The 144,179-nt window shown below is 41.1% G+C and overlaps 3 protein-coding genes across 3 annotated transcripts in view; 2 read left to right on the forward strand and 1 right to left on the reverse strand.

The window, feature by feature from the left end:
- The first annotated feature begins 1,216 nt into the window (after positions 1 to 1,216).
- ARFGAP2 (ADP ribosylation factor GTPase activating protein 2) lies at positions 1,217 to 14,721 on the forward strand. Its single transcript, XM_066553060.1, has 16 exons — positions 1,217 to 1,309; positions 1,553 to 1,671; positions 2,568 to 2,640; positions 3,148 to 3,279; positions 3,369 to 3,449; positions 4,255 to 4,357; positions 4,941 to 4,997; positions 6,681 to 6,733; positions 7,073 to 7,209; positions 7,758 to 7,889; positions 8,365 to 8,493; positions 8,573 to 8,701; positions 9,086 to 9,212; positions 9,330 to 9,420; positions 9,539 to 9,657; positions 10,081 to 14,721. Exons 1-16 carry the CDS (start codon positions 1,238 to 1,240, stop codon positions 10,099 to 10,101), a joined length of 1,575 nt encoding a protein of 524 aa, XP_066409157.1. The 5' UTR covers positions 1,217 to 1,237; the 3' UTR covers positions 10,102 to 14,721.
- Positions 11,336 to 91,064, reverse strand: CSTPP1 (centriolar satellite-associated tubulin polyglutamylase complex regulator 1). The gene is made up of 9 exons (XM_066553062.1): positions 90,929 to 91,064; positions 82,011 to 82,113; positions 66,086 to 66,216; positions 25,858 to 25,942; positions 20,843 to 20,928; positions 18,227 to 18,422; positions 16,422 to 16,531; positions 13,303 to 13,366; positions 11,336 to 12,799 (listed from the first exon to the last, which is right to left on the reverse strand). The coding sequence occupies exons 1-9, from the start codon at positions 90,972 to 90,974 to the stop codon at positions 12,619 to 12,621; spliced, it is 1,002 nt and encodes a 333-aa protein (XP_066409159.1). The 5' UTR covers positions 90,975 to 91,064; the 3' UTR covers positions 11,336 to 12,618.
- Positions 91,065 to 104,375: 13,311 nt separating this feature from the next.
- LRP4 (LDL receptor related protein 4) overlaps positions 104,376 to 144,179 on the forward strand; it is an 83,398-nt gene continuing 43,594 nt past the window's right edge. The window contains exon 1 of the mRNA XM_066551530.1: positions 104,376 to 104,519. Coding sequence (XP_066407627.1) covers positions 104,435 to 104,519 — 85 coding nt within the window. The 5' untranslated portion in view covers positions 104,376 to 104,434. The remainder of the gene's footprint in view (positions 104,520 to 144,179) is intronic.

Raw genomic sequence — 144,179 nt, forward strand, 5'->3', positions numbered from 1 at the left:
CTCCTGAACCTCTCATTGCTCTGCAGTCACTTTTTTTTTTTTTTTTTTGCTAAAACATGAAGTCGACTATATGCCATTGACTTCTAGCTCACAGCACAACCATATTTTTTCTATTTTTCTTACATTATAACTGAATGACTTTCTAGCCAATACCCTACTGTTTCTAGGCAGGTAACATAGCAGTATTAAGGGCCCTGACATAATTTTTGCTCTGAAGTAACAACTTCCCTACCTTGATTACTGGCTCATGATTCCTTGTTTACTGCATAGCCAAAGTAAGAGCTTCTTGAGATGTCGCCCCTGATTAAATCAGGGCTATGAAGATGGAAAAGAGTCTGAAGGGGAAGCCATACCAGGTGTGGATGAAGTCACTTGGTCTTTCAGCCTGGAGGAAACTGAAAGGACCTCATCTCTCATCATGGTCTTCAATATCCTCAGGAGGGGAAGCGTAGGGGCAGGTAGTGATCTCTTCTCTTTAATGGCCACTATCAGGCCTAGAGTTGTCAGTGGAGATTTAGGTTTGATATTAGAAAAGAGTTCATCACCCAGAGGGTGTTTGGACACTGGAAACAGGCTGCCCAGGGAAGTGGTCACAGCACAAGCTTGGCAGAGCTCAAGAAGTGTTATGACAATGTTCTCAGGCACATGGCATGACTCTTAGGGATATCCTGTGCAGGGCCAGGAGTTGGACTCGGTGATCTATGTAGGTGCCTCCCAACTCAGGACATTCTGTGGTTCTATAAATCATTTCCAAATCCCCGTTTGTTTGTGCCCGGTGCCCTGAGGCTGGCTGCTGGAGCAGGTGATGCTGTAAACGCTACTCTGAGATGACCCACGGCAGGCACGGCCCCATTGCTATTCTAAAGCTCCCTTCCCTTGGTCCGGGCCCGCAGCGGCCCCCAAAGCACAGTCCTGGGGCACAGCCAGCAGGGCTCCCCGGCAGCGCTGGGACTGCCGAAAGCGCTCCGAGCTCATGGGGCTCTCAGGGCGTGCAAAGCCCGATGTGCGCAGAGCGATACCATGACCCCCACGAGGCGTGCAGCCGGCGCAGAGGCCGGGGTGATCTGGAGCTGGCGCTGCCCCACATCCTGGGAAGGAGGGACCGCGCTCTCTTCTCGCCCTTCACATCCACGGACGCGGCGGGGGGGGCCGGCCCAGCACGGCTCTACCGCGGCCGCGGCGCCAATTGGGCCCGGCCAGCTGCCGTACTCGCGGGGGTGTCTGGGAAGGAGAGATCATGGCGGCGGAGCCGAGCAAGACGGAGATCCAGACCCTCTTCAAGCGCCTTCGGGCAGCGCCGGCCAACAAGGTAGCGGGGAGTGGCCGGGGTCCGCCGGATTGTCTGTGCCGGGCTATTGCTCTGCGGCCGCGGACTGCGCTCCGACTGGGCCCCGGTGGGCTCCGGGCCGCGCTGCGGCGGCTGTTAGGGCGGCCGGGCAGGGGCCCTTGGGGAGCGCCTGGGCAGAGCGGCCGGGGCCGCCGAGCTGTGCAGGGGGTGGCGGAGCGGCAGAGCAGTCGCTTCAACCTGGCTGTCCCTCTGCCTTCGCTTTAGTCGTGTTTCGACTGCGGCGCCAAGAACCCGAGCTGGGCCAGTATCACCTACGGGGTCTTCCTGTGCATCGACTGCTCCGGCGTCCACAGGTCCCTAGGCGTACACCTCAGCTTCATCAGGTGCGTGGGGAGCGGTACCGCCGGCACGCCTGGAGCAGCCGCCCCGCCTCGGGTGGGGGTACGGAGGGATCGGGAGGGGAAGCATTATCGCGGAGCCATCACCTCGGGGGTTACGAGGCTTGCTCGCGGGAGGTTCTGGGTCACTCAGCACTTCCAAAATGGAGTTTCCAAAGCACCTCAAGTGGAACCTCGACACGTTGCTTTCGCTAACCTTGCAGAAACGCTATTTGGACTTGGCATTTTAGGAAGAGAGACGAGAGCGGTGCATGAATCTCGCCAGTAAGGCAGCAGTGTGGTGTACATAATTTTTCGTAATGCTGAGCAAGGCAAACGGAGGAATATTGTTTAATCGTTTTGGTATCAGCCTAATGGGGAAGATGGTGTTGGCTTTTCAGCCTACTTCTTGTTTTCAGTACTTGTAAAAATTAGCATTTTAAGTTAAGAGAACTGTGACCTTTACTTGTTAGGAGAGAAGTTGAGTAACTGGTATGAGACACTCTGTGTCCCTTAGCTTTACTTGGACGTAGTCTCGGTTGCTTTGTCACGTGTTTTGGCCTAACCTGAGGGACGGGCTGAATATGAGTCTCTCCTGTTGTAGCGAGATCACATGTAGAATGAAAGTTCTTGGCTGTGCTTTCCTAGCTCAAGCTCTGCCCTCTAAACAAGAAGTACAAGGGAGAGATCCTCAAAATTTGGATAAAAGCTGGTCTTTTTTCTCACTTTAAAAGTTGAAATTAATTTTTTAGAGGAGCAAAGAAATTCCCGAGATGTTCTTTCCACCTTTGCCTCCTGCACTTTGGAACAGTGGTGAGATATCTCACCATTTTAGGCCAGAGCTCAGTTTTGCATTTGGTTTGCCTGGTCTTTATTAATAGAAATAATTGGTTCTCACACAGGTCCACAGAGTTGGATTCTAACTGGAACTGGTTCCAGCTGAGGTGTATGCAAGTGGGCAGTAATGCCAACGCGGTGAGGAGCCTCTGTAGGCATTTTGCTTGCTTTCCCTCTTGCTAATCCACATCCTCTGTTTCTCGGGTTTTTTTTTCCTTTGTATGGCTTTCTTGGTACCAGTCTGACCTGAAATGTGTAATGGAGGGGGGAATTTGTCAAGTGTGCTTGGACATCAGACTGGGACCTTTGCATGCGTTGTTTTCAGATTTCTCATTTTTTTGCACCTCATTTAAATGAGAGGCATAGCCTCCTTAAATGATAGAAGTTAACAACACTGATCAGTTTGAAAGCTCATGCTCAGCTTTGTGACTCAGAATCATCTCTCTGTAGAGAAGGAGGATGATTTTCATATGCCCCTGGAGTGAGATTTCTTGTAGAAAGCTGATCAATGAATGGTTAGTTTATGCTGTGTTCTCAGATTTTCATCCTCTGTCTCTGGGAAGTTTTCTTTTTCTGTTGAGTTTGTCTAGTGCTTGCTTGAGTATAATCTAGCAGTCAGGAGACTGAATATTCCTCTCTTTTCAGACTGCTTTCTTCCGCCAGCACGGCTGTACCACCACAGATGCCAATGCTAAATATAACAGTCGAGCTGCCCAGATGTACAGGGAGAAGATCCGGCAGCTGGCAAGTGCTGCCATGGCCAAGTACGGCACTGAGGTAGGTCTGAGAGCTCTGGAGTGCTAGATGGGTAGTGCTGGATGCTGAGTCTTGGAGGATACCTTCTTTTTACCATCTCCTCTCTTCAGCTGCTTATAGATGGACTGAGTGGAGCCCCTGGGCACTCCCCTGAGAAGAGTGATGCTGATTTCTTCATGGAGCACACACAGGTGAGAAGAGCTGGCTAAACCAGGCAGCCTTAATAGCTCTCCAATAGCCAGCTGTTCAACCAGGAGCAGTCCCACTTAGCTTGGAAAACTCTAAATTGTATAATTAATCAGTAGTAATGTGGAGGAAGTCAGATTCAGTCATCTGCCTGGGACATAGTCACAGATCTGAACAGTCCCTGTAATATCCATCCATGTCCTTTGTTTTTGAGACCATCTTTAGTTTCAAGAACTCAAAGCTACCACCTATGCCCTGGAAAATGCTTTGTGTGCTTTGTTAATGCTTAGTTTCTTTGTACAGTTAAAGCAAGGACTAGCAAAGCTATTACTTTGAACTTCTGGTTTAAAAGAAACTTTTCAGTGCACAGACCCTGGTAAACTGGATTTGGGCAACTGCACCATGCCAGGCAGACTTTCTCAGGTAATGCCGGAATTGGCTGTATGGCAAATAGAGACAGTGGAAGTGGAGCTGAATTTTTTCCAGGAAAACTCATTCACATGTTCTCCCAGATTTAAACTTGTTTCCTTTCACCTGGGAAGTCCTCACATTAGCCAGCTTGTCAAATGATTCTGTCATTCCTCCTGGCCTTACATTCAGCTTAGCTTCCTTTTTGTTGTTTTCATTTTTGTCCCTGCTAAGGGAATGTGGACTTGTCCATATGTTATGTTCAAGGAAGGCATAGTCTGAAGTTTGGAATAAGTTTCCTTTGGCCTAAAATTGAGTACAGGTCACTAAACCTGTAGTAAATTCAGGATTGTTTGGTTCATTCATCTTCTGGAAGTAACTAGAATGAGTATCTCCTTGCAGTCTTCCAGTACCTGGGATGTAGCAGATGCTAGCCAGAATCCTGCACAGTCTTCTCCAGAGATGGAAAAAGCAGCAAAGTCACCAGAAGGCAGTGAAGTTTCAAGTGAGTTCTTTACTGAATAATTTTTCCAAGAACCTGTCTTTATTTCCAGGAGAATACAGTTCTGTACCACTGTTGGAAGGGCTGAACTTATCCTTTGGTTCAGGCCTGAAGGAGTGGAAGTTCTACACACTCTTATGATGTTTAGTTAAATTAGTGGAGACTTCTAAAAACACTACTCCGTTTGGGCTCAGTTCCCTGCTTTCAGATGTTATTTGTCTAAACATTCTTCTCTACCTCTTGAATTTGTTGGGTCTGAAAATGACATAGGACTGAAAAATTTCTAGGGTGAAGGACAAGGAAACCAAGAACCTGGGGGCATAGCTGTAATTTGTAACAGCTTTGTATATTTCCCTGCAGAGTGTTTGCTTTCTTGTACTGTGTTAAGAACACTGCAGAAGGAATAATTTGCTCTGTGGAGACATAAAGTTGTTTTGCTTGGGAAATTGCATATTTCAAGCTGTAACTGGATTTATATGTGGGGGCAGAGGAGCTAGGAGAGATGTATTGCAGCTGTGAACATACTGGAAAGAAAAGGGTTGAGAATCAATCTGCTGAATGTTCTCTTCTGGTTTTGTGCCCACAGATCCCAGCCAAGGTCCATCTATTGACTTGTTGAGCACATCTCCTAAGGCCCCTCTAGGTAAGACTCTTCACTCTCAGATCAGTCTTGCTCTTATACCCACTGCTCAGTAGTAAGCTCAGTGAAGTTGGAAACAATGAGCCAGTTTCCAGAATGCCTAAACAAGCTTATCTCCCTGTTGAGCCAGTACTTAGGATGTTCCTGAAGCCCAAAACCAAGTCACAGTTTTCTGGAGGCTTCTTCCTCGTTTGGATAATTGAGTTCAAAGCTGTTGCTTTCCCAAAAGTATGTTTTCCTGGTTTTGAGCTTTGGACAAAACTTGCCACTTGCATATCTAGGACTTGGGTGATCAGGGCCACGTGGCAGTTTTTTTTTATTTGTTTCCCCACAGAACCTTTGGAGGCAAATGAATTTTTAGTTTTCAGAATAATAGGGATTTGTATCTAATTCTCCCCTGCCATTACTATCCTGGCTGCACACAGAAGATCTAGCTGGAGCTTCTTCCCTTATTGAGAGCATGCTCCTAGCCCACAGTGGGTTCATTCTGGGTGGAAAGCCTGTGTCCTCAAGTGTCTGTTCATTCCCCATGTTTTACGTCTCTTCCTCAGACATGTCCGTGTATCTGTCAACACAAGGGGCCGCTCCTGCTGGAGGTAACTGGCTAACAGCTGGCCTGCGCTGGCTGCTTGTGACAACTCTGCTTGCCCCTCCTGAGATTCTGCCTTCAATTCTAACTTTAGCTTCCTGTACTTAGAGAGAGAGAACAAGACAAAGCTTATATTGTTGTACTGAGATCTAAACCAGATATGTCGTATCTGTAAAGAGACTGTATTAACATTTCTGTTAAATGTTTCCTGAAATATAAAAATCTCCAAACGTAAACCCAAACAACCTCGATTCAAGTGTTAGGAACAGGAAGTGGAAAACAGTTTCAGATAGTGTGAATGTTTTGAATCGCCTTTTTTAAAAAGACTTATCATAAGACTAGAAAAGGTAAGAGAAAATGTGTCAAGAATAATTTATGGGCTAACAAAAGTCATGTGGCTGTAGAAAGTCAGGAGACACACACACACTCACACAAAATAAAAGCCCAAAAAGGGCAGTAAAAGATTTTGGACTTACCTATAGGAAGCTGGAAAATGCTTTGGGCAGTCCCTCTCTGCTTTGTTCTTAGACTTCCCCAGACATCTGCTGCTTGGCTGGCCCTTATCTGGTTTTACAAGTGTGGCATGCCCTCAAGAGTGACAAGTGCAAGGTGTTGGGGAACCTGTTGCTTTTACAGCTTGCTGCACTTTAGGTCTATTTGTTTTTGTATGTTCATGTAAACACAACTTGAGAGTTCTTGCTGCTTTGTCCCTAAGGCATTGGTGAGACTCTGACCTTCACATGCCTCTGAAGCTGCATTTTCATGAATTTGTGTATGAGATAAACCTAGTCTTTCTCGAACTACCCTGGTACCTGCTGCATAACACTCAGAGGAGATATTCACAGTTCTTAATTCAATTATAAGTTGCTCCAGAAATGGACATGCTTCTTTAGGCTACCAGCCTGCAACTGGTGGAGCTTCTACGTGCAACTTTCTTACCTGGGTGAAATCACCCAGGCTTTTGATGTGAAGATGCATGGTGTGCCCTGGACGCTACTGCAGCTGGACTGTGGTGGATGTTCATGTGGGTTGCTGTCTAATTTTGGTCTCTTAAATTAATTCCCATCTGCTTATTTGCTACTTCCCTCCTTTTGCAGAACTTAAATCCTCCCTCATTGGAAAGAAGAAGCCAGGAGCTGCCAAGAAAGGGGTATGTCTGAGCTCTTTTATGGAGGGGAGGTAAAGCATGTCTTGCATTTCTGCTGTCCTTTCCCTGATTCTTGCTTTCTGCTTAACAAAGCCATAGAGATCTGCTTTGGGGAAAGGAGACCTTAAGCAGCCTGTATATTACTGTAAAAAAAATTATCATTACTGGTTGTGGTCTGAAGCATATGAGGTTATCTCTAAGTGCTGGCCACTGATGGATTAACTCTTGGATGACAGGGAGACTGAAGGCCTCACTGGTGCAGCAAGAAGTAGGATTCAGGTTTTCTTCTACAATGAACAATCTAGGATGAAGAATTCACAGGATTTTGTTCTTGTTTTTAAGCTGGGTGCAAAAAAAGGTCTTGGAGCCCAGAAAGTCAGCAGCCAGAGCTTCAGTGAGATTGAGCGGCAAGCCCAGGTGGCAGAACAGCTGAGGGAGCAGCAGGCAGTGGAGTCCAGGAAACAAGCCGAGGAGTCGATGTAAGTGCCCTGTTTGGGATGGGTACCTTGTATACCTAAGGCAGAAGTAGTGTGAGGTTAATGCTGTTCACCCCAGGACCACCAAATGTGACTACAGAACATACTGCATGAGAGGAAGAGCAGTAGCTGTATGCTAGTATGGCCCTTGCAGCAGGGCCCAGGTTATACTGCTGTATTTTATTCAAATTAGCATTCCTGGAAGAGCGTAGGGAGCAGATACTTGTGTATTGTGTGTTTCCATTCACCTTTGGATGGGACTGAAATTGCCAAAGGCTGAACTGGATGGATCATTCTGGATGCAGGGGTGGGGAGAAGACAGACACTGTGATGCTTACAGTAAGGAAATCATGGTTAGCCAAAGAAGACTTGAATCCCAGCGAAGGAGATGGTAAAACAAGCAATAGCTTTTGTTCAAGGATTTTTGGCTGAGCTGCTGTGAAAAGTGGCTGTTTTGAAAAGTGGTTGGGGTTATTTAACCATTGTTCTTCTACAACACGGGCAGCAAGGGAGGGTAATGAGCTGGCACCCACCATGGCTCTTTCCCTTAGAGTCACCTCAATGCGACTGGCTTATCAGGAACTGCAGATTGATCGGAAGAAGGAAGAGAAGAAACTCCAGAACCTCGAAGGGAAGAAACGTGAACAAGCAGAGAGGCTGGGCATGGGATTGGTATCCAGAAGGTACTTGGCTGTAGATGGTATAGTATAGACAGGTGTCTTGAAAGTACCCTGCTCTGGAAAAGTTTCTTGAAGTCAGTAGTTTGCTCTTGTAATAGATAAGGAGATGAGTTAAAGTGCTCATATGCTGTTCTCTGAAAAGGCTTTGGGCCCCAGAAGGAATAGAGAATCAGTTCAAAGGTTCTAGTTCTCATTTGAGCTTTTCCACAGATAATGTGTGGCCTGTCAGTGTCTAGCACTAGAGCCCTGCTACTTGACAGGTGCCCCCCTGCAGGATCCTTCCTTGAAGAAGGTAGCTCAAGACTTCTGAAGGAGCATAGATAAGTGGTGAAGGGGGCTGACATCCCCCAATTCTCTTTCAAAACTTATATTACCTGCCCTGCCTGTGAAGGCCAGATTCAGTTTTGAGGCAGACTGGTTGTAGGGACTAGATGCTGTCAGACCCATCAGCCCTGACTCTGCCTGTTTGTTGTGCTAGTTCTGTTTCACACTCGGTGATGTCTGAGATGCAAGTAATTGAACAAGAGACGCCGCTGGTAGCAAAATCTTCCCGCTCCCAACTGGACTTGTTTGAAGATGGTGGTAGCTTCACATCCGGACCCCCCAAGTAAGACTTAGATTTAGTGTAGTCTTTGCTTATTCCTGAATTTTATGTCTGGCATAAATTACCTATTTTTGGTACCTAGGTACAAATACAGTCCCTTCTCATTCGAAGATGCATTTGGCTCACGATGGGAAACGGACTCTTCATGGGGTATGGACAAAGAGGAGGAACCAGAGGTGACCGTTTCCAGCATTCGGCCAGTCTCAGAGAGGTAAAGTGCTTGCCACTGCTAGTGTACCTTGTGCCCTTGTGTAGGGAACAGAGGATAAGTGTGGGAGCTGTGGCATAGATGCTGCTGTAGCAGGAGCCTCCTGCTGTAGAAAATGACTTGCAGAGGCACAGACAAGCCCAAGAAAAAAGGCCTCGAGTGAAAGGGCCTCGGACACTTCTTTGCCTGTCATGTCTGTAAGTTTACACAGCTTTGTGGTCGTTGAGTGCTGAGACACCCCCCTGAAATGGGGAGAGGAGAGCCCCAATGCAACTAATACTTAAGGATGACTTGCTTTCCTTTGGTTAGATGAGGTCTGAGACAGAAGTCTTGATTCTTTACTGTGTTGGTGAGCTTAATATGAGATGTCTCCTTTTGTTTCCTCAGACCCACCAGTAGGCGGGAGATTGAGAACAGGCCATCCATGGTGGAATCCAATGAAGCTCGGCAGAAGTTTGCTGGGGCTAAAGCTATCTCTTCAGATATGTTTTTCGGGCGGGAGGCAGATGCTGAGGTAGATGCATTCCACAGTGCTTACACTGGTACAGCTCTGGCTTAACCTCCTCCTGTTTGCACAGGTCCTACTTTGTTCCCTTCCTATACAACATTTTTGTTTTGTTTTCTGCTGCAGTATGAAGCCAGATCCCGACTGCAGCAGCTCTCAGGCAGCAGTGCCATCAGCTCCGCAGACCTGTTTGGAGAGGCTGACAATGTGCACTCAGGTTTGTTAGCACTCAGTGGGTTGAGGAAGGGGGCAGCTTTGGAAGACCTAAACTGGAGGGGATCAGGGTGCTTTCTGGAGCTGAGGGACTCTGGGCCAAGTCCTCCTGATTCTTGTAGGTGGTGTGTCTATTGGAAATGTCCTGCCTGCAGCTGACATTGCACAATTCAAGCAAGGAGTGAAATCAGTTGCCGGCAAGATGGCTGTCCTGGCCAATGGGGTGATGAACTCCCTTCAGGTGAGTTTACATTATGGCAACTTGAGAAAGGCTGTTGTCATGTTCAGGGGCTTTCACCATAACCTGCTTCCATTGGAATTATCACTATCTTCTCAAATTATATGGGAAGTCCCAGGAAGACACCCGTCTTTTGTAGCTGTTGACTGCTGTACAATAGCTGAGCAATTGCAGGGGCCAGTGAACTTGGCAAGCCTTACCCTCCTGCTGCACAGGACACCTTGTCATGTCAGATACACCTTCTCGCACAAATTCCAGGCAGAATTCTAGAAGTCAAGGTCATTTTACCTTCTGCGTTTGTACGGTGTCCTGTCTAAATAACCTCACACTGCATTAAAATACCAAACCCCCCAGTTTCTTGTTATCTGTCTCTGGATTTTGCACAAAGGTGTTGTAGCAAGGTGTCTCTGTCTGTTTCCTCCCTAGGATCGTTACGGTTCATATTGATGACCCAGGGACTGCAAGGGGAAGCCAGCAAGAGGCACTGATGCCACCTTTGCCTGGAGTAAACTCCACAGGATTGTCTTATTTGTCTGGGTTGGGTGGGGAGGGGAGAAGGTAAGCGGAGGGGGTCAGGACATGGCTGTGCCCAGGATGCTTTCTAATATCTCTGGATTCCACTCTATTAAAATCCAATGTGCCCTCATACCCACTGCTATCTACTAGCCAGTGGAGACAGGCCTTCTTACAGGGTTAACGTCATTGCTGTAAAAGATATGACACGAACTCCTGGGCTGCCCTCATCAATGCTCCTGTCCTTCTTTGGCCCATACCTTAGCTCACCAAGTGACAGAGAAAAGGGGAATGCTATTTTTCTGAACATCATATGACATGACTGTTTTTTGTTCTGATCACTGCTCCCAATCCATGGTGCTGTGGAGTCCACTGTATTTGCAGGGTTTGCCTTTTGCTGTGATCTGGTCCTTTTTAATGTCTTCTAAACCAACATATATGAATGTGGGGAAAAAAATCAAATCAAAGAATATTTTTTTAGCTTCTAACTACATCATCAGCAAAAAAGGCCCAGGTAAAGAAGTAAAGACATTCACTGGATCCCTGGTTTATTTTGTTGCCCAGCTTCGGATCAGATCAAAGTACTGAGCCTCTGACTTAACCATGAAATGCAGCAGTGAGGACGTTTCATCCTGTTCAGTTTAGTCTCTGGTTTTAACAAGAGTGCTTTTCTCTTCCTTGAACTATGGTGTTGAGGACTAGATAGTAAGAAGGGTGGGAAAGGGCTTGTTACACACTGTTAGCAAAAGAGAGGCTGGGGCTGTTTGTTCTGGAGCCTTCTGTCTGCGACTGGGAAGAGGCTGGCATGGGTTTCACCTCTCCTGTCCAGTTGAGGGGCTGCAGCAGCTACTCAGCTACTCTGTGCTGATGTTTCATTTTGGTGGGGCACGAGGGGGGGGGTAAGGGTTGGGTCTTCCTGACCCAATTGTGGCAATGTCACAATACGCACAGCAGGCTGGGGCTGCAGGGAGCAGCGGTGTGGCTACCCTATGGCTGCAGGGTGTGGTGGCAGTCCAGGCACTCGGGTTGGGCGGCACCTTCCCCGGCCGAGGGGCGGGGTTCCTGGGGCCTTGGAAGATGCCGGGGCCTTCCACTGGTCCTGCCCACCTGATACCCCCCGCCCCTGAGGAGGGGCTGGGGCAGCCCAGAAGACCCAAGACATAGCAGAGGCCTGACACAGCGTGCTTTATTGCCAGGCTGTCACAGCCACTCACCAAGCTGGGACAGAATGCACAGAGAATAAATAATTTAATTTACAATAAATAAATTACCCTGCTACAAGCTTTGGGTTACCAGCCCTGGTGGCCTGTCCTGTAGCACTTTATGACCAGGAGGAGCAAGGAGGCTCCCAAAGAAGCATGAGAAACTGAAGTTCCCCCCAAAATAACGAGTCTATGCAAGCTGGGGTGCAGGAGCTGGGCTAGACAAAGCATTTGGGTCTGTGGAGGTTTAGACTGCTGAGTTGGTTGCCATTAATGCAATGTGATGCTACTTCTTATTGTAGTTTTAAGGGCTACACTGCTGCTCCAACAATACCAATATTTACAAAAAAACCCAGCTTTATCTCATTTGATGACTGCTTCCTTTTCCCTTAGTGCTTCTGCCCACCTAGCCCCTCTATATGCTTGCAAGCCATACGACCTGTGGCCAAGGAATTTAACAACCCTATCCCTCTTCTCCAAATCCTCTGAAATTCACTTTTCCAAATGACCATAATATGCTGTTAGAGGGATGGGGAGACTTCACAGAAGGGCACTTAGTAGAGCAGCGGAGCCAGACAGCACCATGCAGTACTTACTGCAATCTAGCTTATTTGCTGTATTTGCTTTGGCAAGTCTTGGACACATGGAGGAGAAAGCACAAAGCAGAGACAGGTAGCATGGCAATATCTAAGCGTCCCTTTTTTAGGAACTTCAGGAATTTCCTTACCTTTGATCATATGCAGATGCAGCTTTACTGGGAATAATAATGGAACACAAGTGCAGAGCTGCTGCTGGCGATTTAACCATTCTGTTATCTGGGCCAACATCTGAGCAGAGCTACACAACAGATCACTGGCAAGCGGCCTGTACTAGCACTCCCGCGGCTTCAGCACCTGCTGAACTGCGCAAGTGGGAGGGAGCACCCCGGTGAGAGCATACCCGGCTGGTTCCAAGCGGTGGCAGAGCTGGTGGCTGCTGGCTTGTCTTGCCTGCCAGCAGGGGGAAGCATAACTGTAGCTGTAAATGGCTTCTGCAGAGGCACTATTCCTGCACGGATTTGGAGCTAAGAAAAAGGCAAGTTGTTCCTGGGAAGAGATGGGTGAACCCAGCACTGGGGATTAGCACAGCAACACACACTGCTGATATAGACAGAACCCATTGTTAGAGCAGATGCTCTGGGAGGAGGTGCTGTTCCTCCAGTGGATTCTGGAGAAGCCCAAGATGGGAATGGTCCCCACCCTCAAAACCTTCAATTTTCAGAGGAGTCTGTCTCTTCATTGGAGCCTTCACTCTCAGCATCCATTTTTCGACGATGGTGTAGAGGTTTCCAAGGTGAGTTAATCCTGGGTGAATTACGAGCTGGCATATTTGCTGTGTCTGCACTGGAGCTGGCAGGACCAGAGACAGAAAGCCCTGAAACCTGAGCTACCCTGAAAGAGAAAAGAAATATGCTAAGCAGCATGTTGCAAGAACTTCTACTGCAGCACTCTTGGAGTGAACTCTGTGAGAAAGACTTAAAACTAGCACAGGGATGGAAAGATGTTCACAACATAGAGGGGGAATACATTGTACCTCCCAGACTCACTATGTGAATCTTCTATTTAAACATATCTTCTGGGCTGATCTTGTTCCTTCCAACACTCCTACTTTTCACCATCCAAACAAAATTTCCCTATTCATTAGAGAATGCTGCTTTCTCTAGATCCCTCTTTGAGTCACACTCTTCCCCTCTGCTTTTGAAGACTTTTTGTAAGGATTTTGTTAATTGCATTGAGGCACCACAAAGAAAGAAGCTCTTCCTGTTCAGGTTGCTCTTTTAGCTCTATTGTTTTGTAGTAGAGCAGAGGAATAAGACAGTACTTTATTCCACTCTTCTTTAGCATGCTACCTTTAATCTGTTGCTTTACCTCCTAGTTTAGGCAATTCCACTTACAATTTCTCAATTTCCTGATCCATGGCAGGGTCCTGAAACAAGTCTCCTTTATCTGGCAGAGCCCCTGGGGGGAAAAAAAAAAAAACAATGAAAGTATCAGCAGAGTTAGGCTATTGATTCTTCAAGAAAAATGTTCAAGCCATAGCAGCATCCAAAATCTGGCCTGCAAGACAGAAAACACTTTTTTCCTTATACCTCTTAGAGAAATGGCTGCAATGTTGAGGATCATAGGCAGATAAAGAATGATGATCCATTTGCTGTGTCTTTCATACATGCTATAGCTGAGCTCAGACTAAACTGGAGGCAGCCTCAGTAGGCCACTGCCTACAGCCCTGAGGATTGGCAGTTTTCATTCACTGTACAAAATGAGAGTACTGACTGTCAGGGAGGTGCAGTCTACCAACTTTGGGCCTTTGTTCATTGCCCAGTGTAGTCACCAATACCAGATGTAATAGATGTGGTTTTAGTGCCACAGCCTGAAACATGCACTATACCACCCAAGATTATTTATGTTTTTGTGCCACCTGCCTTTCTTGTGGCCTCCTGGTCTTGGGGATCAAAACACTCCACAGATTTAAGGCTTTTGCTTTCCTTGCAACTCGGGAAGTCAGGCCTGACTCTTGCACATTGCCTACAGGAGTTAAATGTGGATGAACTGTGCTCTAGCATTACTTGAGGGTGTGAGCATGAAAGTCTGAGCCAGTGCTTGGGTACCCTCTCAGTGTAAGATCAACATGTTCATGCTTCTTTTCACTTTAGAAACCCTACTCCAGACGAAGGACATGATATAGTTTAGGACTGGAACAGCTGATTGATAATCCTTGCTCTTCTCTGAAAACACTGGGACCTTAGCAGAGCCAGAAGGGCAGATGGGGCTCTTAGGAAAGCCCTCCTTCCTAATTCTTTAACAAACTCCGCCTTGTATAGGGGTCATGGGAGAGTGTGATCAGCCAGCACAGAAATTACAGAGAACAGCACAGAGATTGCCTACCAGAGCCTGGAGAGTACCACTGCACACCAGGGCAAAAAAATCTATTTGATAATCTATACCCAGTACAGTGAGGAATGCTCTTTCTAAGGTTTTTCAGGAGACTTGGGTGCTACACTCAATACCTTTGGGAAGGGGCTTTGAATTCCTCATGGAAACACAAATACATTTGCTGGCTCTGATACCTTGCTCATGCAGGAGAGGCTGGAGAGCCACCTGTCCCACAGAGGCAGGCTGGCAGCAGTCATCAAAAATGTAGCAATGAGTGCCTGAAAGCTAAAGTTCAGACCAGAACTAATTCCCCCATTTATTTGGGTTCTGGTCTACTCCTCCTGTAAATGAACTGCAAAACAGTGTCAGGAGATCCAAGGAAGTGTCCCAGTCTGCTTCTTTTTGTGTGCTCAATTAAAAGAATAAATGATTAAAGCTTATTTCTGTAGTTGCACAGTGATGTCTTTAGGGCACAGGATTTACTTGGGAGAATTGATAAATGGCACTTGAAGAATTCACAAATCAACATTGACAGGAGATACACAGCAGATTCCAGTCTGCCTGGCACACTCAATGGAACTGTCTCAGCCTGAGCAAGCTGCTTTAATCTCTATCTCTGTTCCTCAAGAGGAGCTGCTGGCTTTGTGAGACCAAAACCTCCTCTGCCTGAAACTGCTGTCGCTGAAGGGTTGTGGGGAGCTTGTGATCCCGTACAGACCAAAGTCTATTGAAATCACCCTTCAGGAGAGATTAAAAGACACTAGGAAAAGAATCCTCCTTTCCTTGCCAAAAACGCTAGCACCTGTCAGACTTGTGGTTGCTGCCCCTCCTCTGAGAGAGGCCTCAGCAGGAGTCTGGCAGAGGGCCAGAGGACAGGCCTACATTAATGGAAACGAAAACCCACTCACTTTGTAGATGGCACAATGGAGGCTGTGGGCAGGATTTTTTATTTTCATCTGTTTTCTTTATGATTGACTAGAAGTGGATTTCATAGGGCAAAGGAAAAAAAGATTTTGCTTGCTGCCATCCAGGCATCACCTTCCTCCCAGTGAATACACTGCTTTCTAAGCCTGTTTTCAGAGGGGATTGCAGGGGTGTATTCATGCACCTTTGATATATAATCTGCCCTGCCCCAGAGGAACATGAGCAGTTTAAATGGTTTGCTGTAAGAAGGGGTTCAGCCAGGGAAGACACTTTTACTGTAGTATGGCACACACCTGAGCAAAAGAAGCAGCCCTTAGGCAAGGTACATCTTTTCATTGAGTTTTGTCTTTGCAATTAGGGACTGGCAGATACTCAGGCCCAGAAGAAGAGGAAGGGGACACTTACCCAAAGACAGACAGAGTCATCTACCCTTAATGGCCAGCTGATGGCCATTTTGTTGAATGAAGATGAGTGTTTGGGAACACCCCCACACACAGCCCTCCCTTCCTGCTCCTGCCATTTGAATTTATCTCCTGGATACAGTCTTGTCAAACAGAAAAGCCATTTCTGTTCCTCTTTGTAGGAGGAGGAAGAGCACAAGCAAGGCATATGGGGGAAATATGAAACTGTGGGTGAATTATGGATGGATTACATACTGTTCTTGGCCAATGTAACACTGCTTCCCTGCTCCAAGCCAGCACAACATAGACACAAGCAGTGAGATGCTGGTTGGTAATCCCTGTGGTTCCCACAGCAGCGTGGTACAGATTTTTGTAGCAGTTTATGTTTTATGATCAGATTTTCAACACGCCACAAATAGCTACTAGCAAGATCACACCGCCTTGAGGGAAGATGGGGAAGAGCTGGGAAAGACTGGGCTTTTAGTCTTTTAGCCAAGGAGGCACCAGAGGTTTTCCATCAGGTGTGCTCTCTTTCCTTATAGATGAGAGCAGCCATTTAAAATCTGCACGAGCACAAAGGGCTAAAACATAGAATGGCACCTCAACTCAGTAGGCCTTGAGGAAGCTCCAAAGCTTCAGGCAGACAGTAAGGCACAGTGTTATGTTTTTAAAGTTAATCCAGCAACAAAAATATTAAAAACTTCCCCTCACTCTCTTCCTGACAGTGTAAAATATGGGTTATAATTACAAATGAAATTCCACAGAAATACAAAATGACTGAAAATCTAGAGCTGTGTCATTTAGAGAAGTCTTACCTAGGGCTCGATTGATGCCCTGATCCTTTGCAAGAGCCATAAGGAATCCATAGAAGGTCATTCTCTGCACACTACTCAGCATTTCCTTCACAAGAGCAGAAGGTGGGCAGCTAGGAAAAGAGAAACAGAGATCATCTTGTCTTCTAAATTATAATCTTTTTTTTTCTAAGACCAGCTCAAAATCAAGAAATAAACTCTTTCACCTGGTCTAACACTGTAAGGTTGCCCTGACTCAGTTTAAAATGAAGAGCCACCAGCTTGCTTATTGAGCACTGGATCTGCTCCCCAGTTGCTAAGCAAGATCTTTGCCTGGGGGACATCCCTAGGAGCAGTTTTACCTGTCTTCATTCCAAAGACAGTTAGAAAAGCCTAGATTCACTCAGAGGCATACACATCCCAACTCAGCATGTTTTTTCCTCTGGGAAAAATCCTCTGGGAAATACTTGCTTTCAGAAGTCAATAAACTTTCCAAGAAGTGTTAAGTTTGGAAAAGACTAAGACCACTAAGTCCAGTGGTTAATGGAGCACTGCTGTGTTCACCACTAAACCATGTTCCTAACTGCCACATCTACACATTTTTGAACACTTTCAGCGATGCTGTTATCACACTATTATCAGTGATAGTCATCCAAGGGGCAAGAAAACCTCTCCAATGATAGCCTAAATATGTCAGAGAACACTATTTAGCTGAGGACTAAATTAGCATATCCCCTTCTTCTACACTCACCTTAGTCCCTGGTCCTGAGTTCTAAGCAGTATCTCCATGGTGATTCTTGCTCTTGACCAATACTCCTTGAAGGATTTCACGCAAAATCAAACTGCCTCATAAAGAGGAACTGTTGAACAGTCAATGGTGTAGTGGTACCCCGGAAGATGTGGGGGTGGGCTGGTGATCCCTCAGGCAGAAGTGGTTACCAAAGCCTGAGTATTGAACTACTACATGAAAGGCTAGGAATGGCTCCCCTCATAGTGCTGTGCAAAGCCTGACCTACCAGATGGGCCCACAGTACTCTTCCCATCTGAAGTTCTCAGGACATACAGGGAATGTAGAGCTTTTGTTGCTTAAAAGAACAAAACAACCCATGATCTCCATGCTTAGATATCTATAGCACTGGACAGCAGCTCAGCAGTTATTTTGTGGATCAGAAATCTGGATTTGGAAACCTAAAGTAGAAATCAGCTGGAACTTGTTATGAGTTATTGTCCTGAGTTATTTTGTGTTTCTAGACCATGACCTTCTAGGAAGGCGAAGTTTCTTGCAGGTAGTGAGAATATGATCAAAGTATCTGTCAAAGCTATACAGTAAAGTCTGGTGTTGCTCCATCCTCTGCTGAACTAAAGCCAGTCTTGTGCCTGATCTGTAGCTGGAAACCAGCTCCAACACAGGCTCAGGTACAGACTGACAGTGTGAACTCTCCTAGGTACTAAGGCTTCATACTCCATCCACCCAGTGGGCTCTTTCAACTCCCAAGAATGCAACTGCACTTGTTTATCCCCTCTAGCAAACTCATGATGGATCTCTCCTTGATGAAAGTGTCAATGCAGAAATGAGATGGAGAGCAGAGACCCAAATCCATCTATTACTTCAAGAATCAGTTCAAACCCTATGTTTCTTTGGTCCATGAAATTGTTTCTCTCATTTGGTTAAAACTGTTCAGCTATGATGTTTCCCTTCATACTTCTTCAGTGAGAACCATGTGGGAATATCAGCTTGTTCAAAGGCCTCTCTTTCTTCAAAGTTCCAACCATACAAAGGGTCTCCAGAGACAGAGACTTCAAATTTGTATTTTAGACTCCATTCATACCTGTATTTTGATCTGTCACACAAGGACTCCAGGCACTGGTAGAACAGAGATGCCTCTACTCCTTCAAGTGGGTTGCAGTCATTTGGGGGCTGGCGCTGCCGATGTTGCCCAGAGGATGATGTTGGCACAATCACAGTATTTGGATTCTTACCAGCCAGCAGATCTTGATAAATGGCAGCCACACTTTCCAGGAACTCTAAAAGAACAGAAAGCTGTTTAAAACTCAGCACTGTAACCAGCAAAGCATCCTCCTGACCTACCAGACTGCGGCTTAAACTGTTGTTCTGTGCTGTACATAGCACTAACTGGAAATAAACACAACTCTAGAGGATCCTGCATGTTCAGAACAGATATTATGCATGCCCATGCAGCCGTTTCCATAGAAGCTCTTCTTAGGATGATTATGAGACGTCACTCACTCTGTTGCAAAGATTCATCTCAAGGGAACAAAGGCTAGCTAGCACACTAATAAAACAGTGAAGTGTGAAAGCTAATGTAAAACACAAAACTAGTTTGTGAAGTCTAAAATGTTTTCCTTCTCCACCTCTTGCCACTGATTTAGAACTCATCCAAGTTGGGAGCAAACTAAATTGAACTGCAACAGGAGGAAAGGGAGCATGTTAGTTAGGGCTCCAGGCTGTATATCAGCTTGTCTCCATGCTGCTCCAAAGTAAATATAACACAGGATCTAGAAGAAGAGCCAGGGCAGGTCAGGCTAGAGTTGGCAGAAAGCCTCTCCCCAGGCTCCTCATACTACCCACTGTTTACTGCAGGAATCTAATTTTAAACAAGTTTGTTTATGGATGTGGTCAGCAGTTTACAAATCTAGATTCCATTTGGAGAGGTTTGCATGTGTGTGGGTTGGTGGGAGAGTGCATGACATGCTGTGTGTGTGCACTGTGTCTGGGTGAGCAGGACGGGATCTCTGAGAGTGTGTACACAAGAATGAGCTTGTCAGGACTCCAGTGGCATTTAAGTTCCAAGTGAATGGAAGTGCAATGCTGTGCATGAGGTGGGTGGAGGGGAAAGTCAGGAGTCAGCAGGCCCTGAGGCTGTGCTGAGGTTCTGCAGCTCAATGGAAATATTTGTTATATCAGAGAAAACTTTCCAAACACATTTTCTGTCCCTGACTAAGGGCATTACAAGCCTGGTTCTGCTCAAAATCACCATTTTGAACTGGTTTTTTATAATAAGGTTTCATGGACAAAATTGTGATATGTACAGCGGAGTTACAAGGGAAGAATATACAGAGAACTATTGAGAAAAAGAGATTTTTGTATTAGGGATAGCAGCAGACTCCTAACTGCTAGAAAGATGGGAACTCACAGGTTAGATCAGATCAGAAGGCCACCCAAGTTTACTCTCTGACCACAGATTATGCTCACAACAGCTTCTAGCCAGTGTTTATGTGCATCCAAACCTGGCCCGTTTTGCCTGGTCAAGGCCAATTGTGAGCTACGTCCATCAGAGGGAGCCATTTCAGTGTGAGTGCACAGAAATCCATGAGCTTTATGTTAAAAAGTGCTGTGTGCCAGGAGATGAGAAAGTGGCACACCAGCCGGTGCTTGGGAGCACATCTAATAGCTATTCGCCCTCTTTTTGTCCTGAATGAGATTCTCGTTCCTCAGTCCCAATTTAGAGGGGCTAGGGCAACAGGACAATGTATTTTAAAGCAGTCTCCCCATAGAGGACAAGCACCTGAATGCTCATCCAAGTTTCTCCACCTTGTCTCCTGAAGTTTAAAAATACCTGGGGATTTTAGAGATGTATATGTGTGGGTGAGCATGAGGAAACACACTCACACAAACCAGTATTATTTGATTTGTACTTTTCCTGCCAAGACTTTTAGAAGTATCCTATCTAGTTAAAACTAAGACTGAGGAAGTGGGATAGAATACAATAAATATCCAACAATGTGAAGACTATTCCTATGGATTATCTGTTCCTTTTGCTTTCCAACTAGGGGGTCTCTAATAAAAAAAAAAAGAGGTGGTTCTTCACAGGACAGCTGTCAAACCTGTGCAATTCTTTGTCAAAAGGTGTGGAGGTTACAATTTTATGTGATTTCAAGGGGAGGCTAGAGAAGTTCTTAGGAGTGGAGTCCACTGAGGGTCCCTAAACCCATGGGAATTATACCCAGTTTAGAAACTCTCTGACTGAAACCATAGTTGAGCAAATATTAAGGGGAAGAATTATATTCATTTGTCCAGCTGCTTTTCCTTTAAAGGCACCAGCTGGTAGGCTTTTCCTATGTTGTATCCAGCAGGATTGAATATTTGCCTTAAAGAAAGGGAAAAAATGTTCCTAGTAAAAGCTAATTGTTAGCTGTTAACATAGTCTAGATAAAGCTGGAAATTCATGTCTCAAGGCCAAGACAAATAAATTCATCAGACATAGCAGTTGCGGGTGTGTCGTTATTCACAACAATTTGGCATCTCCTCATTAAGTCTCCTAATCTCTTGACATCTGTGATGCTTTTCATCAGTAGAGTCCATTAGCTATATATTTTCTTTAAAAAAAACATATCCTTTCAAATTTCAGAAAAGTGCAAAGATTGGGAAGCTGTAAAGTTGTAATTCTATAAGGGGGAGAAGTCAACAGGTTCTCAGAATTTACCTGAGTAGTAGAACTGGATCTGGAAAGCAAAGAGGAAATCAGAAAAAGACATCAGGCAATCCATTGCATCATCCATCAGCACAATCCTATGATAAGAGAGAAACAGTTTAGCATTTACAAAAAAACTAAAGTCTGTAACCAGGAACCCCAGACCTTGAGAAAGTGCAGCCAAGGAACTATGGGCAACTGAGGATTGCTAGTGGCCCAGTATAAGAAGTTAGGAGAGAGAAATGGGAACACCCATTGCTGCATGGATGTGGATGCCCTAATATCAATTGAAGGCAGCTTAAGAACCTGAAGCAAGGAGAAGATCCTGAATGTCAGTCACACACTTCAGCTACAGTGTGAACAGAGCAGTGTGACATTCAAAGCCTGGTGGACGTGATGGAACAAACAGTGGTACAAAAACTGCAAGGCTGGTTCACATGGTTATACAGAATTGTAAAATGTCCTGAGTTGGAAGGGATCAACAAGGATCATCAAAGTCCAGCTTCTGACTAAATGTGACTACAGACAGGACAGTTACACAAGTAGTAAACTGGTGTAAGCAGAATGAGACTCATGCTATTCCTCTGTATATCAGACTTCATCAAACCGGGACATATTTCAGATTCATAAAGGTCACAACAGTTGCAATTCACCATCTATACTCAAACAAACTCTACTTGACTACAGAGTAAATAACATTGCACCAACATTCAGCTTCCTAACTGCACTTTGTGAACATCCTATCCTCGCTTCCTGATGAAAGAATCAGTCTCTTTTCATAATAGGTCTATCATTTGACTATCAAGTCAAATATCATGGCAACTGAAGACTTCTTGGGCCAGGGACAGTCTTCTCTGTCCCTGCTAAGTCGTTGGTGCATGTAGGGAGCTACATGCATCCCTATTTTGAAGCATATTCAATATGGAAAATACCAGCCACAGGCCATAAACATGAAATATAAGTGATAGCAAAGTCCAGCTCTTCCTTTCAGGGAAAAAACCTGTGGATTTCAGGGCAAAAATGAAAACAAAAACAATACTCTGGTCACTGCCACCACTGCCTAAGGATAAAAAGGTCAGTTGCTGAAGTGGGGAAAATCAAACTCATCTAAACAATGACAGCTTAGACTATAAAAGAGAAGAAAATACTCCACTTTGATGGGAAAAAAACAGAGTATTAAGGCAATGCTAAAGAAAGGCAATTGGTATTTCTTTTCAACTGGATCTAGGTCTACTGAGCCTGTACAGTCAGCATCTGGCATACTGTGCCATATGGGTATGGCCAGTTCATTACAGCCAAAGTATGGGTCACCCAAAAGGACCCTTTTGAACACAGGGCCAGATGCAATCTGCACATCAAATCCCGCAGCATCAATTGTCTAAACACATTGCTGGAGAAACACTGTTCTGTCTCATGTAAAAGACTTCAGGGAGCTGTGTGGGAGGCTGACCTAGAAGAACATAGGATCTTGCAAGACTTCCCTGCCACTCAGACCAGTTCTGTTCACTGTGGCAAAATCAAACATGTAGAGCAGCTTGAATTAATTATCTCAAAGAAGAAAGACCGGGGCTAAGAGGGTCCCCAGGAGAAAAACCAGTATTTAAAACAAAACCCTTTGAAGATGTCAAAGTGCTTCTGATTTATTTATTACATTCCAGAAGCCTCCTCTCCTCCTGTCTAAAGAAGCAGTAGCTTCAGTTCTTAATTCTCACTAATAAGCATGTTACTGAGATTGTCAGTGGCCACATCAAGGAAATGGCTTTGAAGCTGGCAGGCAGAGCATCTTCATCTCTCAGGCAAAACTGCTCAGCCACTGGCATTTCCAACCACTATTTAAGCACTGGAAATGCAATTGGCCACATCACTGATGAGCTGCACTCCCTCCTTTGAAATGATGGTTTGTCTCCCTGATACCCTCAAAGCACCGAAGCTTTCTTCTCAAAGATGAGGGAAAACAACAGTGGAGAGTGGTTTTACATATTTGTTATGCAGAGAGACAATATTACATCACCTTCCTAACAAGCAACTCATTTCACTTGTTAAATCTAAAACTCTGGTCAATGGCATTGCTCTGCAGCACCAAGTTCCAGTCTCTTACTTAGAGGAGAGCATGAGAAAGTCTGCAGAAGTATGAGAATTTGCTGGACAGTTTTTGCTATTAAAGACAGCAAGGAGCCTCTGAGGAAGCCTGTAGAGCACATATGTGACAGAGGAGCATCTAAATAGAAGCAGGTGCACTCTGGTGCTGGGTTACTGACTCTGCTTGGCCCAGGGCTTTGCACGCCGGAAATGTTGAGAAGTCTTTAAATCCAATACAATCATTTATGAGGAGATTGACTGCAGCTGGCAATTCCACCACATAGCCAGCTGACTAAGCACTCACGGAAGTTGAGAGAGCATCATATGCAACATATCTGCACCTCTTCCTTGAAATATCTGGTAAGGAGAAAAACCTAGCTATGGACTGTAACACAGACAGCAGGACCAAAATTGAGGGCAAAATCTGAAAGTATGAGCTGCAACTCAAAAGAGATCCTCAGGTATCTCATATTTCAAGGGATTTTTTTTTTCTTGTCCAAATTAGAATTCAAATCCTGAGGCCACAGATGTATTAAAAAAGTTAGTGGTTGGCACTCAGTGAATAACGAAAATCAAGGAGGAACTTTGGAAAGGACTGAAGAAAAATGCCTACACTTGAGGCATTCTGGTAGAGGGTACAGTGGTTTTTCAGGGGTCAAGTGGGTTTGGTTGGCAGGAAAGCCTTACTATTGTGCCAATTGAGAAACTTTATGGTCTCCTGATTGTGGTTAAAATCTCAGAAATCCAGACTAGACAGGATGTTCCCAGGATGAACTCTAGACCAGGCAAGTTGAAAGCACTTTTACCATTTTCTGCTACCATTAAAGACACTATTTGTCTTAAAGCCAGGCTGGCTCAAATGAGTTTTCAGAGACTTGGTTTATTTACTGACACATGGAGGCAAAAATAAGCAAAACATGCAAACATAAAAAACAGTCTGCACTCTTAGGCAATCTTTTAATAATATGAGTACTGAACTGCAAGCCCCAGTTCCATTAGTACTGATCACTGCAACATGAGCTCACACGCCAAATAAAACAGCATAGGAGCTGTGAACTACTGGGCTGTCACTACTCAAATGTGGGCAGTGAGTTTCTTGTGTTTCCCTTACAATAGAAAAATCAGTGCTCAGGTACAGATCTTAAAATCATGACAATAAACCAGAAAAAAATTCCTTTATTTTCTGTCCTGCAATTTCAAGATTCAGAAAGCCAAAGGTGTCTCTGAAGATCAAAGGTATCTCTGTGGGTTAAAGTCTTTAATCTGCTAATGGCTATAACCATTTGAAAAAAAAAAATCCAAGAAATCTCAGAGACACAGATATCCGAGTTCATTTTTTGGATATGGCTTCTGCACCAGGAACAGGAAAATAGAGCTCTCTGATGTTACGTGAATAAAACCTATATTGCTGTAGCCTCCATTCTAATGTTCTGACATATCCTGATCTTAGTCCTATTGTTTGTTATCAGAGCACAGCAACAGCTCCTGCATGAGTGGACTGCACCGTGCTGGGAGAGCATCTCAGTCGCGCAGCACTCAGGCTACAGCTATGACTGCCCTCTCCACAGCACTATCAATGCAGGTCCTGCCTGTATCACTGAATGTTCTGGCGACTCCGGCTGCTACTTTATTTAATTCTTTTCAGAAGAAAATTAGCAACAATTGGGGTGTGCAGACTGAAGAAGGAACAATGTCTCCAGGTTTGCATGTGACACTGGTGTTTTGCAAAGACTAGGTCAACTGGTGCTGTAATAAAGTCTGTAGAGCTCACCCTTCTAACAGGCAGAGACCATGGAGGACAATGGGAAGCGTAGACCAGAAAAAGGACAAGAGCAACAGTTGTAAGCAAAGAGAAAAATGGTTTAGAAATATGACAAGTTTTATTAAAATTGTTCAATTAGATTAGCTTGTTACAGAGCTAGCAATGAGCAAGTAAATCTCTAGCCAGCCAAAAGCAGGAGTAAGGTCACCCCCACCTGAGCCTGTGTGCCTCTAACAGAGATCTCATATCTCTCCAACACCTGCTCCCAAAGCCAGCTTGTCCATCTCTACAACACATGCACAACAGTGCAGCAGGCCCCTGAATGGGGCCTCTAGTTTACAGCAGCCTTGTGGACTGAATTCCTTGACGCAAACATCACAACATGTGTAGATATGCTGAAGTCTCCTTCATTGCATGCACCATCACAAATTCCTGCTCAGTTCAGCTGGAGCCCTATGAAATACACACCAGCACATGGGACTGGTGCTTGTGTACCTCCATGAAAGGAAGCAGCAGACATATCTCTGCTACAGGGTTAGTGTTCTTTCTTAGTCTGGCACTGGGCGACAAGCAACTGAACAGATGTGTGTACCTTATTACATTTTCCATATCAGATAGTTAATAATCAGCTGCCCGGGCTGGACTGGAATCAGCAAGCACCATCAGTAAAATACTCCATATCACATTATCAATGCCCTGAGCCAGCTATCTGCTTTTTGCCTTGTCTAGATTAAAATAAAATTTCAAACAGAGTAGCCGCCTTGTTCTTACCAAACATACTTTAAAACACTGGCAATCTTTCAGAGGTTAGTGTGTTTAAATGTTATCAACCATAGAAGCTGGGGCAAGGGGGAACACATTTTAGAATGGTAAACAGTATTTGAAATAGAGTTTAAAAAACATGTCAGTTAAAAACATATTGGCTAACATTCTTTTATCTGCATCTCATCTCAACACAGAGCCAACAGCAGCATTCTGCATTGATATTTCAGCCTTTGTATATCTTAAATATATACTCTTTCACATTGTTAGAGAAACACCCTGTTCTTAACCTCAAAAGACGGTGTCTCTTTTCCCCAAAACCTTAAAAGCTGAAGGTTCCTGTCCCTACCTTTACTCACAGGTCTAGTTCCTAAGTCCATGCATGTAGGATTAATCTTGCCTTTAAAGAGAGATGAGGACCCACCTTGCTGCTTTCTGAGTGAGCTCCATTGGGAAGTCAGGGCAGAGCAACTGCAGCAGGCAGTGGTATTCCTGTGCTGTCAGCAAATCTGCAGGAAAAGAGAGGTGAGAACATTGTAAGACTTTTATAGACTGTTCCCTCCCCTTGCTGCCTCTCTAGGAAAAAAGCCTCATATTCCCTTTACTCCCCATTTAAGCAGTCTGAGTACTAAAGACAGTATAACTGTTCCCTAGACTTTCAGAGCTGAACTCTTTAGATGGAGATCCAGCACCATCTGAAAGAGGCCTGATGAAGGGAAAATCCTATTGTACAGGCTCCTGCAGAGAAACTGGTAACAGGTAGTGAGTGATTCAGTGTGAAAAACGGGTAACCAAAACAGGGCAGTTTCAAGTGAGAACACAGTTTGGTTTTACTTGAATATAACCATGTGGAAAAAGGAATAATTTCAAAGTTGCTTAAATTTGCTGAAATTCACTGGCATGGTGACATTCCCCACAATACACTTGAAAATCATCCACAGAACATCTGGCAGCAGTAACAAAGGCAAACAAGGTTTTTTGGTTGTGTGTGGAAGGCTACAGAGTATAAACCACAGACGTTATTACTTTGGCATTCAGTAAGGCAGCTGGATGGTCTCTTTTGGAATAATGTGTACAAATCTGGTCACTGTATTATAGGAAGCACAGAACAAAGATCCAAAACACACAAGAAAACCAGTCAAATGATTCATGTTTTAGAGAGCAGCTTTGTGAAAGACTGGTCAAGAAGGAACTCTGTGGCTCAGCAGAAGGAGTCTAAAAGAGGTGACTCTTGGGGAAGCTTAGGGATCCCAAGGGAATGGAAACATCCTGATGTCAAAAAGCCCTACATGATTGTATGTTCACAGTCCAAAAGGCTGTGGACTGGAGCTAAGAAGAAGACTAGCTGAACAGCAGCAATTTTGCAGTACTTCTATATACAGAATAATGCAAAGTATGGAAGAAAGAGCCAGAGGGGGAAGTAGAGCCAAGCAGTAGTCAGGGAGGGGATCTCAAGGGCACTGACAGCAGGACTGAGGTACAGAGCATACGTTCTTTTGCCACAAACACGTTTGTGACAGTGTTCACAGGGGTTTTCAGGATGAGGGAAGAGACGTAGATCTGACTCCATATTTCAGAAGGCTTGATTTATTATTTTATGATATATATATTACATTATAACTATAGTAAAAAGAATAGAAGGAAGAGTTTCATCTCAGAAGGCTAGCTAAGCTAAGAATAGAATAGAAAAGAATGATAACAAAGGCACCTGGCTCGGACAGAGAGAGAGAGCCAGCTCTGCTGTGACTGGTCACTAAATCCAAACATCCACACGAGACCAATCACGGATCCACCTGTTGCATTCCACAGCAGCAGATAACCATTGTTTACATTTTGTTCCTGGAGCCTCTCAGCTTCTCAGGAAGAAAAAATCCTAAGAAAGGATTTTCATAAAAAGATGTCTGCGACACACGTTAGTCTTCATTAGACTCTTATCCAAATAATTAACCTTGTTTCAGATGAGAGCCACAACTTAGAATCACAGAATCAGCAAGGTCCAACCATTAACCAACACTGCCAAGTCCACCATTGAACCACACCCTAAGCATCACATCTACATGTTTTTTGAACATTTCCAAGGATGGTGATTCCATCACTTCCCTGGGAGGGAAGGGGGGTAGGGGGAAGCATTCCAATGCTTGACCACACTTTCAGGGAAGAAATTTTTCCTAATATCCAATCTAAACTTTCCCTGGTGCAACTGGAGACCATTTTCTCTAACCTTGTAACTTGGAGGGAGAGACTGATCCCTATTTCTCTACAACCTCTTTTCAGGTGAATGTAGAGAGCAGTACGGTTTCCCCTGAGCCTCCTTTTCTCCAGGCTAAACAACACCAGCTCCCTCAGCTATTTCTCCTAAAATCTGTGCTCCAGACCCTTCACCAGCCCCACTGCCCTTCTCTGGACACATGCCAGCACCTCAATGTCTTTCTTGCAGTGAGGAGCCCAAAACTGGACGCAGGGTTCAAGCTGTGGCCTCACCACTGCTGAGTACAGGGGAACAATCACTGCCCTGGTCCTGCTGGCCACACTACTGCTGATACAGGCCAGGATGTCATTGGCCTTCTTGGCCACCTGGGCTGCTATTCAGAAAGACCTCAACAGGTGGAAGAGATGGGAAGAGAGGAACCAACTGAAATTTAACAAAGGCAAGTGCAGGGTCCTGCACCTGGGAAAGAAGAACCCCATGCACCAGCACAGGCTGAGGGCTGACCTGCTGGAAAGCAACTCTGTGATGAAGGACCTAGGGATCCTGATGGACAACAAGCTGTCCCTGAGCCAGCAGTGCCCCTGTGGCCAAGAAGGCCAATGGTATCCTGGGGTGTACTAGGAAGAGCACTGCCAGCAGGTCCAGGGAGGTGATCCTGCCCCTCTACTTAGCCCTGGTGAGGCCACATGGGAAGCACTGTGTCCAGTTCTGAGATCCTCAAGACAAGAGAGACGTGGAGCTCCTGCAGCAGGTCCAGTGGAGGGTTATAAGGGTTATTAAGGGTCTGCAGAATCTCTCTTACAAGCACAGGCTGAGTGACTTGGGCCTGCTCACCTTGAGAAGAGACAAGTGAGAGGGGACCTCATCAATATCTGTCAGTATCTGAAGGGAGAGTGTCAAGAGGATGGAGCCAGGCTCTTTTTGATGGTGCCAAGCAGTAGGACAAGAAGCAACAGGCAGAAACAGATGCACAGGAATTTCCACATGGATATGTGGAAGAACTTCTTTATTGGGGGAGTGACCATGCACTAGGTTGTCCAACAAGGTTGTGGAGTCTCTCTCACTGGAGATACTCAAGAACCGTCTGGATGCAATCCTGTGTCATGTGCTCTAGATGAACTTGCTTGAGCAGGAAGGTTGGACCAAATGACCCACTGTGGTCAGTGACCATTCTGTGATTCTGTGATTTTCCACAGGCCCAGCACAGGAAGCAGGTTACCAGGAAAACAGAGAACATCGGGCAAATAAAAGCTCTTGTTGAAACAGACCCTTTCTCATAAGACAACAGGACAGTATGGACCTCTTACTCTTCAAGGAATTCTAAATCTAGCTTTGAATAATGATGGACAATAAATTTCTGATCTTTGCTAAAAAGTCTAGATGTTGGTCTGAAGGAATCACACCAACTGGAAACTTTATGCAATACTCAATTTCTATTTTTGTTTGCTTAAATTAAAATTCCTATTTATGTATCCTAACGCCTCTTGCTTGTTATTATTTTTTCTTTCATTTGTCAACAGATCATTATAATAACCCCTTCTTCATACTGTATCTTATTCAATCTACTTAACAGATAACTACATTTATCTTACTGTATCTTATTCAATCTACTTAACAGATAACTACATTTATCTTACCCTCTACTTCTTTCACCACTTAGCCCAGTTATATCTGTTCCTTTTCTTTGATCCCTTTTAGACTTCCACAGAGTGGTGTCCAGCAGTATACAAAGCATCCTTCCCACATTCAGAACAGACAGGCTCTAGAAGGATATTCTGCCTGCTTTAATCAGCTACGGCCCTTTTCAATAATTTTGGTTTTTAGTCTCTTTTCTCCCTGAAGGTAAAGGAGTTTGAGGTTGTGGTTTCGGGGTTTTTTTTAAGAATGAGGTTTCCAAAGAAAGTTGCACTTTTTTCTCAGTCCCTGTCTGATTGAGAGACAAAAGCAGCTTGAGAAGATAACTAGGCCCTAAGAGAGCATTAGTTGTGAGGCATAAAAAGAGATTTCTCACTTGGCAGAAATAACATAGTTCAAAAGCTTGTAATAATTCAGGCTTTTTCTTCTCTGTCTTCTTACCAAATCACAGCATTATCCTTTCACCTCCACCATAAAACAACAAAACAATATAGAATAAAAGCAGAAGTCTGATCAGAAAGAATTTGGGAAAGGGTGGCAGAGATCCACCACAAACCAGCATGATAGAGAATGAAGTTTGTTGTCAATAAAGGTGGAATTAATTACAGTTTCAATCTTTGGGCAAATGGTCCATTTAGACTAGAAACTGCCCATAAAGTTGAAGTGGTGCAGAGAAGTTCCTGCTCTAAAGAAACACTTTGTTTCTAAAGCCTGGGGAAGTGGCACCAAATTATTCAGTGAAGCACACAGGCAGACTTATTTAGGCTATAACACAACTCAGCCTGTAGTCACCCCAGGCGCCTGACCAACAAATCATACCAATTTTTCAGGCTATAGTTGGGTACCTTTTATACAGGAAGTGGGATCACCACAGACCTTAGGAGGTGTCTTCAGTTTACTCTGATCACAGTTTCCTATGCCCTACAGCAAGGTCAGTGAAGACCATGCAGAAAAATTACATTTGCCCATGTACCACATTGTTTGCCAAGAGCTGCTGGGAATAAACAAGGGCAGTTTTGGTGCATGACCACGTTGCTCCTTCCTGTCTCCAGGCCACAGCTGAGTAAATAGAGCTCAATGTTGCATGATGAAGAAAGAAAGAAAAGAAGGAAGGTACCAGTCAGAATGAGTGAAAACTAGAATCCACAACTGCCACTTTGGTTGCTACCACAAATTACTGCATCTCAAGTTCCAGTAACAAATGAAGCAAATCATGGAGTGTTTAAATCTGACCCCACAGCACAGGGCAGTGAGATACACACACACTACCATGCCCCTGCAGTGGAACAAACTTGCTCATAACCATATGCTTAAGGATGGAGATTGCAGTCTCCATGTTAATCATGTTCATTTACAGCTGAACTAACACTTCACTCTTCTACTAAAAAAGAGCTAATAACAAATTCCAAAGTCAATTTAAACAACAGCTCACTAAGAAGGAGCTTAACAGGAAGTACTTTGACAGGTCAGCATAATTTTTGCTCTACTAGACTTCACATTCTTGACTAGCTTGTACTGGTACTGAGACCATGCCACCAGCAAAATCCTAACACTTTCCTAAAGACTGGATTTCCTGTGAGTAGTTTATTGTCTTTTAGTGCCTGAGGCAGACTGTTTCTCACGTTTCAGAGATACAGAGGAGAAAGAATTTTGTCCATGTGGTACAGTCTAAGAAGGTACCATTTTCTGGATAAAAATGGCCTACCTTGAGAAACATGGAGGCAGCTGCTTTGTACTTTCCTGGCTTTTAAAGCACATATTAAAGCTGTTTCTGGTTTGTATGTGGCTAACAGATGGCACACAACCTCACTCACACCTGGAGTGATGCAAACTCCAGGAATACTAAATGATGTGTTAATGCTGCTGTCAGTGTTGTGTGTGAGTGTAGACACACCTGAATTATCTTAAAATCAGTTATCTTCCATAGTGACAGCAACCTAGACATAGAAGCCTGCAGCTCAGTGAAGGCTGTAAAATCTACCCAGGAAGCCAATAAATATTTAGGACTTAGCCTGAATTGCAGTCATTGCTGCTGTGTCTAGGCTGCTTTTAACACAAAAAGTAGCTATCTACAACGTTGTCACAACATTGTGACAGCTATAAAAATGCCCAAAGCAGTAGGAGAATACTTACTGCAGCTGGTGTATGAAATCTGCCCCAAAAAGTCACATTATTAGCTTCCCAGAAACACAAGGATTGCCTTGATGAATATACATTAAAGTTCCCTATTCCCATAATTTTTATGTAAAACCAGTATCCAAGCAGACTGGAGCCCTGAGCAATGTAGCTGTCCCCTTTGAATTATGGTAGGACACACAATTTCCACAGGTTGTTTTTCTACCACAGTCATGAAGTCATTCAAGAGTCATAAAGGCATAGAGCTGTAAATCAGTCTCCTGCAAATATAACAGAGAACAGCCTATTTTATTTTTTTTTAAGAGTTGGAAGAGTATTTGCTGGCCTTTAGTTTTTTAGTGTTTCTGGTTTAAGTACTAAATATTTAGGATTCTCCCTATATCCATGAAGGATTGTAACATTGTAGAAAACAACAAAAAACCCCAAAGCCCCCCAAAATAAAAGTCTACGTGTTCTCATGCTGTCTACAGGAACTACAATTTTACAAAAAAGTGAACATAAACATGAGCATTGATAGTACTGCAACTTCACAAGTATCATCTGGCTAGTAGGCTAAACCCTGCATGTGCCTTTTTCACATGGCCTATGGCCTAATTTCCTCCATACATCTACTGCTAATAACAATCAAAAAGCCAAGAATTCTAGGGAAATTAATCCATGGATAAGACTGAGTATATTCATGTAAGACATGTACAGCAAGATTAATTTTGCTCTTGAAGTGTACAGACAGCTTCTACAATCATTAAATCATAGTCCAAGGAGTGTAGGAGAATCAGAAGAAAATTAAGAGAGATTCACTTCTTACTTTTAAGCAATAGGAAAATGCTCTAAAAGCCAAAGATTAATGCCAGGTTAGATAAAAAAACAATTTATTCTTTTTAAAGGAAGATTTTCTAGTGAATAGTTTAAAGAAGATAATGGTAAAATCTAATGGTAAAATGGTATCATGGATCAACATACGAATCTGTTCTTTACATGGAGTCTTCAGCATAAGTGGCTTTTAATACTGTGGCTTTGTACCAAGGTCTGGCATATATTATTTGTATATTTTATACATTTCATAAATTACTAGCATGTATTTTCTTATTTTAACAACTGGATGCATTCACTCTGTCTTCCTGATGATGAAGTTCAACATGCACCTAAGCCAAACTAAACTTTTACTCCTGCTGAAAGGGACAGGCCCATTCCTCTTTCTCCTTTCCCATCACTTGCTGGTGGCCACATGGCTCTGAACCACCCCTCATACCAGCTCTGCCACTCAGCACACCTCTTGCTGAGAAAACTCAACTTTTCCCCTGGGCTAGTGAATTGCATTGGCTCTCAGATATATGTGATGAAAGCTCATGCAAAGCAAGCTGTGGAAGAGCACAGCCAGGTGCAGGGAAGAGGGAAGGAGGTGAATAAGGACAGCAGATTCATTCCTCCTCAGCAGAGAAAAACTGTTAGATAGGCTTAAGTAGTTCCCTGCTTAAGACATTTTAATCCTTAAAGTCCAAGATGTGTGCAAGGCAATGTCCTAAGATTAGAGATCCTCCTAATCAAAAGCAGATTCAGCTTTACCTGCTGTACTTGCACCCTGCCTGCTGTGATGGTTTGTGAACACTCTGGTATCAGACACATTTAAGATAGAACTTCTGGCATCCTTACTAAACATGCAGGCAGATGAATTCAGGTTACTCACAAACCTATTCTTTCCACTGATACTGTTTAGGTCCTCCCATAATGGGGTCCCAGGACACCCTCAGGAAAGGACCCAGAAGCCTTTGTGTCTGACATGACATGACAGCAGAAACAGACAGGGTAACTGAAGAATGCAGAATAACTACAGTTTGGCTCAGATAGAAAGGTACCTTCAGCAACTGTCTGCACCCTGGACTGCCTCTCCTAACCACTGAGAATACAAGGAAAATCCTGCCAGACATAAGGGAAGGGAGCTGCTGCAGGTGAGCAGTCTTCACAAACAAGATGTTTTGCACCCTACAAAAGGCACATGACTGCAAAAAGCAGACTTAGGTGACCCCTGTTGACAACAGATAAAAACAGCCAGTTTATGATGTGAAAAAACAAAGAGTGAAAGAGATTTATGAGATTTGCCTGGAACAATCTGTCTGACTCAGGACGAATATAGTGGAGAGCTAAGCAGACTGACTAAAAAGATTTGTTGGGGGACTGTTGCAAGAGAGAACAAGGAGAGAGGATTAGCATTGTGACTGAGCAGAAAGCCAGTTTTTAAGTACTTGGGTAAGAAGGAAAAGATTCAGCTGCAGCTGATATGAAGAATTAAGTAATTTGTTCTGGAGGTAGCCTGGACAGTTCATATGAACTGAGAAATGGGTCCATTATGGGCAAAGCTTGTAGCATCCTACTTTGAGCAAGCTAAAAGTTTTTAAAAGAGTTAAATCTTCTCTATGGTGTGATTTTTTTCCTGCACTTTGATCTTGAGCCCTTTTATCAATAAACCACTCGCCAGATTAACAAAAACAGAAAATGAATTTATACAGAACTGCTCCAATTCTATCCCCAGAATCCAGATTCTTTCTGTTTATACAAATGTTAATCATCCCCTAGTCTCTTTCACATGCCCCATAATTACCCTTTAGTATGAAGTGTTTCATGTGGCAGCATTACTTCAGCTTTGAGTGAACGCTGCTCAGGGCACCATGAGCTGTGCCAAAGGTACAGTCCAAGGCTATCATTTGGCGTGCTTATGTGGCTAACATGGCACATCCATAAACTGAAAAATTCAAACTTTCATTAGAAACACGGAGAAAGTTTTCAGCTCTCATGGTTGTAGAAAAAACATTCCAATACTCAAAGAGTTTAACTGATACAGTGTGGTATTCCTGAACCCACAGAAAATCTGAAACATGACTAAAGTTTGATCTTTTCCCCTAAGGAACCTAAACACTATACCTAATGCAACACTAAAGACAATGTCAACTCTTTAATTTCTTATTTTAAGTCTAGAGTGGGACTTTGAATGTAGTTTGGGCTTAAAGAATTCAGAGTTCCTAAAGTGCAAGAACAGCAAACAATAAGAAAGGAGAAGCAGCCACAACTTCTGGCAGTATTTCCAGAAGCAGAAAAAGAAGATAGAAGATGACAAACAAAAGAGTCTGGTTTAAATTTTCCAGTACATAGTTGAATACAGGAACCAGATGGTGACTTAAATGGACACCCAATTTTCTCTATGCAATGTTCTTTAACATTTACAAAGATAAATCCATGCATATTCCAAAGCACATATAATCCTAAAGATATGCTCAGCTCATTGAGTATGATCTCTAAGGACATTTAGCTTTCTATAAAGGACACAGGCCTAGTTTTGTGGACTACAGTATGAGAATGTATCATGTTTCAGAGGCATAGCAAACCCAGACCAAAATAACGCAAGACAGATAAATGGCTTTTAAGACAGATAAACTAGAAAACTAGAAATAAGGTACCATTTCAGAGTGAAATTAATTTATAACTGAAATGTCATAACATTAGACATTTTTTGTATGTGTCCAATATGAAATTATTTTTTCCTTTCACTCTAAGGTTACTAAAGACATAACCAGCTGATCTCCCCAGCTATAGGTGATTTAGCCTGCTTTTATCTTGTTCAACAGCTGACTTTTCCTCACTTTGAGAGGTTTTCAGTCACTTGTGTAGAAAATAATCAATCCAATGCCAGAGCTAACTGGTCTTTTAAACAATAAGAAGAAAACACTCCTGTTGAAGTTCTGGCCATCTGGGGGGCAGACTGCTCAACGACTTGAAACAGGACGCACAGCACTCTTAATAGTGAAGTACAGGAATGCTGGCAACACTTTACTGAAGGAGACCATCAACGTTTCCCCAAGCTCCCAAACAGCAGCAGTAATCTTTAGACAAGATGTGGATCAGCCCCTACTCAAGAAAACAAGTTGTCATTAAGCTTAAGATCTTCAAAACAACTGAAGAATTCATGGTTACACATCACGAGATGGGCAGAGTAAATGGGCAGGTGGTATGCAGCTGTATTTCAGTCAATGCAGGACCTTACATATCCTCCCTCGGATATGTACTAGGACTAGTGACAATATGGCCAGTCTTCAATTAGTGTTTGGTATTTCCTTTCTGCTTTGGGAGCCCCAAAAAATACAATTAGCTGGCAGACAGCTTATCTGTGTCATGCACACAGGGTCAGGGAGCAGAGGAAAGCTATAACAGTGACCTAAAAGAAAGAGGAGGTGGAGGATAAGGAGGACACAATGAACTGTGGAAATGCTGAAGATTGCTGTAGTAATGTAAGATCCAAGATTTCCTTGATTTCCAGTTTCTTTCTTGACAATTTTTCCAGGAAACATCAGTGAAAAGTTCCAATGAATCCAGTTCTGATAGAATCAGGTATTTTCAAATACGTGTTCATATGGCACAAGGTGGCCTGGAAAAGCATGAGGTGCAACAGTCAACAATTTTTTCATAACAATGAATAAAACAGGAATGTTTTGGACTTTCCTCTTTTAGTGACTTCTTTGGAAGAAGCATTCAAAGTACAGTGCAGCTGCTACAAGCACCCAATGGAAGAGACACAAATAATTTCAGCATAATTCGTATTATGACTAGGGATAGCCTTGTGTGTCTTTCTTACCCTGCCCAACATCAACTCTTAACTAATCCACTGCAAGGTTTTGAACAGTTAACTGCACCTTTACTAAGAGCTGTCATCACAGCAGGCACTCTGATACTGCTTCTCTGAAACTCATCCATCACGAGCCCAGCCATGAAGGAGACAAGTTCAGGCACGCGAAGAATGGAGAATTCCACATGCCACCAAAGGTGACACTAGTATGCAATTACACAAAGCAGTCAACTCACTGTGGTTGAAACTCAAGAAGCTGGTTGTGACCCACAAAGCACTGAAGGATCTAGAACATCTTTCTCTGTGTACTTTTGTTCACCTGGAACCATTTGACTACCTGACATAAACATGCATCTTCCAAGAACTGAAAGCCACCAGCAGGCCTGGCCATTCTTTGACTTTACTGCATAGTATATTTACTAGAGGTTTACACACAGTATAATCCCAAGTACCCAGACTGTGGGCTAGTTTTCTCCAATTTTCTTTCAGAAGTTATAGTGCCTAAAACAAGTCTGAAAGGAAAGGGCATTGTTTTTAGGAGCCTCCAAATCAACAGTTAAAGTCTCTATTCATAAAAATAAATATGGTATCTGGACCTGTGCTTGGGCAGTGTTGTTCAGTCATGTAAAATGCTCTTAAACACACCAATATTGAGTCTCTTTTATAAGTGTGAAAACTTAAAAAGAAAATGAACCTCAAACAAAGCAAATCTATAAGACAACTGGCTGGAGAAAGGTAATCTGGTTAATGACAAGACTGAAGAAGTCATCATTAGTTATTTAGAAGGAAATGCAGTGGAGCATGTAAGCTTCACAGAGAATGCTTGGAGCCCATTACAATATCAATGAGCTAGATTAATGATTGTAAATGACCACCACTACAGAACTGGTCTGAATACAGAACAGAATGAATGCACTAAGAGAAACCTGAAACAACAAGGCATCCAACTGCCCCTTTTAAGAGTATGCTTTTGGCTAAGGTTCTGTAATGTCCCTTGATTTTAACTCTTACAATACTCTAGTGAGCTATGTGTCCAAAAAATGTAATTTTTTAAGATTGAAAAGAGAGAGAAAAAATGTTAGTTTTCTCTGTATTCCACATGGAGAAATACGTATTTAATAAAAATTTAACATAGTAATTTCTAAAAAGTGAAACAAAGCCTTTTCTTTTTTTATGTTTCTTTAAGAAAGTTCTACACTTTTCTATTAATCCTGAAAGTTTTTTATGGACATAATGCATCTTTGTCAAAATTTAACTTAAATGCCACCTATTTTACAGCTAAATAAACTTCCTTGGACCATGTACCATGAACCACAAGTTAAGAATATTTTGCTGGAAGAAAGTTCAGGCAAATGTCCTAAATATTCAAGCATTATGCCCTAACACTGATGCTATGCATATATTATGGTAATCAGAGAAGTGTAAGAAACTAGACAAAAGAGCAAGTTGTTGCAGAAAGAGAAAAGGACACTTTCTTGTTGTTGTACAGTGCTTTCTAGAGGGGAATAAAAGGTCATCTACTGGAAGATAAGTGTAGAGAGGAATCCATACTGTAATCCTGGCTTGTTAAAACTGAAAACAGAATTCAGTTGTGTCATCTTTTTCAGCCTCATAACGAGGACAAGCTCTTCAAGATCTTTGTAAGGATCTTTATAGCAGGAGCAATAACTTAACTGATTACTTGTGGGATGATAACTTTGCAGAGTGAGCAAATGATTTTTACTAGATATGATATGCAAGTGATTTCTCCTAAAGGATGCATGATCAGATTTCTGTAGAATCCTGGATGGATTGCTGCTGTGATGCAGGCTACTGAGAAGACAACAACAACAACAACAAAAAGAGAAACAACACACCATCTCTAAAAGATGTAGGATTGTCCTTAGTTGGAAGAGAAGATGGCAGGAGTACTAAAACCCCACAGTTACTGCTGACTAACCCATTAATAGCAACAGTTAGTGAGATGGGCCATCCACAGTGAGTAACACTGTATTAACCTCTACTAGCAGCTGGGGCCTCAGCTACATTGCTCTAACACAACTGTACTCTTTGTGGTTTCACTTACATTTTTTGATCTCCCATGCAACAATATCCTGACTGTTCAGCAAAAAAACCATCATGGAAATGCAAGTATGGTAAACCCTAAGAGGAGGAGTGAGATGAAAGCTGCTCTTTAAGCATCTCCAGCCATTGAAGACTTAGAACACACATGTTCCTTTTATTTCCTGCAATATCTGCCCTTTTTTTCCCATTCAAGGTTAAGACTTATGGAGCAAGTCTGAAAATCAGATGGTGCAAATCGTACAGCAATATAGCTGTAAGAAGCACTTCAATATAATGTATTTCAGCATGTGTTCTTGACTCAAAGGAAATGTGCTGCATCTTTCAAAGCAAAGCTTGAAAGCTGAGGTCCTATTCGCTCCCTGCAATTAGAAATATTTCTTAATACTGCCCTGATGGGAAAAAAATTGCTCCCTGGTGTTTCTGCCAAAAGAACTCTATGTCAATTCACTGCATCAGATGTAGCTGTATTTTAGTAGTACTTTATGTGAAGTGGATGGTAAAAAGGGGGATTCTATACAAATGTATTAATTCGTACTCTCACTTTCATGCCACGTTTAAAGGTAGCATCCATCCTTTCAGTTGTCTTTCACATGAGTTATCTTCTGTCTGGATCTGTTTCAGGCTTTGCTGTGCCAAGTCCCCGCCTACATGCAGTATGAAGGGCTCCAAAACTAGTAGTGCTAGCTCTTAAGAGAGTCAAGATTAAATGAAATTATTAACACATAGGGGATCCAAAAGGAAAGCAAAAAATATCCCATCTCTAAGAACCCTCAGAGACATTCAGCAGACAAATGCAAGAGACAGTTCCTCAGTTACTAGAAAAATAGAGAAAGTGACTCTGGATTGGAGAGTATGGGCCCATGTGCCAAAACAAGACTTAACTGATCCTGGAATTGAAAACAGGAAGAATAGGGGTCTTTAGGATTCATGCTTGTAGGCAACAAACAATGATGAAGTTCAAGGTTTCTAAATGATCTCCACTAAATGGGATATGTTTGGAAAGTCACTTTGCATGACATGTTTATCAAGGAAAAAAACAAATCTCACTATTTACTTTGTGCTTTCCTTTTAGGAGGATGTTTTCTGGGGTTTGGTAAAGAACAAACAGATGAATGCCACAAAGGGAAATAGACTGAGAGCCTTTATGTGTACATCTCATTTTCACTTGCAGCTTTGTATACACAGCTGTGACCAGAACAGACTTTTGCTGAATGAGGGACACTCAGTTCTGCAGCCACTGCCACAGCAAAAGGAAGATTATCATTACTTGCTTTGCAGTTAAGGTTTAAAATAACAAATCAGTGAATTATTTGGAAATTTAATTAGTTTTTCTTTGAATTTCTTTTCTTTTTGAACTGCTTGTCTGCATTACTCTAAAGTCTTTCCATAAATACAGTGTGCATTTAAAAGCTTCCAGAGCTAGACAGATTCGATTCTAATTTCAATGTCTGAGTAAAAATGTTACCTATTCTAGATGTTAAAAAGGAAGCACTGAAAATACTTTCCATTATACCAATTAGGAAACAAAAAGAAAACCATCCAACTGCTAGAAGTGTCCTGTATAGCAGGAACATGTGGACATGCAGGAGCGAATTTGTTGCAGTAATGTGCCTTCAGATGCAAAATAGGAATAGGGACAGAAGAGTTTTGACTAGAAAATGTAAGTACAACATATTCTTCTCCTTTTCAGTATTTTAGTATTTCTAAGTGTGAATACTACTGGTCACCAACATAAGATTAATGATAATGATACATAACCAAACAGTGATGTCTGATTCAAAAATGTCCAAAAGCTGTAAGGAAAAATAAAATTGAATTAAGGAGTAAATTTAAGCAGGCAAAATAGTATCTAGAATGTTTAAGCAGAAAGATAAAAATTTATTATTTTTTAGAAAAGTGACAATGTTCAGCTCAGTGATTGTCATATTTGTCACAGATGAAACACATAGCTGCACACAGGATATCTGGGACCCAGTTACATTTCCTCCCCTGTGTAGGAACACAGGAGAAGAACACAGTGGTCTAATTATTCATGTTTAGGCATTTTAGAACATGTTAAAAGTTGATATATAACATTATAAATAGGGATCTGTAATTCTTTTACAAACTTGGCTATCATGGCTTACAAGCATTGATGGGAATAGAAAACATGGCATGAATGAACAATGTAGAGAATTGAAAAGTTATAAAAGGACCAAAATTGATACTATCCCCAGTATCTATAGCAGTTAGAAGACACTAGTACATTCACGTTTTAGGTAGAAAAGCCACATCACTTTTCTATGCAGAGATTGAAAACAAACAAACCAAACCCTAGAAAACAAAATACTGGCACTGTCAACTCCCAGAAAGCTAGAAATCCCTTGGAGAAAGAAAATGGTTACCTGACAGGGAAAACCCAGTGATCTGTGATACAAATATAAACTAACATAGCAAAGTGAAATCAGAAAGTGGCTGGAGAAATTCTACATGATCCTCAGGTGGAAGATGACAGTGTACCTTATAAACAAGTCTACATAACATTTGCCTTCAACACTTTTCTCTAGGGAGACTTGGAGAACCTAGCACTGGTATCTCAGAGAGAATGTACATTTCAATCACACCAACTAAAGGATTCTAATTTAGGAAAAGGGACTGCAGAATCAGGAATGCAGCAGACAATAACAAAAACCATAATTGCTTCATCCTGCATCAGGTCTGACACTGAAGAATACCTGATATTACACAAGGAAAGCTCAGAGGTTCAGCCAGTCTGGTAACTGTGACACTGCTTATTTCCCACTGTGCACCCAGCCATACTGGCGTGTTCCACACAGCAGAAGCCTCGCCATTTCATAAGATGATGAATGTAGTGCTTTCTTGCTCTGAACATGAACTAGAGCTTAAGTAGAACAAGGCAAAGAAATAAGGCAAAGAAACTTGTTTCCTCTTATTTACTTAAGACAGGCACAATTGCCTCCTCTACTCCTAAATTATGTCCCCCAGACTTTTGACTTTGAAAGCAGAAAGCCTTGGGTCAGGAGAGATTCTGCTGTCACAGAATGAAAAAGGAATTAGAGTACCTAATGTATTCAAAGACCCAGAGCTACATGACTGCCTGTTCAGTATAGAACATCCACAGGACAGGGTCATGCATTTAAGTTAGCTATCCAACACTAGCTAGATCCTTATGTTATGGTTTCTTCATTAATTTGGCTGGGTAGACTATTGCTAAAGCCCAAATTAATCATTATTGCTAACTGAAGGGATGAGAAACAAATGAACTGAATCATCAATGAAGAGATTTAAAAGCACAGCAAAGCAGACAGTCACTAGTGTTCTGAAAAAACCTCTGTTTATTAAACTGGTTAGTATATTTAAATTTTTAAAATTTAAGGACATATGTGTTTCTATTTCTAGGGTTTTCCTTGTCTGTTCCAAGACAGATCATCCTGTGAAATTGGAGCCCAACATTAGCTGTACAGAAGGAAGGTCTTTAAGTGATAGTACATGATACCACATTTAACAGTGTTCCTGCACCAATCTGCATAATGAGTGGGGGATGAAAAGCAATAGTTTTTCTTCATGTACAGCTCAGTGAGGACAGTTCCAAGCTGCTTTAATAATGCAATTTAGTGTCTTTGATTTGAGGAACACGCAAAAGAATAAACAACCTATTAATCTAAATTTTCTCCTTTGCCTGAAAGTACAAAGCGGCAAAGAACAAACCTCTTGGCTACATTAAGTGTACTGAAATGCAAAACTGCTTCTTTTCTCACCCTACAGTCACTCAGGAAAAAGAAGGATAGAGAAGAGGGGAAGAAGAGAATAGGCAAGGGAAGCAGAAATGGTTTTAATATAAACTGCTCAGTTAAAACACAGGGTACAACAAATTCTGAAGAAGGGCTTTCAAGTATTGCCACACGAAGGCACTTTAATGCAAGTGGATATGCTCAGAAGATGAGTACTAGAGATAGCACTACTTAGTAAAGAGAAAGAATCCTCAGGCTAACCAGCTCTGAACTGAGCTGGTACTGTCAAGACTAAGGAACCACTGGTAATAGCCTGAACGATGTTTTCAGTGGTTTTGTTTGTTTTGGGAAGCTTCAATACAAAATACAGGTGAACACTTTGATTAATGTTAGTCTCCTAACTGTCTGCAGTGGTGTGTTTTGCTCTGTTATTCTAATGTACTTGCAGTCAGCAGAGGTGCTTTCATTATCTATCCACTAATTTTAACATCTGAAACAGAATTATTCTAGCAACACCGTCAGTCTGACTCAGTCTGACTCTGCTGTGCTCAAACACTATGAGTGTGGTTGGAGAATATGTTTAGGCATTTGGCTAAGCAGTTTTGGGAAACATTCTTGGTTCCCCTAGAGCCTTTTTCACAGTTTGAGAAGGGTAGAGATATATTAAAGTTGCTTGTCAAAGCAACCTCATTACATCTATGGTCTGAGTAAAACATGCATAGTTTTGTTCATACTCTTTTCTGTATGTAGAGCAAATTATAACACACATCAGAGACTTAAGAAAAAGAATAAAGCTACTTCATTGGCTGTAGTACCAGTGGGCTTTTGGAAAAAATAGAAAAAATTATTCTGTCAACTTTGGGATGAACAGAAGTACAATAAACCGAAAAAATGTGGGGACCTATCCATAGAGGATTTAATATCTGTATATCTGTCATTTAAGCATCCATAATATTTTTATATGGAAAGTTCAGGAAAAGACTAGAAATACCTGCAAGCAGGATATTTTCAGTAAAATCAGTAAACTGTTATGAGAACCAATAAACAAGTCATCTTTGTGCTTTGGCTCCCACTCTTCCACATGTAGTTAAAGCCAGACAAGACAAATTCAACAAGCTGTTGATGGCTTATGCTACAATTGTAAACAAGAGCTCTGAAGTTTATATATAATTGTTTTCTGAGGAAGAAAAGTTTGATAGTGTTAAGAGCAGGTCTGGCCTAGCAGGCATTTTATAACACCATCAGACAAAGCTGTAATATAAACATAGATTTTATACAGGGTCTTCTACTGCAAAGGGAAGTCTTATTCTCCCTTACATTTCATTCCCATTCTCTCCATTATTCCAGCACAGCTGCCTATACAGCCTCATTGCAAACAGGACAAATATTAATGAAACTGAAAAGAAATTTCTTTTTTACAGGCTATTTTTAGTTTGGATCAGCTCTGTGCTGTCTTCACCACACAGCCAACTGCACCTCCACAAAGAAAGGAAGAAAATCAGTAGAGAGGAAGGCAAGGAGTACTCCTTCTCTCACCAGTGCCAACCTAACAGTCCTTATCTGGCCACAGGCTTGGTTGTCTTCCTCGGGCAGAAGCAGTTTCCTTGCAAGTCACCTGGCAGCACAGCTGGCCACAGGACTCCCAGGCAAACTCTTTTCTCCACAGTCTGAAAGCAAAGCATCACCTTCCTCAGAATGCAATCCACAAAATGTCCCTACCTCCAAAGAACACAAGAGAGTGACACACAATGCTTTATAAATTATAGTAGCTGCAATTAGAAAACATTACTGAAATCCATAATATTCCTGTTAAAAACAAGAAGTCAATGCCAGTGCAAAAGCAGGAAATTAATCTCCTGGAGAGTAAGCTTAACTATCTCCTGCATCACACAATTCTAAATCATTAAGGAAATAGCTTATGGTTATTAAAGCTAGAGCATTAAAGGGATAAATCCTTCAGAATTTATCTACTGAAGAATCTCTTACGAGAGTAAAATCTTGAACTAAAGTTAGTGAATAAGTGTCAGGTGCCTCCAATTATATCTTCCAGTAGCCACCGTGCGAAGAAATTTAAGGTCATTTAATTAAGGACAAATGAATCTTTAACCAGTCACTTTAGCACTCAGCAGTGGTGTATGAGCCTCTATTTTGTAGCATCAGAGACTGCATTTTATTAAAGAACACTGGAACATCCCTTGCTCTGGGCAATAAAGTCATTAGTGCAGCTAGTTCCACCCCCTCTTATGCATTTATGTATTTGACTTGGAAAGGTGCATCTTCTTCAAAAGTGCCATATTTGCCTTAAGGTATTCCAGACAAGTCAATTTTCTTTACTAGTAATGGGAGTACATACTCTTTTGAAGTTTTGGAGTTTGTTGGTTTGGGTGGATTTTTTTCAAGAGTTACTCATAACTATCAGGTGGTTGAAAGTGTGATAATTAATTTTGAAATTACCAGATTAGATTTCTCTGCAGAGAGTGAGTTATTAATAGCTAAAGAGTTCAAAATTCTGAAAATCCACCCACAGTTGAACGGACATGCCAGCATAAGGCTTATTTTGCCTTTGCTGTCAGCTTCTATCATTTAGAAGACTTATTATTCAGCTTTTTAAATGGCAAACATCATTACAGCAAACCACTCTAACTTGAGTAAACTGAAAAACCTGCTTTTGGATCTTCACAGTTTAAAAGAATCTCTCTTTCCACTCAATAGAATAAGGATGAGCAGAGATAAATCCATTTATAGAAAATAACCTTTTTAGAAACTTTATGGCATTGCCTAAGCACTGAATTTTTGATCTTATGTTACAAATTCCTGTATCCAAAACTGAATTTTTTCCCTGTTTACTCCTTCAGGTGTTTTGGAAGTCATGCAAAGAATAGAACAAGGCTTTGTCCAAGCTGTTACCTGATTTTATGCACAAGTTATAAAATGAACGAAGAAGAAACACCTGCTATGGAATTTGTTCAGCACATGGAATACATGGCAGCACATGGAGTAAGAAGGCTGTTAGTATTCATCAATTATTTCAGTAATGTAAGTAAGTCCTTGTTTATCTCAAAAAAACAAAAACAAATCTCAAGGAAAAGCTCTTTAAAGACATCACAGTAATACAATATTGTAAATGTAAAAAACGGCTAAAATCAGGAATGTGCAGAAAACTACCTCAAGTCTATATAAATTATATCAACACTTCCTCCATTATGCAAACACTATTTGAAGCATTATGCTATTACATATTTTCTCTTAGTTACTTCATAACATTTATCATTCTTGCATACTTCATACCAATTTCATTGTCACAGTGCTGCCAAACACATGTATTGACACATTTTTGTATTATACTTTACTTGGATGAAATATCACACATTTCCTTGTGAGGGGAAGAGGAGGGGAAGGCACTGATCTCTGCGCTGACCAGACAGGATCCATGAGAATGGCTTAAAGTTTTGTCAGGGGAGGTTTAGGTTGGATATTAGGAAAAGGTTCTTCACCCAGAGGTTGGCTGGGTACTGGAACAGGCTCCCAGGGAAGTGGTCACAGCACCAGCCTGACAGAGTTCTAGAGGTGTTCAGACACAGGGTGTGACTCTTGGGGCTGATCCTGTGCAGGGCCAGGATTTGGGCTAGGAATCCTTATGGGTCCCTTCCAGCTCAGCATATTCTGTGATATATTCCTTTCCAAAAGGTGCACAGCCTACCCAAGATGAAATTCAGATAGCAGGAGAGATTAAGTTCTCTGCCAAACATTGACAATATTTTAAATACCTTTATGATATATTTCAAGTGGAAGAGTCAAGTAAAATTCATCTAATATTAGCATAAATCTTTCATAGATTCCTAAGCAGTATAAAAATAAATAAAACAATGTAAAAAAAAAAAAAGCATCTGACAGCAGCAAATAATACTGAGAAGCCAGGAATTTGCAGAAAACTGGGAAGAGAAACAAAATGAAGCTGGTAAAAAAAATCAGGGGGAAAAGAGAAAGATAATGATATGCATATCAGGAGAAAACTGTATTAATGATAGTCCTCTTGACATTTTGCTACATGGCGGGGAAAAAGTAGTGTTCAGAAAAAGCATGTACTGTATTTAATCTGATACATATCATCCTTCTTTTTCTGCAAAATCCAAAACATTTTCCATTCCAATGATAATGTGCGAGGATGTCAGTATTGGAGTGGTACTTAACATATTAAAAAATTAAAAGCAGATGTTCATAATTTCTGTGAGAATTTTCAAGAGGGTTGGCTGACAAGCTCTCAGCACTACTGAGAAGTGATTTTCAAAGCCTGAAACACCTGGGAAATTTTACAGGACTCAAAAAAGTTGAAGTCACTGCAGCACTTAAAAATTCTAAGACAGGGGCTTACTCTGAGTGAAAGGCCTACCCAACAAGAGCACACAGTGAAGTGATAAGAGCAAAGATGGGGTCAAAATAACACTTAAGGTACTGCCACCAGTAGTGGCAGTAGTACCAGTTGAGCTAACCTGGCCATCTGTACCATGACCACCCTGATAGCACTTCCAAACAAAGTATTCAAACAGGAAATACTGCATTTTATCAGTAAATAACTCATAGCTATGAAACATGAAGAAAAGTGTCTTGGTGAATTAACAATCTTTTCAAAGGGAACACAAGTCTAGGTATAAAAAAGCATCAAAAACCAATTAGGTTTTCTGAGATATTACCCTTCATACAAACAACACTGTGATTAAAAATTTTGAATTACTCAACAGTTAACTACATTAACTGTTACATCTCAAAATAAGGATGCGGAGATGTACTTCTCTTGGGATCCCCAAGAATACCTCCTCAGTTCTACATTTTAAAGCAGTTTTCCAATTAATGGCCTAGAAGAGAAAAAGAATTAAGTGTAACATTTGTGAACCATATACACACTGAGGAAACTAAAAATTTTAAAGGAGTGAGTAGTAACATGGTGAAACCTCATGGGCATAGTCGGCTCCCATGTACCTTAGAGCCTCATATATGAAACACTCTATCCAGAAGCAAAGAATGCAGAAGGCTCCACCTGCATACATAGTTACAACAAAGACAGGTGAAAAAGGTGGTCACCAGAAATGCTCAGAAAAATGCAATTAGGAGAATAATATGGTCCTGAGATGAGTAAACACAGCAATGTCAAGTAGAGAGGCTCAGTTACCAGTACTTGACCAATCTGGAATTATGGTTGAATTGAAACGGAATGAGAAGCGTGCTAACAAAACATGCCTCACAGAGAGAGGCTCAAGATGATAATTTACTCAGCTTGTCAAAAGCAAGAATAAGGAATTAACTTTAACTTATGATTGAAACACTTAAAACCTCATAATTTTCATAAAGTAAAAAAAAAAAAAAATTAGGCGAAGATAATCACACTATTAAAGACTGCCACAAGTTGAGATTGCAGTAGTGTACTCAGGAGTGTGATTTTACAGGCACCCAAAGAGATGTTTCAGTTCAAAATCAAGTAAGTCTTAGTAAATTCTGACCTCCAACAAAACACACAAGTTACCTATAAACAATCTTCCTCCTGTCAGGACAATTTCTCACCTGGCCCTCCTATCTTCACAAGCAACTTCCTCTCAGCAGCAGCAGTGCAGAGTGTGCACAAGGGCCACCCTACTGCTCGTCTGCGGAACAACTACACGTGGCTCAGCCTTCCTGAGGAAGGTGTCTGAGAGCAGGCAGCTTGCAGAAGCCCTCCTTCCCATGAAAACCCAGTACTTCATGGGGACCGGGCTGCAGGCCAGCCTAATTGCCCTGGCAGCACCGGCAGCTGACTGCTTCCTCCTGCTATTTTTCCCAGGGGCCCTTCGGCCCCTTCAGGCTCACATGACTTAATAAAACCTGAATGCCCTTCTGGAAGATATGCAAATTATTTTTCAGTCAGACAAAAGTGTTTTGGCTCAATACTGGTGTTACTAAGTGAAGTTTAATGATGTGCTATACAGGTCAAACTTCACAGCCTAATGGCAGTTTCTGGCTATAAATGCAACAAGTGTATTACTCTCTAAAGGAGGTTTTAAAGCAAAATATTAATATATTCAGTACATTACCTAATTAGACTAGGCTAAATATCAATACAAAGCAATATGGCCTGAATTTTAAGGTCAGGTTTGACAATGACGGGATTTTTGCGCTCAGGAACTGCTGGCAGTTTGAGTTCAGCCATGGGTGCAGAGTACCACACTTGGCATTCCACCTCTCTGTGACCTTGCACTGGCACATTTCAATGTGCCGTGCTGGGAGAAAACTAACTCAAGCAGCAGAAGTACTGAATAGTTTGCTGCCAGTTTAGCATGCTGAGACAGATCAGCACAAGATGGAACAAGTGCTGGAGCTGCCATGAGAAGGATGCAAGAAGGCAGTACCTCACTAGCCAGCAATTAGATCAGGTTATGCTGACATGGTACTGCAGATTTAATTAAGGCATTAGTAAAGTCTCAGATGCATTCAATTCTGAGAAGACAACATCTTCAGTTTCCAATTTATCTTAGGCATACGACCACAATAGGTCCCTTTTTCCTGTCTAGCTCTTACCGCAAGAAACTGAATCACTAGAATAACTTAAAGGCTGAGCCTTTTCCCAGTGCAAAGTAGAATAAACCAACTATAAATGTTTCATAGCCACATGAAGCATGGTGATTTGGTTTTAAAGCCATTTTAAAAATGATTATGAAGAAAGAAAAAATATATTGCTTCTAAAGTAATGAATGTACAATTTCTAAAAGAACAGGTTTCAACTTGCAAGTATTCCTGGGCAATCCATTCACACTGTGGGGTGGAACATACGGTTCTGTGTATTTCCTTTATTTATATTAAAGATACAGTGTGGGATCATAACATGCATTACCAAGAACAACACTTAACTGAATACTGGACAACTCTACAGGACACACACGTACTTTCTTGGTTCTCTTTCATCTGGTAAGATCAACTGAATAAAACAAAGGACACTAGAGGTAATGCTAAGATAAGGATGGTGTCAGTTGTTCTTGTTACAATAGGGCTTCTGGGATAAAGTCCCAAGCATTTAACTGGGTACAGGAATAAGTTCTTTCTAAACACTAATGGCATCTCTACCTTATCCAGTCAGCTGCATGTCCTTGTATACATTACTAGAATTAATACAACACAGAACACAAAATAATTTGTTGTTTATTTACAATCACCCTTCTCACATACTAATGAATGACACCAGCTCTTCAGAGGGAGAATTTGCTTTTCTTGCCAATCCATCTTTGGCAGACTCTGCCCTCAAGATAGAAGATTTCAGGGAGGGACTGAAGCAAATGAGAGAGAATGCACAGGAGGATAGTATGATTGGAGAAGAATGCTTGCAATTTTATGTGGAGAAAACCCAGCTGCCAGTTTTTCAGACGTTTCAGACTCACACACAGATACTCTGCTGTTTCATCAACAAAGGGTAAACACTTTGATACTCAGTGAGGGAACAGGTGCTCCTCCGTGCCCTAACCTGCTTATGCACTTCTAATCAAAAATGGCTGCATTAACAAATAACGCAATACATCATGCTTCATCCCACTCCCTAAAAACATCTCTATTGCAACACCATCACCTCCATGTTAGACAAAGCCTGTACAGACAACGTAGTTACTGGGCAGTTTCTTCAAACTCACTTGTGACTCAGGTAAAACATTGTGGAATTGGGACTTTTCAACAAGCAAAAATCTAAAATACTTTGGAACTTTGAAACTCCTTCAAAACCAGTGAAGGAACTTGCCTTTGTTTAGTTGCCTTGCAAGCTCCTGTCACGGTGCTTGTAGCCCTTTACAAATCATTTAATGCTACTTGGAAGCAAGGGGATTGCATACAGTAGTTTTATCAGAATTTGTCTATTCAGTGAATCTAAAGCCTGCAACAATGTGCATGCACAAAACAATTGAACTATCACAATGTTTGTTGGTCCCTAGGTGTTTTCTAGCTCTCAAGCATAGAAGTCACATGCTAAAACTGTAGAAGACAACCAAAGGATATTTGGTAGAGGTACCATCCAGACCAGGCTAAAACGGCAGAATACAGTATCCCTTCATGTTCTCACCTGTACCTTAATGTAACTGGAAAATAATTATATAGTTACACATGCAGAAATGGGAGAACAAATTCTGCAACAATTTTCAAATATATTGACTCTAGTAGAATCTGAAGTAGTTCACTTAAAGCCAAAATTGAATTCTGTGAAAAGTCACCCAATTGATTCCCAGATCATCCCACTGAGATAATCCAACATCAAGATTTCAGAGAAATCTAATTATGAAAGTGATCTGAGTTAAAAATAAGCTTTAAAAAATGCAGTACAAGTAGTGAAAGGATAGAAGAACACTGTACTGAGTATATCTGGAGAATTCCTCAGTTAGCAAAGGGAAAACACATTCTTGTCCAGAAAAATTAGCAGCCTACATGCTGCTCTGCCTGCATTCAAGTCCCAAGAAGTTCTGCATTGTACTTCCAATTACAGCAGATGGGAGTCTCAGAGGCTTAATTGAAGGTATGTTCTGTGAGATGTTTTCATTAACAATTCTTTCTCAGTGTGGTCACTTTTGCTTACTTGGTTTTGTTTCTCCTCAAAATCATCAAAGAAGACAAACAAAATGCTATTTTTTCTTTAAGCCTCAAGGATAATAATATCTGTCAAATCTGCATTTACCTTGAAATCATTTTAAGTTCAAAGTTATCTGAACAAGGTTCCTGAAGAACAGAAAAGTCACTTCTGGATACCTCAATAACTGAAAACTGCAGTATTTTGAAGAAAACTCTCTTGATGTTTTCTTTAAATCATCTCTTCTGCAGAGGTACAATCTATTTAATTCTTTATTAATTTTTTCTGTATTTATTTATTTTTGCCTGTATTTCCTCAAAAAGTTACCATAGTCTGACAACAAGATTTTGGAATAACTTCTGGCTATAACTTGAACAATCACATTCCTAGGTTGTGAGGACTATGTTTGATGACACAGTTAACTCCTTAAGGATTCAGGCTTCTCTACAATTATCACCATGCTCCAGTTTCAAAATGAACACTATTGTGTAACTTCAGGAGTTACATAAATTCCTTTTGCTATGGTAACTGTAAAAGATCTTAAAAGACAAATAAATTTTTAAGGTGAGTTAACTTATTGGCAAGCAAATATCCATCGTTTTGAGGCTGCTTAAAATATTAGATTAACTTAACACTAAAGCTTCTTCTAAAAATACCTTAGAGCCATTGTTTAGAACTGACATAACAGTGAGGTCACTGCCCTGTAGAGTAGTCATAAGTGAATAAAAGTGAATAAAAAGTAAAATTCTTCTCTACCTGTATCACCGTTACATAAAAAATGCTCACAAAAAAAAAAACAGGTAATGAAGACAGATTTGCTTGTATGATGACACTTCCCTAATCTGAATTTTTACTTTTTTTATATGTTCAGTTTGTACCAGTTAGAAACATACAAATATCCACAAATTAATATTGGATGTATCTGACCAACACATAGTTTTTTATTAAACATTTACCAAATGCTCAAACACAATGAGAGTAAGAAAAGGCAAAGGAGCAAATGTTAACAATTGGGCTAAGAAGAATGGTGCACCTCACACTCTTCTGAAACTGTTCCAAGTCTGAAAGATTTCAAAGTGATTCTGTACATTGTGTGTGACAATCCTGTGCAACCAAACCACAACAAACAGAGCTGCCACTTTCATATTTACTCTCTGCAGGTTTGGTTAGTTTTCACATGAATAGATATAACTGTTGAAATCCAGTTCTGTCTATCAAAAAGCCTTTCCTGCCTTCCTCCAGAATTGATTTTAATATCATCCTAAGAATTGTTAAAAGGCAGGAAAATTCCCACAGGAAAAAATTTTGAGTCTGAACTGGGGGAGGGGGGGCAGAGAGAAGACTGATATTAAAGGCTTTTTTATGTTAAAGTTTTTACATTTCAAATGTTTACAATGTTTGAATCACTCTTTTTTTGTATTCAAAAAAGAGTTACATAATTTCAATGGAAAGAAGTTACCAATTTACATGCATCTGTCTAACATTAGCTGTTTATCACTAGCAATAAAGTGAAAGTTCCTTAAGGCGGTGATTCTGTCAAATTTGATCTATATAGATAGCTAAATATTTTCAGTTTTACTGATCCAGCCAGCACTTGTATGTCCTAAGATTACTTAATTCAATCCAACAGGTGTAACTCCAGGTTATAAATAGAAAAATGCAGGTACAGTGAGATTAAGGGATTTGCCAAAGATACGGATTAACAGGATTAGGATTCAGGAGTTGCCAGTTTGAATTTCCTTGCTTATCCCATATTTGCTCCAGCAAATCTAAGTACAACAAGGACAGCAGAGAACAGAGTAAAATACTGACATCTTCTACTTGGCACCAAGAAAAAAAAGTTAAAACCCCTATTCAGTATCAGCTGTCTGACTAGGAATTGCCTTTACATACACCCAAAGCATGCCTATTATCAGAAATAATATTTTAAGTACATAAGAAGTAATTTAATTTATTTTAAATCAGTGTAAGACCTTGCAAAACAAAGCTCCAGGCTCTGTTGTGTATAGGGATGCTCCAGATTCATTTTTCTAACAGAGAAAGACAAAAGAAATAACAAACAAAGCTTTCATTAGCTGTATTATTTCTTTAAAAACTGCTTCCCTAAGTAACCCTGTTTATTTGCTGCATCTGTGTGTTGGGTTAGTGTGGCAAGGTTTTGGTAGTGGGTAAAGATGCAGGGAGGGTTTGTGTGAGAAGTTTTAAGAAGCTTCATCCCCAGGTGTGACAGAGCCAATGCCAGCCTGAACCAAGAGCAGCACATCACTGGCCAAGGCTGAGCCGGTCAGTGACCGTGGTAGTGCCTCTGGGATAACATATTTAAGAAGGGATAAAAAACTCCAAACTGCAGAGCTGCAGCTGGAGGGAGAAGTGAGACTGTGTGAGAGAAACAGCTCTCACACAAAGGTCAGTGCACAAGGAGGGGCAGGAGGTGCTCCAGACACTGGAGCAGAAATACCCTGGTAGCACTGGTGGGGCAAGGAGGTACAGAAATCCAGAGTGAGGCTGAGCCTAGGAAGAAAGGAGGGCTTGCTGGAAGGTGTTTTTAAGATCTGGTTTTCTCTTTATCCTACTCTTGATTTAATTGGTAATAAATTCAATTAATTTCCACAAATCGTGTCATTTTTGCCCATGACAGTAACTGGTGAGTGATCTCCCCCCCCTCCTCATCTTGACCTGCAAGCCTTTAGTTACATTTTTCTCTTAATTCTCCAGCTAAGGAGGGGAAGTGAGAAAGCAGCCTTGGTGGGTACCTAGCATCCAGTTAGGGTCAACCGAACACAATCTGCTAAAGACAGCAATGTTTAGTTACCAAGAAACAGATAATGAACATTTTACTAGCCTTTTTTTCTTTAATATTAGTTCTGCAAGATATCTTAGCTGGGGTTCAAAGGAAATACTTGAAGAGATTACTAATTAGATTTCAGCAACCATTGATCTGTTTCTTAACTCCTCTAGTCTACTAAGATTTAATACAATATTCATTTCACTTTGCTTTGCTTATGGGATACTTTGGATACAAAAGCTGGGGAAGATTTATAAGGGACAAAAAGCATCATGGAATAAAAAACTTTGCTAAAATGTATTCATGAACTTTACTCATGATTCTTTATTCAAGAATATTGAGTGCCAGAATAAATTAACACAGCATCATTAGAAAGACAAATTCTGTTAAGGGTTTAATGTACTGATCCAGAAAACAGAAAATGTTTGAAATGCAGAGTGAAATTTAATTTTTATGTTGTCTCTCCTCAAGCTCTGAATTTAGAGCCTCAATGAAAAGGCTGTTCTACCTAAACTCCTAGTGTAAAAAACAGGAGAAGGATAGTGACCAGAAGCCCATCTGAACTACTCAAAACTGCCCTATGGATGAGACGTTGTCTGCTGACTACCAAAGAAGTGCATTAGATTTTGAGTTTGGGCATCAAACTTGTATACTCACAGGACAAGAGATGATGGACACAACTTGCAAAAAAGGGACATGCTTCAGCAGGTATTCTTTAGTTTTGGCATTAGCTACACCATGCACAGACTCAATTTTCCCATGGAGCAGCCTCTTGAGAGCAAATGCCAAAATCCCACTTTGCTGGGTTTGAGACCCAGAGTTCAGCTTTTAAGCCTATTTTTCCAGAAAAATAGCAAGACATGACATAGCCAGATCAGGTTCTAAGCTTCGTTGTTTTACTCTTTAAATGAAAGAACTCAGAAGATGGCCCTTCACAGAACAGATATGTTTAAGAAATCTTTCACTAGACATTGTATGCAACTTGCCTAGTAGACTGGACCTAACGTGAAAGAACTGTCTGCTATTCTATAAGGTGGTCGGTCCCTTGAAGAACAACATGCTTGAACAAGACTCTACTAGCTAGTACTTTGAAGCTAAGCAAAAACAACAAAAGACTGCAACCTCTGTATAAAATGAAAAGAGTCTGAATTTACAATAAGAGAAGATGAATAAAGAATATACTTCAGCATATAAAGTAGTTTCTATTTTGAGCATCTTCAAAAGGGATAAAGGGATAATCTCTTGCCAATTTTATTTTAGAAGCCAGCAACTTCTCTGTACACCAAGACTGGCTTTCTAAGTGATACAGTTACCAGCTAAGCACCAGACTGCTTATGAGCCAAGACACTTTCAGACAGGGTACACACTTTCAGACAGGTATTGCACACACAAGAAATAACCTTCCCCTCCTGAAGAGCAAAGAATTGTCAGGAGAATAATACTGAGCATGTGGTTCTACAGCAGAGATGATGAACTTGATGACATATGTTAATTCAACTGATTTCTATCTTGCTCTAAAGACTCTGTTGAGAAAAGCATGTAGCAAAGGGGGCTGTAATATCAAACTTGAAAACAACTACAAATACATCCTGCATCATCCCACACAGCTCATGCACAGTGATCCACCATTCTGAGTAAGACGAGTACACTCAAAACATTTAAAAAAAAACCAAAACAGATTCTTACAATTTATGTAGACAATGTTGCTTCATACTAACATATGTGTGTTCTCCTACTTATTTCACAGTAAAGCAATCCTGTATCTGTAAAAAACATAACTTTAGTATATAAAATTGGAGTAATATATCAAAAGGCAAAACATCTTGAACTCTGACTATGGGAACTTCAGTTAATTACTTCATTTCCCTGTCTCACTTTCTGGAACTGTTAAATGAAAATAATATTGTCAAAAATTTTGGGAAGCTTCAATCCTTAATGTCTGAAAAATACCTGGAGATCCTTAGAGAGTAGGCACAGAAAAGTTTTATCAATAATCATCATTCTGAAATTAAGACATCACATTTGAGGTCCTGTCCATCACAGAAGAAAGCCATGAAACACTTCTCAGCTTTAAGGACAATTCTCAGCACCTTAAGGACAATTACACTTGCTCAGTCATTTCAAGGGTTTGATAAGAAAAGTTTCCAATCAAAGTAGACAGAAAAAAATAAATTCTTTCAGGAATAAGCTGCAATATTAACTGCTGGTTATCCTAATCATGTTAACTAGTATTTGCATTGTAACTTTTCGCAGCACACCTATCCTGCCTCTGCCAGCAGAATGAAGAAATACCTAACAGCAGCATGGGGAATGGGGATGAGAAAGAAGAAATGAAGAAAAACCTTTGTTTCTGATATCAGATAGTGATGCAAAGATAACTCATGCAAAAAGAACTGACAGCTTGACTTCTTTTCAGAAAATGTTTAAGCTATTCTGGGAATTATGTAAGGGCAATTTGAATGAAGACTAGATGAGCACTTGGAATATGTAATACCTTAACTCCAGCAGAAAGAGTAGAGAGAAAAGTGGTAACAGATAAGCAGATACCATAGCTGGAAGGAAACAAATATTCTACAAACAGATGATCAAAACAGAGATAAATAATAAAAAAATGGACAGGTAAAGAGCTGACTAGACAAAGGGATGAAGATAGTTCTCAACGAGTTTGTCCTACAACACAAAGGAACTAAAGGGGAAGAGTTAAAATTCTATTCAGGACAATATTGCCTTTTCTGCCATCTCTCCCTACCCTCTATGAAAATGAACACTAGTAACACTTTGGAATCTCACACACTTGCTTTTCCAAAGAGAAAAAAAAATTCTTCTCAAATGTTTAGCTTCCTTTAGGTTTATTGTGTACGTCATGTACTCTGCAGCCCCCCTTGATGCTATGGCTTCTTCTACTGAGAAACACCAGGTTACTGCATTACAAATATTACCCAAGTTCTACTGGAGAATCTGTACAAATTCATTAAATTAGCTGATATAAATTTTAACTATTTCTGGGTCTGAATCTTAATGCAGGAAAACCTCAGAGAAGACAGGATTTGACAAGTATCTATGTGAGCACCAGAATTAGCAAAGCTTTTATCCTATGGATTTTTGGGGTTTGGCTAACTGACATTGCAGTCTAGAAAAGTGTGAACTTCTGTGTAAGCTTTTCCTGTGCCTGAAGCATTTCTAAGGTGTTTTTCTTTATACCTGAAAAACCATTTTATAAAAGTTTCAGGAATGTATCTACCTGGCAATTAGAAGGACCACAGAATACTTTAATGACTGCAAAGACCTCTTTGGAAGAATCCTATGGGATATGCTCTAAGAGAAAAAGGGGTCAAGAAGTGATGGATATTTAAGTATCTCTTAATCCAAGATAAAGAAAGCTCCATTTTTCCAACAGACGTTATGAGATTCATGCTTAGTAGGATCACAGAGTGCAAATCACCCTCAGATCAGCTTATGAAGGAAGGTATCACAGACTGTACATTACCACAGTCATGTCCTGTGACAAATTCAGAATGGATCAAGCTTAACTTATAAATATTACTGACTACATTTCATAACTCATTTGCAGATTACAGGTTTTCCATAGTAATACCTTATCCCCATTTCACAGTAGTAGCATATCAAAGTACTAATCATGCATGCAGATCACTTCTACTGATACTCATCTAGGATCCTTGAAATAGGCATAACAAAGAGTAAGCCAACAATCCTTTGCATCATATACAACAACTTTATACCTGATCATACTGATTTAAACCAGACTTCAAGATGTTGACTGAGGTAAGGCAACTTTAAAAGGATCCAAGAATTTCTGTACTTAATTCAACATTACACTTTAGTCAAACATGGACATACTGAATGGAACCAAGGCCTCAAAATAAATTGTAAAGTAGGGACTTCTTGATATGTTTAAAGTTTCTAGGATCAAATTATCTTGCCTAACAAGAAAAGGCTTACTGGAAGAGTTCAGTAATATAGTTATAGAAACAGAAGTTCAGTCAGTCTTTTTAACAACACAGGGGAAAATCAATACCTCAAAAGAAATTAATGGCATTCTCAAGCTTATTTTATCACAAGAACTGAATATAAAGCTTTTGTGATTATAACTAATAGATTAAATGGAAGAACAGGGGGCCAGAAATTGTAGTTGTGCAAATTCCTAATGAACAAACAGAAAAAAACTTCTAGATATACGTCAGGTCTGAATCCAATGAATGAGATACATATTGTAGAATCAGGAGCACACTATATAAATCCGCTGAGTTAATTTAGGAAAGCTAGGAAGTGAATGTGTAGTGATGGAAACGATTAATAATAAGACCATGAAAGAGAAAAGCTGAAGAAGAATCTGGGATGATAAATGACAAAAATTATTTGTTCAGAGATTTTTTGTGCAGCTAGACAAAAACATACTTATTTCTCCAGTTAAAATGATAACTCCTAGTACCAAGGCTATGTCAAAGACTTAATTACATGTGTGAAGGAGAGTCCTTACTCTTCTGTTCATGCTGAATACACATTCCCCATCCACAGTCTTCTTCCTCAGATTGCAGCTACAGTGCTCGCAGCAGCTCAACACAGAGATGCTAGAGTTTATTCCACAGAAATGAGCGCAGACACACTATCACAACACTCCCCTTATGTCCACTGATCTGCTGAGACAGATCAACTAGGCTCAGGCTGCTGTCAGAGCAATATAGCTCTGCAACATCCAGGTCCCAAGCTAGTATTTTGAGATAGTGCTGAATTGTACCATATGGAAACACAAACCCCAAGCTTAGTTGTCTATGTAAACATTGCATTACACAGCACAGACACGCACTTGAAGCCAACAGCATGGGCAGAAGTATGCTTTAGGGCTTACAGAGAAGGGATGAAGATAATGCATTCCTCAGTTTAGGTACTTTCACCTCTCAGAGCAGACTAAGAGCCAACATTGTGCTGAAAGCACATGTGGGCTTCACGGAGACCCTTCTCATAAAACCTCTTTGCAGAAAGTCACAGTATAAGGAATTGAGACAAAACAAGATTTTCACCTACTTTCTCTACCTCTCCCTTTCAGCATCTCTGCTGCTGAAGAGTAGATCAGAAAATACCATAAAACATACTAATTAATGAAACTAAGGCTTCATAGACATTCTATTAGATGATCGCTTATGCATATGAAATGTGTAGATCATCTTTCAAGACATGTCACAAGTGACAGAAGAGGCAGACCAAGTTTATTTAATATAAGAAACATGGAGCATTCAGAATCCCAGGCCAGGTCAAACAATCTAGAACCAGTTTTGTTTCAGGGAACTTCCCCACAATTTGTAATACTAACTCTTCAAGACTACATTGGAACCTAAAAAAGTCTTAATTAAAAAAATCTATTTCAGTTGGTTTGAATAGGAATGCTGTCATAGGGATGGGAAACTTGCCAGAAGACTGCAAAGCAAATAGTAATAATAATTACCAGTTGAATTTTGGATAATTGCTTAGCAGAATGCAACAATGATCACTGCTTATTTAAATGTTTTGCTCAACTGGGACAAAAAGTAAAGAACATATTAATTTAATTTGCCAATGACACAACCAGTGAAGAAGTGTCAAAAGACACAAAATAGCCAGAAAACATTAGAAAACAAACAGAAACATTTACTGGTTTAAAAAACAATCTATAGAGATACACATCTGGAATATTAAATTGAAAAAAAGCATTTGAATATTAAGAAGAGCTGGTGTATGCTCAGAGACAGCTGAAAAGGAAATATAATACTGGGGCGAAAAATAAACCCAAACCAGATTAGACAAGAAGGATTTTCAGTGTACTACATTTAATTTCACAAACTGCCTTGACAGAATGGCATGAACTGAATTCAGGGAGAGACTAGCTGAAGACTCCATCACTGACCCACTTCTACAAATGATTACTGCAATGCAATGGACATAGATCTATGTAATGCAGACGTTTTAACCTACAATGCCTTGTAGATATATCTCACCATCTCTAAAATGTAATCTTCCACCTATTTCTCCCCAGCGACAGAAATCCTTTTTCATGATACTCCAGGGTCATGAGGCAGAGTTACATTGATAAATCATAAATAGCAACAGCTGTAACCGTAGCACGAAGGAACTATGACATGAGTAAAGTTAGAAATCAATCATTTCAGCCAAGGCTATTTCACTGCAGAATGAATTTCCAAAAAACACAGCTAACTTATCTTTGGGACATGCTGTGAGACTTCACTGATTCATAAAAGATTTCCTACAATAACATGGTATAAAAATCTGATTTAGTTTTAGTAACAAAAAGGAAAGGAAAAAAGATTCTGATATTTACTGTGAGCATCGCCGTATTGTTCTAAACATTTCACTTAGCAGAGATTGGCTAAGCTAAAAATGAAGATAGTCTAAAAGCTTACAAAGGTGGGAGTAAAAAAAAGGCAGAGCAATTTAATATAAAGAATAACATATGGAAGCATTAGAATGACACTAGCAAAGGAAGGGATTTTGTAACCTCAGGAAAGTAATCTTGTCAGCAGAAATGCATTAAAATAGCATATTTCAAAACTGAGGTGGGAGAACAGTGGTCCATTTAGCTCTTTTCCATCTCAAAGTTACATGAATAATATAGATAAGACATTTCTTTAATGTTTGTAAGGAATCTAGCCTTCCTGGCAAACTGAAGTAGAATTAGTCATAGAGGCTTACCACTCTTCTCATTTCATGACATAGCTTGTGTGCTTGGTTGTGGTCAACCTCCCTTTCCACAAGCTCCAGAGACAGCTAGGCTTCCAATTTCCTAATTCAAGTGTGCAGAAGCAAAGAGGTAGCCATCACACCATGTGATGAATGTGAAAGAAACCTGGTCATTTTATAAGATTTTATTTCAATATGAACAGTAAATGTACCTTTTGTCTGAAGGGGAGGCAAGCGTCTGCAAAAAGGATTCTCAGGCAATATAGTCTAACATACTTTCTGCAGCAGTTTTACATTTCAGTGCTAAATCTAAGGTATCAAACAACAGCTATTTTTGCTGGAAGCAGTTCTAAATTGGGAGGCGGGGGAGGTGCAAAGAAAGAAAAAAGAGAAAAGCTGTTGAAAAGCACCAAAGAAAGCTGGGGCTCTAGAAAAGAAGTGCCAATGGTTCTGACTGAGCTTTCTGTTCACTTCTCAGTACATCAGGCCTGGAACAAGTTTCTCAGTGCAAAATTTCTCTAATTGGCTGGAAAGCATTTAAGGAAAAATCTTTCTTTTTAATTAAAAACAGAGAACCAACAAGACATGAAAGCCATGGGGGTTGGGAGAGGCATATGTTGACCTTATGAGGCTTCACAGCAGAACTCTGCAGGGGCCGTTTAAACTGAGAAAGCACAGTTTTAATTAAAGAGTCCTGAGGAACAGACAATTCAAAAGAGCAGGTCAGATAGATTCCAAGAGGTCAATTTAAGCACAAGCAGAGGGAAAACAAGACTTCTGGCCATTCTGCCTTCCTCTGGGAGAAATCTGTTGCTAACTGATCATTATGCTTCAACAAACACAAACTGTCCTCTAACCACCTCTGTGAGTGTTGTGTATTATTGGTACAAGTTAAAGGAGGGCACAAAGGGTTATAGTGAATGGGGTAACAGACTCACTGGTGACCTCTCACTAGTGGAGTTCCACAGGGCTTCATCCTATGCCCAGTTCTCAACATCTTCATAAATTACCGAGATGTGGGACTCAAAGGAATACTAAGTAAGTTTGTCAATGACACTAAACTGGGCAAATCCCTTTTCTCAAGGGCAGAAAGGCCCTGCAGAGAGACCCCAACAAATTAGAGGTCTGGGCATTCACCAACCATCTGAAATTTAACAAGGGCAAGCACTGGATTCTGCACCTGGGATGAGGCAACCCTGGATATGTGGACAGACTGGGGAACAAGAGGCTGGAGGGCAGTGCCACAGGAAAGGGACATAGGGGTCCTGGTTGACAGAGAGTGGATTATGAGTCAGCAGTGCCCTGGCAGACAGGAACGCCAACCCTGTCCAGGGGAGCATCAGGCCCAGCAGCACCAGCTGGGCAAGGGAAGGCATTGTCCCACTTTGCTCTGCACTGAGGCAGCCTCAGCTCGAGTGCTGGGGGCAGTTTTGGGTGCCACAATATAAGAAAGGCATTAAACTACTATAGATTGTTCAAAGAAGGGCTACAACGATGGTGAAGGGTTTGGAGGGAAAGTCATATGAGAAAGGGCTGAGATCACTTGCTCTGTTCAGCCTAGAGAGGACACTGGGGGGAAGAAACATCATTGTAGTCTTCACCATCCTCACAAGGGGAAGGAGAGGGGCGAGCACTGATCTCTTCTCTCTTGTGACCAGGGACAAGACTCGAGGAAGACATGAGGAAGACATGCAACTGAGTCAGAGGAGACTTAGGCTGGATGTTAGGAAAAGGGTTCTTCACCCAAAGGGTGGTTGGGCACTGGAACAGGCTCCCCAGGGAAGCGGTAAGAGCAACAGTCTGACAGAAGCAAGAGGCTTCTGTTCAAGAAGCATCTGAAAAATGCTTTCAGGCACATGGTGTCATTCTTGGGGTTGTCCTGTGCAGGGCCAGGAACTGGATTCAATGATCATGATGGGTCCCTTCCAACTCAGGATATTCTATGATTCTATCACAAGAAATTCTGTGATGTATTTTTCACCAGGAAACCTCAGTTTCTTGTTACTGGATCACATTCATCTGTTTCCTTCTAGTCTTGGTATCACATTCCCAATGCATGGAATCCCAGATATGCTTATGCATACTTGAAAATAAAACTCTGCATCTTACTAAGCTTCTAAACCCACTGGAAAATCCTGTAAAATGGATCCAGCATATCACCAAAAAGAAATCCTCTTAAGAAAAAACAAACAAACAAACAAACAATCCCCCTAACCAACAAATTTTTCTTTATTTTTTGAAGTGTAACCATCACATTTATTGAAGCTAGTAAATTACCCTTACTAATCAGAGACAAAAATAAAAATAAATGTAGCCTCCAAACAAAAGGACTTTAAAAAGTCAAGGTAACCCCAACCTATCAAGTAACAGAGCTAACATAACAAAAATAACATAAAATATGCTATATTTCTCCATGAAGAGCTATTTCCCAGTAATTCAAAAGGATAAGGAATTAAGTAGAAAAGTAACATCTACAGCAATTTCCCAAGAGAAACAGTAATGTTAGTGCATTTCAGTTACTGTATACGTGGTTCTGCACCCACACAGATTGTTACATTTAAGCACTGCTTGTGTTCAGACAGATTTCTCTATTATTGGACATTTGAGAACTCATGGCTAGGCGCATCTGCTTGGGTGAATGACATGCACATTCCAAGTCAAGCCATGGTCAAGACTGACAGACAAAGGAGTAAATTTCCCTGCATCAAGGAGGAACAGCTACCAGCCAGATTAAGCAATCACTTAATTTATTTGTGCAATATTGTCTACTTTTCTAAAATCACAATTACACACTCAGAAGTGAAAATATGGGGGTTTTGTGAGTTTGTATAAGCTCACAAAACTCCATCATCTTACATCTTTAATATTCTCTCTTGCTTCCCTCCAGCCAGGGTACAAGCTTTGATGTAAGTTATTTATTAGGTGGACTTACATCCTCATAGGGTTGGTATTTATGTCGGTTATCAGAGATACCCTCCACAGATGGAGAAAATTAAGAAAAAGCCACCACCCACTCCTAAAACATGAAATTCAAATCTGGAATGAAATGTAAAGTAACTGAGAGAGGGGGAAACAGCAGTAAACACTTTTACGATAAAGGAATAAATAAAACCAAGAACAACTTAGAAGACATGGAAGTTAGTGAATGTACTACTTCTGACAAAGGAAGACAAAAGATGTTTTCATAGTTCTTCAGAGACATAAATCAATGACAAAGAATGGAGCAATCCCTGCTGAGAAACAAACCCAGAGAGAAAACTGGGACAGATAAGAATCATGCTGTAGAAAACAAAGGGTATATTTTCATCCTTTTCTGCACACAGAAATTCCATTGACATAAAGCGGCCGTTTGATAAATAACACTTCATACACCTCACACAGGGCATTGAGTGCAGAAATTCTAGGTCAGGTCTCAAAAGCAACATTCCTATGTTAGCCCAAGCTATATTGCTACTAATTTCAGAAACAGCAGGTTGTTTGTCCTATGCTCTGTTGCATAGTATATAACCATAAGAAGAATTTCTTACGAGGACTGCATAACTTACTTACCTCCTTATGGTGGTTTGACCCTGACCAGGTGCCCACCAAAGCTGTTCTGTCACTCTCCCCCCCTCAACTGGACAACCAAGAGAAAATATAATTAAATGCTCATGAAGGCAGAGTAGGACAGGGAGAGATCACTGACCAGGTACTATCACAGGCAAAACAGATTCGAATTGGGGAAATGAAATTGAATTTATTACCAATGAAATCAGAGTAGGATAGTGAGAAATAAAACCAAATCTTAAACTTTCCACTCAGCCCTCTCTTCCTTCTGGGCTCAACCTCACTCCTGATTTCTTTACTACATTCCCTCCCCAAAGTGACACAGGGAGACCAGGAAGTTTGTCACACACTTTCTCTGCCATTTCTATCTCCTTGCTCTCTTCCCCAGCTCCAATATGACATTCCACAGACACTCCTCCACAAACTTCTGCAGCATAATACCCTCCCAAGGGCTGCACTCATCACAAACTGCTCAGAGTAGGTCCCTTTCATGGAGCACAGTCCTGCAGGAATGCACTGGACCCAGCTTGAGTCCCCCATGAAGTCACAAGTCCTGCCAGCAAAGCTGCTCCAGCATGTGCTCCTCTCTCTGTGGGTCCACAGGTCCTCCCAGGAGTCTGCTTCAGCACAGGTTTCCCATGCAAACACAGCTAAGAAAAAACATCTAGGTCTACTCTATGCCTGAGTGTGGTAATGACTATATTTCACCCATCACATTGCACAGGTTCGGCTTCTCAGTAAATGAGTTTAATTCTTAAGTCGCCATGAATGTTATGAGTTCCTCTACACGCAGGTATAGCAAAAAAAAAATTCCATAGCAAGTAAAACTGAAATAAAAAATATTGAGGTTCTAGTCTATAATTATGACTAGAGAACCATAGAAATTGGACTAAGTGGAAGAAAATATTGACAGTAATTTATCCGAAGTGATGCATTTCTGTCTCTGGTTAGTGTAAAAAGAAAATGTATGTAGATGTATAAATATACAGCTAAACATGTAATATTTACCCAGACTAAAAAGTGAAGCTAGTGGACTTCAAAGTTAGAAAAATACACACTGAACTCCTTTTAGGCCACAACCAGAGCTTAGCAACATCCAGCTGAGCTCTTGTTCCTGTGCTTATTACCCTTTCTCTTCAAAGTACCTTGGTACTTTCTTCTATGGCCTTTTCCATACTCACATAAAACTACTAAAATTTAAAGGAGATATTATGAAGCTAAAACTTGTCCATTCTTTTCAACAAATCCAGGTGCCCTTCATCTGGCTGAGGTTGGTGCTGGATAAATGAAGCCTGATGAAAACTTGCACTGAAAGTACTGCAGTGGATACTTTGCATCAGAGAGCTTCTTCTCGATTTTTCAATATGGTTTACCACAAACAGCTGCAGTTCTGCTGGATGACTTCTTCACTGTTATCTCTAACTTCCCCATAGAAATATGTCTAGGAATCTACTTTTTTTTTTTTCCTGGTTATGACCTGATCTCAAAACAGGTATGTCCTTACTGCATACTGTTAAATTAGTATCATATAATTTACCTCAAATCTTTAAAATATCTGAAGTAAATTATTTATAACATAACAAAGTACCTCTCAGTGGGAGGAAGGTGTTACAGATAGCATAGTCAGTTACTTCAGCAGCTTACTGCAGATTTTGTCATGTTTAACTGTGATTGCTTAATTGCCAAAGATCTAGATGGCACACGTCAAAAAGTCTTTATTCATGGTCTGGCAAGCTCTGTTCATCAAAAGCAGAAGTGTTGCAAAGCTTAGCCAGAAGGCAAGGTTTTATCTATATTTAAGAGATGGTTCTAGTCTTTCCTGCAAGAAGAAATGAGTCTGAATAGCCTGAAAGAAATGAGGATTATAGTAAAAAAAAACAAACACCAACATTCATATTTGTACAGCAACTTTCAGTGTATTTGCTTAAAATACCAAATTAAAAAGTAAAACAAAACATAATTTTAGTTGCATGTAGTTACAAGAGTTTATTTTGAACTCTGGCCAGTTCTGTAATACCTAATATACCAAGTGTAATATAAGAATAGCTAGGCATGATAGCACAGTGCTGAGCATTTGTTTTGGCACTGGAGCTTTTTCCTTGTGGATAGGGTTGGGGAAGAGGTCACACAGTTGTCAGTGGTTCCTCTTCCACAGCCATCAGGATTCTGCAGCATCACCTAGCTATGGCAGGACTATTCAGGCACAGCTCACAGCTCAGGTGGCAGTGTTAACTGCCCCACACCACTGAACCCAGCCTCCTGCAGGCTCCTAATGAAAGCACTCAGGAGCCCAGCTGGCTGAGAATCTCAGCACCCCCTTCCCTCATTCTCCACACCCAATATTCTAACCCTCTCTGGGTCCCAGCCACTAACCTCCAGCACATTTTTTTTCCTATCTATCTCAATGCACAGGCCCACAATATCCTCCCTCTGATCCATTGTTGCTTGATGCGCTGTTCTGTTACAAAAGTAGCACTGGCAACAAGGTGCTTCTACACTGCTATATTCTGGGAGCCATTTTTAACCATTTCACAGGGAAATGAGATGTTCTCTCCCCATTAATAATGTTAGGATATTAGAATGCAATATGAAGGGTCAGTATTTGTAGTGCATGAATAGCCTGGCTAACAATTTTCATGTCAAGGTAACAGGACAGCAGCAGATGCTGGAATACTTGCCTCCATTTTTCCCCACAGTTCGGAAACACCTCCAGAAGGTCCGAAGAAAAGAGGCTCTGTTGTGAGGGGTGGCTTGGACAAAGCTGAACTCACGGAACAAGATGTGTGTTCCTTGCCGCACGCTGTTAAAACTGTGGACAGAAAGTCAAAACAAGAATGTTAGAAAGCTGAACCAACATGAATATTCTGGGAACAACTAGGACAGCAGCAAGAAAACCACTGGCCATTACATTTTGTGAAACCAAATCTCCAAAGTTTATACCCATCTGTTCTCTAGAGAGAAGACTATTTGCAAAAACCACACATTGAAATTTAATTATAGGAATTAGAGGTTTGTGAAAGTGAAATTGATTCTAAAGAATCCCAGCAAGGATTCTTTAGAGTGTCCAAGACCCACTTATTTGAAAACAATCCATTGGAAAATGGCTTGCCAAGAGTAACTGTTGTTTATTTGACCAGAAGATGCCCTTTCTTTTAGTACCTTTGAACTTCACTGCTGTTTATATTACAGTTTTCTTTAAAGCCACAAAAAAATCCTCTTTAAGAGAAGCCTCAAGGTATCATTTCTAGGTTACTGAAAATTGACTACTGGATAAAATTTACTGTATAAAATTTACTGCAGTTGTGATGAAAAGCTGATTGACACACCACTAAACAACCATTTGCACTAATGCATTTTGAAAAAAGTAGTTGGTCATTATGATGAATCTTCAATTAGACACTCATGTTTTTGTATTTCAGTATAAATTTCTAAAATATGAGTTGTAAGCATTTTAGGCTAACTTATTACAGCAAACATTTGTCTTACAAAGGTTTCTCTGAAGTGCAAGAGGTTCTCCTTTGGGCATGGTAAATCTCAACATACAAGAACAAAAGAAATGCAAATACAAACATTATATACCAAAAGGTATAATGACAGGGTTGCCTCAAAGATAGATTTTGTGCATTTCACTTGGCATCATGCAAGTGGGACAAAGCTTCGAAACACTCCAGAGAGATCATTAAAACATTCACTTGGGACAGCAGCTTAACTCTCCCTCATAGATGAGAATTAATGAAAAGATTCAAGTTTACTTTCATCACAGCAGATCCTCTCCATAGGTAGCATCTCCGAAACAGACAAAATCTGGTGGTCAGTGTGAACACTCTCAGTCTGCAATTTTAAATCACCTCTTTTAATATAAAGACTTTAAATCACTTTATCCTTCATAATACAGAAAAGGGTCTCACATTTGAAAGAATTATTCCACAGACTTGACCAAAATTTGAGTCATGTAACAACTGGGTGTGGGTGTGGGTGTGTGTGTGGAGAGAAGCCATTCAGTTTTTACAAAAGGAATCACCATTTCTCATTTTTAATATCCTGGTTCTCAAACATATGTGAGCAAACAGAATCTGTTGTCATGTGTTGAAAGGTAGTACAGAACATAGTTTCTAGCCCCCCTACCCAAAAGGAAATGTAAATAAAATAAGTACAATCGCCTTATGATTAAGAAACACTCATGACATTTGAATCCTGGAGTCAGGAATATTCTTCCTGTAAATATCATGGACACATACAGTATTTCATATTAATGAAACCTTATTCATGCGAAGTAAAGCACAACCATCGTCCCAAGAGATTAAAGTAAATAAATAAATCATGTGCTGGATCAAAATACGCCAAAATTACATGACTATCATTGCAAGCAAAGAGTATTCATTACAAAGTGCTGTCACTCACTGCCTTAGAGTGAACAAGTTCAGAGTAAGGTAAAGTAACTTGCAAAAAGTCCCACAAGATGCCTGTGACAAAGCTGGAAATGGAATTTCAGATCTTCTCATCCCAAACCACAGCCTGTATGACTTCTTTCATTTCTGATCTGCATTGTTTCACTGATGAAAGACTGATGGAGAAAAGAATGATAGAGATGAAAAAGAAGAAAGTTGGTGTAACAGAAGAAGGCAGCTTTCAGAAAGATAACACACATAAGGGAGACATTTTGGAAGAGAAAGAAAATGAAGGCACAATGATACAATCAAATGCACCAAATTATGCTGCTCAGAACATCTACAGAACATGCAAATTTTGGAAGCAGATCCTGGCACAATTGTAATGGAAAGGTCCAGACATGAAGCCAACATACTATTCATTCACAGGAGACAGGCCTACTATATTACTCCGTATTTCTAATAAGCAAAAACTCTAGTCACTCACTTTTCAGCATGGGGTGGCTTTAAACCTACCAAGCAGAAGGGTATGATATCATTTGTTGCTTACTCAGTTAAAAGAGTGGGTGGATATGCTGGAACTTCAGCACACCTGGTCGTGCTGACAGCCAAGTGCCTCCAGCTAGTTGAGTAAAGGAGGATTTTGTTTAACTATACAATGGAAGGATTTTCCCCCAAAAGCTCAAGATTGCAAGCCTGGGAGTCAGAATTTTATCCCAGTTAAGATGCTACATTTCAGACACCCTACTACTTACATTCCTTTTTATAAATAGTAAAAGTTCAGCTCAGAGGAACCAGCCCATGGTGGAGCTATCCACCAAGCAGCCCAATGACAAATCTATTCTCAGATAGGGTCAAGATCACTACAAGGGACAGGAACACTATATATTTTGAATAAACTATATATGTTGAAATTCCTAGATCATGGGTAGATGGCCAGTACCAAAATAACTTGGCCACCTTTTTTTTTAACAGCTGCCCAGAGATGAAGGTACCATTAATGTGGCAATCTTACAGGTACACATTTCTAGAAGAAAGAAAAATTATGACAACCCTATGTTGTTACATGTATTCCAACAGTAGGTAGGGCATATGACCAACACCTTATCTTGATTTTTATACATGCAAACAGATGTTTTTCCCAATATCTTTTGAATACAGAAATTAAATAAGCTGCAGTCAGAGGAATGGCTTAAGCAAGGTATCAACAATAAAGGAACAAACTTAACCATTAAGCTCAATCATTCTCAGCAAGTTGAACAGCTGCTGAGATTCTTCCCTTAGGATTGCTCAGTCTTCCCTCTATCTATCCTCCTCTCAGTGAACAGCTCATACTGTTAGCAAAGTTAAGTGGCCAGAGCTTTTCAGCACATTTGAAGAATAAAGACTTAGGAAAAAACCAGGGTACCTCAACAAGTTTTTACTTTGTCCTCAATCACTTAGAAATGGGTTTGGGATCCAGAAGCAGGGAAAACAATTTTTCACTTCTCTGGTTAATTGCTCTTTTTCCTCTTTCAGGCATTTAAAACGTAGCCATCTGCAAGAGATTCCTTCTAGAAGAAAGCTTTCAACAACTGTGTTAGTCTCCAAGCCTCCTATTGCAAACCTAATGCTTGTTTCAGTCGTCTACCAGTAAATAGAGTAGGAAAATTAGAAGAGTAACAACAGTTATTAATGATGTGATTTTATTTGTCTTGCTGAAACCAAGGCTACAAATTGAATTGAATGTTCATTAGTTAACACCAGTTTACTGTGAGCACTCATATTTCACACAAGAATTGTTAGGCAACTGGATACTCTGTTAACAAAACAGCTTTTTCCATTCACTTGTGAGAAAATCCTGAAGAAAGACGAGAGAAGAATAAAGCAAGGTTCTCAGCTGATGGGGATATCTAAAGAAATTCTTACAGTAGGGGCTTCTGGATGCTTTCTCACTCCTTTCCTTTCTGTGCCCCAGAGCAGCCAAGCCCCAGAACAGTCTCCTCCACCACCACTGCGGAGAGGGCTGCATCCGGCAGCACACCCAGGCTAATCTTGTGGGATGGCACATACACGTGAGGGGAAGAAAAAAGATTTGGGAGGAGACGGTGATAAAACAGCCCCAGCTCTCAAAAATGGCTGTGCTGGGAATCCTAGCACTCAGGTGCTGCTTCTCTAAACAGAGCAGCTTTCATAAGGCTTTGTCTTTTGTGCATTTACTTTTCGGCAACCTGCCAGAGTCCAGAAACTTTCAAGCACTCTTTTCAAACCTTTGGACTTCTAAATAGATTGTAAAAGTCCCAGGATGCTATGGTAACATCTCAATTGAAACCCATTACAGCAGTTAGCCTCTGCCTGCTGAACTCAGGCAAAGCCAAATACGCACAATGCAGAGTCCCAAGTCCTCAAGAAGGATGGAAGAGCTTGCCAGGACCCTGCTGTTCCCCTAGCAGGTGCCACCTTTGGTTACCATGCAAAGAGCTGAACAAGTTCACAGGACCCCTCCTCTACCAAATGGAAAACAAGGAACAATGACCATATTTCCTTAATTGACAGCATTACTGCTCGCACCTTCTATCAAGAGTATGATGAAGAAAAAATTTTGAAGGCTTCTTGAGCATAAACCACTTACACACACACCCCCACACACACCCTTCTCTTGCCAGCTACACAAGTGTCTAAGTCATTAAAACAGAGTTGAGTGTCTCAAGCAAAAATAAGGTAGTCTCAAATGCAAAGTTGCTGTCAGAGGCTATGTTTAGACTGACTGAAAGGTCTGTAGAGAAAAACAGTGCAGAGGATTTGATGTCAACATCATGGGCATCCCAGGATTTGTTTTTCTTGACACATGCCCTGGACTACTTCAATCTAGTCCCATTAACTGAATGCTCATTTGCAGAAGGAACACATCTTCCAGTTGAGCCCCATCTGAAAGGAACCCAGAGCTCCAAGACTGTTTCACTGTGTGAACTAAAGCACAGTAAGTAGGGATAACCAGGAGTATTAGGATTAGAGACTATGCTACAATGGGTAACAAATAACTAGCTCTAGCAATAGAAAATACTGAAATACAAAAGGCTTTACAAAACAGGCAATTTCTATTGTTAAATAACTCATCCACAACAATAACGCATCCCCAAATAACCAACTGCACTTAGCCCAAGGCTATGTTCTGAGATAGTAAAGTGAGGTTTACCTTGCCTAGAAGGAACCCTGAAAGGGAACACTTAAAACTGGAGGCATAACTGGGTAAAAAAAAAAATAAAATCACCATTGTAGTGATTAGATTATTGCTGTATGAATGTAATTTAAGATGATTTTATTCTTCACCTCTTGGGTTAAGAGTACTACAATATTTGCAATATTCAGATGAATCACTGGACTGCTTTTTTAGCTATCCCCCTTGGAAAGTAGTGTAGGACTATGAGCATTCCTCAATTCAAAGCCATTGTTTCAAGTGCTTTTTTAAATTCCACACATCTTAGAACTTGGGACACTGAGGTCAACCTCAAGGAAACCATCATCTCCCTCTAACGAAATTAGCAGTGCTTTTTAGACATTTCCTTGGAAATGTGTTAAGACAAAACAGATGCTTTAAGTTATTCCTGATGACTGGCTTTAAGGGAAAATAATCAGGTTTTTTAACAACTAGGCAGATAGGAAATCATTAACATTAAAAACTTTTGGTAAGATTGGGTGATATAAGACTGCAAACACAGAGACTGGATCTTTTGAGATCCTTCCTGTCTCATGCACTCAAGATTACTTCAGCTGAAGGGTGTAGAAAGAGGGAAAGGAGCGACAAATTTTAATTATGTGTTTTCAGACTTCTTAATATAGGCTAGGAATCTCTGTATTCATGGCAGACTTAATGCAGGTGGTACAAAGATTATCCCATGTACTGGGATGAAGGAAATGAACCACAGCACCTGTGACACAGCTCAGAGTAGGCAGTGAACAAGCTTTCTTAGGTTGCTTTGTAGCAAATCAAACCCTCTGAGACCAGTATACAGATTCTGGAGAAGGAAAGGATTAAAGGAGTTGCTGCGCTTGCTTGTTATTACCCAGAAAGCCTTTATCTTTTTTAGAGTCCCTATCCCTTAATTTTTCATATGCTAGGTCAGTAATTTAACACCTCAAGCCTTGCAAATCCCAAGCTAAAATGACCATACTGTGTTGAATTAGTAGCCCAGGATTTAAAAAAAAAAAATTAAAAGGCAAATGGGGAGGGGTGGGGACGTGGGAGTCTTTAAAAACAGAGGCCTTTTGATCAGAGCAGCATCCTGCAGTTTGCTGTAACTCAAGCTGACCATTCTTACATGGCAGGAATTAAGGACTCCCCCTGCCAGGCAGGGCCCTATTAAAACACAATAGCTGTTTGAAAAGGGTAAGCAAGCTGATATGGATATAATAGGCCACATATTGGGGCCCCTTTCTACTGTGAAATAAAGCTTCTTCTTAGAATTATGAGCTGGGAAGCCTAGTATTCAGGAAGACGGGAAAGGGCATATAATGAAAGACCATAAATAGCCCTGCAGAAGCCCTCCAAGGTGCTTAAGGGAAAAGTAAAGAAGCCTTCACAGATAAGCATCAATCACCCATGACCAGCTCTTTCAGTCTGATCAGGTGCAATTTCAGACTACATGGTGTTACAGGGAGTCTGGAGAAGTCTTGCTGGTATAAACAGAGATTTATTTTTTACAGTAGGAAACTGTGTAAGTTGCATACCACAGGAATAGCTGCATGAACACCATTATAATTAGCTTTTATGGAGAAGACTGCAAGTTGCTACCCAGCTTCCCTCAAAAAAACCTGGTTTTTTCTGCCCAAACCTAAACTAAATACATAAATAATAAACCAATCCAAAATTATAACTACACAAGGAAAACTGATAACTCTCCAGCTAATCTATTAAGTATTTGTTCAAAGTAGTTCAACTTGACATTTTGGGGCAAGAAGAAAATTCCTTCTGAACTGCTCTATAACTCTCTATATTCTGAGGGTATGGGAGCTGCAAGTCCTCTGTTAGCTTCATTATCATACACCATGATCTCTATTCTTTGGCTTCCTTTATTAACCAATAAGTATTTCTGTCCTCCCTGTCATGTTGTGGAATTAATTCACTAGATTTAAGATGCCACAGAAACCATACCGTGAACCTGTGGCAAGGGTGACAGGATGGCACAAAGATGAAAAACACTATTAAAAACACAAGCCACACAAGGTAGTACCCTGATTTCCTCTTATCTAACACTTCAGAAAGTAGCTATGGAATTGACATCGGCTGGAGATGGAATTTGATACCAAAGCATAAATGTCCACCAAAGGAGGAGTATGGATTTGAAAATTATTGAGGAACTGCACCCATCTTGAACTCTTGAGATCAAAGTAAAATGTCATGTAAAAGCAAATTGACTTTGCAGAAAGTTGAGGCCAAAGCATATATAAAAGTAAGGGCCTGCTTGCTCCATTCTGCATGAATTCTCCTATTGTAAGACAGTTCCATGTTTAATAAACTAGACTTTTAGTTATTTTAAAAGGTAGCAGCCCAATCATGTTATGGCTGTGATGACACACAAAATACTGAAATATAACTGAATACCTGTTCCAAAGAGATTTGATACTGGTGCCATGCAAACAGATTCCGTATTTGCTCATTTCAGCCTTCCTTTGACTGGAGAATTTCAGAGGAAGAAATTTACAACTGGTACTCTGTCATCCAATTCAGTTGCCTTGGCAAGAACTATAGCACATCAAAGACTAAGCAGCTTCCAATATTTTCATCATGGCAACAAATGAACCTTGCCAAAATTCCCTAATATAGATGAAGTTACATCATTTGACATTAATGCTAACTCTGCATTTGGAGATTGCTTAGCTAAACCACTTTGTGCTCACTAGAAGTTCTTGGCTACAGTGTTGAGCAGCTACAGTTTGTTTAATTCACTTGAAGATACACAATAATATTAAATTTGCAGGACATGGTTATTGCAACTCACTAAAGCTAATGTATTCTGGGATCTGTATGGTTTCAACATAGCACTGCACAGAAAATCTCAGGTTCTCTGAAGACATGCAGATTTCAAGAAACTAGACTTTTTGCTTTTCTTGCTATTGTTTTGTGCTGTTTTTACAGAAAAGAAAGATAAACCACATTGCAAAAATGCATTTTTCAGGCTTACAAGACTTTTGGTGTTTAATATTAATGGAGATGCAGCCATAGTTAAGGGGATTTTATCCTGTAAAGGATAAGGATCCTATTATGGGATCTTATCAGCTCCCATTGCTGCAAACATTCGCTGATTTTTACAGTTTGGCATAACTAATTTAGGAAAAAATTTCCATCTGTTGGTCTTGTCCGCAAGGGAACACATATATTAGGGAACACATACTCTTAGCACAGCAATGAGAAATGTACCTCAAGGTTTTCTGTGATGCCTCAACATTTTACAGCCTAAGAACAAACACAAAAGTCCTTCCAACAACACAAAACTGGAAAAAACCCCCAAACCAACAACAGAAAACCAAACCCCAACTTCAATTCTCATCAATCTTTCTTTAAAGGTATTTCTGGGAAGAAAAAAGTGTTCCTTAAACTTACACTACTTGATTCCAATTTAATAGGAAGCCTTATAGGTTTAGACAGATATAAGCCAAGAACTCTAAAACTGATCTCCTATATACATGAAGTAGCCTAGACCCATGCCAAAGTGCTTCATTAAAACAAGAACTAAACCATGTGAGTTAGTACCACAGAGAGAGGTACTGCTATTCATGAAGTTACCATGTATCCAACAGTGGTACTCCTACTGCTGAAAACATCAAAAGCTTTATTGGAGGAAATAGTATGTTAAAAAGAAAATATTACTAACAGAAAATTATAAAACTATGCCTTTCATTCTTAAGAATAATTTTTAAACCCCCACATACAATATGGGAAAAAAAAACATGTACCAAACTTTCTACGCTGCTATGTTTTTCCAAAGCTGCTATTCTTGAGTGCATTTCTACTGAATTCCAGTTCCCAATTTCATATTACTAAAACAGTTTCCTTCAAAAAACTTTGAGAAACTGCAGGAAATCCAATCTTTCAAGCATGTGACCAAGCATGAGGTGAGATTACTGCTTTATATACACATTGCAGATTGTATGCAAAAGACTGTAAGTAGTCCCACTACATCTGTGGTGGATATATCACTATTTATGTTTCTCATCTTTTCCTATATATTCCAACAGTGACTCAGCAAGCACAACTGAGCAATTTTCCAGAATAATGGGGAAAGCTGCTGGTCAAACAGTTATATCAGCATTGAATATCTACCTTGCATCACGGCAAACTCTACTACAGACCTTTTCTCAGTGGAAGATGGACAATAGAAGATTTCCAGAGCTCCCCAGTTCTGACCTGGGGGCCCTTTCACTTCTGCAAGGATAGAAACAAAACCACAACAGAGATGCATGATAAGAAATGCAAGAACAGGGCAGGAACCAGCCAATATCACAGATATAAAATAAAAAAAAAAAATAGCAGACTGATGGAGAAAGTAAAACTAAACAGAAGACTCTGTGACATCCCAGGAATGCACATTGATGTGTGATGTACATTGCCAGCTCCTGTCCAGCCTTTCATCCACCAGTATCCCCAAGGCCTTCTTGGCAGGGCTACTCTCAATCTGTCCATCCCTCAGCCTGTATAAGTTCATACATTTCAAGTCACGAAAGCCTGATCTTAGCTCCCAGCTGGGATCATAGCCTTCTCCAAATTTGTACTAGTAATATCAGTAACTATGATGAAAAGCAATAAAAAAATTGGAAGCATAAACGAGAGTTTTACTAGTTAAAAACTAAAGCTAGAGAGAAGATAGTACATTCAACTCTTGCACAGAGAAAAGGCACAAAGTTAACTCAGATATATATTGTCTTGATGCTTGTACCATTTGCCACATTCCTGGACTCTGGCTTTTGGGAAATTTCTTTCCAGTTTTATTAGCTATCCACACCACCTGTATGCAGTTGGCTTTAATCTAAAGGAAGCTCAATTTCATGGCATATGTGTTGCATTTCAACCTTCAAGGCTGTAAGAAAAAATAAAATATACCCAATTACATAAGGTCTCCATAAAGTAGTCAGCCAACTCTTGCTGCAGCTATTCTGAAAAAGACCACAAGTAAGTATGTAATTTCCATGATGTGAAGGAATAGGAAAGACATGGGCAAAGACTGCACTGCTCCTCCTGTGTGTCTATACTAGGAGCATCATAATCTGATCACACTGCACATGGAAACTGTGATTACCTCTTTTCAAAGAGCAAGAGCACAGTGCAGGTCAAGTCAGTACTTAAGTGCAGACATCATGGATAACAACCCTGTGCTGACAGCATGCTGATATCCAGTATTAACATTCATATGCTTTGGCAAATCTTGCAGATTCTTTTGTCACCAAACAGTATGAGAAGTTTCTTATGTGGAGTATATTACCACATAGAGCATCACTGGTAAATACTTTCTTTTAAGTTCAATTCTGCTAATGCTTTGCTACAATTGTTCCAAGATAATCCTGTTTACCAAAAAGATTTTTTACCTTTTCATCCCCCTTGTATTTCTTTGCAAGGGACACATCTGAATATCCACTCATCTGTAAGATTCCCAATATAAGGTAAGACAATACTACATTTTCTAATATATCGGCAACATGTACAAACTACAGTGGGAATTGTGTTATTGAGATTAATATATGCATTTTTTCCATCTGTTTACTCAACAGCAGTTATCCCAATCAGCATATTTGTCAGGTTAGGACTTGTTGCAATGTTTGTTACAGAGAAACAACTCTGGGAAAATCAGGAGTTCATAGATCCTGGCTGTCATATCAAAATCCCAGTGCTGTTTCTCCCATAAAGGAATTCTATAATAAAAACATAGGGTGACAGATACACAGGTTCCAGACAAAATTCACATAATTTAAATGTCATATAGAGTTATCCACAACCCCCAGATCTTCCATAGCTCTCATACAAAACACATACCCCATGCACAGTGGGCAGGAGGTATTGAAATCCCATTTCTAAGGTGGGCTGGAGAAATTCAATTACAAGAAAGAGAGTTTGCCCTTCTGACAACGCTTCTCTGCAGAGGTGAGACTGGAAGGCAACAAAGGGACTAACAGAAAGGCCTTGTGTCCATTAGCAACACTCTTAGTGGAGAAATATGCAATTACTGTAGGTTCCCCAGAAAGATTTATCAACAAATTCAGTCCTGCAAATCCATTGCAGTCTGTGGAGAGATACTTTCAAAATGTTTCTTTCACAGCAACTTATACACATTAACTGCAAAACCTCCTCAGAGCTTCTGGCACAAGTGCTGTGTCTGAGTTCATATATTCACTCTCTTTTCCCTGATAACTGAAGAGCAAAGGAGAGACAGACAGCAGTCGTACGCAGTGCCCTAGGGGTCAAGGAATCCCAAGTAAAAGCCTGTCAGGAACCATCAAGCACATTATCCCAGCTGAGATTTTCAGCCCAAAGGGGTGCAGCACAGCTAGGTCATTGACAGCAGCAGCTTGATACTGATCACATGGCTCCGTGCAGTCTTGCACTGAGTGGCATCATTTTATCTTTTTCTCTCCATAGTGGAAGACGTGCAGGAATCAGGACAGTATTTGAAGAATACACGAAATGTTGAGGGGTTTTTTGCAATTGCTCAGAAGATTATATCAGAGAGAATATCAATATTTTAGGTAATATCCTAAAAGTATTAATATCTCACAAATACTACTGATTTGCCCAAAACACAAAGAACTAACTCTAAAAAACCCCAACAACCAATGCCCCTCCCCCAAACAGTTGTACTGAGAAATTCAAATGAATGGCTTCATCTCTCAGAAAGGGAATCTGGCGCAACTTGTCAAAGCCCTAAGGACCTTCCCACTACTGTTTTTGCTGTTTGTACTGTAATTGTACAGAGTCGACATTCTACAATGCTAGGTGCTGTAAAGTACATGCAGTACAATATCACTTCTGTCTTGAAGAGCTTACACTATCCTTGCAAACAAGACAAAACAAGTTACTCTGAAAAGGGGAAAGATGCAGAGCAGATGACAGCAAGATGATGACGGTGATAAGGCCTACATACACAGATGCAAAGAAAAAAGAAAATTGATGGCTCTAAGCATCTCTCCTTTTCATAATCAGATAATTCAGCTTATTTCCAGTTGCCAATTAAGGTTGCCTTCAGTGAGTGGCTTAGTTCTCATGGGCATCCCATCTGTCTTGTTCCTGGCCCTTCCCCCCTGCCCTCCTCCCCCAAGGGTATTGAGACATTTTTAAAGAGAAGGACATTGTTTACTCTACAGATTTATTTCTGTTATGTTGTACAGCAATAAAGGACTGAACAAGCCAAAAGTTTGTCTGATACCAAAGCCTGTGTCTATTGCCAGAGAAAGCCAAAGGAGCAGTATCACATTTGTCCCTAAGGAAAGAGATGAACAAATCATTCCAGCCAATCCAGACAGCAAGAGAAAATGAGGTACTTTCATTGCTAGAAGTTGATACTTCTCACCATGATAACATCTTCCTTCCCAAGGATCCCAAACTATATAGCACTGTCAGTCTTGTTACTAGGAACAAAGCAAATGTTCCTTCCTGTAAAACAAGGCTCTACACAGTGCTGAGCTGGTATTTTGAATTGCCAGGCACACAACAGATCTAAAAGTTGTATCTGACCCTCAGCCTTGTCACACACACCACAGATACCTCCTCAGATAAATACTGTTAAACTGTCACATAAAATCCAGCAGGGGCGTTCAAATTAGAGCCAGCAGAAATGCTCTTTAGAGGAAAAGGGGATCTCAGCCATCAGTTTGCAGAGTCCAGTGGAAGCAGTGCTACATCTACGAGCTAAAAGCAAGAGTTTTTTCTCAGTCACGCTCCAGCTAGCAGGTGGTCAGGACATATTTCACCAGAAACAAGAGAAAAGGTGAAGCGTTTTGCGACAAGAATATATAGACTCAAAAAAAAACCACCAAAAAAAAAGGTCCATTCTCTTGTCTCCAGTTCACTTGTGTTTGATTTATCATACAAACAAAGTTATGGAAAAACCAGTTTCCTAACCAAGGTAAGTTACAACTGGTTATTATTTCTGAGCTTTCCAAAGAGTCTTGAACTGAGCAGCACACCTACCTGCATGCTGGAAGAGAAAGTTTCAAGCAAAGGGTTAGCCTACAAGAAAAGTAAAATGTACTAGTAGGAAGTCTCTTCATCTATTTTTTTTTTCTTGCTGGTTCTTTAAGCTGAAATGAAAAAAAGACACAGACTCTTTTAAGAGCCCAGAAAATATAAAGTGGGATGCTATGCACATTCTCTCTGCGTGATCAAATGCATTAGAATGAGGGCCCTGGTCTTCTTCAGTATAGAAAAGATCAAGAAAACAGGATAATAAATAATGTATAGGGGGAGCTTTGTTCCTTTAAGATATGTTGGCACAGACATCAGGCTGGAAGAAGCAAAGCAGCATTAGTGTGTAATTACACAGAGTGTTTTCAAGAGTCTGCATTTCACGAAGATTCAAGAGCAGAGCTGAGATTTCTCAAGCTTGTAATGAACAAATACCAGTAGCATTTCAGCATATCTATAAAGTCAAGATTAGTCCTAAGAGAGGCATAATTTTACCTGTTTAACTAAAAGATGTGGATTAATTGGCAGAGGGGTGATTGATCCCTGTTCCTGTAAGGGTCAGGAGTGAGCCAGATGAGGGAAGCCTCAAGGTACTCCCAAGATTGAAAGCAGATGTCCACATGATTGGGACAAATGAACACTGGAATAAAGTGGGAGAAAAAACTATCCTTGAAGACTATTCTGGAAGGAAAACTGTAGAGATCAAGGTTAGTCCTCTGCAATCAGCAATCACAGTGCTAGATGGTGGAGAGCAGTGAAATACATACCCAATTCTGTTTCTTAGAAAAAACTGAAATACTCATTGCCAGCAAAACACTTACTGCTTGATCCATACAGAACTAAATGACTGTATCATTTTCAATTCTGAAATTTCACTCAGGTATGCTAAGTCCCAACAAAGTTTTCTTAATTACCAAAAAAACCCAAGTTGCTGTAACTGGCTCAAAGACTTGAACTGACATGATAAAGTGGGGCATTGCAATGCATGATGGAAATGCCATCAGGTTGCTCTTCAGCAGTGAATCCAGCAGAGAGGTCCATGGAACACCACTACATTGAGAAGTATGCCCTCTGAAAGGAGTTTGGAAAATATCTAATACCCGTCCTTGACAGATTAATTTAATTTCTGAAAAGTTACAGAAGTCATTCTTTTACACCATAAAGACTTTAAAAAAAATTACTTGTTTGGGCCTGCCAAACTGCCCGCTAGCTTTCTAAACCTGGGCTTGGTCTCTAATTTTAAACCAGCATAAATAGGGAAAAGACAATTTTAAAAACGGGACATCCTAATAGCAAGTCCCTTCATCTCAAATCTGCAGCATACTTCAAAATATCTCCATTCCAATCCTCTCCTTCAGAAAAACATGGATTATGGAAAGCACTGGGACAATGCCCACAAACCTTCTGGAATCTCACAAGTTATCTTTGAGCTTGAAGATGCTGAGACTGAAGATCAAATTTATTTGCTTGGGAAAGAAGAGTGGCCTTCAAAGCACAGCAGGAACAAACATTGAGTGGATGAACAGAAATCTTCTGGGCAGTGAGGGTTCACCACTAAGCCCTGGGAGCCAGAACATATGACATTTTCATAATATGAAACTTCACATTCTACACCCATGTCGGCTATCATTTATTCTCCACTTTAAATGAAGAATCCCACATTTCAAATCTTCACAGCTCTCAAAATTACTAAGATTGTTTGTGCTTTGGTACGGGGACACAATTTCATCTGCTAAATTCCAGATATTTTAGAAAAGAAAAAAGAAAAAATGAGAACTACTAGTTCTATATTACAGAATGAATGAAAAAGAATCCTCTTCCTACAGGAAATATACAATCCTATATTCCTAGATATATAATAGATAATATTATAATATATAATACATAATATATAATATATAATTATATTATATATATATATATATATAATATATAGTCCTATAATCCTTTAATGAAATCAGAAACTCCACAAGATGCTCACTGTGAACAAGAAAACATTGTAAAAATTGTATCTCTGAAAATAAATGGGAAAAACAAGATCTCCAGTACCTAAGTCAGTCTGAGGATTTTGTTCTATGGTGATGGCTTTGTTCATTATAATGGTTTTGAACCGCTACTTATTCTTTTAAAGGTAGAAGAGGAACAGGAAGTGAAAAGAAAATGGTTATCACATCAAGATGAAGAAATACTACAGAGCATTTTGAACAGTTTCACTGTGTGAACAACCTCTTGCTCACCATTTAATTTTTGAAGTATATATATGATCAGAAGTTTAGAAAGGACACAGAAGAGTCAATTTGAAATTAGATGCAAGCTAATCTGCAGAGGTGCCTCAATGACAATTTCAGCAGGGTATTTCAAAGCCACCTTGCCTTCAACTCCACTGAAGAAATCCTGTTGCTGGGTGGAGGTCATTGTAATCCTGCTCTTTATCTTTCTTAAGCTCTTGTTTTCCAACTATTTGCTCAGCTGACTAATGTCAGTATTACTTTCTCTGGACAGAAAGCACATAGTTTTTCCCTCAATAATTTTCTTGCAAAGTAGTAAGAAGAGACAGTGGTCATGTCCAGCACTTAAGGAGTAAAGTACTACTTAAGTACTTAACCCTTACCCAGGTTTTAAGGGAAGAAGAGACATCCTATTAAAGCATTTAACAGAACAACAATCCCACAAGGATACAAACAATTCAAATTCATACTCAAGAAAAGGAAGAATGAGTGCTGCTGAAACCAGCAGCAGCCTGTGAAACAGTTTACTTCAGTATTTCTCAAGCAGTTTGATACTAACAGTCCTGACCAAGAGAAGCAGAATTTGGTTAGCCATGTTTTTAAAATCACTGTTTCCCAGAGTGACTACTTTACACTAATGTTTGTAATAGAAGAGGTACTGAACTGTACAAAACTCACTACAGTTCCAAAACACACTCAGGCAGCCCTTGACTAACCCAGTAAAATCCAGCATTCACAATATAACCAGCACATGTGCAGTTCCATTCTCCATGTATTCTGTCTGTTTCCAAAAGCCCTCCTCAGGCTGGCCCTATTGGCAGCATCCTGATGTACTTACTATTCAGTGAAGAACCTGGCAATGCCATACTGACTAATATCTTCTCTGTTCTCCAGCAGCTGACTCACTGCATCCTCCATGTATGTGAGGACATGTCGCTGAGCTGCAAATAAAAAACAGTAAGAGACAGAAGTTAGAATATAAGGGGCCTTCCCAGAGCCAGACAAGCCCAGCTGTGCGCCTTACACAAGACATCAAGCATCTGCTTCCTCAATTAGAGAGTGGAGGTTTCTTTCTTCCAGAAATAGATAGCAAAATTCATCACCTAAATCCTGCTTTCCTTCCTGGCTACACAGACTTAGTCATTAACAGCACTGACCCTTTTTTAGAATCCCCTGAGATTTTGGTATTGAAGGAAGATACGGAGTTGTGAGGCAGTTTCACTGGAAAACGCTTACTCCAGAGGAGTTCCTGATCTCTGTTCTGGGCCATCTTTCCTACACAGATTGTCAATGCTGTTTTGATGGGGCTGTTGCAGAGCTTTAGGTATTCTTTACTCTCCCCTCTATACCAAAGCCAAGTAGCTTTAAGGTTGTTTTGTAAAGGTTTCCTCCTGAAGGTGCAAATAAAAGTACATCTGTTTCCAAACAAGCATCAGTGAATGTGGCAGGTGGGGAACAGGTCTGAATGCCAAGAGAGAGTTATATTGCTCAACAGCCAGTCTCAAATAACTGCCTAGGCCAAACAGGAGAATTTCAGAAATGGTGGATCTGCCAATACCTCACCACAGAATGACACTCACTTATAAGACTCCTGAGTAAAGACAGTTTGGTGCAACACAAACTGTTTTGCTGCTTCTACAGGGGGCAGACTGTACAAAACAAGCATTTGCCAGGGAGGAAGCAGCACAGATTTACCACTGAGCCCCTTTGATGTTTTTGGCTAGAAACCAAGCTAGAGCAACAAAGAGCCGAGTCTGAGGTGATGTGCCAGCCAGCAAGCAGTAGATTTTCCAAATCTACAAGTTCAACAATCAGAAGACAAGTTACAACGAACCCAGGAAAATCATTCCTAACCTGGAAAGCACACAAACCCTGTTCCCAAACCACACACCTCCATCCTAAACACGTATCCTACTGTACCTTTGCAAGTAGTGTCGTGTCCTAAAAGAGCAGGAGAAAACCCTTAGGGAATATAGGAAAGGCAAGGGCTGTTCTTGCTTCTTGCCAATCTGCTCCAGACTTGGCAGAATCACCCCCTCAGCAGCAACTGGCCAACCTCAGACCCACATCAATATTCTCTAAACCATTTTAATTTGTGTTTAATATCCTGGTGAGCATCAATCCTGTGCCACTTGATACACAGCATGGAAGGCCCTTTCATCTTAGTGTGGGGTGGACTTCAAGAGAAGCCCGGAAATGATTATTCCCAGTGGATACAGTGATTAAAAGTATGTGTGAATATTGATTGCTATCAGGGGATTCTCTGCCTAGAACACTTTTCAGGACAATAGTAAAATTGGTTAAGCACACCCTGGAAAATACCTTGCAGCTGATAGCAAAATGGTGAGCCAAAGGTTTAAAGATATTATCTGGCACTAAAAGATACAGGGCGTAGCTTTATTTAATTATTTTAATGCAAAGGAATAAATTTAATTTATGTGAGTGATTAAAGAAAAATAGCTCTGCGCACCTGTGTCCCCTGAGGGAAGAATGAGTCCGTGCAGCTCAGTCACAGGCTCAAGATAGCAACAACTGGGTAACTTTACTTCAGCCCATCCTTCCTCCCTCCTCCTGAAGCAGTCCATCTCACACTCAGCAATTGTCTCCCAAGGCACCTCTTGAGGTGTCACATGTACCAGATTATGCCAGGAAACGGTACTAGCAGACAGACTTCCACTCAGCCTGTAATAAACTTCAGCTCAACTGCAAAACCATTCTCAACACTTTGTGGGGAAGTACACACTCCTTTCATATAATAGTCCCTATCAATGAACCATATTTCTCCTTAGAGTCATAAACCTCCCCTAAAAGCCTTTGGGAATAGACAGGCATGGTCCCACAGTGCTACACAGCACAATGTAGCTGACCTCTATAATAAATACCTTTGAATCTGCTCCTGGAGAATAAATTAACTTTCAACATAGAATTTTAGACCTTTCAAAATGTACACAAAAATATATAGGTCATTATCGAATACAATTGCTTGTAAAAGGGTATTTCTCTTAGGTTTTTTGTTGCATAGCCTAAGGATCCTGGCAAAGAGCCTCTATACCTATTTCCCAGAAGAGAGGGTAGAGGTGTGGGGAAGAGAAGAAAACTATGAGCAGAGAAATTAAAAGAAAATAGCACTTTAAATCTCCTTGAGAAGTCTCCCTCTTTGTCCCTTTGGCTGTTGTGCTCTCTCCAGGTAGCACAGTTCACACTGCCAAACCAAATTCCAGCTCTGGCTTCCTGTTCACTGACTGCCCAGTTCCATGGAACGATGCAAGTAATATGTTTTATAACCCAACCAATGCTATGCTATACAGGAAAGTCACAGAACAAAATGTAATTTGCAGACAGGTTTTAGCAGGCCAGAGAGGCAAAATAAAGTGCCAGGAGTCTGGTTATAGCAAAAGAGTAGTTCCTTAATTTATACAAATGGTACTTTCCATAACAAACACTGGAACCATACCGGAACATTAACCGTTTATGCAAGTATAGTCAAAAATCTGTGGAGTTCTAGGCAAAATAAATGAGATGATTCATACATTTAATAGATTTTGAAAATTCAGGCATAATGATGTACTGGTTGCTCATATTTTGAGGCCCTCTTTGCAACAACAAGGCAGCAAGTCCAAATCAGAATGTAAAGCCCAAATACTCACTGTGCTATTACAGCTTTCTGTCTCTACTAATTTTCTTCCTGACAGAACTCCAGTATACTGCAGTTTCCACACAGGAGGTGTTACAGCAGGACATCCTCAGCATTTGTTTGTTTCAGGCTTATTGTAACAGAAGTTGCCTACTCATACAGAACTTTCCAATGCTACCCATATTCTGTAAATATAACAAAAATTCTCAACTCTGAAATCCCAAGCAAGTACCCCAAACAGGAAACCAGTGTGCCTGCCACACTTATTTGGTAGGTACCACACTTTGCTGTCAGGTTTAAAAACTAACAGTTGGGTTTCACAAAGGAATCTGACAGAGTAAGTTCACAGAGGATTTTTCAGGCAGCCCATAACCTGATACTAAGTAAATACCTTTGCACAGAGTATCTTAATTCTTATCACTAAGCCACGAGCAGTGATGTTATACTTGGAGCCTCAGTCCAATCAGTAGCAGCACGTACAGCTCCTCCAAAGCTGCCCCCTGCAGCACTTAAGAGAACAGCCTGTGATACTCACATGGTCACACCCCCCCATCACACACATGCCCAATGTTTAAACGAATTTTTGGAATAAATGCACTTTTGGCTCAGAACCAAATTCAGGGCTGAGCAGTGGCTGTTCAATTCAAGCATGGCCAGACCAAGTCATACAAGTACAAGGCATAATGGGGATTACATCCACAATCTCCATGGATTTCTCTACAGCACATTAGACAATCATAACTAATTCCATTTAGCCATAACCACACAAAATAATTTTGCACATGTATTTAAAATAGTAAAAATAGTCTTTTTATAAGCTACCAAATTACTTGTTTCAGTCTTCTGATAAGAACAAACAATCCACTACTTTGTAGGTTTGATTACACATGTTGTAAGAACAAGCATTTATACTTGAAAAGTCTTGAAGGAAAATTTAATGCAAATAATATCACTGTACAAAACTGAATATATGCACTGAAATTCTCAGAGCTAGAAATTCAGGAAGAAGGAAGGAAATAGATGTCACCTTTAAGTCATGATACTGTGTATAGGCAATGGTTTTATTATCCAAGTGGATAACTCTCCAGGAGACACGACTTCTTCTGAAACAGGAGCTGTCTATCAAAGCGATTTGTTCTGTATGCACACAAGGGTTTTTTTTTTTTGGTTTTTTGGGGGGTTTTTTGGGGGTTGTTGTTTTTTTTTTTTTTTTAAGTTGGGGTCATTCCTGGCATAACTGAACATGCTCAAAAATCAGGAGTGGGAATTCCTGGATAAGACCACCTTTTCTTACTTATTTGCCTCCTCCTCAGCTGAAGTGCTGAAAATACACACTGCTTGATGCAATTAACGTTATGATTAATTTCAGTTATCAGAAGCTTGAGAGCATAACAAGCTTTAATGGACCTGGACTATTTCTAGCATTTTTAATCTCTGAGAACATATACTCTGAGAGCATAAGGTAATAGCTAAATACTCTTTCAGTATTTGTTCTAAACTGTAGCTTAACTAAGGACTACCTTATTAGACACATTGGAAAGATACATCCATAGTAACATAAAATCAATTTCATGCAAATATAAACCAAAACAATAATGATGCAAGAGAGAAATAGTAAGGATATAAACTGCAACAACAAAATCACATCAACTCTGGAAATTTTTCCAGCATCAATGGTTTTTCAGGATGCTCATTATAATCTTTTCAGATATCATTAAGGACTAAATCCCTTCAGATATTGCTAAGAAATGGCCTGGGAAAGAGAAGTGAGTGAACAAAACAATTAACCTAAATGCTACATCTCTGCACTGTCATAGTTCCTTCCAGCTTTGCATAGCTTCACAGTGTAATTTCCTATTTACCCCCAAAAGCAAAATGTTTTTTGAAGGATGGAACATTTAAGTACAAGTAGACCTTGTCATACCAGAGGTATCACCCAACATGAGACTTGCTCTTACTCAGGAGCACATGCCAAGAGGTCACACACCATAACTACAGCACATTTCATATGTCCCAATTTTCAAAACCACTTTCAACAAAAAATTTAAGAAACATTTCCATTTATAATTTATTCTTGACCATAGCTGAGAATTTGGTTCTAACAATGAGCATAATACTGCACACAGACTAACTTAATTGTGCAAGTCCTTCCAGCAGACTGCTTCCTGCAAGGTGTCATACAGCTGCTAGAAACCACGCCCCCACCAAAGCAAATAGCTGAGCAATCTTCTCTTTTTTTTTGTTTGGTTGGGGTTTTTTGGAGGTTTTTGTTTAAATCTAAAATTATTAATTGTGGAAGAAATTGTCATTTCAGTTTGTTATAAGACATTAAGTAGCCTAATGGTTCCCTACCTATTCATGCTCAGAGGGACATATGCAAAGGACTGTACTCTCCAGTTCTGGAACTCTACCTAATTCAGGATCAGATTTCACCTGCACCTTTCAAGTTAAGGTGGAAATCCTGCGGTGCAACACCAGTATGGCGGTGAAATCCCCATCTTTTGGACAAAGTATTAGACTGAGTCTAGGAAGATTCAACTAACATTGAATCTTTAAATCTTGAAGATTTAACTAACATTTCTATACGCAAACTCTTACACATTATATTCAATCTACATTATAGTTGTCCTACCTGTACAACAGAGCAAGAAATAAAATTTTTAAATAGGCGTTCTCTTCTCTTTTTCTAGACCATGAGATCTTTAAGCCACAGTGCTCCACAGAAGTTCAACAAATATCTGTACTAAGAGGAGAACCAGTGTCAGCTGAGATGTCTGGATAACAATGTAGCCTATGTGTTGATTATGCTGTTAAAGGGAATTATTGTACTTGCACTTTCCAGATCATTATTTCTTAAGGCTGTTCAGAAGAAGAGTAAGCCTTAGGCTTCAGCAAAGTTTCCACACAACTGAAGTTCTCTCTTGGGAGCTACTCAGTTTTGTAAAAGAATGTATACTCTTTCTAATCATTAAACCCAAGACCTTTTATGAGAGAGATGAGGAAACACAACTGTGTGTTCTGGCACTTGATAGGCCCATGCTTTACTGATAAGGCAATTTCCTAGCAGAGTATTTGCATTCTTACATGCCTTATATTGGCAAAGAAGGACAAGAAACAACATCCTGAAGCTGGGTAGTGGAAGGCAAGAGAATACATAGAAAATAGAAGTTTGCAGTACTCTGCAGCTTTTTCTCCATAACAGGAAATGGGAGCAGGGAGGTAATACAATATGAAGCTTCAGAGACAGCTGCATGAGCAGAACAATACCCTAAGTGCTCTGCTGCCTGCTATAAATAACTGAGCAATCACCAGTTATTAAACCATAATGAGGAACCATGAAAAATGTCTCAAATATGCCTCATTTTGCCTACTGTAGGTTCAGTCTCATCCATCAAATGAGAAACACATTATCATCACTATACCCAAACAATAAATGCTGTTTATTCAGTGAAACTACTGTTTATAATGTCCTGCTTGTAACAACATCATCTTCACTGTAGCCCTTCTGCCAGTTCTGCAGACCTCATCTCCAGTCCTATTCCCTAAGTAATGGTCATCTCTTTTCTTCTACTTACTGTCTCATTGTGGCATGACACATGTTGCCCTGACTTTCATATTCCAGGAATTTTGGAATTAATTCTCTCCCTGTTCATTTCTGTTTTAACTCAGAACTACTTTTATTTCCCTCTTAGCATTCTAACTGGTTGTAGAAGAATTATCTCAAATAGAGCAGGAAATAAAACAGCAAGTAGCGCATTATGTTATTCTGGCTGCTCAATTTATGTGATGGCCTGGTTTTGATAATGAGAAAGAGAAGAGGGGAAGAAGGGTTTGGGTGAGTTGCCCATTCCAGCTCAGAAATGGCAGGGTCATCTGGTCTCTGAGAGTCAGAGAATACCTTAAGTGGCAAGCTAAGGCAATGCAACTCCGGAATGAAATCACAGACAGTGAAATTTATCACAGCTCCTTACAGCCCCATGTCAGACAACTGTATTAACAAGACCTTGAGGCGCACAATAGAACAATCCAAATAATGGTGATTTCAGGATGCCAATGTAGGAAACAGAAATGCAACTCAGAAAAACATATGGGGAGGTGTGTTTGTTTGGGGTGGGAAGAGAGGGAGTTGGGGATTGTTTTGGTTTGGTTTTTAACCATTTTCCTACTGCTAATCCACACTAAAATCCTTAGGATCTGTGAGCAGTTTGGCAAGTTACAAAGTCTCATGAAGGCAGAAAAACTGGTTTTCATAACATTTTTAGCTAATAAGAATATGCTTCCTCCTCTAACAGACAACAGAAACTGAAATCTAAACCCAAGGTATGCTAAGTAATGAACAGAACAAACTCTTACACAAGTTATTCCTCACCCTAATATGGTCACATGTCTTTTTCTGACCCCAATGTCAGAATAATTTAGAAAGTTGTACAAAATGAAAAGGGAATTCCAAATCAGCATGTGGAACAGATATGAAAGAGGCTCACTTAAGTGACTAGTAAAGCTGCTTGCACCTAACAATCTTGTACATATAAGAAATCTCTCTTGTACATCTCATATCTTACCTTCAGATGTGCAAGAGAAAACTGGTTTATTTTCACACTTTAAGTATTTTTAGTCTGCTTCCTAGATTGTTTTGAGTGATTCAATCCTTACTGACAAGTTTCACACAATTAAAAGGGCCTATTTCATTAAAAACAATTACAAGAACCTGAAACCACGTTGGCTCATTAAGAAAAATAAATTTTACAGGTTTCAACCTAGAGCCACTCTGGAAAAGTTATTAACTATTAGCATGTAGGTTAAAAATAGTGAAGTGGTGTGTGTCCAGTGTGTCTACATGGCACTGTGATGCTGTTCTCAAACACCTAAAGCTCCACAACTGAAATCAGCGATAACAATTTAAGCAAGGGGAGTCCCATGAGAGTCACCCTGAATAGAGCAGTAAACAAACCTATTTCTGCCTTGAATTTCCTTGACACAGAAAAGCATTGTAGTTATGCAGGTATGCACAAAGCACCCTAACAGCAGCCTAGCAGCAACAGCACAGTGAGATTCTATTCTAAGATGACTTAGATCACTCCTTTGCTTAAATGGTTAAACAAAAGTCTTTTAGTCTAGTACCCCGTGCAAGACAGGTTTTCCATTTACAGCAGTGTTTCTGCACTCTTGTTCCATTTTGACTTACAGAAATGGCAAAATCATGACGGAACAAGCAGCACAAAGCAATCCAATCCATTCCTGACCTTCCTTTGTACAAGAAAACCACAGAAAATTATGTATACCTTGATAAGAGTTATTACCAAACAATCTCTTGGGCCTAGAAAGTAATGGCTGAAGAGTTTCACTCCACAAACACTCTCTTGAACACAATCCAAATGCTTATTACTCGTAATTCATCTCCTCCTCAGCAATTAAATGAAGTCATATTGACTTTATTCCACCCTAATTATTTTTATTTGACACCTTAACATCAAACCACTTTGCTTCTTAGTTTCCTGGAACATCAAGCCGTTACGGGCAGTTTAAAAAGGATGTAGTCTTCAAAGGAGTAGCCGCTCCACAGGTTAAAAGATTTTCATTTTATGTAGGAAACAGTATCGATGCTACCTTATTTCAGAACAAAAGAGCAGCACTCTTTCCCATTGTTGGGAAACGAGCAAAAAATAAGGATGCTCACCTAGATCTGTGAGCAAAACAGGTTGGTAATGGGTGAAGTCTATCACAGAAAGGCTGGAACGCCGCTCGCTATTCATTCACATCGCCAAAGCGGACAGTGGAGGAAGGAGACGGCAGCTCAGCTCCCGCCGGCCGCTCGCGGAGACCGCACCTCTGGGCACTGGAGGGGTGAGGGATGCTCCCGTGCCCTCCCAGCTCAGCGTCCACAACCCGCTCTGTCACGGTCCGGTGCTGCCCGCTCTCCAGCCAGGGCGGACACGGAGCCACTGCGAGCCCCCTCAGCCCGGCCCAGGCTGGGGCCGCTCGCCGCACTCCCCGGAAAGGACGGGCCGGGCGCAGCCACCCCGGCCCCGCCGAGCCCTCCCTATGCCGGGTCCCGGCCCACCAGCACACCAGGGGGAGAGAACCCTCAGGAAGCCTCCCCGCCCCGCCGCGCCGCTCCTCACCCAGATACTCGGGCCCGGGCAGCGAGAGCCGCTCGGGGCTCAGCATCCTCCTCCTGCCGCTCCTTCCCAGCTTCCGCCCGTTTCCAAGGCGCCCGACGCTCCCGGCGCTGCTCGGCCGCTCGCCCCGGCTGGGAACACGCCCCTCACCGCCACAGTTCCGCGCCCACAGCCGCCCGGCAGCCCCATCGCCCGTGCCCTCAGGGGCTGGGGCAAGGCTGGGGCAGAGCCCAGGAGAAGGGACAGTGCCTGGAGCCTGCTGACAGCGCCCGGAGCGGGGGCTGCGCGGGGGCCGCGCTGGGCGATGCCCCAGGCGGCTGCTCCCGGGCCGAGGGACGCCTCAGAGAGGGGAGAGCCAGTGAGCAGGATGTCCCGAAGAGCTGAAATAGCGAGAGGAGAGGCACGTGTAAAATCATCCTGATTAGATTCAAGTTGTCTAACTTAAGGTATATTCTACTGCTAGGGGTTATTTAGGACTACAGCTGTGAGGGAAAGATCTTGATTTGAAGGTGAATTGTAATAAGTTAAAATCATACAATATGCTGAGTTGGAAGGGACTCATCAGAATCATCGAGTCCAGCTCCTGGCCCTGTGCAGGACACCCCAAAAACCACACCGTGAGCCTGAGAGCATTGTTCAGATGCTCCTTGAGCTCTGCCAGCCTTGCTGCTCTGACGACTTCCCTGGGTTAATGAAGTCAATGTGTAGCAGCTTTGTTCCAGAGAGCAACGACTGAAAGTGTGACTTAAGGAGATCCTTCAGAGTTGTGTCCTACTGTCCATACTATCCCAGAGCTGGAATTTCTGCATCCCTTGTGCTCAGGAGAGGTAGGTATAGGGAGCCTCAGGAATTGTCCCTTCTGTAGATTCAAGTAGAAATGAGCAGAAAAGTCCTGAGTCGCAGGGCTCTTTCTGTTCTTGGCTGGGAACTTGTATGGGAATGGCCATTGTACTGGGGATGTACAAGTGGCAGAGCTCTTCATGTGGCTAGAAGCAAGCCTGCTGGACTCCTCTTTCCCAGAAGCTGATGTGGCTAAAATTCCCAAATTACTTTGCCATTTCTTTCATCACCATTAGAAAAAATACCAGCCCAGGATGTAATCCTGAAAGCATTACAAAAAAACCCAACCAACCAACCAACCAACCAACCAACCAAATAAACAAAAGGACTGCAGGTGTTTCTGTGTTTTAATTGACAAATGCAAAAGAACAGAAATTAAATTAACCATTTGTACCTGCATATGATCCGCCTTTATTCCACTAGAGAAAAATACTGAGGCACTGGCAACTCAACTTTAATCTATATTTAAAGGACAGCTACATTTAAAAAGGGCAAACAAGATGTTATAACTTAACTGTTAATATCCCACATAAGATTGCCTGGACCTCTCCTTTGTTTTTTGTTCTGTCTTTAAAAGCATATGGCTTAGATATAAATATTTCAAAAATGAGCAGAGAGAATAGTTTAGGGAGCAGACAATGAGACACTCCAGCATAAAGAATGATTGAAAAAATGTAAGATTGCCTTAAAGAGGAAAAATGTAACATATGAAATTATGTTACCTAAAATTATTTGTACTACAATGAAACTCACTCAAAACTCCAGGTTGTTCAGTTTGGCACTTTGTGCATTCTGATATAGGCTATAAATTTAAATATGGGACTTTTTCAGTAATAGATACAATGAGATCGCAGAATGCATTGATACAAGATATTTTGGAGCCCAGAAATTCAGTAGAATTTAGAAAGGAAGTGGATTCAAGCAGAATGAGAAAATGCATGATTGTGTTGTTACACACATAAGCAGTGTCACTGGTGTTTAAAAACCTCTTCTATAATGCGGGTCAGCTGAGCTTGTAAGAGCCTTCCACAGGTTTCCTTTTGTTGTTTAAACCATTTCTGTAAACCAGAGTTTAGCCTTGATCAGTATCTAGAGCACTGATTTACAAGAGGCCTTTAAAGCCCAGTTTTGAATATTACATGTTCTGACATCTCTCTGTTTTTTCCTTTAGGGTGGTTTTTCTCTTCTCTTCTCTTCTCTTCTCTTCTCTTCTCTTCTCTTCTCTTCTCTTCTCTTCTCTTCTCTTCTCTTCTCTTCTCTTCTCTTCTCTTCTCTTCTCTTCTCTTCTCTTCTCTTTCTTTTCCTCTTAGTCTCTATGGGTTAGACTTTGTTATTTCCTTCAGACCAGCTAAAGGAAACCTTTTGGTCACTGGTCCCATTTGCAGTTCTAATAACAGTAAGTTTCAGTAGTAATGGTGCCTGACTGTTAACCTAAAGAAAACTATATAAAAACAAGATGTCATTTCTGAGACTATTTATAGACTTTCCTGTTTACTATTATTTCTCCTTTGGCTTGCCAGAACTCGGATTAGTTGATACAACAGGTCAGCAGCACTTACATGTTCCCTCGCACTCATGACCTGAAAAGGGAGAAATGCTGCCAGCCTGGCCATAGGTGTTAAGTTTGTTTTACCAACTTCATTTTTAGAACCCTATACTAATGCATTTTAATAAATTCAGAAGGTTTTTCTGGGCCATCTGGAGGTTTAATAGCTGCCCCCAGAGGGGGCACATCTAACAAGGGCTTAATGTTCTTTTGGACCCAGCTGGAAGAATGATTGTGAAGAAAATTATTTTTCCTTGTCACAGCCTCTTGGTAGATTATCAGAGGTACAGATCTCACTTCAGGGCAGCCTATGGAGTACACTTTTACCATCTACCCTGGGAATCATGGTGGTGCTTACATCTAGTAACTAAAATTGCTGCATTTTGTTTACCAGGGGCATTTGGGCATCCAAATCAGTCTTTCAAGGAGGATCAGTTGGATTATATTGGTATATTTTGTGCACACTCTCTTTCAGAGTTAACGTGATCTTGATCTTATTTAGCTTAATTCATTTTGAAGTGTGGTTTAAGCAGAGTTTCAGAAATCATATGTTTTGTAAACTGGGCTAACTTAGTTATATGAGAGTCCATGTGACCACAAGTTTGAAAATAGTGGTGTAATTTAAATTACGTAATGAAATAAAATGTCTTTATTATGCTAAGATGCATGGGCTGAAAATCTTTCCTGTGTAAGTTTTGTAAGTGTTTCTCAGCAACTTAGCTAAAATCAGATTTCTGTTTTTCTCCAGAAACACATACTTTGCCCCCACTATATTAATTGCTTAGCTTACTCTCTGCTGATTTTATGTTCATCTTCCTGAATTATACCATCAATGTGAAACTGAAATATTTTCCTTTTATTAGACAAAGTTCTCCTGAGAAACAGCTCCTCTTTCAGAGAGAGTATTATATAGAATAATAAACAGGACTAGATAGCAAGAACAAAATTCCAGAGGAAGTGCCATGTTTTAAAAAGATTGAATCACTTTGCCTGGCTTCTTTAACTTTTCTTGGAATTAAATGTTTCATTTGCTTAGAATTTTAACAATTATTACTGTGGTAGTTACAATGCAGCCTACTAGGTGTATTAGAGGAAACAAACTTTTTTTTTCTTCAAGTGACTGATGGAAATGCTGTTGCTACAATGTACAAAGAACTAAGCTGTGGGCAGTCTTCAGTATTATTCCATCTGACTGTGAAATCAATGTAAGACAGTTTCACAGAAACACTAAGAAAATGTCTCTAGCCTTTCTTGTGTATCCTTTGAGCATCCAAAGCTTTATCATGTTTTAAGACATAGTTAGCTAAGAGCCTGTCTTGTGCAGAACTCAGCTTTTTTGACTTTGATAGTGCTTTGTGTTCATCGAGGCTTCCCACGTATTTTCCAGATGAGCTTTTCCTTGTACATAATAATTAATAAAATTGCAGGTGCAATAACAAAAGGACACATGAAAAACAAATTATACTGTGAGGAGAAAAACATTGACTTAAATAACTGTCAATCTTTATTGATAATCTATTATTTTGGGCACAGTAGCAGAGATAAGTTTTGAGGAGACATCTGAAGAAATGGAGAATAAGGAGTTCACATGCTATTATTTATGTAAATTACTGGAAATCTTGTAAGTGAAATTAGAATTCTATTTTGTAAGTAATTTTAAAAATCAATGGTACTGAAGCTGGATGATTCATTCTTGAGTCAGTTGCAAATCCATAAAAACCTCTCATTAAATTTTTGATTTAATAATTATTTATATGGATAATGACCAAACTCTCTAAACACATACACTAGAAATAAAATTGTCTTAAATAAAACGGTCAGCCAAAACCACAATGAAATTATATGATGAACTCCATGTTTTTATGGTTTTGGTTCCTCAGGAGTCATTTACAGAAAAAGATCCAGCACTTCTAGTGCTTCTCCTAATCTGAGCTTTCTCACACTGTATGAACTCTTTGTCTGGTTTACCTATAGCACAGTGGTTTTGCACAAGTAAATTAGTTTTTTTTCCCAAATAATGCAGTATTAATACTACCTCTTCAGGTAAAATCTAGACAAACAGATTGGACTTACCCTCTTTTTTAAGATCTTCAGAGAAATAAGATTCACCAAATTTCTCTCTCCTAGCATCTGCCAAGATGAATTCTGGAAACAACTGTGTTTCTCAGCTAGTGATAGATAACATGATAACAGCAGCAGCTCTCTTAAGTAGCCAGCATTTGTACCATTACAGAGCTAACTGTGACACCAGTAATTGTACCAGCAAGTCTTAAGTCAGGAATATACTTAGCTAGTAAGATGTCGTAAGTGTACAGGAAACTGTCCTGTGAACATGATGCCATCATAATTTTTATTTTATTTACTAGTTTAACTGCATTTTAATCTGGATTGCTAAGATTTTATTTTCCCTCTTGAACTGGTGGACAGAAAAACGTAAAGAGAGATCTGATCTGATTTTGAGATCTGTCTGTGTTGTTGATGATTCAGGTCTAAACAAGCTCCAAGATCCTTGTATTTTAAATACAAGTTGGTGAGGAGAAAAAAAACCTTGAAATATTCTTCTATTCCTCAGCCATAGGAGTACTTTTGAATTCTGCATGATGTGCTTATGAGAAAAGGGAATAGTAGTAGGACAGATTCTGTGGCTCAGGGAGGCCACATGTTCTTTTCAAATCAATGGTAGCTGTAAGTTGTATAATAGATTCCTGGCATGTATTAAATGCAATGTCCAAATTCTGATTTTGAGTTTAGTGTTTAGTAAGCAAAGTTGGCTTTTTTGTAAGAACAAACTGTTGAAAGACTCTCCTCCAGTTTTTGTTCCCATTATCTCATCAGGAAGGAAAGGACATCTTTAAAAGTACTTAAGTACCAAGTGAGTGACCCTTCTCTGTTGGAATGCCGCCCCACTAATGATGCAGAGAAGAAAAACAGCCATTTCTGGCAGAGTTTGCAGGATCTCTCATGCCAAACAAAAAAAAAGTCTAAAATGCCTGGTAAAAATAAATATCACTATGAAATTCTGGCATGGGAAGCATTTCTGACAGCCAAGGCTTAGCTCATCCTGGGGGGTAACCCAAAAAGGCCAGCGATTTTTATTCTTTGTTTCTACTTATCGAATGTTCCTTGCAAACATAAGCTGCCAGACTCTGTTATCCATTAGACAAGGTGTCTGTGTGAGAAAATTATAATAAGTAAATGGCTCTGTGTATGTGCAAGAGAGCAGTGGGAGTGAGCTGTTGTGTCTGGGGATGAAGTGAAGCCGTAACTGTGATGGCTGCAGTGGCCAGCTCTTATGGGAAAGGTGTGTAACTTTCTTTGTGCAGAACAGACATTATTCACATGCTAGGTACCCTGAAAATATTTTGCCTTATAACATCTGCATGGATAAGCAAATGATGGAATCAAGGGAAAAAACCAATAAAATGGAAGAAAGTGGAGATCACAGATTCATTAAAATAGTGGAATTCTAGCTAAATTCTAAGTTTGTTAGCTACACAAAAGGGTACTTGGAAGACAGCACTGCAGAACCCTGCCACTGTACAGGAGTTGCAGTCAAAATATTTTTCCAGCAAAAACACACATCCGTAGCCTGGTGATTCACTCCATAATATAAGAGGACATAGTGGTGAATGTTTTTTTTCTTTTTGCTACATAATGCATAAGGTGTTTTCGAGAGTAACACCTTTATGGAGTCACTAGAGGAGAAGATAGAGATCAGATGATGATATAATGGTTGGAGTACTTAGGAAGAGAAGCAAATCGCTTAGTGAGAGAGAATATAAAACAATTGAGACTGAAACAGTAAATGAAGATTATGGCAATTAATTCTAAACAGAACAGAGGAAGCATTGAACATTTTTCAGAATATAGTAGAGAATTAAGACCTAAGTAAGTTTTATCTGAGGAACGTTTTAAAATTTTTCTTTTGCTTTGTTAACTTTATCATTCTAGTTTCTATACCACAACAAAATAGATTGATCATTCTGCATTTGAATCTGATTATATAATTAGATATTAAGAAAATATCCTTAAGATTCTAACTTTAAGTGTTAAATTTTACACTGTGTTAGTGAAGGAAGAGGTGTTCCTTGAATATGTAAGGTTTAGATGTGGATCCGAGTTTCAAATTCTGTGGCTAGAGTCCATTTCTAATATTTACTAAACATACTCAGTGTGCTCTAAGTTATGTGAAACAGAAGCAAGAGAAACCTATAGTCCCTATGACATGGTCTTCCCCTGTGCATTAAAAATGTTGGGTTTTGCTCACTCAGATCTCTGATAGAGTTTCCAACAACTCTGCTGACATGGAATGAAGAACAAATGAAAATGCAATACACAGACTCAGATTACCTTAAACTCTTAGAATGCTAATATCTTGTTAAATAGTCAAGTTTCTAAAATCCTAAACTTGCAATGAAATGGACATAAGTATATGTGACTGAGAGGGAGGTTGGATGTGTGTGCATACATGTGGGTGACTCATGTGAAGGGAGTGTGCAAGTCTGGATCTTGCTCCTACCTGTGCATTTATTCAGGTCTCACCCAGTGCTTGTAGGGAGCAATTAATTTGTTCCCTCACTCCCATTTTTCAAGAGCTAGTATGACAGAGGGAGAGGTGTTAAGAAGTATCTCTGATTCAGCCACCTGATAGGAAAGCAGATGGTGGCATCTTATCAGAAACACACAAGGGTTATGTCTTGTTTGTGTTGGCAGTACTTGCCAGACCTATCATGCCAATAAAATATTAGAAGTGAATCATCTTCAAAAAAGAAAACTCTTTATCATTCTGTCTACATTTTTACATCTGCATAGTGGCTTCTGCAAACAAGAAAGGTGTGAGAGCTGAGAGAAAGATGTTTGTCTTTCACATCTATTCCCGTGATTACTTGTTTCTTTACAGGCCCAATTTATGAATTCTAGATTTTTTAAGAAAGGAAAATTCAGCCCATCTAAGCTATTCCACATACTGAGATATAAGGTCACCTTTCTTTCTGATTGTGTGATTGATTTTTACCACAAACTTCTTATCTGAGTACAGCAACTATTGATGGCAAACTACATTAATAGCTGGAAGTCAAAGAAAGACACAAGTCTTCAGTTCTTTAGAAAATGCTTCTCTATGGACTCAAAAATTTATTTAGGAGATACAGCTTGCTACTTATCCATTTGAATGTGTTTGGGGAATAAAGGTGGCTAGGCTTCTGTCTTCAAATTGAATTCTTCTTTTGCTGGCTTTTGAGAGAGAATTTCCCTTTTAAGCTCTTCCTCTTCTCCTTTTTTTCTGTGCCAGAGTCAAGGTATTAAGCTGTGCAGTTCCTAAGGGTAGGCCATAGGCTACCTTTGCAATGCAGACATTGTGCAAGGCCTGGATAATTGCCATTTCACTCCAGGGAGGAGTCTCATCAGGGATAGAAGAGGGTGTTTATTTGCATTATTTTTACATAGAGGATGTTAGGGAACCAGCAAAAGAAGGAGCAGAACCAGCTTTCAAAAACACAGAAGGAGCTACCATCTCAAAAAAAATGTGAAGAAAGATTTGGTTTGGTCTGTTGTTTGGTTTTGGGGTTTTTTCCCTATTTTGAGAGTCAATTTACTTATGGTTTTGTTTCCTTTTCTTTTTCTTCTTTTTTTTTTCCTAGAGTGAAGAATTAAAGGGCCTTAGAAGTTGGTTTCTGTCCCACTTTCTAGACACACACACAAAAAGGGATGGGGTTAGATGAATCTGTACTTGGGACATTACATTACAAAGGACCTTTTGCAAGATTCTTTATATCTCAGCTTTTGAATGTAGCCATTTAATGTAATCTTTAGTTTTGCTGGTCTGCACTGCAAAGTAGAATGAATAGTGGTCCATGAGATGATCATAAAGTTTCCCAAAACAAATGTGCAATTGGAATGCTTAGAAAGCAGCAGTTAAATGAAAGGTCAAGAAAATTAAGTAACACCTAAACTCTCGTCTGCTAATATGAATTTTATATTTTTGTGAATGAAAGCAGTTTTGGTAACACTGCAGAAGATGGCATCTAGTTTTATTAAGAATAAGTGAGCAGTAACTGGAGAAATACTGTAGGGGACAATGGTGACAGTATTTGAATGTTTATGACTCCTACAAGCATCTCTGGGTACACAGTAGTAGTGGCAGTATTAGAAAGGGAAGGCAGCAAAGGAAAAGGTGATAACATAAAATATAAATGAATTTAAAAATTTCATTTAATGTATTTAACATAGAGACCATAATTTACAAACTAGGTAACCAGATGCAAAAGCTGTCAATCTCTCAGCTCTTTAGAAAATTAAACTATTTCTTTACATCAGTGAAGTTGGACACCCAACTGTCCTATGTATGGGTAAAATCTGACTTTTAACTTACCTGGTAATTCAAGCTACCACCTCTTTAGTTCACTGGTGGTATGGAAGAGGGAACTGATGTGGATAATGTGCAAGTGAAATAACTAAAGAAATTTAAAAGGCCACTGGAAAATCTCACGGTCTAATATCTATGGTTTTTTCTTGAACTTAGAGCCCTGTTAGGAGCATTTTGGTGTTTTCCTGTCTTTTCTGTTTATTTAGTGGAGGTCACTAGTAAAAAAGAATTTGGTCAGAGTGCAGAGTTTGTAATTATCTTTACAGTTAGAATTTCCTGAACTATTGTTGAACCAAAGTTCGGTAGGGGTTCCAAAAGATCACCTCGTCCAGTCTGTACTGCATCAAGACTAAACATATCAAGGCTAGTACCAGCATGCTTATCAAATTATGTTCTTATGAAAATCCAGTGGAAGAGATTCCCCAGTCCCCCTAGACAGTCTGCTCCATTATTGAAAAATCCTCAGCTGGAATGCTGATCAGAAAAATCTTTTAAGCATTTCTTGTTGCAAATGAAGTTGACTCTTTTATGTCTTTCTACTGGAGCCATAGAGGATGGCTGATCAACATCTCTGTAATTAGCTCTTATAAATATCAGAAAGCTGCATCTGGCTTGAAGCATTTATATCTTGACTAGGCATACCTAATTCTTTCAGCTTTTTCTCAAAGGGTTTGATTTATACATTTCTTGTTCATATTATTTTCTGGTTTCTCTTCAGTTGTTTTTATATTTCTATGGTGTTCAGGCGAGACCAGACACAGCATCCAACCGAGTCTTCTGTATTGCGTGAATTTAAGAAATCAAATTGTCTCCTATATGACACACCTGTTAAGGTGTTCCAGAATTCAACACATTCCTGGCAGTGCTGCTGCACTGTTGGTTTCTATTGTTTGTTATCCTAATACGCTGTATCCGTCTAGTCCAAAATTCTGTGCAGTTTATTCATTTTTCATTCTGTTTCCCAAGAATAATATGTTTCTAACTACTGTATTTTTCCTTGTTGTTTTTTGGACAATCTGACCAATTTGTCAATAGGATTTGGGGTGTCTGATCTCATCCTTCCTAGTGTTTCCAGCCCTTTGCCTTTGTTTTGAGGTTATCAGTTGTTGTAGCACAGATTTTACAAGCATATCATTTAAGTTGTCAGTGAACATAGCAGACAAAACAGAACTCAAGACACATCTTGAAACAGATCTGACGTGCCTTTGCCTTTTGATGAATAATGACTAATGACCACTGTGGTTTCCTTCTATTGGATGCTTGCACATCTTCCCATATCTGTATTTAAAATGTTGTTCCATGAACGTGTCTTGTGAGATGGTGCCAAAAGCCATACAAGGTGTATCATATCTGTTGCCTTCTGTTCACACAGCGAGCTTTACATTACTTGAAAAAGGGAACTTGGTTTAGCATAAATGCATTTTGCCCATTTTTCATGTGTTTTTCATTTTAGGAAATTAATTCACTTTATCTCAAGTATTTAAAACATGATTGCTCCAAACCTTTCTGAACACAACAATTAAGCTACCCAATGTGTCATTCTCTTCTATGAAACTTGGGGTGGGGAAAATCATCTTCACAAGGAAAAGCTCATTTGAATCCTTTAAAAATACTTTGATTGGTAAGACTTAGACTTTTTTTTCTTTCTTTCCCCCTTTCTTTCTTTAAACCTATTATTAAGATCTTTGCAGTTTCAAAATAGATAAAGTGTCTTTTCCCTAATAATCTTACCTTGTTCTGGTCCCTTTCTTCTTTTTCCAATGACACCATGTTCTTGGTTTTCTTTTTCCTGACACAGGTTTGTTATTTAAAATCACCCTGAAAATGATGCAAACTATTAGTGTTATTTCGTAGCACTTATTTTCTGTCATCGGATTGGTTTATTTCTCAAATGTTTCTTTTGGAGGGGATGTATCTGAATTATGTCCCAAAATGGTTAATAGGATAATAATCTTCTTCCTGTTCCATTTATAATGACTGGTTGAGTTTTTTTGCTTGGGCATGTTGTCACATAAATTAATTGTTAATTATATTTTAAGTACTTCTTTCTCATCTGTCTCACAACACTTGTGTTATATATCACTTATCAGTGGTCTATAAAGTATTGCAGGTTACTTCATGATGCTCCTCCCTCATAGGTGTGGGTAGAGGCAAGTACCTATGTTGTGCATGGGTTGAAGTGTATTCTGATATTTCCATAATCTTAAAGTTATTTGCTCTGAAAGAGGCAAGACCAAAGCCATATGGTTTAATTCTACCAGCATTATTTAGCAACTAGTCTGCTTTTACCATAAATGTCCATTTTCACTGCATAAATCTACTTTACAATTATTCCTCAAAGATCCCACATGTAATCAGGGCTATATTCAATCAAAGTATCTATCAACAGGTAGGTAATTGAGACGTTTACAATATACATTTTCATCTGTTCAACTGCAACCTTTTTAGGAGATTTTTGGGAAAGATAATACTATGTGCTCCTCTAACATTTCACCAGGGGATTTCAAAATTACTAATAAGACAGAGATATAGCTTAAGGAAGAGAGGAAAGTGATTTACCAGAATACAGTGCAAGATCTAGAGGACTGGTAAACACACTTTAACAGAGTAGGTAAAAACATTTGTTCTCTGGGGAGAGAAGAACTGAAGAGCTAACAAGTGAATTTATTTGTATGTAGAGCAAGAGGCTTTTGTTTCAAACACAGGGAAACACTCATCTTAACAGCTGACTGTTCCATGACCTAAGTATATAATCATCAAGAAGCTCTGGGCCCTGTATCTGTGCTTTATCCTGCTCAGTACTTCAGCACCTAAACTTCTAAAAGCTTCTGTGAGCCTGAAGTCAGAAGGACTCCTCTGAGTTATACTACCTGATGATCTAGCCTAAGTAGAGAATATAAACTTAAATGAATTTTGGTTATGTTGCTCTGTATTTTAGGGAGATACAGCGAGGGTTTTGCATTCTAGTCAATCAGCCAGTCAGTGTGAGGTAACTGTTTTCTCTCTCTAAACTTTAACCCACTATTCAGAATTCTTCCCCTTCAGCCATCTTAAACTATGGTATCTTTAAGTTTATTACTTTACAATAATTGTGTATACTTTCTGTTTCTCAGTCTGTCACTGACTCCAACTCAATATTAGAATAGAGAAGGTTTTTAATCTCTTAACCTCAACCAGTCCCTCTTGACTACCTGTATTTGTTGTTACTCTTCTGCAACTTTGCACACTTTGCCCATCTTGCACTAATGTGGATCTATTCCTATCTTGAGGCAGTGGTTCTGCATATAAAGAAAAAGTCTGCTTTTTAAAAATTTTGGTAGCCATGTACAGAAGAATTTAAACATGGTTTGCTGCTTACTGTTTCTTGTGGTGTTACTGCTCTTGGGAGTTCTCCTCAGTGAAGCTGTGTTGGATTATTTTCTCTTTTCACTGAGCACAATTTGTCAAGACTCAGTCCCTGTTTTAATTTTACGTTGACATTTTTAATAATACCCCTTGTCTTCACCATTTTACACTTAATTAGTAGGAGTGGCATAATTCAATCACATGCTGTGCCATTTTCTTACTCTTGTGATTGTTTAATGGATGGGATCAATTGCAGCTTCCTCTGGATTCATCTGTGGGAAGGCTTTAAATAAGACCATTTCTATTACTGTCCCTTTGGTGTCAATTTGACAAAATTCTCATCTTCCCCTGTGGTCCAGGGTTTGGACCATCTGAGTCAGCCTTCTGTTCAAGTCAATACTTTGAAATCAACTGAGATTAATTATTTAACAACAGTTCCTTGCATTGTCAACCGTATGCATTAAAATGTCAAATCATGCCAAAAGGACCATAAAACTGGCTCTAAGGGTGATCTCCAGAGAAAGCCTGTCTGCTTTTTAGTGCAGCACAGAATATAAGCCAGTTGTCCAAGAGTTAATTTCTACTCCTGCAGGAAACGACCCTACGTCTTTTTTTAGGGTACCTGAGATTCATAGGTAGTCAGCTGTCTTCAGACACCGCGGCATTAAGGAAAACACCAAATAGAATATTGTCACGAACGGAGGGGAAAATCAGACGTTTCTCATAGGTAGCAACATGCATGCTGGGCAAAGGGCTCGTGAAAGTTTTCCTTTCGAAGGGAGTTTGGCAAACGGGGACAGGACGGGGAGAAGGGCTCTGCGATTTGTCTTGGGTACAGCAAGCTCGCACAAGTCGGGAAGCGGTGGCAGCGCGCTGGGACCGGAGGACACCGGGCAGCCCTGCTGCGGGCAGCCAAGACCCTGGAGCAATGTTCCTTGGCGATGCTGCGGGAGTTGGGACAGGGAGAGCCGACACCGACGGCCCCGAGCACCGGAGCCGCTTTAGGAAGGGCTTCCCCGCCCGCGGCGAGGGAGCTGTACCAGGAGCAAGAGCTGAGGGGGTCTGGGGTGCTCTGGGCGAGCCCGAGGGTCTCGTCGAGGTGACGGGCGACGGGCCCTCGGGGTGGGAAAGGGAGGTGCGTGTCTCGCCGCGGAGCCTCCGCCACGGGACCGCCTCTACCTCGCCGAAAGTTTGCGAAGTGCCTCGGCGCTGGGGGGAGCGGGGCGGGGGCTGCCCCGGTGGAGCTCCTCCTTCGGGGCCGGGCCTGGGCGGGCGGAGCGGGGAGGGAGCCCCCGGCCCCGGAGTGCCGCGGCTGCGGACGGAACGAGCGCCGGTCGTGTCGGGGTGCTCCGCGCAGGAGGAGCCCGCGACGTCGCTGCGGGCGGCCCGGGCACGGGGCCGGGGCGCTGCCACCATGAGGCGGCGCGGCGGGGGTTGTCTCCTGCCCGCGCCCCCGCAGCTCCTGCTGGTGCTGCTGGGAGCGCTGCTCCGCTCCAGAGGTAAGCGGCTGCCGCGGCACGCTCTGCCCCGGGGCAGCGCGGGGGGCCCGGCTGCCGTCCCGGGCTCGGCGGCGGCGATCCGTGCCCGGGCGGAGAGCCCTGCCCGGCCGCGCCGCTCACCTGCCCGCGCCCGCCGGGCGGGGAGCCCTGCCCTGCGCCGCGCCGCCCCGCCGCGCTTTGTCCGCGCCCCGTCCCGCGCCCCGACGCGGGGCTCTCGCCTTCGCCGTGTCGCGGCGGGCTGGAGCCGGCGGAGTGCCCCGGCAGGCCGGAGCGCGGGGCGCGGAGAGGCGCTGCCCCGGGAGCCCACGCGGCCGCTGCCCCCCGCGGAAGTTTGGCGGCGGCGGGCGCGGGCTTTGTTCCCGCGGTGCGAGCGGCGGGCCGGGCCGGGGCGGGCGCGCAGGTTGCCTCGCAGGCTGCCGTGCCCGGCGTGTCGGGACAGCCGCCGCTCCGGAGCAGGAATGCAGCCGCGCACCCGCCGCGACGGGCCCCTTAAAGGTACAGCCCGGCTCCGCGGCGGCGCCCCGGGCTACCTGCCTCGCCGGGGAGTGGGAGTCCTCCCGCAGCGCCCTGGCACAGCGGGGCCAGAGCAGGAGTACCAAAAATAGTGATGAGGGGAGGCTTTCGCTGCGCTCCTAGCGAGCCAGGAGGTAGTCTCATCAAGTCTCGCCATAAAAACTTTAGCTTTGTGGTTGCTCTATCAACTGACATCTGCTGTTTCTTCGTCTTGTGCTGTGGTTCTTGATTTTACAAATGCGCCCGGTGGAGAAGAAAACATCTAAACGGTTCGCAAAATTGTTTATAAAGAGTTAGAAGGCTTTTGGGGGAGGGGTGTGGAGAGGAGATACGTACCTCATTTCTTTCCCTTCACTGCTTTGGCAGCTGCTGTATAATTTCACCCATCCGTTTTCTCCTGTGCTACTCTGAAATTACAGGAAGCATTTGCAGTAGTGCTGCTGACCTCTATCATTCTACAAGTATTGCCCCTGGGGCACAATCATAGGAAGTTTGGGTTTCAAGTAATATTATTTCTCTTCTAACAAAAAAACTAATTGCAGGCAGCTTTGAAGAATGTGCTAAGCGAGCTTGGATAGACTGACTAGAGAGGGCTGTAGTTCTGTGTATCAGAAAGCCTGCTTTTTAGGAGCCACAAGGCCTCTTGAGTTCCCCAATGCCACACAGATACTTAGCTGTCCTCTAGTAGTGAGAAGGATCTAAAAGATAGATCTTAGTGTAGGTACAGATCTGGATGTGTTTTATTTTGGCTGTTACCCAGGTGCTCCTAGTTAATGTGTCTGGGCTGTTAACAGCCATGTGGGGGATGTCTGATTGTAAAATGCAAGTTTGCTAGTAGGTGGTTGTTCCTTGATGTCTCTAGGATGTTTTTTTATGGCAGTTTGTTTCTCTTTCAAGTAGTTTTCCCATCAGTGCACTTTTGTGCACTTTTGTATCCTCTTGTCAGGTGACTGTAAGTTTATGTTTGGATGTGCCAGCTGCTTCCAGAAGTGAATATCCTCTTTCCTTCATCAAAATATGAGGAAATAAGGACACAATTTTGCAATAAGGACACAATTCCTCAACAATCTTTTTCCTATTTGAAGTAGGGAAAAACATGAGGAGATACCAGGATTGAGGTGGCAGAGAAAATGCCAAAATTTGTGATGAGTCAGTGTTCTTTGACTTAGCTAGAAAATTTTCCAAGTTGTCCCTTAGAAGTAGCTGCAGGGGTGGCGTGCAGCTTAACTGTCACAAAGCATTCACGGAAGTTGTGATGCTGAACAGGTAAGCTGTTAGAAACACTTGGTCATTTACTGCTCTGCCTCAGTACAGGAGAGCGTAGAGCAAACAAGTCTGCAAGACTGACCTTTGACTCTTTTGTAGTGGATAGCGGCAGATCAAACTGGGTAAGTCTGTGCCAAAGAATCCCCAAACCAACAAAAGAGGTCTGCAAGTGTCTTGAGCTCTTGGAAAAGTGCACTGCAGGTAAAAACAGGTATAGAGAGGGAATTTAATGCTCATGTCATGCACTGCTGGTGGCTGGAGCAAAGAAGGACCTGGTGTTAAGATGATCTGTGTTAGTATAAATACAGAATGTCACAGAACCCGTCTGGCTGATGTGTTTGCTGTTTCGGCTCCTGGAGCTCTGCCAGAACAATACATAGCTAATATCAGAGCTTCACTTCTGAAGCATGTTGACTATGTTTTATAGTTGGAAACCTAAACATATTGCTTCTGTGGAAGTATAATTTGCAGTGGGAATCAGAGTTTCAACTGCCTGTGCTTGGCATTGCTGTTGGTTCTGCAGCTATTAGCCAAGTGTAAAGCACCCATTTTCTTATTGTCAACTTGGAGCTGATAATGTCCTTCCTGGGTGTGCTGAGAGTGCCAGGGTTTGCTGAATCATCAATTTGGATGATATTCAGAGATCTCTTGATCACCCTGAATTATCTTGACTTTTTTTTTTCCAGAGTGGTGATGGCACTGAGTAGCATTCCCTATATTTCTAAAATGAGGAGCAACGTGCTGCAGGCAGTGACAAGTGATGGTTTTTTGTTTTGCTTTTGACAATTCCATCTACTAAAACATAATGGAAAAGCATATGGCATAAATCTTCCAGTGTGAAGTTAGCATAACTGTTTTATTTAGTATATATAACCAATTTTCTTTTATATTCTCTTTCTAGAAGCTTTCAGTTGTGTGCCATAGCACTGTTTTCTGCAATAGAGAAACTCTTCTTGTGTCTTGGGAGTGTGGGTGTATGCAGCAAGAAAATTAATAGGTGCATAGTTGCATAAAGTGTTTGCATTTCCAGAATGTCTTGTGAACCTTGAAAAGGGATATTCTCTTCATGTGGGCCACAAAATGTGATTGCAGAAAACTGATAGTTATTTTTCTAAATTGTATTCCTTGAAATTACAGAAGGAAAAAGTGGTTAGATACAAACATTATCCAGTTGTTTGTAGTTCAAACGAGAAAACAGTACGTGCTATATCTTAACTAGAAAAGAAATCAAAGTGATTTGTATTTTGTTTTTACTTGTAAATGCTCTCCAGACTAGTGAAATTAACATTAAAAATAGTTAAAACATTAATTCTGTGAGAATGATCTGTAGTCTGATAGTGCTCTTGAATCTTCGTGCACTCTTGTGAAATAGGCAAATATTATCCTTGTTTTGTAAATGTGGGAAGTGAAGTAGAAATTGTCTTGCCCAAGGCCAACTCCATTTGCCCTAGAATGCAACTTACAGTCGAACACAATAGGATGTATGCTTCATAACACTTCTAAAAGCTGATAAAGAGATATTATCTTAAATACCAGTCAAGGTTTTAAAAATAGGTTTATGTAGTAAGTGCATGTTCTGCAGCTTCATTGAATTCCTTTGCTGCTTGTGACTATTTCTCTTTTTAATAATACTTACATTTCTCTCGATGATGGTCAAAAATCTTAAAACCACAGAAATTTTACTGACTCTGTTGAAAAGGGTGAATTGGTAAATAAAGTGTTATTAAAAGAAATGTAAAAGAAAGGTGGATACTCAATTTCTCTAGTCCTCCATTATTTGTGGCTTAACTATTTGTGATGTTTTGTTCTATGGGTTTACATAATCAGATGGTATATATTAGACTTAAACTGACCATCTTTTAAGGTGCCTGGCTTTACCTGATAAAACATCCAGAGCTGGAGCTCTGGCAAGCAACAAACCCACTCCTTTAAATGGCATACTGTCTTTAGTGACTGTCTGTGTTTCACACAAAGCAGGGCAGAAAACACTAAATGTAATTGTCATCCACGAATCTCATGTCCTTGGTGGTTAGGCTCTTACTTTTGTGTCTGTGGTGTCAATGGTTCTTTGCCATTGCTGTTAGGTTAGGTATTACTCTTTTATGGGATTTTGTTGTCTCTGCTGGGTGAAAACTGGGCACTGTAATGCTCCTTGAATCTCTTCTTTCTTCTGTCTGTAGATTTCCATTTCCTTGTACTAAAGATAGTAAGCATATGGATGCAGGAGCTTGTTATTCTGTAGACTTGTGGTTTATTCATACTTTATATCTGGTTGCTCTGGGACTGTTACCTGGGAGTATTTGACTGCTCTCCTGTTGTGAGTGAATTCATGTTCAGGTTTTTTAGCTTTCCAGGCATGTTTTTTTGCCTTTTTTGTGCAGAGCTGTCTGTTAGATGCTGAAGTGTTCCAGCCTTTGCATCTAGTCTGGGGGACTCTTGAGCTGCAATCAGTCTTTTGTGAGCAGCAGATATCCTTGGCTGTTGTTGTGACCCTAGATGAAAGGAGACTCACTGTGTAAGGGCAGGAAAAGAAGTTTTCATAAAGACTTTATTAACATCAAATGGAGCTGATGTTTGTTGAATTTTATTGTGCTGAATTGTGAATGACTGAAATTCCTCATGTCAGGGAATTAGGTAATTTAAGATAGAAGACAAAGAAAAAAAGGGAATTGAAGTATCATGAGCCCGATTCTGATGGTATGAGATACATTAAGCATTCTGGTGTAAGCGTGTTAGCACACCTGTGGGTTGAAAAGTTAGTAACAGAAGCTTTGTCTGTCATGAGGTTCTTAGGTGATTAGGTTCTTCTGGTATTAGCCACCAGTCAGCAAGTCACAAATCATTAAGATTAACGAACAGCAATGTAGGTGCATATTCAGTGTTTGCACTGCTAGCTGGAGTTTTGTCAAAAAGTGTATGACCAAAGACAGCGCAGATCTTGTTTCTCAAGCTGTTGTATGTTGATAGCAACTTTCTATTGTTGCAATACTCAGAAGTAAAAAGCACCAGGTTTTTTCCCTGAATGGGTTAGAGTTAGAATAGAATTCACCTTCCTGTACTGTAATGATGAGGTTGTATAAAGAACTGTTGTCCAGCAAAGCTTCCAGTAGATAAAATATTTGCCTGAAAACAGCCCCCATGTTCTGTAGTGTCAAGGTGGAATTTCACTCTTGAAGTTAAATCTACCAGCAGTGAGACGTTATCATGACTCCAGGCAGGGGAGACCCCTCTCCTGGCTACCAGCATGGTGACTTCCTCAGTATGCCCTAGCAGGGCATAGTCTTCTGTGTCTCTTTGTTACTGCCTGACAGCCCCTCCCAGCTGCTGGAGCTTTCTGTTTCTATTGCATAGCAGCAGTTCTTTAATCAGAAATCTTGTTAGTATTCAAGGATAATTGATCCGACTCTCTGGTAGGGGGTGGGGACCCAGCCTTGCATCCTTCTCCTACTTGCCACCCCTAGTTTGACCCCTGTTGTCTCTTTGTTTCCTCCTGTTAAGTTTGTGCCAGTGATATGTGTGTGTGCTGTTTTTCCAAGCAGCCTGAAGTTGGCTGTAACCAAGAGCAGCAGTTAAATAGAGCCCGATTTCCCCGCTTCCTGGCGTTCAGTTGTTCGGCTCCATTTTCTGGTCTTCTGTGTTTTTGATTTGCAGAGAAGGAACTTACTTGGTGCCCCCGGGCATCTCTTAAACCCATTAGAACAAGCTCCATTATTTCACTGTACTTAGAAATCCTCCTCCTTTAGCCCCAGCATCCATCAAAATAATGTATCCTCTGTAAGGCCCTCTGGAAAATGTTTAATAGGATCTTTTCAAACTCAAGGAGAGTTCCAGTTGGAAAGGGGGAGGGGAGAAGGCTAATGGAAGATCTGACTGTGACTTGCAGTAAGCCTGAACTTGGCCTGTGTCAGCTCTCCCTTCACCTCCATGCTGAACAGAGCGGATCCAACACTGGGATCAAAGCTGGAAACAAAAGGCTTTGGGAGAAAAATTTCCCGTCTGGCCAAGAGGCAGCCACACAAAAGTGGTGCATAATTTATCACTCGAGGTTTATTTCTGCTGTGCTCCTTCTGGAGAGAACAGGAAAAAAGAAGTGACTCTCCTGCTGTTTCGAAGTGGATAAGTGATGGCTTTGGAGATTTGAGGCAGGAAGGAGCTAGAGATACCATGGAAAAACCTTTTCAGTGCATTCTGTACCCCGCTCCTCTCTTCTCAGACATGGTCCGACATTATTTCTCTTGAGGGGAACCCTATTCTTGCATTTTGAAGTTTCAGAGAGTGAGGACTTTTAACTTCTCTGGTAATTTCCAAATCACAGTGGAGTGGTGTTGCCCTTGGCAAAATCAAGTTCTTTGACTTTCCAAGGTGTTTTTCTTAACTTAAGGATTGGTCTAGGTGCTGTGGCTCTGTGTAACATGGAGGAAGGGCTACGTTTGCCCCAAAGGCTTTATAGTCTTAATTGGACATCTGACATCTGATAAGGATCAGGGGGTATGATAATTCTACTGGGATAGATAAGGTCAATATTAAAATTGTATTGCTTTCTAATTAAATTTCCTTTAGCTTTGATTTAATGGGAAAAGCTTCCAAAGTTTTTCATTCCAATCACTTCTTAGAATGAGGATAGAGAGAGGTTTTGGGTAGGAGTTGGCATCAAAGACTACTGAAAGCTGGTAACTGTGTAAATAAGGATGAGGAAGCAAATGCAAGAGTAGTGTAAACCATGAGAAGAAGGTAAAGGGATATAGAAGTATAGATATTAACAGAAGCAAAGATAGGCATTTTGGAAATGAGAGCCAAGGACTTGAGCTGGCAAAGGAACAGAAAAGTCGTGTAAGGAAATCCAAGTGGAGTAATTATGTGGGATCTGATGGCAGAAAGCGTTGTTAATTAGGTAGGATAAAAGATGGAAATTTTGAAAGGGAAGATGAGCATTGAGCATAATTTAACTGCTGAGACAGGGAAAGACTTATTTTACTAATGCTTTAAAGGAGGATGTGACAAATTGCTAGGAATCCGTGACAGTAGAGTCCCTGACCTAATGGAGTGATTTTATGAAATATTAGGAGCCTAGCAATGGAGTCAGAGGTGGAAAGGGAGACTGTGAGCAGAACGCTGTGATGGTGAGCCCATGAGATAGATTCCACATTCCACCACTGCAGACAAAGGTGGTGATGGAGCTGTTGGCCTTGGGAGCACGTAAGCTAGAAGGATTTTTGAGTGGGATGTCCCAGAAGGTATTTTGGCAGACGGTATTGTCTGGAAAAGTGTATGAAATTGGGAGGGCAGAACTGAAGTGAGAAGGTAGAACTTTGGAGATAATTGTTTGGACAAAAGCATCAAGTGAGAATAGGAGATTACTATGGGTTTGGTAAGAAGTCTGGATATAGAAACAAGTGTAAGTCTGGTGGCAGAAAATTGCTCCTTTCCTGGAAAAGCAGCCTACTTCTCTTCCCCTTCCCCGTTAAGAATTGCTGTGTGAAAGAGTGAGTCACTATAGTGAACAGTTAAAACACAGACACCTGATGTCCTCAGCCTTTTCTCTGAAAGGCTTGTAAGGAGCATCCTGGGACTGTGCAAAGTTAGAAGGAAATACACACTCTGCTCCTTTAGCCTGAATCTCCAGCTCTGTCAGTTCATTTGACTTGGTGACAGCTGGTAGTGCTGGGAGAGGTTCTTGCTTAAGGTGCAGCCATTCAGTATATCAGAACTGTCTCATGGGATCTAGGATTAGAATAAAATAAAGACACACCTTCTTTCTTTTTTTTTTTCCTTTGTGCTCCCACCCAATTTTAGTTCTGAATTTCCATAACTGCTGAATAGTCAAATCCTTTCTTTGCGACTCTGAGGGCAGGGGAAAAAAAAAAGGAGAGAAGTCTTGGGGTTGTAATTTCCTGCTTCTGTTCCAGGCTTCTGAGGATGAACCGGGAGGTGGGATAATTCTCTGAATTAAAACTGCATTTGTTAGGAGGAAGCCAGCTTTACTGCTGTCCTTTCTTTGTTATTCAGACTTTGCCACTTCTTCAAGCTTGACAAATTTAAGAAATTAGGTTTTTGAGGCCTCAAAGACTGTATTCTCTTCACTGTGATTTTTGAAGCCTGCTACTCTTGAAAAGCCTGAGTTGAGCTTCTTGTGGCTGAAGGACATGCCGCTAATTTGTGCTGCCTTTATAAAAAGGGCCTTAATCAGCATAGTACCTATTAGCATGAGGAAAAACATAACAAGTCTGTCTGTGAGAGAAATCTAGAGAGTTCGTAGTACGGGAAAGGGGAGGCTGCCATTCTGGAGGCTTTAATAGCCAAGAAACAGGAGAGAGTAGTCATTGGTAAATAGGAATGCTAGAGAACTACCTGCATTTTAGTCATGGATCTCAAATAGAAGTATTCAGTGTTTAAATCTTAGAAAGCATGATGCAGGAATAAGTGAGAGACTGGGTCAGGAGTTCTTTAAGAGCAATAGTCATTAGCCTGCACACAGACCTAAGTTAAATACAAGGAAAGACCAGGCTGAGCTCAGAGCTGTATTCATGCAGAGATGAAGTGATGAAGGGAATTTTCTTGGGCATTGTCTTGGAAACTGGGAAGGACAGATTTGTCCAGTTGATGTGGTTATGGCCCTTTGCTATCTTAGGGAAGGCTGCCTCTGCATCTGACTTCTTCCCTGATCCAGTGAACAGCAGCTACAGGAGGGTGTTGACTCATGAAGAGCTGATTGCTGAGCAGTTGTCTCCACCACAAGGGTGGTAACCTCGTGTGTTCCAGTTTGAAATGTCACAACTCAGGAATGGAATTATTCAGACCTGCAGTCAGCATTACCTTAAACAACAGAAGACCTTTAGGCCTTTTGGGTGATAGTTGTTGGTTTTAGGGGTTTGTTTTTGTTGTTTGTTTGTGTTGTTGATTTTTTTTTCCAGGCACTAGGTTCTTTTAGCTGGGAAGCAGGTGGATCCCCTGCCTGTGCCTCAACTCCTCCAGAAGGGCAGATTTGTCATTTTGCATCTTTACAGTTACGCTGAATAATTTCTATGCTACCAGAATTCAAGCAAGAACAACCCTGGTGTTCCTGGACTTCTGCAACCTTTGACTACAACCTTTGGCTTGAAGCAGCTTGCTCACTAACAGGAGAAGCCTGTTATTTCTCTGAGGTTTCTCTTGTTTGTGACCTGCCTTCTGTGAACTGGAAGAGGAGGAGCTGTAATCTTCTGTTGCTCTTAGTGCAAATTCCAGACTAGAACAAAATAAGTAAATTGCTTAGGTTTAAGTTTTCCAGTCAATTGTCCCTAGAAAATGTTGGGTGTTGTTTTGGTGCTTCTTTTCTTGCCTTGTTATGGTTAGTTCTTTACCTGTAAGTCTTTAAAAGTTTGGGAGCAAACTTTAAAGCTTTAAAGGAATGTCTTAAAAAAAAAGGGGACAATTCCTGTGATACACTGTAGTAACCTTTTCTTGGTTGGTTGTGCTGAAGAAGCAAACTTGGTGATGATAATATGGAAGAATAAGAGAAACTCAGATGATTATTTTTTGAGAAAGGACCCGTGAGCAGTTTTTGTGATGAGATGCTTTAGAGCAGACTGGCAAGAAAGAGGGGGTGGCAGACACTTGCCTCCTTTAAATGCTTGGCAATCCCCTACTTAGCTTAATTGGGTACACAAGGTGAAGCCTTAACAGTTACAATATAGAAATACTGGGAGATACAGGGCAAATTAGACCTATGTACAGTTCATCAATTGTAGGATAAAAATAAACAGTACTCACACAGTAGCCTTCGAGCAAGGAAGGGAGTGAGGCAGAGATGACATCTTTGGTCTGTACATCTTGATTTACGCGCTCAGGCGAAGCAGCCTGTGAGCTCAGGCTTCGATTAAGTGACTGGGACAGCTGCCAAAACACCTACGTTAGCTGGCTAAGGTATTGCAGTGCATTGGTCCTGCAGGTTCATCTGGGAAAGGCAATGGAGTGTTATCTGGGTTTGTCTTGGGTTTTTTCTTGAACAACATTGTAACAATATGCTTTGCATCCTATGTCAAGATCTTAAACTAAATGTGATGGCAATGCTAAAACTGCTTCTTGAAGTGTAGTGAGGACAGAGGGCCATTGGAGTTACACCCTAGAAGACTGGGTAGCCTAAGGAGCCAGCTTCTGACTGTGCAGGCTGCATACCAAAGTCTCTGACGTATGTGCTTTATGGCCCCATGCCCTTTAGAGACAAGAGTGGCTCACAGGAGCAGAATGACAGTAACTCCATAAGGAGAATATTACCTGTTATGGGATGGGACTGAGCTAAGGTGGGTAGACAGCACAGACCCTCTACAGCCCCACTGTAATGAGCTTCAGGAACCTTTGCATGCTTAGTGCTTAAGGCTTTGTGTGACTGTGCTGGCTGCATTAGCAGCCCTAGCAAGTAGGGCATGTTTGAACTGTTCAAACCATTAGAACTGAATACACTGCTGAGATTTTCCTCCTATACTAATCAAGAGTAAATTAAATATTTGACTCCCACAAGAACGAGCTCCAGAGCTCTGAATGTTCTTCCTTTGTAACCAAAGGGAAGTCAACTTTTTTATTTTCAGATGTGCAAAGACATGAAGTTACTAGATCTAGAGGTCTGTGTAATGATTGCTACAGAGTAGGACTGGGAGGATTTCCATTGCTGATCCTAGCAGCAGCAAAACCAATTCTTTTTATGCAATCTTATCCAAAACAGCAAAAATTGTCTCCACCTAATAGCACAGGAGAACCATAGGCTGAAACCAAATGAAAATGTTATCCATGCCTATGAAAACGTTGTTTCTGGGGTTTGACACTCCTTTTGAGGCTTGGGAAGCAACTAATTTCATCCAAAATTCACATGAGAAACTAGTCAGAATCTAAGCCAGAACACAAGTTTCTATAGCAGAAAAAAAAGTCCGAACCTGTTAGCCAACTAAACTGCCACAAGTTATTGTACAAAGTTATTCTGCTGGCACTTAGTGCCAAGTCAAATGTGGAAAATGAAGTCAGATTCTACCAAATACTGAGCTGGCATGTGCAATTTGGGTTGCACTTTGGATACAGGGGAATACCATAAACAATAAATGTTGCAATGAGAAGTAAAAGGAAAGGCTGAGAAGAAAATTTTATAATCTTATGAGTAAAAGACAAAATATATTCAAGCAAAGAACATTTATCTTATTAGAAATAAAATGTTCTTCTTTGACACTTGGACTCCATGCCATGTATCCGTTTCTCTTAAAACCTCTGTGGAGATGGGCCCTTAATATGTTGAATCCACTTCTGGAAGAAACTCAAGCGTGCTGCTTTTTACATGTGGGTAACACTTGCAGAGCTTGTTTTGCCAATAAAAGTGTCTCTGAATTGATTGTGGTGGGATGTGGTGCAAGTTCTGATGTAACATGAGGCTCTTTGCAAGTGCAGATTTTGATGAGAACTCATCTTTAAAATCTCTAGTAGTTTTGTTTTCTTGTTGCCGTTGTGAATTGGCTCCTTTCTTTCTGTGGTCCATTGTTGTATGGATGATGTTTGGAAATGAAATGTCTTCCATCTGGCTAAGAAATTTGATTTATCCTTGGAGGCCTGAACTGCTGTCTTTGCTAACAGGAAATAAACAATGTTCCAACTGCCCCAGTTATCACCCACTTGCCTTTCTCCAGATCCACGTCTTTTGCAAGGATCCTAGAAGAGAAGACTAATGGATCATGAATTGCATTTTGGGCAATCCTCTGTTCCTTCATATCTATCAATTCAGTCCTCTCCTCCTGTTTAAACTTGGTAAATTAAACACACGGCTTAAAACAATCAAACAGTGGGCTGGACCGTGGAGGTCTGGTTTGCCTGGACACAGTTCATAGCTTGTTTCAGGTGGCACTAAGAATGCAGCTCCAAATGACTTACAAGGGCATGTTACTGATTCAGAGTAGGGTTTAGTATAACCTTGCTTTATGGGAAATACTGTCATCAAAATACAGTTTTATGGTAATATATAGCCCATGTTTTGGAATAGCAGAATTAGAGGAGTTTTTGCTCCTGCTCCCTTTTCTTTTACTAAAACTTGATTTCTCTGAGAGAAATTTTTTTGGCAGGGCTACTAGGACGTTGTCACTGCTGAGGGTTGTTCTTCTCTGCCTACAGTGTGTGTGGCTTGGCCTCCAGCTGCTGGGCTTCCTTGGCCCAGGGGTGTGGTTTCTTGTTGCGCCTAGTCTGGTGTAACTGTGGGTTGTCCCAGAGAGCAGTCTCGCTCCCTTGTCCCTTTGATAGGTCTGTGTAGATATCTGCTGGGTGAATCAGTCCAGCTTGTCGGTTTGTCACAGAACTGGCCTGCAGAATGGTGAAACCACAGGTTGTGTGGTATTGGCAAACTGAAGTGAATTGCTCTTCAGTGAGCTCATCAGTATAGACCTGATGGAAGGACAGAGGGAGGCAAGACCAACTGTTTTTTTGGCACTGACTTGCTGCTTCTTTGCTTTGCCTTGATAGTAATTTGGAAAAGCTTCCCTAGAAACAAGGAGAGGTGAGAATTCAAGACCAGGATTTAATTTCTGTGGCTCACATAAGCATAGCCTCTTCATTGTATCGTTACTTGTATGACAGTGCTGTATTAGCGTCCAAGTGTGGTGAAAGATCAACCTATAGATGTTGCAATACATTAATACATATAGATGGTGCAGTACATTAATTGTTGATGCCCTTTGTGGTGGAAACTTCTATTCATTAGGGTTGCAAGAAAAGACCTAGTATCTTATTTTAGTTGGGCTACCACAAACTAAAGTTGTAAGTTGTTGCCAGAGAAATTGTCAATCTCAATATGAAAAGCTTTATCGCCTTGCTAGTGCCTTGATTATTCTTTCTTAATCTTGCCTTTTAAATAGGCAGACTGCTGATGTCTGGCAGAGAGTTGGTTTTTGACACTTATTTGCAGACTCTGGATTAGAGTTTTGCTTGCTGTCCCCACCACTCTCCACTGATGCAGTGTGATGATGAGGTTTCACAAGCCCAGCCTGGGCATGCACACAAAAGAAGGCACAAGCCACTCTCCTCCCAAGCCAAGACGTGGAAGTGGCAGTGGTGATGCAAAGTGTCTGTTTAGTCACAGGAAGACAGAGCTAGCTGTGGGAAAGCATAAGCTGTCTAAATGGCCATTCCTGTTCTCCCTGAATGAATATGTGGCAGGCTGAAGGGGAAGATGTACATAGGATGAATCTTACACATGAATTGTCAATTGGATCACGTAAAGATTCACTCTAATGGAAATCAGAACTTCACAGTGTTACATGCAGCATGCGCATACAATAAGAACAATCCCTTCTCTGAAGAATTAATAATTTCTGCATGTAGTAAATTGACAGATGTATGAAATAATAAAAAAATACCCACAATGAAATTAACATAGTAAATAGAGGCTTCACTTAGGCTTTGCCTTTTAGTCTGTATGGTGATGCTTCTTCCTGCCTTTCTGTTGAAGCTGCCTTTCTCTAATTGTTCTTTTTCCCCTTCTGATATAATGCACGCAAGATTATCACAATTAGACACGTTTGTTGTGTCTGAGGTCTGATAATGGGAGAGTGAAAATTATTCTCAGATGTAATGTCCTTCTTAGAGGATTTAGTTGCTCTTTTTGCCCTCGATATAGTGCATGTTCCTGTCATCTGCCAGCATATTCAATAAACAGTTGGCACTAGTCTAATGAGCATCATATCTAAACCCAGCTCTCAAAGATCTGTTCTGTGTCTGTGACTCTTCCACTCTTTCCCGTATCCTGACTGTAGTATCTCTTAGAATGGATCACAAAATGATATTTAACCATGTAATCACAAAGGTCAAGAACCAGAAGCTTAACTTGGGCTGGGTTAGAAATCCAAGTTTTAACCCTAGATTCCTGGCTTGGGATAGTGTAGCTGTTGACAACTTCACCTAAAAATTAAGTGTTCCTTTTTGCTGCTTTGTAGCAGCAAGCTAGATTGCTGGGTAGAATTCTATAAATGTGTAATTTGCTCCAGTGGCTGCATTTACCCAATAGCTCAAGAGCTCAAGTGTTTTTCCCTGCACCCCCTGGAGATCAGCTGTACAGAACTTGGATTGGGAGTGCCATCCTTTCAAGCTGTTACATAAAGATTCCCTATGGTTGTTGGGTCAGGTGTGCTCATGGCTAGGTCTGGGATTTTTTACTTTTCTCGCAGGATAGTTCACAATTTTATTTTGGAGTCTACAGACTTTTTTCTTTTGAGGGTAAATAAGTTAACCACAGTGACTGGTTGCTTAATAGCTGGTTTTTTTCTGCACACTGAAGTCAGTGTTTTTTTCCCAGATTAGAATGTTACATTTTTAAACATTTACTTACTCAAGTGTAGAATGATCTAATTCCCTGTGTTTATTCCTTTTCATAAGAATTTTCAGCACAGTAGCATGTCTATCCTACTTCCAAATGTACAAACACTTGGTAAGCAAACTGTAAGAAGAAAGTCACGCATGACCCACTGTAGTAAATACATTTTAAAGCCTTAAACAGGAAATGACCCCAACTACTTCTGTCAGTTTGCCTCTGAGGCCATGGTTCTGCAAGCAGCGAAGCAACAGAAGGAATCAAACTGGGCTGGGTGAGGAGGAGTTGGGAGATCCTTCAAGTTTGCATCTTTTTGAAGCTCATTGCCCACTGCATAGCTTTTACTCATCTGTTTTTTTATCAGACTGCACAAAACTAAGCCAGTTTATGGGGTTGTAGGACTGGCAGTTAGAGAAGGAGGACTAAGAGCTCTTTAGGGTTGGACAACTGATGGATGTAAAATCACCATCCTGAGTCTTCTTTCTCATTTTGAGCAAACATCTTTGTGTTTCTGGAGAGCCTGAGACTTGTGTTAACACTTAAATATAGTTAAATCAAGACTGCTTTCTGTCCTTTGCTTATTGTGCACAGAAGGTTTGTTTCAGAGGGATACCTGGAAAGAAATTAAGAAACTAGATTACAGCATGAAGGGCAGAAAATTTTATCTTCCCCATGGAAAGCAGATATCTTCCTCTGAGGACTTGATACCTAAATCATCATGTGTGTATTCAGTTTGCAAAGTGTTTGTGCAGTTTTAAGGAGGGGTATGGGAATGATTTCCCAAAGGCTGTTGCTATTTGTAATTCCACATTATCAAACTGTATGTTTGATAACGAACAGTGAAAAAATGAAGGGAGAGTAATGAAACTCTAAGCAAGCTTCTCAGAATCTGGACTTAGTGGACCACATTCAGTCTCAGAATAAAGGGCCAGGAAATGGGAAAGCTAACTGAGCTCTGCCTCTGAAGCTGAGATGGATGCTGTCATGATGGTAATGCTCTATAGCTTAATTGGGTACCGTGACTTAAGGTGACCTGATCTTGACTCATCAAGGTTTGTTGGCTGGAGGTCCAAGTGTACCAGATGTTCTTACTTAGAGAATGATCCATTGGAATAAATGTTATGTTCTTACTGTGTCTGAGAATGGTAGCATAAGGTACCAGAAAAATTCAGCAAATTTAGTCAAGAAACAAACTGCACATTAGGGCCTTCCCCCCCCCCCCCGAAATACTTCTTTTTTTTTCTTTTTTCTTCCTGACTGAAAAAAAGGTAATTTTACTTCACAACTGTTGAAAAGAATAACTCCTCCACTTAGGAGTGGAAAGAGAGGGGGGAAAAGTCTGTATTCAACAGAAAAAACTCCCAAGAACTTCTCAAGGTAGACTGTAATTACTGGAGGTAAAATTCTGCTACAAGTAGACACATAGCCCTGTGTTCTGTCACTTCTCTACTGTTATCCTCACTTCTCTACTGTTATCCAGTCATTTTAGGTAGCATTTTTAGCACTGATGGGCTTGGGTTGCTCTTTGATCAGAGGAAGTACTCTATATTTGGCTGAATAGTATTGTATTGCAATGCCCACAAATTGGCTCAAAAGCCTGATTCAACTTAATTTGTCTCTTGTACCCTACTCCCCAAAGTATGCTGGAATAACAGAAGGAAAATTGCTCTTGAGTCATTGTGGTAAGTGCATCTGTAAGACAGGAGACATCACACTGTCTATTCATGGGTTTTGGCCCTGAGATCATTCTAGCAAAAGGAAGTATGCATGGGGGACACAGAAGAGTTTAAAAACTTTTCAAGTAGGAAAAAATTCTTCTTCCAGGGCTGAATGATGTTTCTGCTTAAATGGTTTCTGAGCTTTATGAGGAATCTTTTATTTGGATAGGCACTTCAAACCCTGGAACTTGGTCCAGGAAGTAGTATCAGAAGCACTTTTTAATAATATTGTTAATATAGACTATTCTCATGAGAAAAATCCACAGGCGCCTTTAGCCTGCTTTTGTATGGAAGCAGTGGTTATTCAATATGTGTGCATATCTTCTCACCCAAAAAAACTGGTCCCAGAGAATAGAAGTTCCGTGAAAACAGGCAGCACAATAAAGGGAGGGGACCACAGGAGCAACCTGGCTGTGGGTGAAGATTCCTCATGAGTTTGCATTTTGTTAGACATGAAAGAATCCCCTCCATCCATCTGGCAACAGATGCATCAAAATTGTCTGTTAAGAGATGAATCCATCTGAAACTGGCTTTGTGAATCCTGTTTCTCATGTAGCTATTGAGATTATTCAGGTGTGCAAGTTGAGGTCTTACTGGACATAAGCCTATTTCCAGGTCCCCAAGCAGTGGCAATGGTCTGAGTGATTAGTTCATCAAGCCAGGAGATGTTTAGTCCTCTCTCATTGGGAGGCCGAGGTCTTTAATGGGCTTTAATTGGGTGGCACTTCAGGACTCAAAAGCTTTGTTTGGTTTAGGATGTGGCTGCTTGGTTAGAGTGTAATATTTCTGGAAAGAAGCATGTTAAACCTGTGTTTTGAGCTAACTGGTTGCTGGCTATTTCCCAAATATGAATGAGGTTTTGGATGGGGTTTTTTGTGGTTTTTTTGGGGTTTTTTTTTAAATGTTTAAACTCATGAAGTTTTTGGACTGGATGTTATCAGTTAAGATTCTGATATTGTGCTTATCCCCAGCTTAAGGGTCCATGGAGGCTGTGCTGTCTTGTATACCAAGAAATTCTAAGTAGAATATCTGAAATAATTTCTACTCCCAGTGATCTGCCCTGTGCCTCTGAGTGGCTGAATATGAGGTAAAATATTGCTGAATGTCACAGTTTACAGCCTGGCAACTTTCATTTATTTTAGTGTGCTGGGTTATAAACTGGAGCTTTAGGAGCTGTGCACAAGTGTCCTGAGGTGATGTATTGCCAGATAAGATCCTCTGGATTGCTGGGTCTAGTCTGATTGAACTGGAAGGAAGCTGCAGGCGTGCCTCTCTTTTCCCTCTGGAGATGTGCCTCTTGCTCTTCAGGCCGTGTTACGAGGCCTGCGTGCCTCAGCCTGGCCAGGGCAGAAAGTAGCTGAGGGCTTTTGCTGAGGGCAGGGGAAGGAAGGAAAGGTGTCCTATTTACTCCTAAACATCCTCTGTGTCTTGAAGCACAAGAGAGACATTTTGTAATGCAAGTTGAACCAGTTCTGATGGTTTTTCCTAACTAGTTACATCAGAAAGGCCAAGGATCATTATTTCTTTTGCTGATTTTTTTTTTTCTTTCAGCCTTCCTCCCCCTCCACCTTTTGTCTTGCTTTCAGTTCACCCATCTGCATCTGGTCTTGCCCAGGCAGCTGCTGCTCTATTTGTATGTTCCCTGGGGGAGCTCTGGTGCTCCTTTAAGATCTCCTGTTGCTTTGGGAATTCACCTTTTAGACATGGTGCTTCATTAGCCTCTCTCATTTATTTAGTACTGTGAGAAAAGATTTCCCCTCCCAAAAAGCAGAAGAACGAGTTTCCAGCAGCATGTGCTTGAGAGAAGAGTGTCTCTATGTAAATAGAACAGGTTTAAAAGCAATTGGCAAGGGAGCAGCTGGGGAGGTTTTGAAGGAATATTGTTTGACCGAGTTGGCACTGTGAGACCCTTAGGAGGCTGAGGCTGAAGAAATCCCCCCTGCTCCTTCTCCATGGGGAAGGTTTGTCCACTGAAGAGTGACTGCACTGCCCCTGTGCACTGTTGTCTCTTGTCCCCTGCCTCGGTCTCAGCACGGTTGCTCCTTTTTGTTGCAGCTCGTTAGAGGAAAAATAGCCATTTGGGATTTTTTCAACCATTGGGTTCTGCATTTCCTCATTTGCTGCCCCTCTCCCCTGCCGGGCCTTGTGGGAGTCGTCCCCTCTGCAGGCAATGGTGGGAACGACTCCGGCCTCACTTATCATCAGTGACAAATCAATGGCAGCCTTCAGAAAGCTGGCCCCCAGGATCCCCGCTCGGCCCAGCTCTGGAGCAGTGGGAGGCTTCCCTGGTGGATAAAGGCCTCCTTGCAGCCCTGACTTGTTGCCTTAAATCTAACTGAGGAAACCTTTTCAGTCTCTTCATCAGTGGCCCCCTCCCCTCTCGATTTGTCTTGGGGAAGGTGGCGGCTGATGGAAGGGGGGCACATGGGGAGGTGGGGGGAGACGAGAGTGGGAGAGCATTGGGGTTTGTAACACTTTTTTCTGTTTCCCTTTCACAATAGCCTGGCTAGTGCATGCAGAGCTGGGCTCACAAAGCCTCCCCGAAGTGCCTGGAGTCCCGCAGGGCTCCTCACAGTGAAAGTTTGCTGTGTGTATTCCTACCAACAATACAGCTGAGCCCAGCAACCGGCTCCAGCTTTGGGCAAATATTTCTGCAGCTTTTCCTTAATCGCTTTTGAGGGAAGGAGGGTGAGATGGGTTTGAGAGGTAGGAGGGTGAATGAAATTTTGTATATGCAAAGGAGACAAAAATATATATGGGTGGATGGATTTATCTCTGGCTTCTGTGGTCCAGGCTTCTAAAAGGAACCTTTGTCAGCATCTGTGCTAAAACTAGAGAGGGTTTGGGGGACATCACTGTTGGATCTGAAGGAGAAAGGAGATTAGGGCAGACAGTGCGTAGTGGTTTCAGCTCTGCCAGTCTAGTTTTTTTGTTTTCCTTTAAGAAGGAAGCATAGCTGACAAGCCCTTTCTGTGTAGTTTAATCCAAAGTGTTGGTGTAGACTGAAAGTACAGCCTTTTTTTGTGTTATGTCTAGCTTATTTCTGCTCAGCTGTTCTGTAGGGTTTATGCTTGATTTCCTATTCTCTCTTTACCTATGAATTACCTCTCAGTTTCTAGTTTATTTGATCTGGGTCACAGCTCAAGACTGGAAGAAATCAGAGAAGTGATGTCCCTTTAAAGCAACTTATTTCACCTTCACTGTCTGATAGGTTTTGGCCTTGGATGTTGCTTGAACCCACCCCTGTAGCCCTGGGATCGACATGTAGGCTCATATTGATGTGCTAGTTTTGTCTCTTGTTTCTAAAGCTGCAGTGGAGATACCTAAGCAACATGAAACTGCTTGATTGGGCCAAGAAGAAATCATGTGAGCCCACTTCTCTGTTGCATTATGAGGAAAAATTAGCCAGGACACCTCCTTTAAACATTGCTTTCCACCTCTGCAGGGATGGCAGCAAGCTTGGTGTTCCTGCCGTTTGGAGTTAAATTCTTACATTAGTTAAGCTGTGTCGCATGTGTACTAAAAGTTCAAATGTCATCTTAGACCTGATGTTTCTGTTACAGTAGGAATGATACAAGAAGCATAATCCTTGTTCCAGATGTATTATGTCAGAAATTGAATTTGGGCAGGAGGTGCTTACCTGTGTCAGTATTCTCCTAGAACACAGAATACTTTTGCTCTAAGGTCATGGTTCCACAGATGCTTCACAATGAGCATAACAAGGGGCTGCACGTATGGAGACTGAGCTTCCTGGACTCTCTGTCCAAGGCCATGTGCAGGATGAGCAAGACTACTGTGCAATGGTAAAGCTGAGAGCAAAGTTCTTAGCATAGATATAACCAGTGCTTTTAAATAAGTGATATCCTTGCCTTTCATTTGAAGATGAGCACAGAATATGAATCCTTATTTGTAGGAGGAAATTCCTAGTAGGCCAAATACAGAGCTGAGTAAAAAGAACATAGAATAACATCTCTTTATGTAGATGTTCAAGCACCTTTACCCTCACTAGCATCTTGTGACTGCACCATTGTTTCCTATTACTGATGATATAGTGTTTGTAGAAGCATTCTATCCATAGAACATCACAACTAGTGGTGAGGCAAGGTTTGTAGGAAGAGAACCACTTTAGTTAGACCAACTAATGTGGCTGGACAAACAAACAAGATTTTGGGAGCAGTTTGTCCTGAGAACTAAAATAGAAGCCTAAGTCTTTAAATTAAGCACAAGTTGAGAACAGTCGCTTTGAGTTCAGCTTGACTGTGTTAGTGAATTGGATATTACAAAGGAAGTTCCTGATACTTCTGGAGCAGAAGGGGGATGATATGTAGGAAAGGAGTTAGGGCGTTAGGAGCCAAGCCTATTCCAGTCCTTGCCTGATTCTCTCTTGCAGTTGATTAAAGTGTCACCAATTTCTAACTTTCTTGGCTGAAACTTGAGGGAGAGAGAGAAGAGTTTCTGCTTATAAGTGTCTGTGTAACTTAAGTTAGACATGATTTGGTAAGTTTGCAGAATAAGGATGGAGAATGCTTCCCCCCTCCATGTTTCAAACCTTGCCATAGTACAGAAAAGTTGGAGAATGTTAGAGAGCCTCTCATACTCTAGAAATAAAAAAAAAGTAAAGGAAAAAGTCCAATCCAAAACCAGAAGCTTAAGGATTCTTTGGTGTCTGAAATTCACCCGTGAATAGTGGAGTTGCAATTACTTTGTAAATATTCAAACATTTCTAATGTTTTAAAAACTTTCAATCAGTATTTGTATGTGCTGAGTAGGAGTTAAAAACCCTGCCAGCAGAAGCCTCTTTGATGCTTACTGTGGTGGACATTGACTATCCAGTCACAGAGGCTTGAGTTACCCAGGAGCTCTGCTCCAGTTATTGCTCCGTGTGAAGGGCACCAGAGGAGCTCTGGTCCAGAGAATGCCTTCTGAGAGGCTGCTCTATGGGCTGAGGGCTTCTTTGCTGACCTACAGGCCATGAGGAGGAGGAGAAGGCAGCTGCAGGAGGCTATTTCTGTGTGCCACAAAGGAGTGTTGAAGATTGTGTTGCAATGCAAGAAATAGCATGGAGAGCTGAGTCTATCATCCCACAAAGGATACATGCAAAACCAGTGCAGCTGTGTGCTGTCAAATACCAAATAATACAACCTGTCTGCCTGGTCAAATTATTCCAGGTAATTGTAAAGGATTAACTTTTTTGGTAGCTAAGTGATCCAGATGGAAAAGAGCTATTCTTTTGACATCAGTGTGGACCTGGCTAAACTTGTATATTTGTTCTCAGTGGGAATAGAGAGAAAAATGATTGTGCTGGCATCTGATTTGGACCAAGATTGAATTTATGGACATTTTTCAGGGGAGGAAAAAAACCAGTAAAGTTTAGGATGAAGGAGTAGCAGAAGAGAATTGAAGATTATAGAAGTAGGGAAACTTGTTAAGAGACAGGAAGAAATGAAGGAATGTGGGAATGTGTAAGGATGGTTCTGGATAGTGGTTGTCAGATGGGACACTCTGCCTCATGCTCTCTTTTCCTCCATCTAGTTCATTCATACCTGTACCTCATCTCCCAAGCTCATCTAGCCTGTACCTTTTACTCCCAAGCCCCATTTTCCTATAGTGGCTCACCCACAAAGCAACTTTTGTCTTTCACATTCTTTTCTGTAGCCTGTCCTTTTTCTTAAGAAAAGGGGACTTGCTAGTTTGAGAGGCCTGAGGCTGACCTGTTTGGCACTCTGTTTTACCTTCATATCACCTGTGTTACTCCCCTTTCCTTCTGTAGTGTTTTACAAGCATCCAACCCTTCTGCAAACCATTCTTTGGCTTTTCAAGTTGGAGACTTGGAAACAAATTGTACACTTGGGTTTCTGTCATGGGACTCTGTCAGAGGTCTAGAAAACAGAGCTGATGATACCATTTAAAGAAGTAAGATGTGATGGTGAATCTGTGTTAATGGATTGCATGACTGTTCTGGTGATGAATACCGTATAATAACTGTGCATTGAGTTCAGGAGTTTGTGTTGCAAACAATATGGAGATTGTGTGGTGCCATAAAAGTGCAGAGGCTGTACAGGTGAATTTAATTCTGGGATTTCATTAAAGCTTTTTCTAACTTGTTTATAATGGATTTTAAATGTTCTGTGTAATCAGTAACAGCTGGATTTTTCTTCTGAAGCATGCTGCATAAGATACTGTTTTTGCCAGACTGTTGCTCAGTTCTGCGTACCAGGAAACAACCCTTTTAAATTCACACCTGTGAAACGAAATTTACTAAAATCTTCCAGGCCTTGGCCCCTCATTTCCTTTCAGTGGAAGGAGAGCTGGTGTTGGGGGTGTGTCTCCTAGTATGGTGTTTACTGCTACCTCTGCTTAACCTGTTGCTCATGGACCATTCAATGCATTCAATAACATTACTTATTTCCTCCTCTGTTGAGGAGTATATTTGTATATAATACAATATTTTTGCTTGGACTTGTCCCATAGCAGTTCCTTTCTCTTCCTGCTCCTGCAGGAAGAGAAGGTCCAGGTCTCTCGTAATGCTGTGCTTGCAGCCTCTTTCAGTCTCTTTTGACCCATTCCCTGTTGAATGAGAGCGTTGAGTAAAGGCCACAGGTCTGCAGATGAAAAACACAGGGAACATGAGGTGAGATCCATGTTAATTTCCCTCCGGAAACTGCCTCTCTGTAATTACAGTTCCAACATCCTCCAGAAGAAAAGGGCCCTGTCCCCTGCTACGGCCCCCCTGGCAAATTTGATGTTCCTTGCAGCAGGGAAACCAGGCGTGGAGCGGAGCAGGTCAGCTGGGGCTTGAGAACGCTCCCTTTTGGTGTCTTCATTGCTGAAGGGGGGTGGGGGCTCTTGCTGTTCTCAACCCCCTTCTTGCCCCTTCCCTCAGATCTCCCAAGTAAATACAATTTTATTTTATTATATTGCTGCTGATCTGCTGTTGTTTTTGATACAAAAAAGGTGGAAGGGGCAAGAAGGAACGAAAGAGTCTGGCGACAGGAAGAGATGAATTGCTGAAGAATGACACTGGCAGGGACTATTGTTCATTTTAACGCTGGAGCAGGAGCAGAGAGAAACGTTCACACGCCATTCTTGGGCATCCTGCTGGGCGGGCTAGGAAAGGGGCATTCCAGCTGGTCGTGAGATTTGGCTGGACAGATTGAATTGGGTTGAATAGAATGCTCGCCATTTTTTATTATAATTATTTTTTTTCTTATAAAGAAACCCACTGATTAATTGCAATGGAACCCGATTAAAGGCAGAGTCTGAAACCCACGCAGACATTAGACATAAAGCTGTCAGCCTACCAGCATGTGATAACTGGGCCTTAACCCTTTACAAGGCAAATGGGGGAGGGGGATCCTCACCAGAGTCAACGTTGCTCAGTGTGTGTCTATGTGTTTGTGAGAGACAGGACTTCTGTCATTTGGGGAAGGAGTTGTGTGCACAGCAGGAGACCTGTAAACAGACTATGTCTCATGAAAGACAAGGGACTGGAGAATGAAAATAGGGTTTAGGGTCATTTTGTTCATGGAGAGGATGTATGAGGGTTTGCTCAAACGTTACTAGCTATATTTTAATAGTTTTGCGGAATTCAGTAGCCCTTGTCTACCCATATCTGTCTTTCCTTCTCTGCAATCCTGAATGTGGCAGTAGGAAAAATTCTGCAAAGAGACCTGTAAAGTTCCACAGATTGCATGGGGAATGTTGCAAAAGAACTTGGTAGAAACACGAAAAGCATAAAAACCAGTGGGTATATAAAGGAATGCTATAATGTGTGTGAGAACAAAGCTGTAGTTGAGCTCAATTTGGGGACTGGTATGGAAAATGGATGGCAGCTTGGATATATGTTGTCTCAGCAAGGATAGGATGGAATTTGAGAATGCTTAGGAACCCCTTTCTAGGACTAAAAACTCATTTCTGTTATATATTGATTTAATTTTAGAAATTTTGAAAAAAATCCATGTTGTGATATTTGTGGTTTTCTTTAACCTATTTTTTTGCTCATCTGATTTAGTGTCTGGACATGGTTCAATGCTCTCTGCTCATTCTCTTCTTTAATACCCTGTTTGTAGCTTGCTTCTGTTGAGAAGCACAGATGATTTATTCAAATAGACTCTTCAGGCTTTGAAAGAGGTCTCTGTGCTGCAGTGCGAGGAGATTGGTGGGGGGTAGATGCTCTTGCCCCCCAGCAATGCTCAGCTTCAAGTGTGGCACAGCAAAGGATGGCACATAAGTCCTCTAATGAGTGTGCTCTCCAGTCGTTTTATCTTTTTCTACAGCACCCTGTGCACATGTGTGCCCACTGGCTTGGAAATGTTTCTGTAGAGAAGTGGAAAGAGTGGAGATACGGTTGGAGCAAACAAAGGTCCTTTGTGGGCTCTGGGAAAATGACAGAGGGGTTGCTTTTTGCTCTCTAAAGCTCCTCATTCCTTCCAATTCATTGAATAGTTAAGGTTGGAAAAGGCCTTAAAGATCAATGAGTCCAACTGTTAACCAAGTACTGCCAAGTACACCCCTAAACTATGTCATTAAGTACAATGTCTACATGCCTTTTGAATACCTCCAGGAATGGTGACTCTACCACTTCCCTGGGCAGCCTGTTCCAATGCTTGACAAGCCTTTTGGTGAAGAAATTTTTCCTCATAAATCTAAAGTAGATCTTCCCTTGTGTAACTTGAGACCACTTCCTCTTGTCCTACTGCTTGTTACTTGGAAGAAGAGACTGACCCCCATTTCACTACAACATTCCTTCAGGGAGTTAAATTTGGTCTCCTCAAGCCTCCTTTTCTCCAGGCTAACAGCCCCAGTTCCCTCAGCTCTCCTCATTAGACTTGTGCTCCAGAGCCTTCTCCAGCATCATTGCACTTCTCTATATGTGCTCCAGCACTTCCAGTGTCCTCCTTGTAGAGAGGGGCCTAAAACTGGACACAGCACTTCAGGTGTGGCTGCACCAGTGCTGATACATGGAGACAATCACTGTCCTGGTCCTGCTGGCCACACTGTTGCTGATCCAGGCCAGGATGCCACTGGCCTTCTTGGCCACCTGGATGCAGCTTGATCATGTTCAGCTGCTGTTGACCAGCACCTCCAGGTCCTTTTCTGCTGGGCAGCTTTCCAGCCACTCTTCCCCCAGCCTGTAGTGCTACATGGGGTTGTTGCAACCCAAGTGCAGGACCCAGCACTTTGCCTTGTTGAACCTTGTGCCATTGGCCTTGGCCCATGATCCAGCCTGCCCAGATCCCTCTGCAGTGCCTTCCTGCCCTCCCACAGATCAACATTGCCACCCAACTTGTGTGCAAGTGACTGAGGTGTGCCTGATCTCCCCATCCAGACTGATAAAGACAATAAATGGGACCAGGCCCGATACTGAGCCCTGGGGATGACCACTGGTGACCGGCTACCAGCTGGATGTAACTCCAGGCACCACCACTCTCTGGGCCCGGCCATCCAGCTGGTTTTCTAGCCAGTGAACAGTGCACTCATGTGAGCCACGAGCAGCCAGTTTCCCCAGGAGAATGCTGTGGGAAACAGTGTCAAATGCTTTACTGAAGAGGAGGTAAATAACATCCAGAGCCTTTCGCTTATCCACTAAACAGGTCACATTGTCATAGGAGCTTTCTGAGGTAGAAGTTGCTTATCTTACTTTTTTTGTCCTACATCTCTGGTCACTTCATTCAGAATGCTTGGCTTCACAGGAAGCAGCTGTGAAATGGGGGACTCTTCATGCTCACTTCCTGTTGGGAAAAGAAAAAAAAAGTGATAACATGATCTTTAAACTCTCTCCATGTAGACATTAGTGTTGGATCAAGGAAGAATGGCATTATGCTAAGTCCTACAATTCATCAGTAAAATGAACAATGTGAATAGACAGGATCTTGCATTATTTTCACTGCATCCTGTTCATGAAAAAGAGACTGCTGCAAAAGTTCTTCCTGCAGACAGATGTGTACCACTCCCCTTGAGAACCTGGGATCTCTTGAGATCCTATCAAGGGATACTGGAAATATTCACTCACTCTCAACTGACCAAGGATGACAATCAAATTTTGTGGTAACTCAGAAACAGTGTAGCCCAAGGAATCAGGAATGACAGTTTCCTGAGATTCTTATTCTGTATTTTGAACATGGAGATAGGAAGGTAGATGTTAACTACTGTAGTGCAGAAAACCCTGTGAGCAAGTGGGACTTAAAAAGTCTGCTGTTCATGCAGCTGAATGTGGAGGGGAGGGATGGGGGGAGTAACTTCTATACAAAAATCTCCTTACTCTTTGGTCACTTCCCATGTCTTCTTGTTTCTTTTTCTGCTGTTCGTTTGTGGCTTCTCTTCCTCTTCCCCACCACCTACTAGTCCTGCTGTAGTCCTTTCCTGCAGCTCTGTTAACGTTTAACAAATTTCCCTCCAGTTCCTATGTTTCTTTTGGCTGTAGCTCAAGGCAAACTCCCCAGATCCAAAACTAATTTAGGGCTCTGAGCAACAGTAGCATTTAAATGTTGGCTTTGTGCCATCAGGCGGGCAGCCTCTTCACTGAGAAGAAATCTAATTCCAGTGTTTATTAGATTAACAGTGGCCTCAGGACTGGACTTCCTTTTAATGTTGTCCTTTTAGGAACTGTAAGGCTAATACAGGAACTTGGGAACCCCCAGGAGAGTCTCAGGACCCTGGCTCTGACCTTTTTTTTTGGAAGCAGGACTTGGATCTGATATAATTTGGGTCAGATGGCATAGGGGAGCAGACTGGTGAGGTAGAGCAGGAGGTGTTGACTTCCCAAGCAGTGTGTGTAAATCCTTCCATGTTTGTGCAATAGTGGCTTTGATTTCCTGCAAGTTTGTTTCAATAAGCTCTCTGGGGTAAGAACCTAGGTATGGAAGGGCACATTGTGCCCTGGTTAAGAGGTGGACTGGGACTGGGTAGGATCTGTTTTAATTTCTCAGTTTGGCCACAAGCTCTTTGGGAAGTCACTTAAGGCTCAGGTTTCCAAGTGTGAAGACTGCCTGTGGTGGGAGGTATGAGTATTTTGTAATATTCAGAGTCAGGTCTGAGTCTCTTAGGCCAGCTGTGTAATGAGAGTTAACTGTCTAATTTTCTACTGATTTTAATTGCCTTAGGCACCCAAATACTCACAGTTCTGTGCTGTTTAGCTTCCATTTTTTTGCTCCTGTATTGAAGATAATACTTCTCAGCTTTTTAAGAGGTGTTAAAATTGTTCATTAGTAGAAAAAGGCAACTTGACACTGTAATAGTAGAGACCACCCACATACCTAGAAAGATGTGGTTCCATGACTGGACCATTTTGCTTTCTGTGTGTCTTCCTCTGCCTGCCTCAGTGCTGTTGCTGTTATTTAATTGAAAGTGAAACTGAATGTGAACAGTATGAAATCCCTTACTGGCTGTAAGGGATTCTCTGGTGCTTTTCGCTATTGTGGTTAATTTTTCTGGGGTGTGAATATAAATGAACTGTGGAACTTGGGGGTTTGTAGAGGCAGCACCTGAGACTTCCAGTTTAAGCAGAGGAAGACTTTGATGACCATGTTCTAAGTGTTGCAAAGCAGTCTGTAGTCCCCTCTGGTGCTGTGGGAGGGGTAGGTTGGTGCTTCATGGGCTGCCCTGAAAGCAAACAAATGTGGGTGGGCTAAATAGGGGGTGATGTACAGTATAGCTGCCCTGCAGTAACCCCAACACTGACATTCTTGTTCTTCCTGTTGGCAATTCTGTTAGAAAGAACTTATCCCACCTAAGCTCCTAAAGTATATTTGCATTAAACTTGTGGTTTTGAGTGCATGTCTCTGTGTATATATGTGTGTGCATATATATATTTAAAAATATTGCTGGTAAAGGTTTCTTTTTTACTTTAAAGATAATCCAGTTCTCTGGTAGGCTGCACAGTTGCTGTGATGTCTGTGGTTGTGTGGTACCTCTCTCTTTGCCAGACCCAGCTGTGTTCTTCCAGCTCAATCTGGCCTGTTAATAATTGCCCCTTTGCCCCTCATCCTCTGAGGAGAACATAATATCATGTGTGGAGTTATTTTTTAGAAAACAACATACAGAACAACTCTCTTTGTCCCAAGATAGCTGCATTTATCTTGTGGTTTGTGCTTTTGAAGTCCTCCTGCCCGTGGGATTGCAAAAACAAGCTCCTGCCTCCTTATTGCCACAAAACCACATTGTGTATCTTATCCCTTCCCTGGAGGACTCGTCTGCTAGGCTGGGCTCTTGTGGTTGGCTTCCCAGTCTCTCGTGTGGCAGAGCTGGAAAGCTACAAAGCTCAGATGCTCCACTGCTAACATGAGGGCCTCTTTATAGAATACCAAAATAAACTCCTTCACATCATCTCTCCATAAGAAAACAGTCTCTATCTTGTCCAGGAACCTGGTCTTTTTTGTATCATGCCATAATGATGGGAAGAATCTGACTGCAGCCTGCAAAAGCCAAAATGGGTTTTTTTTGAGCCAGTTGATCTTGTTGCACTATGTGCCTGGACAACTGCAGTCTTGCTAGAACCTAAAGTTCCTTGAAAAGGAAAACTTTTCAATGCTTTCACTTTTACTTTCTGAAAAGAACTGTATGGCTATGAGTATTGATAGGTGTGTTCTGGGACTGAACAGAAGTCTTGAAAAGGTTAAACAAATAAATGAGTTTTCTGAGTTTTGGAGAGAAGTTCTGGAGGGTAGAATGTCCTTACAGCTTGTCCAGTGCCTGGAGCATCTGAAAGATGAAAGAAGCTGACTGATAATTTCCTGTGGGACTAACTTACTTAGAGTAGTTCAGAGAGCCAATGCCAGAAACCTTGAAGACAGGATAAAAATGGCTTTGAAATTGTGTTGAACAAGGTTATGGGTAATTTGTAAATCGAGAGAGCACTGGAGAAGCACTGATGCAGTAATTAACAAAGATCATGAGTGGTGTGGCAGAAGAAGCTAAAAGCTCAAGCCACTTTTAAATCAAAGGGAAAAGGATTTTCCTGTAGACCTTGTGGTAAGGAAGTGGCTGGATTCTGAATTTTCCAAAGCATTTATCCTTGCAACTCAGATTGAAAAATGCCACTTGTAGTTTTTCTTGGATCCCTGAAGCCTCCGAGCATAACTTCTCAAACAAAGATGGCAGTGGTGCTTCCTCCTCTTAGCTGCCATCTTTTGACCACTCCATTTTCCTTTGGCCCGCCTCAAGACACCTTAGCTGCTCATGACACTGCAGGTAAATCAGTGCAGTTTACAGCCAGTAGATTAAAACAAATTGACATTAATTTCAGTTTTTGTTAATGCTATGACCTGTAACTGGTTCCTTAAATAGCCTTTGTCATCGTTGGAAGCTGTTATTGTTCAACATTATGTGCAGACAGGAAGATATATGGATCTCCTGTATGAAACTGAAAACTGAGTGAGGATTTTTTTTTTTGCTTGTTTTTAGCTCAATTCATATTTAGTTAGTGGTGAGATGACACCTGTGTCTTTCTCAGCTGTGAAGCAAGGAATTCAGTGAAATCTCAAGGATGCTTGCAGCTTGGAAGAGGAATGGGGGCAGAAGCAGAATAGATGTTGGACAAGCACTGATTGTTTGTTACACTAAAAGTTAATATTTGAGTTACTTAAAATAAGAGAAATTAAGTAGAAGAGGGAGGAATGCATGTATTCAAATTAAATCTTTATTTTCTCATATTGTAGTTATGAGTGACAGATGCCAAGCTGGTTTTCATTAGGTCTTGTAGGTTGCTTGCATTCTTCTCCATTTAGTGAAGGGGAAGGATTGCAAAGCTCCAGAATTTCTGCAATAGCTCTGAGATTCTGATTCTTTGAGATTGTTTCCCAGAAGTGACAGAGCTTATCCTTACTGTGACTATAATTAACCTTTGATGCTTCTGTAGCTGAGATAATGTAAGGATCACTTTAGGATAATTATTTCAAGGATGAGAGAAATCTGTCTATGAAGTAATGGAAAAGTTAAAGGAGAGCTCACAGAACTTAAAATGCCAATGTTTTCTACCCCATAACTGGGAAAACAAAGTCCAGTGTTTTACTTCCATGAACTTTGATATAGCAGAACACTTTCTGGCTGTTCAGTGACCTTCATTCATGAGTGCTGTCATGCTAGTGAAACTCATAGGTAACTGTCCTAGGTGAAGTACATCAGAAGTACCTTCTTCCTGTGGATTATCTGCTTAAAACAGCAGGTTGCTTCTCCAGCTGGCTCTTGGCAATTGCTTCTCTAGCTGGCGCTTAGTAATTTTGAAAGTCACCTGGTAATGTTTCTGCTGTTGTGCTATTATTTTCTAAAATTTAGTGTACTGCATGAATCATGATAAATGAACAGTAAATTGTTTGCAACCTTTATGGAACAGGAAAGGGTAGAGGTTGTTAGCGTGTGGGTTAAAAAAAAACAACCCCACTGAAAGAAATGGAAAGTTATGTGTCTCATATTAATGAAGTGACTAATTCTTGCAAAGCATGACGTAGGCTTAAGGTAGTATTTTAAAGTGTTTGTCCAGCATGTGTGTGTATTCTGAAAGGATCTGAGTCCTGTAGCTCTGCCTGTCAGGCCCTTGTGGTCCAGCGAAACATTCCCACAATGTTTTAGGTTGGATGGTGATATCCTTGAGTAATGTTATACAGTAACAACCTTTTGTCGTTCTGTCTATTTCTCAGTGGACAGTGTTTAATTTAATTTTTAATGTGCTTGAGTGGAATGATCCTGCATGACAAGTAACTTAGTGCTGGGCTAAGTCCCTTGAATTCTTTGTTGCAGTTCTCTATTGACATGCAGTTGCACAGGAGCCTGCGGCTATGTAAGAAAATGCTGCTTCATGTTAAAATCAGCAAAACATGTTTCTTGATGGCATCCTTCAGGTATCACTCTGCACTTCATAATATAAAATGGATGACATGCTCTCTGCCAAAGAGAGAAAAGCTACAGGTAATGAAATGCCAAGACTGAAGGGATGCTTTTAACAGTAACATGAAACAAATTCACAGAGTGGGAAACAACGTTCCTGCTCCTTGGAATCCATGTAGGAAAAATTATTTAGTCCACAGAGAAAATAAAAGTATGTGGGTTGAAGGTTTGTAGGAGGCTCAATCTCTTCCAGTTACGGCCTTGGAGGTAAGAAACAGAATGTCAGAGGTAGCATACTGCAGCTCATGGTTTTCTGAGGTCTTTGCACCTTCATAGATTCTTGGTAAAACAAACAGATGTTCCCACTATCTAATGTTTTTGTACAGACTTAGAAAGTGGGAGAACCACCATACTGAATTCTGATCTTTTGAAAGGCTCAAAGACTTTTTTAAAATGGCTATTTCTGTCAACATAGGACATGATGTTTGAAGCAGGCTGATATGGTGCTTGGTTTCTTGGATGTCAGCAGTATTTGACAGATGTGTGTGGAGCTACAGAGCAAACCCAGCATTTTCTAGTCTCCTGCCAGTTCCAAATGTTTGAGGGAACCGTGTAGTTACAGAAAGGACATTTGCCATTTAATGGCTATTAAATATGCAAAATGTATCACTGTATGATCACATTTCAGCCAAAATGTCTGGAAATTAGAGTTGAGGTGTTTTACCAGGTCCTTAAAAAGTAGTTCTGGTATTCCCAGGAAGGAGCTGCATAGGATTCTGAAGAGAAGGCTGGGGGAAAAAGTCACAGAATGGGTCAGGTTGGAAGGGACCACAGTAGGTATTGTGGTCCAACCCCCTGCTCATGTAAGATTATCCTAGATCACATGGCACTGGATTGCACCTAGGTAGTTTTTTTAATATCTTCTGTGAGGGAGACTGCAACCTGTTCCAGTGCTGGTCACCTGCACAACAAAGAAGTTCTTATACTTGAGTGGAACTTCCTGTGCATCAGTTTCTGCCTGTTGCCTCTTGTCCTGTTGCTTGGCATCACTGAGCAGAGCCTGGCTCCATCCTCTGACACCCTCCTTTCAGATACTGATAGACATTGATGAGGTCCCCTCTCAGTCATTTCTTCTCAAAGCTGAATAGGCCAAACTCCCTCAGCCTTTGCTTATAAGAGAAATTCTTCATCTCGGTAATCATCTTCTTAACCCTCCACTGGACCTGCTTCAGGAACTCCATGTCTCTCTTGTGCTGAGGAGCTGAGAGCTGGAGATAACACAGCAGGTGTGGTCACTCAGATACAGCTTTCTCCTGTCTAGCCTCACCTGTTAAAATTCCTCAGTCCATTTGAAATAGTTGTCATTTACCTGATACTTCATGCCCGCTTTTGGACAAGAGCTTAAGGCTGAGATTTTGATGTGTTTAACATGCTTTAGGTGGTTGAAAGGTTCCTGTTTCTATGCTGAGACTTGATGTGTTGTCCACTGTGAGCTACATCCATGGGTAATTTAAAAGTTGCTCAGGAAACAATGTTTCCTATTCAGAAAAAAAGCCCTCATAGAATTGATAGTTGTTGCCTTTTGTCTGATTTCAAGAACTAAATAGCAGGGAATAAAAATATACCATGTTGGTTCAGGCTTCAAACAATCTTTTTGGAATCTTGAGGGAACTGTGGGCTGTAACACACTTTTGATAAATGTTTGGTTACTGTGGTTAGAATATGATGCCTAAGTTCCCTGTGCAAGCCTCAGTATGGACCTTAATCTTACACTCCACTTCTGCAGATGGGGAGAAAGTTTCTTCCTCCATGATGTGACATTTATGCATAATTAGCTTAAAGTATTTTTTTTGGCTGCCATATTGTGTCATAGCAGAAACCAATGGCTAGTCTTTTATTATTGCTCCTTGATTTTTCCAGGCATTGCTGCATCCCAGCCTTTTTTATTAATTTGTTCAATCTGTTTCAAATTAATTTTCACCAGATGTACTAGTTTAAAAAGTATTTTTTAAAGGTTGAATCTTAATTTCCTGCCCATAATTCCAATCTTCTAAGGTCCCTTCTGTATTATTTCTTTTTCCTCTGCTGTGTTTGGAGTACAATATTTCCTACTTTGGTATCATTTGCAGGCTCCTTTAACTTGATACTTATTCTTTCTTCCAGATCATTAATGAAGTTATTTAATTGGACTGGATCTAATGCTGATCCCTGTAATACCTACTATGTATCTCTACCCCCTGCAGCTTGACTTGCTGCCATTTCTCATTATCTTTTGTTTATGGTCCTTCAGCTGACTTTTTTGATCTGTGTTTGCTGGTAACCCAGCCAATTTGAATAAGATTTTGAGTAGGATTTTATGGCAATAATAATGCACCTTCTGTTCAAAGCCTCTGTATATGTAGAAACAGATTAAACATTAAGCCTCAGTACATTGTGGCGGCATAATAGTAGTATACCCACTTGTAGAGGGGAAGAAGTCATTTTGTCAAGTTCTGTAGAAGATAGAGAGTTAGGACAAGTATCTAGAGACCTCAGTTATAGTCACATTGATTATTGCAAGGTGTTAATTTATGACTAAAGTTTTGGAAGAAGGAACTGTAACAGTTGTTTCTTGATCATTGAGTCTTTTTATGTTCAAATCAAATGCTTCTTCGGTGTATTTTTTCAATAATTGTTTCTGTAAATGCTTTCCTACTCCCCAGGTGCACGTAGAAGTTTTCAGTGGGATTGTTGGTCTTCAATTCTGTGGGATGAGAATTGGGATCCAGAGACTCAAGCATGTTTTTAAAGACCTCCTATTTCACTCCTCATGCAGTGTTTCTGAAAATATAGCTTCTGTTGCAGTCTCACTCTAACTCATACACCCATTGCACTAACACTCAGTTTGCACTTTGTTGTACCCCTTATTTTCTTCAAGTCCTAATTAGCAGATGCCCTGTGGAATTTTTCTATTCTTTGTGCTCACATTATGTGTAACATTTTTGAGGTCTGAGGTGTGTAGTTGTGCAGTTTAATATGGTAACTGAAGGTGATTGTGCTTGATAATGTGCCTCTCCCTTGCACTTTGGGCAGTCACGTGTTTAATTGAGAACAAGCTGGTTCAGCATTGAGGTTATCCCTGCTTTTTCAAATTGAAAGGGGAACTTCTAGGACTAGGAAACTTTCATTCTCACTTGGAGACTGCCAAAGTAAGCACCATATTCCATTACCAAAAAGCTGTAACTTCAGTGTCTTCTCTGATTCATGTGGTTTTGTTGAGGGTTTTGTCCTTTTTTTTTCCCTTAACCTTTCCACTATCACATACTTCCTCAAACAAAACTGTAACAATTCTGTTTAAAGCTTTGAATACTTTTGGATTGCTCCTCCTAATGATGTTAGCTTTAGTCTAGGCAGGCTTCAACAACTCAAAGACCATGTGGGTACCCAATCAGAACTGCTTCAGATGCTTCTGTAATGGAAGTAGAAAAGAAGAGAAAACTATTGGCTTTTATCAGTGCATGATGCCCCTTCTGACATCAGGCTGTTCTGCTGTAATGTTGCCTTTTCTGTGTCTGCCAGCAGAGCTCTGAGTTTAAACAATGGTCAGCAAATCCCTCTTCTAAAGCTGGATTAACTGTACTTTTTCCTTCAGTGGAAACTGCTATTTGGGTAAGAGAGGAATCCAAAATTTTCATTTTCCCTCAAGACAGGCAAGCAAATAAAGCTGAGCTTCTTTGCTGTAGGAATTGAGGGAAGTGCTGGATAAAGAAGGAAAGTGTATAATCTGAACTATGCTCAAGACCATCTGACATCCCCCTCATATGCCCTCATCAAGATGTCTATGTGATGGGAATGCAAAAGAGAGCCTGGCCTGGAAGTGCAGAAAGAAGGATAATTGTTATCTGACACAGATCTTCTAGCAATAGGTGGACAAGGTGTTAAGAAGGCTATTAAAGGCTGTGCTACAGAATTCAGTAATTTTAACCCCAAGTAAACAATCAGATGCTCATGAGTTCTGAAAATACAGAAGAAAGAAATTCAGTGCCTCTGTTGAAGCCAGGGCAAAATATTCTGATGCTTATTCCAGATTTGTTCAAAAATGCCTCTGGGGATACCCTTCCATGCTTTCTCTGTGGGAAAAAAAAACAACGTACAGCCTTATAACCATCACTATTAGGACTTCAGTTCTCTCCTTTTACCTTTAAGGCCATTAATCATATTCCATTTCATTTACACAGTCTTGGATTTCTTATTTCCTCTTTGTCACTCTAAGTGTCGAATGTGTCTTGTATTTTCACCCTCATTCAATATCCACTTATACCTTCTGTCTTCACAACACTTTTCTATGGTAAAGTTAGAATTATAAAATATGGTATTGTCATTTTTTGGTTGTGTCTCTTGTAATAATGAGGTTTGCAGAAAGATCTTTGCCTTCCATTGAAGGTCTTCTGTAGGCCAGAATTAGATGCCTGTCCATGGAGGGGGAGAAACCCGGATCTGTATGTTACTCAGTGCTGGACCAAGAGAATGATTGTTCTTTCCAGAGGCTTCTGAGTCTGAGCTGAACAGTCTGCAACTGTAAATAATGCCAAATGTGTTTGTAATTCTGGCTTTTCTAAAGCTATTGCTGCTGTTTTCCTTGCAGCATAGAAGCACTTAAGGGATACTTAGCCATGGTTTTACCTGTGCTATCTGATGCTACAGGTACATGAGGAATTGGAGGGTGGTGCAAAAAAACTGATGGCTGTGAACTGCCTACTGTTGATTTTAAAAATAGCAGTAAGAGGTTCTGTGTTAGGATCAGAGGGAAAAGATACAATCAACAGGGTAGTGTGGAGTGGGAGTCTTTTTTATGTAGCTGTTTCTTGATACCTGGATAAAAGAAAATTTGGAAAGGCAGCATGGCATTGACCATTGAAGCCATATTCTTTTGCAGTTGTTCATTGAGGAAACTTCATCCATATGTGAATATGATAAAACTTTGATAGTGCTAGAATGCTACTAGAGACTGACAGGAATGTGTTGATCTCAACAAAAGATGCTTTTTACAGTGAGAACAATCATACTACCTCCCCACTACCTCCCCAGAGACATGACAGAGTCCCCATCACTGGAGGTTCTCAAGATGCAACTGTACAGGGTGCTGGATAGTCTCATCCAGGCTCCATTCTCCACAAAAGGTTGGGCCAGGTGATCTTTTGAGGTACCTTTCAAATTGGGCTGTTGCACGATTCCATGTTGTATCAACAGCCTGTCAAAGGTTGAATTGCTGCAAAATAGTGTTAAGAGCTGCTATGTGACATTATTTTTACTGAAGAGGGAACAGGTTAGAATCTTTCTTTTTGGAATAAAGCATGCCATCAGGACTTAAACAAAACAGTGTTTTCACTCTCCAGTAGAAATCTACTGTTTCTGTCAAAGCAACAACTACAGACCCCAGTTTGGTAATTTTCCTGTTTACCTAAGTTTTCTTTATAATGTCAATATTTTTATCGATCTATGGCAAATAAAGGGTTGCTCTGTAATAGCTCTAAGAGTTGCAAAGCAAAATGAAGCTGTGTATATTATTAGGTTTTGCGTTATGGGGCTATATTGTTTGGCCTGATGAAGAGTTGTTGGGAGGTGAGGAAGCAGAACAACCTACTGTTTAAGCAGCCCTGCCCCTGCTTGCCCCCCCCCCCCAAAAAAAAAAAAGATAAGCAGAAATAACAGGATGTTAATTGACTTCTGCTTTGCCAACTTTAGACATAAAACTACATAGATCCTAACTGTTGTTTTAAGAAGGGTGAACTGACCCTCCCTTAGGAGACATTTTGTTTATCAGATAAATGTGAAGATGTGGAGGATATTTGGAAGCAGTCTGAAGAAACTGAGCATACCGTGCTAAATTGAAGGTGATGGCAGATGTTAAGTATGAGGCCTGTGTTTAGACTGACTTCCTGTTTTTAAAATCTGGAGGTTGTTTGTATACTTTGCTAGAAAACTGTTTGGTTACTGGATCCTGCTGCTATGCATCAGGAGGGAGCCAAACTGCAGACAGCGAAGATAATTTTTTAGTTGTTTGTACCCATGGGCAAATGAGAGTAGGAAGTTTTTTTGTGGTCACATGAGGGATCAGGAGAGGCCATGAAAATTGAGTGATATCAGCTCAGCATGTGGCAGTATCTCTGTTTAGCTTTTTTGTGTTGTTTTGTGTATATTGCATTGCTAAAATATGTCAGGGTTTTTCCTCCTACATAAGTGAAAATATTTTTGAATACAGAGTTAATAAAATGTCCAAGCCTGCAATGTGATGTAAAATTTCAGGAAAAATATTTGTCATCACTAAGCCCAGAGGTGCCTCTCAGTGTTCCTGCTCCAGACTAATGTGTACAAGTGCAATTAGATAAGTCCCCTTTGATTGTTGTTCCAGTTGCCTGAACAGCAAGCGCTGATTTCCATCCTGTTCCTGGCCCACTGACTAACTGGGATTGAAACGTGACACTGGAGCTTTGTGTGTGTGTTTGGTCAGTCTTCTGTCTCAGGCTCCCAGTGTTTAATGAGAGTTTGAGGTAAGGGAGTCGATCTCCTGCTAAGGCTTCTCACACCAAGTGCACCATTTCCGCTTGGAGTTGGAAAAAACATGCTTCTCATCTTTATCCTTCCTGACCCTCTACTGTTACAGATACAGTTACAGGGTAGTGTCACTGGAGCTCTGAGTACTGGGAAATATTCATGAGACACCAAAGGTGAAATACTATCCACAGTGAAATCATTGAGAAAATTGCCTGCTGCCTTCAGGTGCGCCAGCTTTAATTCACCTTGTTCTTTTGGCTGGGAAAGACTCCCATCCAGGATTTGCTTCTGAAACTGTTCATAGGCTGAAATCAGTGTGCTTTCCCAGCAGTCATATGCATTACTTGACAAGTGCAAAATCAGGATAGATCATGATTTATAAATGACTAGAAGGCTAGTTCTCCTAAGGGTCACAAATCACAAGCCATTAGATCTGCACTGGTTTTAATTTGAAATTGTTGAGCAAAGTATGCTTACATAATGGCTCTACAGACACCAGCGAGTGCATATGAGGGAGTGTTGGTATCTGGGTCATGGCATGTCCTTCAGCTTCCAACAGTTTCAGTAGCATGGTAAAATCACAGAGCAGAGATGATGGAACATAGCAGCTTTAATGAGGCGAGAAGAACAGATTTAGTATGTGTTTGCTTATATGTAACCTAATATTAGTAACAACTTTGAAGAGCACTGTGTGTTTGACAATACAGCAGATGAAGTTACAGTTTGCAGACTGGGACAGCTGCACTAATTCTTTGGTTGCTGTTGCAGTGCTGTATTGCCATGCTGCTCATGGGGAGGGCCAAAAAAGCTGGTGAAAGGATTGAAGAACAAGTCTTCAGAGGAGGGGCTGAAGGAGCTAGGGTTGTTTAGCCTGGAGAAAAGGAAGCTCAGGGAGACCCTATCACAACTCCTGAAAGAAGGTTGTTGGGAGGTAGGTGTCTTTTCTCCCAGGTACAAGGTGACAGGATGAACAAAAATAGTCTCAAGTTGTGTTAGAGGAGGTTTAGATTGGATATTAGGGAAAATTTCTTCGCCAAAAGGGCTGTCAATAATGGAGGACAGGGTACCCAGGGAATGATAGAGTCTCCATTCCTGGAGGTATTTAAAAGGCATGTGGATGTGGCACTTAGAGAAGCAGTTTAATGGTGGACCTGGCAGTGTTGGGTTCATGGTTGGACTTGGTGACCATAGAGATCTTTCCTAACCTAAATGATAGTGGTCTTGTGTACTCCAGCTGGAAAGGGGTATTAGAGTTTGAAGTAGCTGGGATGAGTGTTTTGGGGTGCTTTTGTGGATAATGGTAGAAAATTGCTTTGGAAAAGGTAGTTTAAACAACAGCTACTTTGGTTACAATGTACAACTAGTTCTGTCTTTTTAAAAGGTTGTAGCACCTACAACAGCAGAAGATGGTTTGTTCTGAATTTTCTGCGTTGTCGGTTTGAACAAACCTGTTTGATTTTTGTGGGTGGATGTGGTTCTTCTGAATTTCTGTTAGTTTATTTCTACTAGTCTGAAATGTTGCAAAGATAATAAATTGCTTTTTCTTAGGAATGTCTGTTGCTTTTTTTGCCTTCTGGCTACATTACCCACTTGCTGTTCTTTTAAGCCAGCCCTTGCCCTGGCCATACCTGGTAAGTCCTCCGAAGATCTGATTGCCCTGGCCTCTTGCATTCCTTATTCACCTCCTGTTCTTTTAGCCTTTGTCCCTCATTAGACCAGATGAGGGCTGCTTTTCTGTTGTATGCAGTAATACCTTGAGATGTATGTTTTGTACTAAACCTTTCAAAGCTAACTTGTAGTGGATGTGAGTGAAAAAATAAAAGGTTTTCACATCCATGACAGACTGAACAGAAATCCCACAACCAATTTGTTGGGTGCAGTTCAGCTTGGAAAATAGTTTGTATTAAGGCCTTGCAACCTGCAGTGTAGCATTTGCAAGCCGGCAGCTGAGGCCAGCAGAAATCTCTTCAGCCAGTTTTGTGCAGTAGAAACATAATGTAATCATTTTTCAAGGAAGTGCATTCTCTCTGATGTTAAATCTTTGCTCTACTGGCACAAGTGGATGTCTTCACTGGAGGGAGCACTGCTGTTGAAAGAGTTGCAGAAACATTCCATTAATTTTGCAGATATTCCTTTTCTCAAATAGAATGGAAAATAAGGAAAGTATGAGGCTTGTTTTTTCTTTTTCTTAATGGGCAGAGGTTATGGTTAATCACAGGTACACTAGATGTATGGGTGAGATCAATGAACTCAAAAAGGCTGAAAATAGTTCAGTATGTATGTAATTAATTACCACTTGGGGCAGGTATTTCTCTGTAATTATTTCCTTATGATCTGTTGTTTAATCTAAGAGCTTTAGGTTTGTTTGAATTGCAGAAAGAAGGAACAATGCAAAAAAATCCAACCAGACTACCTTGAGGGAGTTGATGGTTGATAATCATTTGTTTAACAGTGATATTGATTATATAGATTGTCTAGATAATGTCAGACAGAAGTTCA

Source organism: Molothrus aeneus, chromosome 6, assembly GCF_037042795.1.
Source record: "Molothrus aeneus isolate 106 chromosome 6, BPBGC_Maene_1.0, whole genome shotgun sequence".
Lineage (NCBI taxonomy): Eukaryota > Metazoa > Chordata > Aves > Passeriformes > Icteridae > Molothrus > Molothrus aeneus.

Excerpts from the sequence above, each read along its gene's own strand:
- CSTPP1 (XM_066553062.1), bottom strand. The coding sequence starts at position 90,974 with ATGCTGAGCCCCGAGCGGCTCTCGCTGCCCGGGCCCGAGTATCTGG. Across the intron at positions 25,943-66,085 it reads AACTGTGGGGAAAAATGGAG|ATTTGCTGACAGCACAGGAA; the intron begins GCAAGTATTCCA and ends CTTTTCCTGCAG. Across the intron at positions 16,532-18,226 it reads TGTGACAGATCAAAATACAG|CTGCCCACCTTCTGCTCTTG; the intron begins GTATGAATGGAG and ends CTCTTTTCCTAG.
- ARFGAP2 (XM_066553060.1), top strand. The coding sequence starts at position 1,238 with ATGGCGGCGGAGCCGAGCAAGACGGAGATCCAGACCCTCTTCAAGCGC. Across the intron at positions 7,890-8,364 it reads ATGGGATTGGTATCCAGAAG|TTCTGTTTCACACTCGGTGA; the intron begins GTACTTGGCTGT and ends TTGTTGTGCTAG. Across the intron at positions 8,494-8,572 it reads TTCACATCCGGACCCCCCAA|GTACAAATACAGTCCCTTCT; the intron begins GTAAGACTTAGA and ends TTTGGTACCTAG.